This window comes from Chelmon rostratus, chromosome 10 (assembly GCF_017976325.1).
Source record: "Chelmon rostratus isolate fCheRos1 chromosome 10, fCheRos1.pri, whole genome shotgun sequence".
Lineage (NCBI taxonomy): Eukaryota > Metazoa > Chordata > Actinopteri > Chaetodontiformes > Chaetodontidae > Chelmon > Chelmon rostratus.
The window spans coordinates 15801596-15911066 of NC_055667.1; the positions used below are offsets into that span (position 1 = coordinate 15801596).

Consider the following 109471-nt stretch of genomic DNA (forward strand, 5'->3'; position numbering starts at 1 on the left):
TCTTGAGAGAACGAGCACAGCATGTCTGGTCCAGGCCATAGTGGAAAAAGGCCATTTTCACAGATTATGAGTTCATCAATAGGAAACCTAATACGAGGTTTGTGGAGATGCCAGTGCAATGCGGGCATCAATATCCCATTATATTATAATGGTATATCATAATAGCTGATAACAGTGGATGTAGTAAATGGCCTCTGATTCTTGTCTGGATGAATGTGAATGTTTCCTGCTGAGATTCTGCTGCTGAGGCACATGGAACAGAATCCATCTTTTCTGCAATCTGCACGACTATGTCCACATACACAGTGATATTTCATCACAGCAGCCAAGTTAGGTTACAGATGGTGGTTGTAGGAGATTAAGAGGTGCATCAATCCATCACTTTTCGAACCCTGTGTGTAATGTAACACAGCGATCGCTCGCTGTCACCTGATTTGGTGGCCGGTAATGATCCTCATGAGCCCCAGGAGCTTGGAGATAACGCTGTTGTCGAGAAGGATTTGGCAACATCAGCCAAGCTGCAAAAAGTAGTGGTTAAACAGTGTAGCCAGCAGTGCTAGAATAAAAAATCACACTTCTTGCCTATTGCCGCACACATGCCACCTATGTTATGTAAGGATGAGCTTCGGGATAAATTGCACACACAGCATATGTTTGTTTGTTTTTTTCCCTTAACTGAGTTTGGTGCCAGAGGTTTCTCATGTCCTGCCCTCCTTGCTCATCTTCTGCCTTCTTGCTCTCACACTCTCCCACCTCATCTGCTGCCTGCCTCATCCAGCTGAGCCTGCTGTCCCCTACTGAACCCCCAAAGAGCTTCCTGTATCTATCAATGCATCCATCTATTATATATATATATATTATATATCGACAAACAAATGTGTAGTTTATTTAAGTTTTTTTTGAGCATAGAGCTCATTAAGTAACAAATGCAATAGTTTGGACATATGACCTGTTTAAATATGTTTTTTACGCTGTTCATTTTTATTAATATCTCCAAGCACATTGCACATTACATTGACATTGCACCACACCACATCGCGTGAAAGAGTAAGAGCTTAAGTTAGCATGTCTAACATTCAGAGTTTTCTGTGTTTCCCCTGATATATTATTATTATTATTATTATTATTATTATTATTATTATTATTATTATTATTATTATTATTATTATTATTATTATTATTATTATTATTATTATAGTGCATTGTGCAAAATGAAAAAGGCGTTTCCTTCTCTTTCACAAGATTGGTTTGTGTATGATACAATTTACCAGATGATCATTATTTCAGATGGATGTCAAACATGCATGTATTAAGAATTTTGGTTAAATTCAATGACACCATTCAAGAAATCCCATTACAGATGTCTGGAAGCGTAATTTATACTGAAATCATGACCTAAGACATAAGCAAATGAAAACACCGGTTAGCAGTAGCGGGGCTAGCCTACAGGAGTTACATGGGGAAATTTCTGAACATACTTGTACAGTGTGTAATTATCAGAGCTAACACAGTAGCTTCTATGTTTAGCTTGACCACAAAAGTGTAGGTCTAGCCATTTTATAGTTGTATTGTAATTAAAAACTATACAGTGTTGTGTTTTACATTTGTAAGCCAGACTCTTTCTGGTTGTTGAACTTTCCCAGCATTGCATAAAACAACATTACAGTTAAAGCTACAAAAACTGCAAAACATTTACAATGGCAGGATTCCCACATCGAGGTCACTGCCAAAATTTCATCCACTGATCCTTGGGCCAGGGATCTGTTCTCCAAATTTCCAGCCAAATTCTCTTGTAACTTTTTGAAATATTTTGCAGACAGAGAGACAAAGATGGGCCAGCACATGCACCAACCAACTTCACTGGCAGAGGTAGTAAAAGAACTTCAGCATGTGTTAGCGTACTACACCAACACACAGAGACATCAGCAGCTCTCTCACACACAAACATGCTCACAAATGTGTGTTGTTGTTTTTTTTTTTTTACATGTGCTGTTACAGTGGGACAATAAATACCAGAGCCAAACGCTAGAGAAACCACAAAACTGCAAACTCTGATTAAAGCAATGAATCAAATTCTACCAAAGAGAGCAACATGTACCAACAAAACACAGGATTAAACTCATGAAATCCTCATGAAATCTACATCATCACAGCTCAATATCAAGCCAGGATAAGATGGGCCATCACAAAGCATTGCATACACACGGGTAAATACAACTTCATTAAGTGTGGTGAGTTAGAGACTCACAGGTGTATGTGCTAAAACTCTGATTCCAAAAACGTTGGGACACTGTGTAAAAGGTGAATGAAAACAGAATGCAATCATTGGCAAACAAATTGTGTTTATTAACAAAAGTTTTAGTGTTCCCGAGCACATGCAGTCCTTTATGCATACATGTGTTTCACAAAGTGTTGAACCTCGCTCCGTCCTTGCTTGTGAACAAATGAGCCTTCCGAGGATGCCCCTTTTAAACCCAATTATGATACTATAGCCTGTTACCAATGAACCTGTTTACCTGAGGATTAGCAAATTATCATATTTAATTATGGTTTATACAGCATCCCAACTTTTGCAGAACTGGGGTTGTATTAAGAATCAAGAAATCTGTAAGGTCTCCAGTCATTGCTACGCAAACAAATGCCTTGTTTTCGAGTGAATGGAGAAAGTAAATGTCACTGAAATCCCCACAATATTGCTTTCTACCCCTTGAAAGGTTGTAGCACATAAATAACACAGTGAAAAGACTTTTTTTCCCCCATTTCATCGTGTGGTTCTGCGTTCAGACATATGTAGCTTCATTTTACATTCATGAAGTCTATTTATTTCTCCCCAGCTGATAGCAACACATCTAATTTACGCTGAATTTATTTCCGGCGTTTCAAAAGTTCACTTAAAATTACCTTGACAGCCGGATAAGAAAACATAGCTATTGATTGCTGACCTTTACTCAGCAGTGACTTCTGCTCTGAAACCTACAGATTAGAAGAGTTGAAAAGACAGGGAAGAGAGTCCTCCAAAGCCAGGAAGAGGCTGTGAAGATGTGTGCTTAACCGCACAGGTAAAAAGATGTGTTTTTCTGCACTTTGTTGTAGCCAGTATTTAAGTATTCCTTGTAAATACTGTAAATATGTGAGAAAAAAACAATGAATTACTAATGAGCTATCCTATCTCCATGGCTCTCTAGCGTTTAAGGCAGGAGAAAGAGAGAGTGGAAGTGACAGAGAAACATGACGGGGGTAGAAAGAACAGATAGATTAGAAGGGGGAAAAGCAATGGAGGTGGGGAGACTTCATTAAAGTTGTATTCATTACCAGAGCCTGTGTATGATGTCATCTCTATGTCCTCATCTGTCATTTCTCCATCTCTCCCTCCTTCCGTTTTAGCTTTTCTTAATGCTTCGTCCCTTAGAGTCTCTCTCTCTCTTTCTGTCACCTTTCCTTTTCCTCTTAGGCCATCTCTCACTTCCCTGTCTTCTTTTCTCCGCCTCTCCTATTTATCTCTTTCATTACACTGTTGTGTGAAGGACTGTAGTGGCCTTTTGTGAGAAAGGGATTAGAAACAGAGAGAGGAGACAGTGAAACCACCCTGACGTAGTTTTCCTTCCTCAAAATAGCCCTCCGGAGGCCAGGCGCCGTACTTGAACATACTCCACCTGGCTCAAGTTCACATTATCTGAGTCCACTCACCTGTTCATTGGGGTTTTTGCTCATGCTGGTCCAGACTGAACAGAGCTAAACTTGGCGCACTAGCTGTGCTGGCTCACCATTTCTTTGAGTTCGGCAACAAAGTGTCAAAACTGGGCTAGAATCTGGGCCAGCATGCAGTAGCTAGGACACAGATCAGAAAATGACATAAAAGGTACAAATGACACCCCAAAAATACAATTTACACAACTGAATCAAATCCTGTTTAGTATTACGCTGATGAAAGTTAAAAAAAATAGCAGCACAAGAACAATTAGAACTTAAGTATCAAGACTATCATTATGAGTAGCAGTCACTTATTGCTTGTTCGGTATATTTGTCATTGGGATTTATGATTTGTTCTTCCTCCACCAGCCCCGGCTACATCACCCCTTATGTAACACCCCAAGCTGTTGTAAAGATGGATCCAACAAGCCAGTGCTTTATCAGTCCTTCAACTGTGGCTCCCCATCCAATCATAACGATGGCTGCCAAAACTACCGCTCATCTTTTGGTAGCCGTTCCCCTGAATAGCGATATACTGTAGCTAAGGCGAGCTAAGAACAGCTGCAGCACGACACTTTTTAATTGAAAACAATTATGGTTGAGTCTTTGCACCAGAGGGAATGGTTAGTGTAGAGGGAGACAGATACAGGCAATTAAACATACTGGGAAAATGAGGTACATTTGCAATGCATTTCTCATTGTACTAACAGGGAAGTGTCTCGTCTTTCTCCACTTTGGTTGAATGTATGGATGGTTTTAAGAGATGAACGTAGTCTTTGCTCTTGTGATGCTTCTTCGAGAAGCAAAGACAGAAATAGGAATCGGGAAGTGTTTCTCCGCTGTTGAGAGTTCAGCAGCTGAAACTCCCTGCCCGCTTTATAGCAAAGACAACCACAGAGAAGAGATGGGAGGGTGGGGAGGAGAAAAAGAGGTCGGAACTGATCCAGGTTTATTGGCTCAGCTGGTCATAAAGGAGGCTTTATCCTCACATTGCATTATGCAAGCCAAGATCTCTGCTAGCTACAGGTGAACGATGACTGCTCTGCACACTCTCTCAGTCTCTCTGTCTCTCATCTTCCTCCTCCCTCCTTCCTCTCTGTATATTTCTCCCTCACTCAGGATGGATGAGTTCAATACCAAGGTGGTTAAAGACAAAGGCAGATTTCCTCACTGCAGCGCATTCTTTGCTCTGTCTGACTCGTGGAATAAAAATCAAGCCTCTCCTCCTCTGATCTCGCCACATCGGCTCCATTTCTTCACCCTTTGGTATTTGCCTTTTCTTTATTTCCTCCCTGCTCTGCCCTGCTCTCTTCTACTCTCTCTTTCTCACTCACTGTACCATTAGGCATCCCATTGATTGCTGAAATGCATCTAGCCATCTATGAGAGACAACCAGGTTTTGAAAGGTATTGACGGTAATAGGTGCGTTGAGTCTTGATGACTTTCACTCAGTCCCTCACTTAAACTCTCACTTTCAGCCAGATGCTTGGACAAAGAGTACCGGCCCAGCCTTTGCACACCAGGTAGGATGTAAAAATGCTTCCAAAAGAGACGATGTGGTCATTTCTGAAAATCTCGCCTCTTGTGAAAATACCAAAATAGAGCTACCATCTGGTGCATCATGAAGCACAAACTCATAAATTTACAGTATCGTTGACAACAAACTGGGAACATGCAACTTGAGCTCTCATTGCAGTAAAATTACCATTTGTATTTGATACATGCACATGCTCAAACACTAGTAGCAGGATAATTGAATATGTCAGCATGCCGCTCAGAAAATTCAAAAATCTTCAGAAATAGTGACAGGTGGTCTCTATACTTGCCTCTGAAGAGACATGGTACTGAGAAGCTGGGAAACAAATGTCATTTAGGGAACAGGATTACATGGGGTTGGAGGAGAGAACCATTCCAGTCTACCTCATCAAAAAAAAAAAGCCAAAAGCAATAGCAAGGGGGAAAAATGGTGAGAAAAGCAGCTAAATAGGAGAAAAGCTAGAGCATGCTCTGCCTTTGCTGTGACCTGGTTCCAGTTAATCCGCCTACTTTACACGATGAACATTACCTCCACACTGTATTTATAGAGCCTTTTGGTGTGTGTTTGTGTGTGTAAGCCGGTGTGTATATGAATGTGATTTTTTTTATGTGTGGTCATGATTGTAGAGTAAATGCAGTTACTCCATGTCATATAGGGCCAGGGGGTCTGATAGGACGGTTTGAGGACATAAACGACCCATGTTTAAAGCCCTGTTTGCAACAAGCGGTAATCCGTCAGGCTGGATGTTGGAGCCATTGTGGAAGCACCATAGGATTCAGTTCCGTTCAGTTGAAATTACTTTGAAAATGTTCAACCTCTCCCGTGAAACGCAATGACAGTTATTTACTCCACAATATGCCATTAGTGCAAACAAACAAAATATTGAGCTTTAAAGCAAGGGAATGCTTTGGTACATTTGCAGCATCGCTGTGTGACATCATCCAGCAAAGTGCTGCGCTAGCCAATCACATACATACACAGCCGGGTGGATTACCAGTATTTCTACGGTTTGGCTTGTAATCTCAACAAAAGTTCAAATAACTGTAATAATCATAATCATAATCATTTTCCAGAGTTGTACAATTAAGTCTCTGAGTATTATGAACCATTGTGCAATGTTTTGGCATCTGATACGCCTTTAAACCCATTAATCTGTTGCTCAAACTGGACTTCCTGAGTCAGATTTCCTTGTCTCACCTGAACCTGAAGCAACAGGCCCCCCACGAGTATAAGTGTTATATAAACCCAGTTGCCCAGTTTCCAAATTTATATTTTCTTTGCTTGAGTACCTGCAAGCAGTAGAACCAAAAAAAGAGACCCCAGCCCCATAGATACAGAACTCTAGTTACATATGCACTATTGATTCCCAGAGGAGCCAGTTAAAATAAAATTTCCATTTCAGGACCAGAAATTCATCTTATTATTTTTTGATAACCAGAGACTGCTTTCTCCTCGACTGAAATGGGAGCCCAGTAGAAAATTCTACATAAGCTCACCTCCAGCAAGCTCCACAGGTATACTGGATGCTATAAGGTGTGAGCGATATACCCACACACTGTTTAAAAATAGAGAGGGCCCTGACAGTCCTACACGAAGCTTCGCAGCAGAGACCTCTCTGCTGAAATGGTCTCTAGCCTTATGACTCTTATCCAAAACTTAAATCACTACTCCTTTCTCCTCCTCTTCTCTGCTCCTCCTCCCTTCTCTTCCTCTCTTCTCTCTCTCCAGGGAGGGGATTTTGCTTCTATAAGTCTTCTATCACGCTGAATATTTCACAAAAGCACTTTTTTTTTCTCCAAGCACACGTACACACACCACCGACTTTCTCACGGAAGTGTTCTCACTTTCATTCCCTCACGCTCTTCACATCTGTCATCTACCATGCTTTGTCTCTGTCTTTCATTCTTCCTTTTTCTTGTCATCTTTATCTCAATCTTATTTTCTCTTCTGAATGTTCCTTGTTGTCTGGCACCAGTGCTCACTCTTCGTTGCTCCTCACTTGGCTCTCATCTTCTGACTTGCTCTCACCTTAAACCAAACCTCTTTGCTCCTTCCACTCTCCTTTTTAATCCACATCTCCTACACTGGCGTCTTTATATCCCCCCTCTTATGACTTTTCCAGGAATGCATCTGAAATATATATGCCTTAAAAGGATTTATTACTAATCAATGCACTCTCTGCTTGGCCTCTATGCTATCTTCCTGCCTTGGTTATATATAATGCAGCGTATATTGACACTGATAGCGAATGGTTGCCGGGTCAGTTCAACCACTTTTTTGTAAATTAGCTGTGTTATGGTTCACTTCAATGGGCATTAGGATGGATCGAAAGGTTCCAAAGCTCGAAAGCTGTTATTGTACACTGTTGAGTAGCTTTTTTACAGAATTGGCTCCACGGACATGTGATCTTGGCTGTCGTCTTGATCAACCAAATTGATATGTCCGGCTGTGTTTAAACACTTTTCATCTGCATTGGATATTGTAACACTGCATATTTTAATGAAAAGAGGTTGCAGTTAGAGGTGAATAGCAGAATCATCAGACGTGACGTGACTTAAAGTGGGCCAACTTTGACTTTGACTGGTTTTACATGGGACACAAACAGCGGTTCATTGAGTTTTGTCAAAATCTGCTTATTTTGAATTTGATGCCAGCAGCAAGTTTCAAACAAGTTGGGACAGGATCAACAAAAGACTGGAAAAGTTGTGGAATGCTCCAACAACACCTGTTTGGATCATTCCACAGGTAAACAGGTTGATTGGTAACAGGTGATAGTGTCATGATTGGGTATGAAAGGGGCATCCTGGAAAGGCTCAGTCATCTAAAGCAAGGACGAAGCGAGGTTCACCACTTTGTGAAACATGATCGTAGAAAGGATGTTACTACATGGGAACACTTCAGAAAACCTAAACACTAAACACAGTTTGTTTGCAAGTGACTGCATTCTGCCTCTATTTACGCTTTATGCAGTATCAGCATGTACTTGCAAGGAAGAGAAATTACTGAGTCTATGTGTGTACACTGTAGAGGTGAAACAACACTCTGGCAAAGAGTGGTTGGAGAGCTGGGCTTGATATGCTGCCGGCTGATGGGCTGATGGGCTGATGGGAGGCAGGTGTGCAGACTGGGAGAAGAGATGAGCTGATTGCAGACAGGTGCATACCATGACTAGAACCGAAGGAGGACCACACACACACACACACACACACACACACACACACACAGACAAGACATAGACTAGACAGGGGAGCACTAGGTATACAGTTGACTAGGTACTAATTGACTAACTAACTGACTGGTCAGATAATAATTAGTCAGTTCATCAATGAAGATTACATAGAAATTCTACTCATCTATGAATTATTAATGTGATATGCAGGATAAGTCTATTTTACAGCCTTTGTGTGTGTGCGTGTGTCTTGTTTATTCATCCCCTAGAGTTTTAATAATGTTCTTTTTGTCTTGAAAATTAGATTCTTCATTTTATCATCGTTAGTCAAAGCTTGCTTTATTGCCTGTGCGTTTCGCGATGCCTCTGAGGCTGTAATCCAACCACAGAGCTAAATCACGTCTCTTAAATTCTCCCAAACCATTTAGAGGCATCTCATACGGAAGACAGGTGTGCTTCTGACCAGGACGACCGGACTTCCATTTAACTTCATCTCCTTCCCCTGGTTAGTATATCATACATTGCTAGATACCACACAGCATACTGTTAAACTACCCAACAGCCTGGAGTGTACAGGGGCGTGCAGGAGCCTCGGGCTAATTACACAAGAGTCTACACTCACTGTGCTCCTCCTGAGGGTGTAAGACTGAGGGCTGTGAAATTCTATATTCAGGCACGTTTTTTGTCAATTTGAGAGTGATCGAGCGATATAGACTACACACCAGAAAGCATCAATACATTTCTATTTCTCTGAGGTGAAATCATAGTGTTATACAATACTTTCACATTTTGACAGGATGATCTGCATTAACACTGAAAACGTATGCACAGAGGATAGAGTTTAACTTTGGTGTAACAAACACAAGGTAACAAGTTGAAACTAACCAACAGGGATATGATAAACATAACAGCACAGGATATATACAGGGTTTAAAAATACTGCAAAATTGCATGTAATCTAATATGACCCAGACCCACCCTTGTGAAGGTGTTTTGCAATGGTGCTTTACAGTTTATCATACTGTTAAATCAGGATCTAAATACTTCCACATATAATTTCACCACAGTGTTCAAATCTGTTTTAATGTGGTTCTTTGTCAAGCTGTAATGTCGTCTTGCAAAGGTCTTCTCATCTCAGATTGACATTAAACTTCGACTCGTCTTTCTGCACACATAAAATTAGACCATGGCTCTCTGGATGAAACTGCAAATCCATGATAGGAAGCAGCTATGAGCTGTCCACTAGTGCAAAACAGTGGTTTGAAAGTAATTCTCTGACCTGTGTGTGTGTGTGTGTGTGTGTGTGTGTGTGTGTGTGTGTGTGTGTGTTTGTGTATGTGTGTGGGGAGGCGCCATCTGTGTGTGATTACGTGTGTGTGCTGCTGACATGCCCAAACTGGATCATGCCCAACAGCAATTATTCCATCCTCCTCCTCTTCCTTGCAGCTCCATCTCTCTCTTTTCTGTCTTTATCATCTTTTTTGTCCCTTCTCCTAACCTTCCCTTTCTCTGTCTCTCCCACTCTAACTTTCCCATGAGGCCAAATGACCTAATTTTCATCTCAAGACTCATGCTTGGGCAGGCTTGTTCTCATCACACACACAGACACACAAACACACACAAACATGAACATGCACAGGTGCCAGTGCAGAAGTAGTACGATTTGCAGCAGTAAGGAGCATATTACGAACATCTCTCGAAATGCCTCTAATGTAACGAAAGTGTGGCTTTTGCTCCTTCTGCTTGACACAGACTTGAGTCGACATTGCAGCACCTACGCTAATCCGTTATGACTTCTACTATACGCATTTATATATGTAACATCTACATGTGTGTATAATGGTGACAGCTGTGTCCTTTGTCCCTGAGATGCCTATGGTTGCCTTTTTTTTTTGGACAGAAGTGTGTGTGTGTGTGTGTTTGTGTGTGTATGTGTATAGCCTTCAGGGTTTAGGGTTCAGATTACTGCAGATGTGACATGGTAAAACAACCACCTCTCACAAACTGGCAATCTCAAACCTCACATAGAGCCTTGCCTCATACCTCTGAAATTCAAAGGCAACTCATAGGAAGATGATTATAATGAGCAGCCAAATTATGATGAAAGAAAAAAAAAAACAGCTGTATTGTGTTGGAGGTCGTTTCAGGTCGAAACACCAAACTTTAAAAATTCAATTATCTGTCAGCCTTCAAATTCAATCTGGAGAGAAAAAATCCTTTGTATATGCACTTCCAAGGATGAATTAGTAACTATTTTCAAGCATTCAGTGAGAACATCTTATGCAGAAAGGCTTCTGAGTTTTAACATCTACCAAAGGATAAACAGCATTTACTCTGACAAGATGGTTACTGGAACGCGATCCACATTCACAGGCGTATGCTGTGCAACAGGTAGCGCTGAAAAACAGAGCAGCCAAACGCTTGATAATCTTTGCTTGCTGTTCAATTATACAGAGGAAACAGTCGCCAGGATGCAGCTCTGCTCGCATCATTTTATTATTTTCTTTTCTTGTCTTGCGTGCGGTGGAGCAGTGCAGGCTCACAAAAATGTGGTCCTCCACATTCCCTGCTGATTTTTTTTTTATTGACCGAGGTTCGCCTCAGCACAGTCAACAAGAACGTCTGCGCACCTGTATGAGACAGACAGGTGTGCTGAAGAACAAGCAGGAGAGGACAAAAATAAAGTTGAACTCCTGCACTTATGTTGGCATTTAGGGACATTTGCATCGCATCTCAGTCAGCGGAGGTGTAACATACAGATTCAGCAAACGGAGAGAGATGGTTATTTTGAGGAGGAAGTGAAAGAATGGAGTAAAAGTGGGGCGATGGTGGTTTTCTTTGCAGCGCTAGAGGGTTATATGACAGAGTGTCAGGAGCTGTGAAAGCTTGCGTCTGTGTGTCATTGGGTGTGCATCTGTATGTGTCTCTTGCTCTGTTTACGTGTGGATTTGTGTGCGTGTGCGTGCATACAAACTGAGGTGTGGATTGAGCCTCTCAATTGAAGTCTGGGTTTTTGGAGAGGCACTCTCCGCGGTGTGTCTAAAGGCCATGTTTGGCCACAAAAGGAATGAATTAATTCAGTCGTGATCAATGGAGACACACACACACAAATTCACTTGTGCATGGATACACACACACACACACACAGGGAGAGAGAGAGAAATGGATGCTGGAAAAGAAGGTTTTACAGTTTAATTTATTCCCCAGAGTGGGCAAACCTAACAATGAGACCAGTGGCTAAACACATGTACGTGCACATTTGAATGTGCACCAGTGTGTGAGTGTGTGTAGGTGGATCGTGGGTAGGTGCATTAGTGCATCTGTATGTGTTTGAACAAAGGTGTGTGTGTTTGCGTGTGTGTGTGTGTGTGTGTGACAGAGAGAGTGCTCTCTCCACCTGAGTGTTTCTCAATCATCCCAAAGTGGATGAAGTGTACCCAAAAGTGCCCCCATAACACACACACACACACACACACAAATTAAGTTGGCTGGTAAAAGTAGCATCAGCTCATGGCCCTGAGGGGAGCTACATTTAAAGTCATTGATACATGGTGTGCTTTTCTAGTGTGTGAGTGTGGTTGCGCGCACAGCTTTTCAACCTCCGTGCTACAGATTTCTGGGAGAAAAAACACTTGACAGCGAATGTTGTTTCTCTCCACTGACCCCCCAGTCACAAACACACATGTACGCACTAGACCCCCACACGCACTAGGCACAGCCATCAGCTTTCCACATTTCGTCCCCCGAGTATCTCATATCCTCTGAATGTTTTATGGCGATCTCAAACTTCTCACACATTCGCCACATTTGCTCCTTCCCTCCACCCTTTTTGTCTAATCTCTCACGTCTGCCGAGAGCGTTCATGTAGCATTCTGCGAGGTGCGCGCGTGACAGAGCCGACAGGAGCCGTTCAATTCAGCGGTTTTATGTTTGACACGTGAGCCACGTGTGACATGGTCGTGTCTGCCTGGCATGGCAATTTTTTCTGCACCACAAACTTTTCGCATGAAGTCTGTTTTTCCCAATCTGCATGCATGAGCGAAGCGTGAAATATAGTTTTGTTTTTTTACTTGTGAACATTGTATAAATGCGAGATTTATTCACAATGAAGACATATGAGAAAGAGCAGCGTTGTTTTCCTCGTACTTAAAGGCGCTGTAGAGATACATCGGGATGAGGAGCAAGCTTTGTGGTAAAGAAACAGTGAGGAAGTGTCTGTGGCTGCAGAGTTGGGATTGTCTTCTGTTTTTAAATGTGCTACAACTGCAAACTAAATGTGACGACAACAACAAACAAAAAAATCTGACTGTTTTATAATGACTGCAGGGGTGTGTAGCATTGATTTGTGGTTGATGGTCAGATTTACTACCAGCTGTCCAGGGATTATGGTAATTCCTAAATGGCTGGTTTGTATTCTTCATCGATCGCTGTTTTCTATTTGTACAGTTGTCTTAAGACACAGAAACTGATATACTGACAGAGTGGAGAAGAGATCCAAGAGGCAACTGGCTCCTTATCGCTGCTTGCCAGCGGATGCGCTATGGCTATTTTAATGTAAGGTTGACAAGCTGACAATTACACCTCAGCATTTTCAAAAAGCTGTTCTCCCCCATCCTCGTTATAGCACAAGACTGGCAATTTCAAATCAACAAGGCCCACATGGCTAGGTATTTTCAGAAATCTTCATTTCCACGCATAGAAAATGCCAGCTTAGTAGGGATAGAGGGCCAAAATCAAGAGATTAAGGTGGTGTTTTCAGTTTTATCCACATTATTGGGAACAGTCAAAAAGACAAACTACCAAAAAAAAAATCCCTCAAACAAAAAACTGACTGCTACAGGAGGCAGCACAGGTGCAACGCTGCCTCACTCACTGGTTAAGATTGGTTAAGCATTCACCAATGCGCAGGAAGTTGTGCTCCTTGATACTTAGGGTTACACAAGCTTACAAACAGTGCAGAGTATCGATTGTTAATTTAATTAAATTCGCTGTTGTACACTGGCAGTATTTGCTGTATGTCCTTGCTCCACGCAAAGGCACACAATTCTCTGAAGGCACATGTGCTCGCAGCTCAACAGTGACTGCTGTTCTTCATATCTGGGATGTGAGACACAAAATATGGGCGAGACGAAGCATTATGAGCACCTTTCAATACCATACCAACAAAAATTCGCAACTATATGAACATCCGATCAAAATAGAGTTAAATCAACACAGTCTCAAGACAAAATGAACACACTCATGTTGATGAGAAACCATTACATTACAGGATAAGTAAAGAAGAGTGTGTGTGTTGGGGGGGGGGCATGGAAGCAGATGGCTTTTACTACTCAGGATAGAAAGTGTAAGCCAGACGAGGCAGGATAACATGGAAGCAACACAGATCCACATAGTAGAGTCACTGAAAGGAGGAAGATAGTTCATAAATATTTCTACAGCGTGTCTCATGAGAAAGAGACGTCAAAAACGTGTAAATGCGTGTTTATGCTTTATGCAATAGATTTGTATAATATATTTATGATAGCTTTCCTTTTCTCCTCCCCATCACTCTCTCTCTCTCTCTAGCTTGCGATCACGTGGACCTCTGATTTTCTGTTTTGGTTTTTTACATCCAACTTTGGAGATGAAGAGTTTGTTATTGCTGCCGCCTGTGCGGTTATGTACATATGGGCATTATATATCCAATTTATCCGCACAGTCTTGGATTTAGTCCAAAAGTTACTTAGCACACACTCACAAAAGGCACACAGTATCCACCATTCAGTCTGTGTATTGTATGCATGCAGTGTGTACGTGTGTGCCTGTGGGGCTTGCCTCTGGCTATTCTGGTGTCAGAAAAGATCAAGCCCGGCAGCCAGACATTGCATCACTCTACATAAGCTACAGAAACATGCACACACACACACACCCACACACACACTTATGTCCAAATAAAAAAGCTACTCTGTGGCCTTTCTCCCTGAGGACACACTTACTGTGCAAGACCCGCACAGATCCACTCTCCTAATGAGGGGACAGGAAACAGAGGGCACACAGGATGGGAGAGAGAGAGCAAAGAGAGTGAAAGGTGAGGAGGGAAGCATTTCTGACAGAGTGTGCAAGGTTTAGAAGTAGATGAGGCCCACAGTATCATTCAGAATAATACTAACCCAGGGTTCAGATTTCTACAGGATTGGATGTAAATCTATGTAATGTCCTCTGAAGTGATGGACACACCAGTGTGTGTGTGTGTGTGTGTGTGTGTGTGTGTGTGTGTGTGTGTGTGTGTGTGTGAGACTACATGAATTTGATAGATTTTATATGTGTCTGCATGTGGAAACAGGTTTCTCTCTCTCTTCCTCTCTTTGGGCAGATGTGATGAATTTTCATTAGAGCGTTTCCTTATTAAGCCTGTTCCTGGCCTTTGTGTATGCCTTGCAGTCTCACACACACACACACCCCACACATGCACAGATGAGAGCCGCTCTGTGAGCAATAAGGGTATTAGTGTTTATAACAAGCTTGTAGAAGACCCCATTCTGGGAACTCAGCGGAAGAAGCAAATGTAATTGGGTATTGATGCAACACACACACACACACACACGTGTATCCACACATGTGTAACTCATAATACTCTAACTCTAAGTGTCTTCATTTAGAACGGTAATCCATGCACCTTCTTTGCCACTCCTGTATCCTGTAGTACACTTGATTTTATGAAGCACAGTAACGCTGATAGTCGGCCCCTTATCCGCTTCTCCTCTTCATCTCTCTCAGCTCTTCTCTCCTGTGTGCCCTGACACATCCTCACAACTCTTATTTGCCCCACTTTCACGTCACAGTATCCTGATAAGGCTTGGGACCAACCTCGGGCGCCGCGCAATATCGAACGCACACTCGACTCAGGTAATGAGCTCAGTCGGAACCCCTGGACTGATTTCTGTTAAAGGCCATTATATTTTTATTGGAAATATGTTTTGTAGGCCAAAATGATATTAATGACAATATGAAAGTGCTTTCAGCTGTGTCTAGAATATTCATTGTGCTATTATTTTCTAATTACACCCGGTGCAATTCTTACACAAGGTTTGGACTCTAATGAAATTTTAAACCCTAGATGCTGCGTAGAAAGTCAGTTTTGGCCGTGTTTTTTCTGTGTGTTAAGTGAATCATGTGTGGTCTTGATTGATCAATCAGGAACAGGCTTCAGCTGTCCTGTCTTGTTAAACGCAGATGAAGAGACACACACTAATTTGCACACAAGTAACACACAAATGATTATCAAGGTGAGAGCAAATACATGTACAACTGTTTGTACAATTGCTAATAACGTTAAGGGTGGGAAACTTGATGATAATGGTGGGCTTAATTACTCCTAAGGGGGATTTTGGGACACAGAAAATTTCCTTCCATTACACTGATGGTGTGTGTCCTTGTGTGAGTGTCTCTGAAATGTATTTATTTAATTTACTGGCTCACACAGACACACACCAAGGGGCCAGTGCAGCAGGGTTAGTGGCTGTAAAGTGCAGGAATGGCTAACCTGTCCAGAATCTTCCTCTCTGTTAGTCACATTAGTGTTGGAACAGTTAGAACATCAGGGGTTGCCACATCTGTCGTAACCCCTGACGGTCTTCTCCCCCATCTCGGTGAGAAATCGCCATGATTAAACCTCTCGGACTAGACTTCCACCACGACGATGACGAGCGAGGGAAAATGATGAGATGAAAGCCACTCAGAGGCAGGGAAAGTTGCAGGAAGCGGAACGAAAAAAGAAAGGGAGAAGGCAAGAGAGGCCGGGAAAGACAAAGAGGCTTTTAAGTGAAACGATCCTGTCTGGTTGAAAGGATAACGTGTTATTCCTGTAGAATCACGCACCTGAGTCCATGCTGCCGTGATGCGGGCGGAGTGGCATGTCAAACACTAATGAGGGGCACATACTGTATCTTCTGTACGCTCTTTGTCACATAAGGACTGTATGATGTGTGATGTGTGTGCTTATGTACCGTACGGATGCACATGCATGGTCCTTGTGTAGGTCGTACAGTTGTGTGTAAGTGTGTGTGTTTGTTTATGTGCACATGTGAATAACTCAGGTGGTTAGCGCTCACACGCAGTCTGACATGCGAGGCCTGTCATCTCTCGTTCACACAGGCAGAAGTAAGCCGAGGTCAGCCACAGACCCTTCGCTTCTCTGACTCTTCTCCCGAGGCAAACATTGACATACTTGTCAGTGTATTTTTCACACACACTCATGTGTACTGTTGTAGCTCATCTTATCGTACCACAGATCGAGTGTCACCTCTTACCAAAGCCGATGTGGCATCATTAATCGCATTGTGCAGATATCAGGATTTGGGTCGTGGTGGTGCTGATAATGATAATGTTGTTGATTTATCGATGCGCTGCGTCTGTGTGACGAGGACACACTGACACACCTGAGCACTTGACTGATAACACAGAAAGACTCTGCAAAAGCAGCTTCACACAGCAATCAGTGAAAAACTTACTTAACATACTGCATATTTGCAATTATTCTCAGCTTTCTGCAATGGAGGCGCATCAAACTAGTCATGGCAGCTTGTCACACAGAACATACACCTACTGTGATAGATTTCTTCAGTATGTCTCTCTGTTTGCATATTATGTTTAGCGATGAGCTGCAAAATGCACCATTTTTCTTTCCCGAGCATGGGCTTAATAGGATAGGATGGCTAAAGAGATGAGCGCCAGTAAAAAGCAGATTCTCTTAGAATAACCTTGACGCCGAGAACCTCTGAAACACTTCCCCTCTGAGCTGATAAAAAGATATTCTATTCCATTTGATTCATTTCTGAGCTTGGCTGCAGCCTAAACACAACACTTGTGAACAAGCACACAGACACACTCAGGCACAGAGACATGCACAGGCAATTTGATTTAAAGGTGCTGAAGGTAAAGTGTGATGTCTTAGATAGCTCGATGTGCCTTCACACCTGAGTCTGTGTGTGCCTGTGTGCGTTAATGGGTGTGCATTTCAAAGGCATGAGGAAACAATTTACTACAAATAAGAAAATTGTCAACAATTCTTCACTTTGCATTGCGTGACACACCCACCCACAACCCTTGGATGTGACGCACCCTCACATCCTTATTCATAAGGATTTTGATTCAAATTGTGTGAATTAAGTGAATCAAGATCCATTCAATATTTCTCATTTTAAAGTTGGTTTCGCCATGTCAAAGTGACCAGCTGTCTGGATCACATTTGACAGTCAGCACTGTCTGAGCAGAACTTGATTTTTAGGCATCCAGCCTTTTGATTGTGATAAAAATAGTCAACTGAATGGAGGTGGTTGCCAATAATCTTGGATGATTTATTGACATGCGGGGCAGTTTTTGGCATTTGTGCATGAGGTTATGGATGAGGTGAGTGTGCTCTCAACAATGGCTGTATAAACCTGAAGGTGGGGGCTTTGTTTTACTTTGAATCTTTCAGCTGTCTTCAAAACAAACAGTCTGTGCTGGGCTTATTTCAGTAATGTGGTCTGTATTGATAGGCAATTTCAGTGTGTTGCTCTCCTGAGACGTGGATGGGAGTTCGAGGTAGAGGGGCTGTGCCTGAGCTGTGGTGGGAGTTGAAGGGCTTTGTCAAGAGGGAGAAGATGCTCTGGATCCAGTGGCAAATGCAGGAGTCAATATTCATGTTCAACAGTTTACTGAAGAGACTGACCGTCTTTATTATACCAAAGGTCGAGCTGAAGTTGATGATGAGGGCGTAGGTGTTAGGTGACTCTAAGTGTTGAAGTGTGTGGTGGAGGGCGAAGTTAGCAGCATCCTCAGCAGACCTGTTGGTAAGCAAACTGGTTATTATCCATCAGAGGGGTGGTGTTGGATTTCAGGGGTTTTTTTTGTTTGTTTTTTTTACTGTATATCGTCAAATTGAATCTGAAATACCTAATGTTTGCTGTTTCCAAATATACTATTTATATCTGTGTCTGTGTAATACAGTATGGTGAAAGCACTCTTTAAAAATTAGATGATACATCTCAAAGGGTTCATCCTGAAAGGATAGATTTGACTAAAAATGGCACATTGACTGGTTGGAGATACTTCATCATTTCAGAAAATAATATATTAACAGTCACATTACCTGAACAATCAGTGACAACAGTTTTACTATGTACAGTGAGGATAAATTCAACACTATAACAAACATGACACCGATTGCTCACTGCAGATCTTTTAAAAAAAAATTGTTTTTGAAAACATTAGTGATTTCTGCCATCGAAATGTCAAATCTCCCAGAAAACGGTGCCAAGTTGTGTTGATTCAAAGCAGCTGTGATCTGCTGTGTGATCACTGTTGGTGGTGCTCATTTTATCCCTTGATGCTGTGCCACCTTCACCAGTTTAGCAGATATTCCGAATGTGTGCTGTGAATTTGTTTTGCGCAGAGTTTTGCTCTGTCAGCATGCCTTCAAGTGCTTTTCTGACTTTGGGGACAGCCCTTCATGCGCTTATTATTATGAGTCACACAATGCATTATCACACATTGCCTTTTGGCACATACCTGCAAGCACCCACACACACATACAGACACACACACAGACATTTACCTGTGCAAACATTCACACGCATATAGTTGTGAAGCTGTGAGGTTGAGAGGTACTCTCAATCTGCCTCTGCAGTTCTGTGTTTTACACTTTGTTCTCATGTACAGTATTTTCTCTATCCACCTTTTCACAGTGTACCTTTCTCCTTGCCTTTCTGTTCCCATTGTTTCTCACCTCTTTCCTCATCGCCCATCTTTTCCACTCCTCCCTTATCATCTCTTTTCTTCTCATATCCTCCCATCTCACCTCCTACTCTCTGCCAACTTCAAGGTTCATACTGACTCAGTATTCTGCAGGTATGGTGTGTTTGAGGCATCTGAGTTTTTAGGGCGAGAAACAATCACCAGTGACACAAGAGAAGGAGGACAAACATATATTTGTATATAAAAGAAAGGACAAACCATAAACTCATCTTCACACCTAAAACACACACTTCGCTGATATTCTTTATGAAAACAGCTACCATTCAAGAATCTAGGGAATTCATATTAAAAAGAGAAGCAGAACTAAAGTTAAACCCATCCTGACTGTGGAGAAACGGGAGGAAAGTTTGCCAAAAATACTGATGCCAGTATAAAAGCTTAAAGATACATGCAGTGATATTATAATAGCTCCAGCAAATCCCCAGCATTGTTCCCAGGTCACCGCTGATGTTTTGAAAATCAACTGTGGCCTGTGGTGAGCTCTGTAACACCAACAGCAGAGATTTGGGGGCACTCTGACAAAGTTGGGGAGTGTTTTATCTTCATAGTGAGTGAGGTGGCCAGCAGGCACTGAGTTCAAGAGCAGGCACAAAACTAAAACGTGTAGAACCACAGTTCTCAAGTGGCAGGATCTTAAAAAGTTAAAAAGTGACCCTTGTCGATTAATGAGATTTGGTGCTTGGCAGTTGTCACTATATTTCAGTCTGCACTCGTTGTTCCCACAGGCATAGATGTCATCCATTCATATCAAGCTGGCCTTCACCTTCACTGTCCTGGACCTTGTTATGGGAATGCTGTTGTGCTTACATAATCTTCTGGCAAAACTAGGCCTTTTCAATCCACCACTAAATTCCCGACGGTCTCACTGGGGCATTACACTCACACAAGGACGCACATATGGACACACATGCACTCACACACACACACACACACACACACATCCTTCTGCTCGAACTCACATCTGCACACATAACATATCCGCATCAACCTTTGCACTTGCTCAGACGCGCACACGCTCGTACATGCAGCACATACACACACAGTATATCCCAGCGCTCTGGATTAGGGGTGCAGATTAGAGATTAGGGCCAGCACTGGGATTACACAGTACTCTGTTGCCCCTCCTCCACCATAGATCAGAAGCACCTCTGGCCCTATCATCTACAGTGGTGATGCTACACACACACTCACACATAGAGGAAGAGAGTGAGGCTTTTACATCATTGATATTCATTCCTTAATCCTAAATTAGCACCGGCAAAATACCATTACCTCTGAGAATTTCAATTGTTTTTCAATTCTCACTCCTCACATCATGTTCTCTACTTTTCTCAGCTCATCTCTTGCTCTGTCTCTCCCCAACTTACACACAATCCCGAAGTCATCTTCACAGCATTACTAGCTGCCCCTAGCATCGCTCACATTAATCAAAGCTCCATCTCAAATGTCCCATTCCCTCCTAGCACTTATTTCCTGACTTGGTCAGTTCCATGGATATGTCTTGATTCTCCTAAGCCCCCACAGAGACAGAAGATAAACTGTAAGTAGGTATCTCCACCAAGGGAGAGTCAAACCAATAGAAATGAATCATCCAACAGGATTGAGTTTTGTCAGGTATTTAGGAGTGGAGAAAGGATCTTGAGGATAGATGGCTGAACCTTCTCAGGGAATCTGTCTCCTACAGTAGATGGAGTGTTAAAGGATGTGGGTGAGGATTGCCTGAGGACTGTGGTGAGATGGTATATCGATTGCTGATTCACTATCTAGATCCTTGATTTTCTACCTGGGCGTTTGGGACCTCCTGTGGGGTCACAAGCTATTTTAGGGCGGACATGTTAAGACGAATGTGTTGCTGAAACACGTATATATATATATATATATATATATATATATATATATATATATATATATATATATATATATAGTGTACATACTGTATGTAATCACTGGAATGGATGGTTTTTTTTTCCCTGTGAAGTTCCGGTTTCAGGCGCAGTGCTAACAGTCAGAGTTACAGGGAACAGAGGAATTAAAAGTCATTCTTAGGGAGCAAGTTTAAAAGGCCATGCACCACTGATCTAGATCAGAATACAAATCCAAGTTTACACACACACACACACACACAGAGAGAGAGAGAGAGAGAGAGAGAGAGAGAGAGAGAGAGAGAGAGAGAGACTACAAACAAAAAACTAATTTCCCGTCATTAATATCCAGCACTGTCAGTGTTACTCAGGGTCACCAGTGATTGCTGAAGAAGCCAGCTGCTTTAGGGACACAGGGACACTGCCCTTTATAAATAAAGTTTAACTTGAACTTGACAGACGTTGCACAGAATCTGCAGACTCTAGCAGAGTAGAGAGAAGCTTAGTGGGTAGCTTAGTATCTGTTGACAAGGCTGGCACGCAACCAGGCTGCCAGAAGTGTTAGAATCCAGATTTGTTCAGAAGTTGACTTGGCCGTATCTGTGGTTTTTCAACGTACTGTATATTTTCAAGGCTAATAGTAACGGCACTCCTGGTGCACTTGACTTAAACCACTGGAAGCTTTCGTATTGTTTCATCAGTACCTCTTCTCCTCTTTAACATGCTTGCCCATGCTGCTCTGCAATCCTTTTATCTGTCTGTTAGCTAAAGGTGTCATCAAAATATTTTAGGCTTCACTTCAGCCCTTTGCAGTGCAATGACTGAAATGTCTCTTTCTCTGCTTCTTAGGTGAATGCCGTCATGCCATTTGGGTGCCTTGCCCTGCGAGATGGGCGGACTTATGATAGCATGTCTGATGTCACGGACAAATATGAGATTGGACAGGTCCTCCGAGCGTAAGTACCATAAAGCTTTATTGTTTCCCTCCTCTTCCGTGTAGAATTCATGGGCACAATCCAGTATTCTTAAATCTCTCTAAATATCTATCTAAAAATCAAAATAATCTTGAAATTTTAGTCTTTCCATGATTTTTTTCAAATTGCATTGGATATGTTTCCCCTGCAGATTTGATTTGGCATATCAAACAGTTTCACTGAATGACAGAAGGTAATAGCATGAGGCTAGTGTGTAACAGACTTAAGAGACACATTTTTCAAATTCTAGCCAACCAATTGTCTGTATATGCTTTTGTTTTTTAGCAGTACATGAAATACGCTATTGGAAGTCTTTATTTTTTATTCATTTTGAATATTGTGTCTCAAGCCTGAAAAAAAATATTTTGGACATATTTTCAAAGAGCTGTGAAAATCACTCTGCCTCTTGATTGGCCGGGTACTGGCTGTTTTCTTCCCCTGAACACCTCTCCTTGACACATTAAAGGCACACACACACATACACACACACACCAATCAGTGTAAGAAGCCATATGGCAACATCAGCATCTGGCCCGAGAGATTTCTGCTCATCTTTTATATAACACACACATACAAACACACACATTCACTCAGAATTAAGTGCACACGTTTGCTGGATATGTGCTCATGTTAATGTTCTGAATGTTACGTGCATATTGCTTTGTATTTTATTTGATGTTCAAAATCAAATCAAGAAAGAAAGAAAAAAAGCATGCCATTTAATTTTTCGAGTAATTTTTATTTGGCATTATAGATTTAATATGAGATGTTGATTAATTTTTAATTTTGCATCACACAGCTTCTCAAAATCCATTTTGGTGAAGTACCCTATGCCTCAAAGGCTTAAATCCAGATGATTGCCAGTGGATGGCAGCAATAGACCAATTTCCTGTCCCCTTCATTCTACCCAACGACTCTCCCTCCAATTAAATTCTTTCACTGTATTTCACCTAAACAGCCAGTGCACTTTGTCTCCCTAATTTGAATCTCATGCTGTGTCTCTGCAAAGCATCTACACTTCTTCCGTGCTCTAACATTATATTTACCTTTGGTGCCTTTCTCTGTCTTTCTATTTTGTTTTGTTTTTTTTTTGTTTTTTTTTTGTTCTTGCGTAGGAAGGAGTTCTGCGAGCTGTGCCTGGCCAAGGACAGACAGACAGACAAGGTGTTTGTCTGCAAGAAATTCCTCAAGAAAGACGGCAGGAAAGTCCGCAAGGCTGCCAAGAACGAAATCATGATCCTGAAATTGTACGCAGTCAGTCAGACAAATGGATGTGTGATTGAGGGGTGGAGAGGGGGAGGGGGGGAGGGAGAATGAGAGAATGTCTGCTTATTTGAAATTTCTGTTCATATTTCCAGTCACACAATCCATGTAATAACCCTGGTTAATAATGCAAGCTCAAGTGTATGCAACTTCTGCTTTGTACTGTTTTTGAAGTATCTACACAGCTTAAGAGATTTGCACCCACATAATCTTCTGTCTGTGTCAGACTATTCAAAAGTCAGAGAATGATTAGTGTCTTTCACTTGCATATGAGACCCTTCACTGTTATAAGGTTACAGTCTATGAATCCTTTGTGCTGTTCCAGGGTCAACCACCCAAACATCCTTCAGCTGATAGACACATTCGAGACCCGGAAAGAATACTTCATCATCCAGGAACTGTGCGTGTTTCTTGTACTGTTTCACTATTTGTCTTTCTTGTATAAGCATTTTTGAAAATGTGTGCTTAAGTGTGTGTGTGTGTGTCTTAATTGTGCATGTGCCTCCATGTAGCATGACACACACAAATCCATCAGTTGAAGGGTATGGGTTTAGTCTGCCGTCTTATTACTGTGTGCTCTGTTGCTCCCCTCAGCAACACAGGAAGGTGTTAGATTTTATGAGATATTTGCTCTTAGTAACACTCGGCGTTACTCAGTGCTCCTGAAACGCTGCTATGCCATTATAGGGTCTCTGCGGAGAGCTTGGGATCGATACGCCAGACCGGGCCCACTCCGTGTCACTTGTGACAAGTGCAGTTTCAGCATTTGTAACTTTATTTGAAAGCTGTAACATTGATAGAAGCTCGGAAGACAACGTGTTTCCCTTCTGATACTGAAATAAAGAGAGACAGACTGCACTCAAAGCATTTGCAGTCATCTGTGTGTGTGTGTGCATCAGTCTGTTCGTGTGTTGGTGTCTGTTTGTAGCTCACTTTTTTGGCCAGGCAATAGTCTTCCCGCTGAGGGCGATGCGTGATGATCACCCATCATCATTTACACACTCGCCAGAGCTAACCAAGTCTTTTAGAGTAATGATCAATACTCTAATTTTTAATTGCTCAGCAACACTAGCTTTAGGCACATAGAAGCAGATTGCCTTACTAATGGACAAAAACAGAAGAGCACAGGGCTGTTGATAACTGTGTTACTGACAGCTTAAAGTGAATTATTGTGCTGCAACTGGTGGTTAACAGTCACACCAACTTGCATTAGTTTTTATTTGTATGTTTGGCAATGTATGTGCTGATGTTTTTGTTTGTGTGCTTGACCTGATGCAGTGCCACAGGAGGAGATGTATTCGACTGGATTCTGGACCAAGGGAATTACACAGAAAGAGACGCCTCCAATGTCATCAGACAAGTCCTTGAGGCTGTGGCGTACTTACACTCCCTCAATATAGTTCACAGGAACCTGAAGGTACACTCTCTTACTCCCACTCCTTACATTATGGCATGGTGGCTGTGTTGTGTGTGTGTGTGTGTGTGTGTGTGTGTGTGTGTGTGTGTGTGGTGGTGGCGAGTGCCATTACCATAAACAGATTTAAAAAGACTGTCAACTTACTTCTAAAAATACAGTAAGAAATCTAAGAAAAAGATTTACAGAGTGAGTGACCGTCTTTGCAGCCACACCCCAGAAAGCAATTTCCAGTATATATCCAGAAGAATCTCTACGGAGACATAAAGTCGTTGTACTCATTGCCATCTCGGTTAATGACTCAACATTTGATAACATATTTAACAAGGGAATAAACACTTTCTATGGCTTAATGCAGCCTCTAGTGATACACACACATATGCAGGCAGATTCAAATCTTTAGCCCTCATTATCAACCCATCAGGATGGTATTACAGCATCTCTTGGGCTTCAGACTCCCCCTACTGGTAGAAGCTGCAATTTTCTTCCAGTCTTTATGGTCTGGACCTTTATAGTCTTTGCACCCATGAAACTGAATGAAAATTACATATTCAGACCCGTGCAGAAATACACATAACGAATTCATCCTTGAATCACGTAGTTGTGTTTCTGGCCATTCTCTTGCCTTACTCTTTTGTACCTTTCATTGTCAAGAAATTACCTCAATTTAGACATATCATCATAAGACATATTACAGTATCACCACTGTAAAGACTTCTTGATGATCCATTAGTTCTGGCTGACAGTTTCACAGACTTGAACATAAAATAGAAGGCAATTCATATGTGGCTCATATGCTAAAATACCTCACACAGGCTCTCCTGAAAAGAATGTATGTGAGTGACAGCATAATAAAACCTGGTATACATCCAACCATCATCCTCCCACGCAGTCACCGATGGTTTGAACAGCATCATCATCCACCAATATTATATGGAAGACTAATAACCCCCTGACTTATCTTGAGCATTTGGCAGTTTTTTGGCAGGGAACACCAATGACCATACTGGCCGCCTCACACAGCTTAACAATTTTATGTAGTGCAGTTTGTTCTTGTCACCTGTCAAGACCCGTGCAGAAATACACATATTGCCAAGTAATAAAAGAAAAAAGTAATTGCTGACTCTACCATGGGGTTGGAGAAGAATTTCACACACAAACCAAACTGGTTGAGCGTCCAAAGGATGTGCCATCATTGCTGAGATTTTTTTTTTCAACCTGCAGCGGTGTTGTAATTGAATTTCCACTGGTATCAGTTCCTGTGTTTTCCCATTCAGTGACTTGTCCCTCAATGACAGTCTGAATAGGACTTCAGTCTGTGTGTTTTTGTATGAGAATACTCATCCTGTCCCTTATTTTGTTTAGCTGGAAAACCTGATGTACTACACAGAAAACAACCACAACAAAGTAGTTCTGCGAGATTTCTACCTGTCCAGGTTTGAGAACGGGCCCATCACAGAACCTTGTGGAACACCAGAATACCTGGGTAGGATACTCTTTATTTACCACTATTTGTGGTTCTGTTAGTAATATATATATATATATATATATATATATATATATATATATATATATATATATATATATATATATATATATATATATTACTTCTCTATTTTTCTCCATCTTTCATCCACTTCTATGGCCTTCCATTAGCTTTACCTTCTGTTGCCAATATAGGCCTGTACTTTACCTTTTTGAGTTCTTCACAGCCTTCTTGCCTTTAAAGGTCCTAACCCGTCAAAGGTAAACTGTTACAGTGAAAAACAGACATGAAATCCACTGAAACACACACACAGAATTGACAGCATCTAACTCTCACCCTCCTCCGCCCACTTCTCCTTTCTTTTCATATCCTCTGATCTCCTGTGCACTGTCTCATTCCTCTCTCGCTCTCTGAGGTGTATGCGAGGGCAACTTGGAGTGCAGAACTGTGCTTTGGCCTGGTTTTCTCCAGTGAAAGGTCAGGACAGTTATTCATAATGCTGAGCAGAATAATTAGACAAATAAATAAGGAAAGGGAACAGAGGCCCTGTCGGGAAAGGAATGAGAAGAGGAGAGAGTGCAAAAGGGAGCTCTTGCCTATGCAGGGTAGAATTATGAATCTCTCTGTCTATGCCTGCGCTTCTCTTTGCTGTCCCTCAGCTCCTGAAGTGGTTGCTCGTCACCGATATGGTCGTCCTGTGGACTGCTGGGCTGTGGGTGTCATTATGTTCATACTGTGAGTCTTCATCAGCTATTACCAAAGATATAATTCAACAAGTGGGACAGTACAAACTGAACTGCAGCCGAATACTTTTGTTCATTCATAATAGACGTTTACACTATATGTTTGTTATATTGGTATTATTTTGTTTCAAAATAACTTCCCATCCTCTGTCTCTTTATGTATGTCCCTCTTGTTGCAGCCTATCAGGGAACCCTCCTTTTTATGATGAGACAGAGGAGGAGAACACAGATCTACATAATCGCATCATCTTCTGTCGCATTGTTGCTGGTGACTTTGAGTTTGATTCTCCATACTGGGATGACATTTCACCTGCAGGTACATAGCTCCACCACACGATGGCAATAAATACTCAGTTGAATTTTTATTGGCATAAAACATTGGAAGTGTTGGTATTCAGAAACAAGTCTACTCTGTGCTCTGTAGCCTAAATAGAAAGTAAGATGTCACATAGCTCAAAATTGCCCTATTGTATCCCACCCTTCAAAATCAAGTATTTAGTTATCATTAAAGATTTATGACTAAAGAAATTTCCATTCTCTATTGTCAAAAAAGACTACCTATTCATATTTTGATGAAACCATGTAGTGGAGTAGATGATGCCATTTGTCTGTTTCTCTCTTAGCTAAGGAGCTTGTCTGTAGACTCATGGAAGTGGACCAGATGCTGAGAATCACTGCACAGGATGCACTTTGGCACGAATGGTAACCAACCACAAGAGCACAAACATTTTAGCACACCTCCAGAGGGTTTGCACCCACTCATATTCTGTCTGTCATCTATGCCAGGATTGCAGGAAATGGTGCATCAGAGAAGAACCTTAAGGATGGTGTGTGCGCCCAGTTTGAGAAGAACTTTGCAAAGGCCAAATGGCGGGTATGAATTCTCTCTCACTCTCTTTCTGTAGCAGCAAATGAAGTTGATGAAAATACAGCCAAATAAGCAGCAAAGGAAAAGGACAAGAAACAGGATGGAGGCCAATAATAAAGATGACTACAGTGAAAATTACACCAGTGATTATGAAGATAGTTGATTTATTTGTAATGATGCTCGCACATTATGCACGTTTAGCTCTGAAACAACTTTGCAGAGGTGTTTTTAAATTTGCAAATGATATGGTGATGGTCATGAGGATGTCCTGGGATTGTGAATGCAGAAGACCAAGAAGAAAGAAGTCGAGAGGGCAGTGCCGACCTAACAGCATAAGTAACAGTTATAACCCTCTTCTCTCTTTCCCCATGTGGTCCCAGGAGTTGAAGGTATTGTAGTTCATTATGAGGGAGAGTGGAAGGACAGAGCATGGGTGGAAACTCACCATCAGTCTGGCATGATTCAAAAACAAAACATCTTTCTAATGGCTAACATCCTCATTAATTAAAAAAAATAGTTTTCTACTAGTAAAGCTGTCTATAATAACTAATCAATCAGATAACACTTCCAGTTAAACCTCAGCCAGCCTTGAGATGTATTTATCATGTCTGGGCTGGTGAAACTCTTCTCATAAGCTCTGTTCCTGCCCACTGTCACTCTGTCTGTCCCAGAAGAGATCCATCCACTCTGCCCCACTTTTCTTCATTGGATTAGACCCAGATGTTCAAAGTGGCCCACTCTGCTCCTTTCTTACTCCTCATCTGCACTAGTCTATGAAACCAGATTGGTAAAAACAAGATAATAATCAGCAACAGGGAAGAGGGTTTGCTCATTGCTTGTCTAGTTTGTATATTTGTGTAGATAAGGAGAGGGAGAAATGGAAAGGATACAAGGGATATAGGCCACCGTGGACTGTTGAACTACAGTGATTTGAACTATCAGGCCCTCTGTCATTCCTCTTACGTGAATCCTGGCTCATCTCCCCATACTGTTCTCAGTGTTACATTCAAGTCATACCTGAGGCTACTGTATACTGAAGCTGCTCAGTCAAGCCGTATTGTATTCAGTTACATTTCTATGTCCAAATGGCTTCTCGCTTCCAGAGAATCAATTCCCTGGTTTAGAAACAATTTCAAAGCTCACACATTTTCCCTAACTCCTTCAGTGTTTGCAGATCTAAAAGAGTCAGATGGGTGTAAGAATGAAGGAGAAGGAGATTTACACTTATCTGGGCTTTTCCAGTCAACAATCACTCAAGGAGTGGCTTGTGGAGAGTGAGTCTTGAGATTGATTTAAACTAGGGTACAATATGCCATAGCCTCCTGGAAGTAGACAACTGGCACAAATCTTATTGCACTGTCCACTTCACACAAATTGCATCTCAGCGCTTAGTATGATGATGCTTAATCACGGTGCCTTGACAGGCTTTTTGTCAAATGCTTGTCTTCAATGCTTATTTTTTATGCTTTGCCATAACCAACTATCAAAGTTTGTTTTCTTTTAGGGATACAAGTCAAAATGTGTGTTTTATACACTGTAAATCTAATTTAGTTTACACTGCTATCCTCTCTCCTTTTTCTTTGCTTCTGTCTGTGTTGCAGAAAGCGATCCGTGTCACCACCTTCATGCAACGCTTGAAGAACTCAGAGGCACTGATTGACAGTTCAGCCGAGGTTCAGGCCAGTGAAGAGACAGGAGATTGTGAAGGAGGTGTGTCTCAGGGGACAAGTGATGAGGGAGACAAAGGGACGAGTGATGGAGGGGTGACATCAAGTAGTGTGTCTTTAGAGGTGACTGTTGAAAATGCACCACCAGGTGTGGATCAGGATGAGGGAAGGGGTAAGGTCGGAGAAAAACAGGATGAGGTAAAGATGAGCATAGGCCCATCTGTCGGAACTTCCCCATCAGATATTCAGGAGTCCCTATGTCAGCAAAGCCCCAGAGTCACACAGGAGCAGCCTGATAAGGTTGGTGCAAAGAAAGCAACAGGGGATGGAACCAGGAAAATGGCTGCCAATTTGGGTCAAAATAAAGTTGTTCCAGAATGCAAACCCTCTCCCGTGATGACGGCCGACCCATCCAAGCTGTCAGATGGTTCTTCAGGCACTAACGCTGACAAAAAACGCACATCCACCTCCCCTGATCCCAGTAGCAAACGTAAGATGGCTGCAACGCTCCATGGGCCTCCAACCACAGGCTCTGCTGGTGCAACAGCCTCACCAGAGAAGAGGCCAGCGATGCAGAGGGACCAGAAGGATGAGACTGATGGAAGCTGGTGTCAGACACAAGTACCCGAGGCAGTGGCAGAGAGGTCAGTTGCAGCATCAGTCTCTCCAGCAATGGGGCCTGGAGCTGGGGTGGACATAGGACTAGGAGTTAGGTTAAGAGGTGATGCTAGCCCCATGGGTAGCAGGGATAGAGATGCCAGGAGAACTGACAGACACAGTGCTGAGTTTAGCATAGCAAGGGCAGGTCCTGCAACGGGACAGGGTTGTTATGCAGTTGGCAGCTCTGCTAGTTTGGGCCGTCATGCCACACCATACAACCCAGATATTGGGACTGTAGGGATGGGGATAGCAGGGACCTATGGGAGTCCATACAGCTCCCTGTATACAACTGGAGCGGTGGGGATGTACGGGACTGGGCTACAGCACGGAGGAGGTGGAAGCACTACGAGCGACTGGCAAATGGACAGTGTGATCGAGCAGATAGAAAAGCAAATGGCCGCTGTGCTGGAGAAGATAGAGGGAGACATGCCCTCACTCCTAGAGCAAATCAGTGACTGCCCCGCTGAACCGCCGCGTGCCCGGAGCACACACGCCTCACCTGCCACCTCCCGCGCACGCTCCTCTCAACACCCCTCAACTACGACCTCGGCCACTCCTCCACCTCTTCCAACCTCTCCCAGGCCTGCGCTACCATCTCTCCCTCGCCTTACTATCCCTCCTCCCTCCTATCCCCCACCCTCCCCACCCACGCAGTCCTCACCCCAGGCTGTGGGAGAGCAGGAAGACAGGGATGGACAGAGGGATGCTGCTCGTTCCAGCCAGTCCCCCAGAGCTGGGATGGGCAGGGGGCTATGAAGCAGGTGTGCATGATGCAATACACAACACCCAGAACATTGGATTTATAGTTTAAACTTGAGGGTTTAAAGACTTTATATCACCCAGAAGTGTCATCCACTTGCTCCTTGGCTGTGTGTTCATATTGAGAATGTTGGTAAAGAGAAATCTCCCTATGGCATTCAAATACTCTTGTGGCGAGAGTGTATGGAGAGTAGTCTACTGTATCTCTCTGTATGACAGCTGCAAAGAAAGATCTCAAAAATTTGTTTGCATCTCAAGTCCAGATTGTATGCATGAATGCTCACCACGCCTCCACATACTGGAATCCAAGTACTTAGCACAGTTTGCAAATTATAAATCTACACAAGAAAGAACATTGTGGTAAAATTCTCAGCTATTAGTAAGAGTTAGCACCTGAGGAATGATGATTTGCATTATTCCCTACAAACTGTAAATACACACAAAGACCTGGGTTGCTCAACTCCCATGTTGTGTACTTCCTCATATCCAAACCAACATTTACTTTTTCAAATTATCCCATTGCATTATTTTTCATTCCTTTTAATTTATGTAGCTATTCATTCTATAGTGAGGCTGCAAAATCATAAGCTGGTGGTCACACAGTTGTACAGATGTAAGTGAAACAGACGGATCAAGCCTTTACATTGGCTGCTGCAGATTGAGATTTGTTTTATTATATAATGTATTTAAACTTGAACTGTCACTCAAAGTCTTGCTCCACACCTGTTGGAGAGCTGGGGAAAAATCTTTAGATGCAAGATATTGTATAATGGCTTTGCAGTAACACACACACATGCGCGCGCGCGCACACACACACACACACACACACACACACACACACACACACACTTCCTCTTCTTTTTCTAAAGTTCTCCAAAAGTTTTTCCCAGAAAGTTTGTTTTCATTTTTCTCCAGTTTTGTCAACACATTCATTTGGTAGGCTACTGTTTAATGGACAGTGCTGTCTATATTTGCTCCTTTTTATCATGTAAAAAAGTATTTCTGAATTCCATTCTGCTTTTGGATCTCCTGGTATGTAATACCAGGTTCTGTGCTTTTCTCCTGAACAAGTCTATACATCCACTATTCTGTCCCTATGTAACCTGTGCTGTTTGCAAGTCTTTCAATAAAAGTACAAAATCTAGCTTGAACGTGAGTTGTTTCATTGGTTAAAACCACGCTTAAACAACTACTTTTTTAAAGATAGGGTTTAAATAATCCTTATCCAGTGATTTCTCACAGAGGTTCTATATTATCACGCCATGCCTACAAGTACCATCTGGCCCTGCGTGAGCAGCGGATTAGTCTATCCTGGTGAAGGCGCGGGGGTGCAAAACGTATTCGTAGGTCTAAGCAGTTAACATGCGACAAAACCATGTAGTGGAGTAAAATCCAATACATTTAACCTCGTAGGTGATGTGGTTGAACAATAAAGATGAGTAATAAAATTAACTAAAGATAAATCAATCAGATTCACTTTTCGGTTAACCCTCTAGACCGCAATGATGGTTGGGCCTGTAACGTGCACATGTTGCTGCTTTGCTTTGCTTTCTACTGAAATAGAGTGAGGGGAAACAGTACGGGAACAGCCGGGCAGGCAGCCGTCCAGCGGAAAAACTCACACAGAGCCCGCCACCCTGACACACTTTTCAGTTTGCAATCAACGGCAGTTCTGAATTGTCACGTTGTTTGTAAGGTTTATTGCTTACATACAAGCCGATTTTAATACTACAGATCAGGCCGAGCAATATCGGATGTGGTAAGTTCTGCACACTTGTGTAAGCTCCCTTCTTGGTAATGTTAGCCCCAGCTAGTTGGCTAACGTTAGCTAGTTAGCTAACATAGCGGCACAAGTAGGAAAAAGTCGTTGGGTGGCTAGATAGCTAGCGCACACAAGCTAACAACTACGCAGTCGTTTGATCTGCGTTATTGGTAGTCTTAAACGTTAGTTGCCGTCGGCTACCGTGACCATTTCAGCTGGCCGCCTTAGCTAACCATGGCTAACGAGCCATTGTCACCTAACAGTTACGTTAAATTGGCATTTGCACATTTTATGTGATCAAGAGTGTTGTGTTAATTAATGTTATGTGATAACTAACGTTAACGGTAGCTTGAAAGCTAGCTACTTGGCTACAAACATTAGATGTACGCGATGTTGAGAGGCAGAGACTTGCTAACTTGCATCATGCAACGTTTGATAGAATGTACTTTCAAAATCTCATCTGTATAGATGTATTTTGGTTAACGTTACGATAGTTCGACAATCGGTGTTACCACAGTAACGTAGTATTGGCTAGTGTCTCTTCTAAGCTTGTCAAGTTAAAAGGCAGCCTGTTAACGTGAATGATATCCATACGCTTGACCTCCGATAGAATGGTGGGAATACTATTTTTATCATTTCGCAGCAAGGAGATGAGAATGGGGATCCCCTCGACATGTGTACCCGAGAATGTGCGGCCCAGTCTTTTCCAGGGCCTTTGTCATTTGCCAGGCACCCCCTCCCCCAATACTCCTCCTCTGCAAGGAATGCTCACCCCTAACCTCAATGTGACTGAGGGCCCAGACGCTCAGCATCAATAGCTAGCAAGTAGCGCACTTAATGTAGTACCTGTCTGAATGATCATTGCAGAACCAGTAGACTTGACTAGAGATGTGTTTTGCTTAACTCCGGAAAAGTGCGTCTTCAAACGACTGAACACCAGTTGGCACTTCAGTGAGGATATATACCATTGCGTTACAGTCTACGACGTGCTTTTTCCTTTGATAATGCATTGCAGCATGTCTGGTGTAAGTTCTGCGTGTGCGAGAGGACTTCTCGCGAACCTATCACCGAAAGACAAAGATGCTGTTATTGATGGATTTCATTCAGCACCGGTAGACGAGTCTTCGCTTTGAAAAGATCACGAAATTTTCGGTACTTAGAACACGAGTTTCTTGCACTTGTGTCAGACATGCTTAGTGCGCATTTGAAGAAGAACTGTAAGACATTTCTTGAATGGATTGCTGGAGGTCCTGCAGTTCATTGTACAGTAATTTACATGGCATGCATCTTCTGGTAGCAGGGGCGGGATGAGTGCGCGTTGGCTTCGGTATACCAGCCAATGAGCTGAGCGCTTGGTTGAGCAGCATGCTCACAGCCACCCTTTCCTGTTGAATATTTTAGCCCATGCGTCACAGCTCCTCCGCCCCTTTCTCCACCATCTGCCATTTTGGTTTTGTTCCCGTCTGCAGTCGCAAAGCCAGCAACGCAATTACATAGAAGAGACTCTCAGCACAGCGACATAGTGACTCGACAATATAGTGCAGACCATCCTAATCCCGCATCGCGTTTCTCTTCTTTGTACAAACCGTCGAATTTACAACCATCGATATTACTGACATCTAGATATTGCGGGAGAGGAGCGGGTTCGCATTGGGAAGGGACCGAGAAGGATTATTGGTAAGAAAAGAGATATCAATGGAGCACGAGTGGAATGGCTAGTCTTTCATTCGCAAAAATTGCTTAGGTTGAGCTTTAAAGTTGTGTGATGTTTTTTGCCCGTTGCTGAAACATTAAACCACGTCCATAGGTGAGCTGTGATAGCTAGCTGTCACAATATACCCGTTGCTATCTTTTGCGAGCAGGTTACAACATAGCTACAGCTGCTAGCATGTAAAGTTGTGTTCCGCACTGGGGGTAATACAGGCCTAGGCCGAGCCGCTAATGGATCGGTTGGCAGCCTGGTGTTTTCTTGCCTCTAAGTTATTAATGTTCCGACTCTGTCCATTTGCCAAGTCACTTAACTGATTAGTGGCACGCAACCTACTTAATCGGTTTCTTCTTGTTGTTGTTAACTGATATTTGATCCACCTTTCTCAGACGTTAAACGCTTTAAAATGGTTTGTTACCAGCTATGTATTGGGCTGTGCAAATGAGCTACAGTAACAGTACTAACCGGGTGGCTCGGTGCTTTGCTGTATCATGCCGGATGCCTTCATTTTCGTTTTTGACAAATAGCGACATTTCAAGTTAATGGTACAGTGAAATTGAAAATGTATTTTAGCCTACTGTGACACTTTAATGATTTGAATTTATAGGATGTTTTATAGACGGTGACGTTAGGTAAGGTGAGTTAGCTGCATTGGATGCGGAAATTGTGGCCGATCTTGTTTGCCGTGGGGTGGGAATGTGTTCGAGATCCTGCGGCCTGTTTCACTTCCCGATGTGGCTGGGTTTGGCCGGATTATTCCGTTAATCACAATCTGTTAGGATGTTTTATTTATATTTTGTAATTCTAAAAGATGCCCCTTTTGTCTTCATACCGAGGATAGTTCCAGCGGCATTGTATGGTCTCTGTGTCCACACCTGCAAGCTACCGTGAGGTGTTGCTCACTTTTCCGCAGTGAAGTTTTAATGATTCAGCTCTTTTTGCTGAAACGATGTTGGCGGTCCTTAAATACCGGTATAATACACAATGGAAGTACATAAACAAGCCAGCGCTGTCTCTGAGTATGAAAAGAACTGATAATGCTGCTATTCATGTCTCTTCCCAGGCAGTTAGTTTTCTAGCAGATTTGTGTTTGGCCTACAGCCAGCCCAGCTGCTCCCTAGACTAGAAATCCTCTCTTCAATGTGAAGGGGATTCGGTAGCATTTAGCTTGGATACTCATCATAATGGAACCATAGTATTATATATTTTATATATTTTTCACTTGGTTTAATCTGAATTTGAAGCCAGTGTTGCCATGAAATACAAGCATGTGGTCACTGTGTTTCCTCTGCCTGTGTTTTCTCTTATAAATTGATGAATATTTCAAACTTAAATTACACACACATGCATGTCTGTATCTATATACAATTTTATATATATATATATAAAATTTGATGCTTAGTTTCTTTACTATGAATAAATAAATTGTGTGTTGGTGTGCAGATGTCCAGCTCGCCGCTGTCCAAGAAGCGTCGCTTGTCAGGAACAGAGACGAAGACGGGATCCCACTGCTCCTCCTCTAACTCTGTCAGAACTGATCTGTCCCACACACCTGCCAACGTAAGCACTAACAAATACACTTAATACCTTTAGATAAACCCGTTCCATAGACTGATTGCAACCCCTGTTGTGTCTCCCCAGGGCATGGCTAAGAATGGCAATGATGCTGAGATCGATGAAGGCCTGTACTCCAGACAACTGTAAGCCTCATCTCCTTAGAATGCTTGTCCTAATACAGGAAAACTGCAAAACTTTCAGGAGGTATTGTTGGGTGCATTGTTAATCATAGCATAGTTGTGCTAATAGTACTTTTTCCTCTTTCTGTAGTTACGTGTTAGGCCATGATGCTATGAAACGCATGCAGAACTCCAATGTCCTGATCTCTGGTATGAGAGGTCTGGGAGTGGAGATTGCCAAGAATGTCATCCTGGGAGGAGTTAGAAGTGTCACTGTGCATGACCAAGGAGTTGCAGAATGGAGAGACCTCTCCTCTCAGGTGTGTGGAAGCATGCAGATATTCTCGCTTTACACGAGTACATTTTTTTTCTTCCACCCAGTCATGGAGACATGGGCTCAGTCAGCCACTGTACTTTATTGCATGATTATCTGGTATTCCATACTTTTTAAGCCTGATTCCAAAGTGCAGTGTGGCTCTATCTGTTATGACTCACTGTTGTATTGTTGCCTTCCAAAAAGAGTACTGCAGCCACCCCCACCCTTGCTAACCATGGCCTGACCCAGATTTATCAGTGGGTGGCCTCTCCCTTGGTCATAATCATAGTAGAGCTAAAGCCTGTTTTAGGACATCATTGAAGTGGAGAGATTGTTTATGTCTATCAGCCTCTATTAAAGGAACAAGCAAATAGAATGTGTGAATAAACTGCTTAGATGTTAAGTCAGGCGGATCAGCGGAGACCTTTCAGAAATGTATAATAGTGTTTAGAGCAATATGTAAGATGTATCTGTGATCATTTAGTCTGAGTTTAACCTTGTGTGGTGAAATATTTCTATTTCAGCCCCTGGCATAGCCCATGTCCTTTCTCATTGAAGCTGAATTGAATAGTCTATTTATAATTCTGTCATCAGTCTTTGAGAGGAGGTGGCCATCAATCAACCACTGAATCTTAGGCCATGTCCACAGTAGGCGAAATTTTGAAAATGTGTCTCTTCCTCCCTAATTTCTTTCTTCCACACCAAGCTAGTGTTTTTTACACCTGAAAACAGATGCTAAAAAAACTGAGGTAGCTGGATAAACCTGACATTCGTCAGTTTCACATTATCTTAAACAATGACATTCACGCACAAACACAATCGAGAGTTACGCAGCAGAGCTGTGAGAAAGCAGTCACCTCCAACTTGCTCATTTGAATGTCAGTACAGCCAATTATTTACTAATTGTATATTTGGCTGTATTGAAACACTTAAGTCATCATGTAGACTAAGGTGAAAGAACATAGGTTTAAACTGCTGTTGCCAAATGCAGTGACTAAATAGTCTTTCTTTACCAAAAGATCACTCCATCTGTCAGCTGCTGAAAGAGGAGACAGAAAATAGCTGTTTTTGTGTTTTGCCCTTTCCGTGTGGATAGAGAACCTTTCCAAAAACAACCCTTGTTTGAACAGGAGGCATGTTAGGTTGTAAACATTGTTTTTTTTAATTTGTGTATTAGTGTGGACATGGTCTCAATTTTCCTTTCCTTCCATATTTGGCTCTTCATCCATTGGTATTGGTAGTGATTTTGTGATTGTCTTAATATCAGTTCCTCCCTGACATCATATTATTCTTGTGTGTGTGGTCAGTTTTACCTTCGGGAAGAGGACCTAGGGAAGAACAGAGCAGAGGTGAGTCAGCCCCGCTTGGCTGAACTCAACAACTATGTCCCTGTGACTGCCTACACCGGAACTCTCACTGAAGACTACCTGACCAAGTTCCAGGTACGACTTAGGTAGAAGCTAGTGGCCAACTCACTCAGCACTCAGAAAGGAAAGAAACGTTGGTTATTATATTTGTCTGTTTTTGCAACCTAGGTGGTAGTGCTGACTAACTCTGCTCTGGATGAGCAGCAGCAAGTGGGAGAGTTCTGCCACAGCAAAGGAATCAAGCTGATCATCGCAGACACACGTGGTCTGTTTGGGTAAGATTCTGACCCACTTGTCCATTTACGATCCACATGAGGTATATATCCCACCTGTCTGTCAGTGTCTTAATGTTCATGTGTTCTGTTTGTAGCCAGCTTTTCTGTGACTTTGGTGAGGAGATGATAGTGTATGACACCAATGGAGAGCAGCCACTGAGTGCCATGATTTCCATGATCACCAAGGTTAGTCCTCAGAGTGTTTTTCAAAGGACTTGTTGCTTTTAGGAATAAGGACAAGCTAGAAGACAAGCTTTTATTTTGACACAATACGTTCACTCTTGGTTTCTCCAGGACAATCCAGGGGTTGTGACATGTTTGGATGAGGCTCGTCATGGCTTTGAGAGTGGAGACTATGTCACCTTCACAGAGGTCCAGGGCATGACAGAGCTAAATGGTTGTCAACCAGTGGAAATTAAAGTTCTGGGTAAGACTTGGTTTTGTTTAGGAAAAGACAAGTTTTAGTTAGTTATGACTGCCATGCCTTTGACAAGACATCATCTCTGTCCAGGTCCCTACACCTTCAGCATCTGTGACACAGCTGGCTTTACAGATTATGTAAGAGGAGGAATCGTCTCCCAGGTCAAGATGCCCAAAAAGATTGCTTTTGTAAGTGGCTGTTATTTTCCATACCAAGTGAAGGTCGTGGTAACATAGCACTACTTTTCCAAACTTTCTGACTTCTCACTTTCACTCACTCATTATCTTTTATGTCTTTCCTGTGCAGAAATCCATCTCTTCCTCCATGGTTGAGCCAGAGTTCATAATGACAGACTTTGCCAAGTTCGATCGTCCAGGACAGCTGCATGTGGGCTTCCAGGCTATCCATGCCTTCCAGAAGAAACACAACCACCTTCCTGCACCGTGGAGCCAGGTAATTCTCACTCATATAAGTGTAAATACCACAGTGGTGTGACGTTATTTGGATTGATTTAATAGTTATGGATAGAATGCAACCACTTGCTCCATGTTTTAGTATTGTCCACTAGGCTTTTTTGACTGATCTTATTATAGACTTATTACTTGTGTTATTCAGAAACTTTGTCAGTGTGGGTCTTCTAAATGAAATAATTTCGCTTCTGTCATTACATGCAATAACTAAAGTCACTGTAGAATTACCCATTGATAATTGTTTAGCACTGCATGGCAGACTTAACATTGCAATAGCAATTTTTAATGAGTTTTAGTCATCGTAACTTGTTGTAACATGCTGAGCTGTATGTATTTCAGGCTGATGGTGATGAGCTCCTGACTTTGGCCAAAGAGGTGAACTCGGCCCAGACAGGGTCAGCCAAAGTGGAGCAGTTGGATGAGGCTCTTATCAAAAAGTTGTCATATGTTGCTGCTGGTGACCTGGCCCCTGTCAATGCCTTCATTGGGGGTCTGGCTGCACAGGAAGTGATGAAGGTCAGTGGCATGCTGTGTATAAACTAAAGTGGATTCATTCAGTTTTGTTTGCTTTGTTTGTGCCAAAGGTTTAGTCATCCTTTGGCACACTCTGTGTAAGGGAAGGCAGTGGGTTTCATTGTTTTTGTGGAGTGGTGTTACCGTTTGGTGTTTAGACATGTTTGAATGTGTACGATTCAAACATAATGAAACATCTTTGCATGAATGCCCCAAAACATTTTTTACATGGTCTTTTTTTCTTTTAGGCATGCACAGGAAAATTCATGCCCATAATGCAGTGGCTGTACTTTGATGCCCTTGAGTGTCTGGCCGAGGAGGAAGGGGTCCTGCTCACAGAGGAAGAGTGCACACCTGTAGGTGTTAAGAACAAATCTCACACACTTTTACTGAAGATGGATCCACATGATGATAACAAATGATGGTGTTAAACTTGTTTTTCCCCTGTCTTTTTCTCCCAGAGGAACTGCCGATACGATGGGCAGATTGCAGTGTTTGGCACCAAGCTGCAGGATATGCTTGGAAAACAGCGCTACTTCCTGGTGAGTCTGCCAATGGAAAACTTTCCAACACCTCCTCTGGCATCCTGTTGCTAAGGGAGATTGAAAGGATAAGTCTGGTGAAATTCTAAATTTCTCATTGCCAACTAATTCCTTGAAAAGACCAAAACCTGCGATGAATTGATTCTAGTAAGTATTGTGTAGCCAAATCCAAAAACTACAGTGGATTTCAGGAAGGTATTTAGGTAATGATTTAGCCTGTTTTTAAAAGATGGAAGGACTCTACTGTTGGTGACCTATTTTTAAAGATTTGTGTCTTCAGTAGAAACATGCATTTTGGGCTAGAAGGACATGAAGCATTGATAGACAGACTGCTTTTGAATTTTGAATAAAGACCTACAGTATGGCCAGCCTCATCCTTTAACAGTCGCATTTCTCTGACATTGCCACATCAAAATATTTCTGACCATGTGTACTGCTAGCATGCTCATTTATCATATCATAATACTTGTGTTTCTCAACATACCGCTTTAAACGGATGATGTCTACAGCACAATTGAATAGCATTCTCAGTGAGAGAGGCTTTATCATTCCAGGTCGGAGCAGGTGCCATTGGCTGTGAGCTGTTGAAAAACTTTGCCATGATTGGACTGGCAGGCGGGGAGGGTGAGGTCATTGTGACAGACATGGACACCATAGAGAAGTCCAACCTCAACAGACAGTTCCTCTTCAGACCCTCCGACGTTACGGTCAGTATGATCTCTGCTCAACCCTGTCTGTTGGTAGATATGAAGTAGGTAGTGCACCTAAGTTGCCCATTTATTGATTGAATTTGATATTTCCGAGCAGTGCTGCATGTGAATTTCCTGTTTATTGTAACTGCTTCTGAGTGCACTTAATCTAACTGCTGCTGATGGATGATGTCATGGTACTGAATTAGTTGGAGGGAATGGAATGCCTGGGGTCATAATGGCTCATTGTTGATGTATTTGGGTATTGGTTCTTTCATGTGGTGATAAATTAAATGCAGTGACATTTCAAAGTACAGATTGGTGTGAGAACACTGTTGTTAGATGAAATTGTTTGCCTCCGCTGTCATGTGCAGTCGGCTGAAATAATTGTTGCTGCACAGCTGCACCAGTTTTCTGTATATCTAAAGTTCATGTGTACTTGTGGTGTTTCACAGTGCTGTTAATGTTAGGACTTGATTGATCAGAAAGTGAAAAGGTCACTATTAATAGTGTTTGCATGTGGTAACAGAAAATGAAGAGTGACACAGCTGCCGCTGCAGTGAAGCAGATGAACCCCTCCATCAGGATCACAGGTCACCAGAACAGGGTGGGCCCTGACACAGAGAGGATCTACGACGACGACTTCTTTGAAAGCCTTGATGGAGTAGCTAATGCGCTTGACAATGTTGATGCACGTAAGACACAGAAACTTCAATTATTTTATATCCTTTTAACAGCAAAGTGTTTGTTTGTGAGAAAATCAAACGTGCCTTGTGTTTGTGCCCATTTACCAGGTATGTACATGGATCGGAGGTGTGTGTACTACCGCAAACCCCTACTGGAGTCTGGTACTCTTGGTACCAAAGGCAATGTCCAGGTTGTGATCCCCTTCCTCACAGAGTCATACAGCTCCAGTCAAGATCCACCTGAGAAGTCCATCCCCATCTGTACCCTCAAGAACTTCCCAAATGCCATTGAACACACACTGCAGGTCAGTAGGCTCCAGGGGTTGCGTTAGACTTTCTTGTCCCTCATTTCAGCCAACATCTTCCTACTTACCCTTACCTTACTGTCATTTACATTTTTTAATAATCAGACAAAGCTTATTTGACAGCAACTGAACATGATAATGATAGCCAATATAGCCTAGCCAGCTTGACAATGAGGTCATGCATGTGAGATCAGAGACAAAACTATAATTAATTCATAGTTAATTAATATTCACACTCGCCACCAACTGGACGGGGTCTTCTACAGGTGGAATTACTTCCCATATAATTGCCCTCAGTGTTCTAATCTGTCAAAATGGCGGGCGACCTTCAGATTTTTGTCTTGCAGTTTCAAATTGCATTAAATATGGCCGCTTTCTCGATTGATTTGATATTTACAAAGCCGAAATGGCATGGTAAATTCAATGTGATATGGCCACATTATACTTCTAAAGCTAAAATGAGTTATATCATTTTTTTCTGTGTTTCACAAGAGCACAAATCATGTATTATAGAACTGTCACGTCATAACAGCTTTTGGCCAAATGTGTTTAATAATTCCAACACTATGCTGTGAATTGTGTCACAGTAAGATGAAAAGGAAAAAATAGTGATTGATTGTATTGCCCAACCCCAGATGGTGACACTGCCTCACTCTGAAACAGTTTAAAGTTTTACACACACTATACTTCTAGTTTAGTGAATTGAGTGTATAATTGATGTGTTCTCTGTTTAGTGGGCTCGTGATGAATTTGAGGGACTATTCAAACAGCCACCGGAGAATGCCATGCAGTACCTCACGTGAGTCGTCTTTCCTGTCATTCCGGTGACCATGTGGCATCACATGCTCTTTGCATCATTCAAGTTGTTCAGATTGACAAACATTTCTTCTCTTTGTGTTAATTTCAGACAATGATTTCTTTCTACATTAAATGTTGGAGCTTTTTCAAGCATTTTTAATTAATCTCCCCAGTACTTGTAAAAGCTTGCCAGTGCATCAATCTCCAAAAGGGCTCACCCTGGTCCCCCTATTGTTTTGTGTTTGATATTAAGAAGCTGTTGCTTTTGTGGTACTTTAGACTATATTTAAACATTGAACAACATACAAAACCTCATGCTTTAAGTGATCCTGCTGGGGTAACAAGCAGATGAATGAGAAGTGACATATCTCACACATTTGTAACTAGTTTATGATTATTGTCCTTGCAGAGATCCAAAGTTCATGGAGCGTACTCTGAAACTTCCCGGGGCTCAGCCTGTGGAGGTACTGGAGGCTGTTTACAAGAGTCTTGTCACAGACTGCCCTCACAGCTGGGCTGACTGTGTAGCCTGGGCACGCAACCACTGGCAGTGCCAGTACAGCAACAACATCCGCCAGCTACTGCACAACTTCCCCCCAGATCAGGTACATATTGAGCTCACTGCGTAATGATTATCAGACATTTTAGACTGACTCTTTTTTTGCCTTGCTTTTGCTCTTGTTATTTATTTTTTCAATTTATCCAAATTTTATTTGCACTTTCAAGATCTTGCTAAGTTTCAAACCGTTTCACCCCAGCTGTTTGTGAGTGACTCTGTGGTATAGCCACATGGTGATTAAAATGTGTTCATTTCTATGCATTGCCCTTGCAATTGAATGAAATAACTAGATGTTAGATGGAGGGGATTGAGTGCAGGTCCTCTTGCTTTTACTGTTGCTGTTTGATTCCACTGCTGTGAAACTGCTCCCATTCCAACAGAGAAACTCAACTCCTTCTGCGTTAAACTCACCCAGCCTTTGTCACACATTATGCAGTGGTGTGTTTGCACTTTTGGAATTATGGCTGTTGTAAAATGGTACAATACCAGTGTATCCCACAGAATGACTGTAACTGCTTTTCCCTTCGATTCTCTGTTCCCCATGCACATACCTATACTTGTGGTTTTCTACTGCACGTACACCGGCATTCTGTTTTCCTCTCTCTGCTCTGTTGGCTTTGAATCGTCAGCATTATGTTTTATGAAGTCGCCCAAAAAACACAGCTTGTGTTTAAGATATTTATAGATAGATATGACATGATTGATATGGGGCTTTTACAGAACAACGGCATAAGTAGGCCTGCATTTAACAGGAGAGGTCATACAACCATCAGTGCATTCACAGGAGGGATGTAATACCAGAGAACATCTCTGTTTCTCTGCAGAGCGTGTGTGACTGTCAGTAGATAGGAAGGGAAGAGCGAGGGTGGAGATTGTTCACAGATGGTGTCCTTCTCTCGTGCGGATAAAAGTGAAATGTTTTTAATTACACCTCTCAAATTAGTTGACACTGACACAGTTGTCAGTGAGATGCTGCAGATGTATAAATAGGTTAGGGTTTAACACGCTAACCATTAACCACAACACATTGTTGTTCCCATCTCTACTCACCTCTTGTCTTTTCTGTCATTAAGGCATACAGTGCACAACAATATCTTAAAGCAATTAGACTTGTTATGGGGCCTTCATTATATAATGCACATTTTCTGGGGTTTTTTTTTTTGCATTTTAGTTGTCCTAAAGTATTATTTGTGTCTCAGCTTACCAGCTCTGGTGCCCCCTTCTGGTCTGGCCCAAAGAGGTGTCCTCACCCCCTAGAATTCAGCACTAGCAACGTAAGTATAGGTTTATTACATTTCTTATGTGCACTTGCTTGACCACTATCTGCTCTGAACTTGTCTATCCAGTCTTAGGATACTGAATGAAGTGCTCTCTTTTGTAGGAGCTGCACATGGACTATGTACTGGCCGCAGCCAACCTGTATGCCCAGACGTACGGCCTGCAGGGCAGCAGTGATCGTGCAGGCGTGGTTAAGATTTTGCAGGATGTCAAGGTGCCACCCTTTACCCCTCGTTCAGGGGTTAAAATCCATGTGTCTGATCAGGACCTGCAGAATAGCAATTCCTCTGTTGGTAAGATGAGCGAATGTACAACAAAGCATTCTAAGTCGTAAATTGAGTCTCTTGGAGATATTCCGCTAAAGAAAGGTGTTCATCTGTACGGATGCTGTGAGACACATATACAACGGCCCTCTTTGTGTACAGATGACTCCAGACTGGAGGAGCTGAAGGTCCAGCTACCTTCCCCTGAGTCTTCCCAGTTCAAACTCTGCTCCATTGACTTTGAGAAGGTACACTGTCTTTCCTTCTCTATCTGAATTCTGTGTGATCGCCTCGACTATGCCTGTTTGCGTGACGGTGGTGGGCCCTCTCTTAACAGGATGATGACACCAACTTCCACATGGACTTCATTGTAGCAGCATCCAACCTGAGAGCAGAGAACTACGACATTCCCCCCACAGACAGGCACAAGGTGAGTTCACATGTTTTTCAACCTAGCACTGGCTCAAGATAGAATAATGACTTACAGACTCCTGATCCTTCATGGCACATGTAGATCTCCCCCAGAAATTCAGAAATGTAGCTGCTGAATGTGATATTCTGAAAAGCCAGCCATGCAAATTTCACACCAGCTCATTATCTGTCAAAACCGAAATGGCAATAAGTCTTTCAAGCCAAACTATTTTACTATTGTTTTACACATGTTGTTTTCTTCTGCTGCGAGTTTAAACCTTGAAATAGTATTAACTTCTTACTTCATCACATTCACACTCCTCACCATCCAATCCAGAGCAAACTGATAGCTGGCAAGATCATTCCTGCCATCGCCACTACCACGGCCGCAGTGGTGGGCCTGGTGTGCCTGGAGCTCATCAAAATCGTCCAAGGACACAAGAAGCTGGAATCATTCAAGAACGGCTTCATGAACTTGGCCCTGCCTTTCTTTGCCTTCTCAGAGCCCATCGCTGCTCCCAGACATAAGGTGGGCCGCTGCATGTGTGTCACAGCTTGTTTTGAGCTGCTTAGATGCCTCTGTGATGTGTGTTCCCGCTATAGGAAAATATTTAGTGATTCAGTGTCACCTCTAAAAGGCAACCCAAATGTACTCGCTAGATGTTTAGTCCTCCGATGATGATCCAGCCATGCTAATACTGATGCACCAGGCAGATGCAGTATGTCTGCCTGGGTGCAAGTGAGTTCAACTCACCTTCTCACGCTGATGTTATCAGTGTGTGCTGAGGAGAAAAATGAAAAGTGGTCTTTTTTTTTTTTTTTTTTTTTTTTTTTTTTTTTGATAATGAATCCATCCTGTTTGAATGCATTTTGGCAAAGAACAGCAATAACTGGGTGCAGTTTGTGACCTCTTTCTGTGACTGACATCATTATTGGCATCAGTCCTCATTCTTTATTGTTTTTGCAGTACTATGAAATTGATTGGTCGTTGTGGGATCGCTTCGAGGTCACAGGGTTGCAGCCCAATGGGGAAGAGATGACACTCCGACAGTTCTTGGACCACTTTAAAGTATGTTCTCATCACCTCACCTCGTCTTTGTGCCACCATGCAGCGTCTGGCGTGCAACTAACCAAACCCTGTTGTTGTCTTGTGTTCTTTGTCAGAACGAGCATAAGTTGGAGATCACCATGCTTTCTCAGGGAGTGTCCATGCTCTATTCCTTCTTCATGCCTGCTGCCAAACTTAAAGAGAGACTGGACCTGCCGTGAGTATACTGTCTATATGCACCTGCCTCTGTCTTTAGCTCACACAATTTGTGCTTTTATTAATTTTCAGAACTGTGTTCCTCTGTCCTGTAGGATGACAGAGATTGTGACGAAGGTGTCCAAAAAGAAGCTGGGCAAGCATGTGAAAGCGCTGGTGTTTGAGCTATGCTGTAATGACTTGTCAGATGAAGACGTGGAAGTGCCCTATGTCAGATACACCATCCGCTGAGCTCCACACTGAACCCACCCACAGGAGGGTGGGGGTTACGGGGGGGAAGACAGAGGGTGGGTGTTCTAAGTGAGGAGTTGAGTTTGGGGATTGGGGGTGGGTGATTTGATCCAGGTCAGCTCTATTGGATCAATCAGTTTTTTTTTTAGGCCTGTGGTTTGTGGAAACCTGTGCCTGAGTGTACATAGCCCCAGTAAGCTGATTTAAGGACCTGTATGTGTGTTAGGGATCCAGGTGCTCGGCTGTGGGAACAAGGGTGTCGTGGGAGGAAGGGAGCACGTATACTGGTCCTGACGTTCTCAGTAGCAGAACTTCTCCGCTGAGTTTAATTCTAAGCCTTAGTGTTCTCTTGTCACTCCATAGCCCAGCTAGTGTCCCTGTGAGACATCCTCACACTCTTACTAGCCTTCAGCATTAAAGGAGGGATCTTTTAATCCAGCCAACTGTCTCCCCTCCACCCTACTTGCTCTCTTCCCTCCTCCAGCCCCTGTCTCGTAGACCTGTTCCCACATTACTGGGTTTTGTTGTTTTGTTTTTTTTTTCTTCCAAAGATGCACCTCATTAAGTGAAAGAAGTTCAGCCAAGAATCATGGAAATAGCCACACGTGTATTGAGATCCATTTTATCCCCAGGTCATATCACTGCCCTTACTTTTACCTGAGACCCCAAATTTGAAAACTGTAGAAGCACCTGAAGACACAGCTAAAGCTGAGTCAGCAGCCTCTGCTGTCTGGAATAATAATTAGAGTATCTCATGGCAGCAGAATAGGAACCCTCGCCGATTTGAGGCGCCTCTACAACCCCACCTCATCCAGCACTCTGTGGCTCTGGAGGGGCCCTTGCACATGACATCAGTTTTCTCTTTATATTTCATGTGTTTTGTTAAGTTCTATTTTATTTTATTTTTTTGGGAGGGGGGGGCGGGGGGGGGGGGACAACGTTTTGGTGCACACACCTTGTAGATCATAAACTGTCTTCTTTCTACTTTGTTAACTCCAAATGACATTACAGTACAAGAACAAGGCAATGAGATGTATCTTGAAATGGGAGCACTTAGTGTGATAGTGAATAAACATGTAAAAACATACTGGACTCTGTGTGGTTATTTGACTTTTTGTAAGTTGCTTCTGGTAAAAGTGTAACTTTTGGTGTGACACCTTAAGCAAACCAGAATTGTGTCAGGCATTGATGTGTTCTTCCTGGCCGTTTCATCAGAAGTTTCATTATAGAGCATATCCGGGAAGCACAGCTTGAATCAGCTAAACGCCTACATGTGAACTTAGAATGAAAAACTCTAATCAGATTTTTTTTTTTTTTTTTTTTTAAATGCAGCGGCTCCAAGAAATGCAAAAAAGACAGTTCATGAATACTTTAGTTGTAAATTTACGCTCACTTCCTCTTCTGCCTGCTAGCATTTTAGTTAGTGCGCGCGGCCCCTCGGTTCTTGAAAGCAGCATTAAAGTGATCAGTCATTCGACGGGTCTGAGTGATTAGCCTGAACAAGTTGAGCTTTGAGCCCTCCTCCATGAGAGGAGCGGATACATGAGTATGTGCAACTAAAGGATGTGGTCGATTTTGAGATGAGGAAGAAAGTGACGAGGAAGGAGTGCACTGAACTCTGACAGTCTCCCTGCAAACAACTCGCTGTGTGTGACTTGAAACGGAAAAAACACTGGTTTACGTTTGGATTATTTCAGCCTTTCTCATTTTGAGGATGTGTTCTGTGTGAGGATGCATTGAAGAGAAGATGGAAGCGGAGGACACTGGTGAAACAAGGACTTCCTGGTATGATCCCTCTTACATTCATCGTAATCTGTTTCTAAACTGACGTGCAACATACTGTATATTAATGTTGAGAGCTGACTGGGGCAGAGATTAACATTCAACAGGACAGTATACTTCATTATGTAGCAGGCATGAAATGTAGTTGACGCTGGTACACATCTGGCATCATGGTGACAAAACCTAACCTTTCTATATTACTGTACGTACCCAAATCTCTGCCATCATTACCTTTCTGTCATGTTTATATGACTCGAGGCACAAAAATCTGTCAGATTAGTTATTTAGTCACAAGATACCTGGATCAGATTCTTAAAGTATTTTTAGATTTATCTCAAGTAAAATAGCCGAGTGTATGGATGTTTGCTTTGTACCCAGTAACCTTTTTGCCCTTTTTAGGCCTGTGGCGCCAGGAGAGACGCACTCGATCCTCTGTGACCATGCTGGGGTAAGTCACACCATCTGCTTCACTTCTCTCACCTCCTTTATCTTGTCTAAACCCTATTAAAGCCAACTAATGTGGCCACTCTCCTAAAAGAAAAGCCAAGAAACTGACTTTCACATGAATTTCTGCTTGTAGAAGAAGAGAAAACAAGACCCGGCCCCTGAACCTGTGATGAAAATCATGGAGGTGAGCGATATGTGAGACTGAGATTAAACTGCGTTCCACTGCCTCTTCTTGATCTTCACATCTCTCTTTGTGTCTCTCTCTGTAACAAGCGGAAGTTAGTCAACCTTACCTTTGTGACCACAGTGCTGAGTGCAGAGCTGACGAGAGGCGTGAACATTATGTTCAGCTGTGCGGCTGCAGAAGCTCTCTGAATGCACAGACCTAAACCGGGTTTGTTTTTATGAGGTCTTTCAGCCACTGTGACGTTCCACTTTTCGATTTTTCTTGTTCTGCTGCCATCTTCATCATGTGTATTAACATGAACAGATCCACTTTTACCGCCGGTGTTTAAACATATCTCTCTACACTGAATATACAGCTGATGTGGTTAGTGTGGCAAAAACTAGGCAGACATCTTGTATTTTACTACAACGGCACAGTTTCAACCTTCTTCCTCTTTGAAAGTGTCACACAGGAAATGAGAGATCTGCACCATGCACCGTCTCACCTCTCTCCACATCTCTCTACATCTCTCTCCACTTTCCTCAAGTCTCTCAGGTCTGTCTCTCAAGTAGCTTATTCTGTTATATGACCTGTTTTACCAGGATGAAGAGGACGACGAGCAGGGTGAAATGACGTCCGACCACTTGAAGGATTCAGAGGTGATTGTTCCTCTTTTGCAGAGGCTGCATGTGTATTCAGCTGCCTCGAGTTGTCTAATGTAAAGCCAGGGAATAGTTTGATGAGTGACTCGCTTGATGGGCTTGTGGACCACTTTGTTCACGCCTATCAAAGCTGGATTCTTAAGTTTTGATGTTGATTTCATTTTAGGAGCCCAGCAATAAAAGGGTCAAACCTGTGGCAAAGTCCAATAGTCTAACAGGTGTCATAACCCCAGTGAAGACCCCCGCTCTGAAACGCATTGGACAGTCCATTTCGGTAACCGTGCACAAACACCCCCGCACACCTGTTGTCACATAAATGACTTCTGCATGCTGATGTTCAACCACTCTGCTCTTTTCACAGCGGTCTATCAGTTTTCGCACAGAGGCTCGACCTTTGCCCCCAGCACCCCTGCGCCGAGGGGGCACAAAGGCCTCGTCATTTCCACGCCGGCGCAACAGCCAGTGCTGGAGCGACACCGTGGAGAGTCACGACCTCACGGCAAAGGAGATTAAACGTCAAGAGGTGCGAGGGGCAGCGTGCCAGGTTTAGTCAGGCTGCATGAAAGCCAAACCTTCTGTGTTTACTATAATGCAACGTGTTTTGGGGGGTTTGTGGGTCAGGCCGTGGTTGCAGGGTGACTCGTGCTGGCAGCTCTGCACGGCGATTATGAAAGAGGATGTGAGCTGGCACTGGAGGCTCAACTTCCTTATTGAACAATCAGCTGTCCGACTGTGTGTTTCACGTCGTGTGCAAGCGTGTGTTTGCGTCCATACGTTGGTGTTAATGTGTCCACTTGTTGAGCGGTTTTCACTCCTCTGCAGGTGATCTATGAGCTGACTCAGGGAGAGAGACAACTCATTGCTGACCTGAGCCTGGTCAAGAAGGTACTTGTCCGCTAAACACCACCTCTGTGACTTTATATCAGAACAAATCCTGCTGATGTGCACTGAAAATGTTTGAAAATGTAATTCTACTTCCTGACATCTCCCACTCTGATTCGATTCCCTCTGCATTGCATTTATTTTTCCCTCACTTTGTTCTGTGCTGCCAGGTGTACTATGAGCCCATGCTGAAGTTGGACATCCTGACTGAGAGTGAGCTTGGACAGATCTTTGGTACACTGGACTCTCTCATTCCTCTCCATCAAGGTAATCCGTCTCTCCGCTTTGCAAACAACACAGTTACTGAAGGTTTCCATCACACGTGTGATTGATTGATAAAGTAATGAGCTGAATGTGTTGAATGTGCCATCTCTGTCATTGGGCTGTAGCAACACTGGCATCCAGTCAGCAAAAATCAATATGAATCCAACACTTCTGTTTTTCTTCCACACCAGATCTTCTGGGTCGCCTTGAGCGGCTGAGAGGATCGGAGAACACAGTCGGAGAGGTGGGGCCTACTCTCATGAACTGGGTGAGTATTTCCATGGAAACCAAAAGAGACTGAGAGAGAAGAAGAAAAACGGACACAACCCACCTTCGCTCTCCCCAGTTCCTGTATTTACTCCATTATGTTCCTCTCTAAACCAGAGTCAGAGTTCAGTCTGCTCTTATCTGACTTGATTTGACTCCTTTGCTCCTCTTCCTCCCTGCAGTTCCCTTGCCTGGAGGCCTATGTTACATACTGCTGTAACCAGGTGGGGGCCAAAGCCCTGCTGGACCAGAAGAAGCATGAGAAAAGAGTGGAGCACTTCCTGCGCCTGTGTCAGGAGTCTTCGTTCAGCAGGAAACTGGACCTGTGGAACTTCCTGGATCTCCCTCGGAGCCGTTTGGTCAAATACCCCCTGTTGTTGAAAGAGATACAGAAGTGCACACCTCCAGACCACCCGGATGAGGACACACTGCCTGACGCTGTGAGTTGATGTCCGCCACGTCATGTGTGTCACTTAGTTGAGATAATTGCTGAATCCTGAGTCCACTTGTTGAAATGGCTAAAACAAATGCCACTGTCTGGACTCTGTAATCCGTATCCTGAAGTGGTTTTCTAATAGGTTCTGAATAATGTCCACAATGGCAGTTCATGCAATATGCATGCAGACTCAGTTGCTTTAGATAGACCTGAGTGTCCTTTAAAATTGCTAATATAATGTGTCATAGTTTTGAATCTTATCAGTGGTCAGATTTTGTCCCTAGTAGCATAAAAATCAGCATGCCTGCTTTAGAGTTTGCTACAAACCTTCTTTTATTTTTCCTTATGATGAAGTCCATCAGTCTACAAGTGTAGAAAGTCCAGACACTTGACTGTAGCCAATGTTTCCTTTTGAAAGCTTTAGTATTTTGCACATTGGCGCCTCCAAATGGCGACAAGAGAAAATTGTTTTATAAAGCTTGAATTTCAGCAGCCAGTGATCCTGTGATGTGACTATTATACTATTACAACTATACTAGTTTAATATGAAATATTAACAGCTCATATTTGCTGTCGGCAACATACTGCGTGTGTTACATTTTAGACATATCGTACAAGTTGTATCCTTCTCAGAACCCAAAACCAAACCAAAATGACTCACGCTATACACTCATGCTTTGTTCAGTTGGAGCTTATCCAGAGCATCGTGGCAGAGGTGAACAAGAAGACAGGAGAGGCGGAGTGCCAGTTCTACAGGCGGGGTCTCAGCTACCTCGAGGAGAGTCAGAGGCTACCAGAGATCCAGCAGTCCCGCTTCCTCTACTGCCACGGAGAGCTCAAGAACAACAAGGGCCAGGTAGCGGCTCTCTGTTGTCACTGATTTACCTTTGAGTGGTTAGCCGGGGGTCTTTGATGTCTTTGATGACATGGTGGATCCATATACTTACAGACTGAGTGCTGTATTGTAATATTCATTTCTATTTAATTTCTAAAAATCCCAAACTTGGTTTTATAGTAACCCCAACAAAGATGATGCTGTAATATCTGAACAACATGATTTTTTTTGTGGTTAATGTTCTCATAAAGCCATATCTCTCCCTTTGTGTGCGTCTGTCCGGTCTGCCAGCGGCTGCACGTCTTCCTGTTTGAGCTGGCGTTGGTGCTGAGCAGGCCGAGCGAGGACAGAGATGGAGGTCAGGTGTTCCATGTGTACAGGCAGCCTCTGCCCAACGCCCTGATAAATCTGGAGGAGATCCCAGATGGGGAGGCAGGTGGAGGGGGCACCTTCCGAGGAGCCTTCACTGGAGGAAATGATAAAGGTAACCCACAAATATTCAATTTATACTGATAGAAAAGAGAGGAAAATCAGTAATTGTCTTAATGTAGAAGGTTTAACCAGCAAATAGTTGGACTCTTTCCTTGATAAATGACTTAACAATTACTTGATTATCGAATATTGTTGAAGATTAATCTTCTGTTGATCAACTACTTGATTAATTGTTTCAGCGCTGCAGTAATATACAGTATTATTAATGTATTCATGGCCTGCTTATTTTATTTTGGGTTTATTTATACCTTAATTATTCCATTTATGCTGGTGAGGGGAGGGAAGCAATGCCTCCATCTCATTGATCTCTGTGTCTCCATCTCACCAGTGAGGAACTGTTTCCGTGTGAGCAGTAGAGGGCGCTCCAAAGCTCACCCTTACAGCCTGCAGGCCAACGACTCCTTCAGCAAGCAGCAGTGGATCACCTGTCTGCGCCAAGCCATCGTCCAGTCGCGAGACAGGACGGCTCAGACCAGCCAGTCGCAGCTCTCCCACCACCCCGATCCCGCCCTTTATCACATAGCCGAGCTCAGCCTCAGCTCGGACACAGAAATGGCAGATCACACCAGTCGCTGACTGGTCGCCAGGAGGCCTGGGGAGTGACTATAGATCTGTACATTGATGCCGGAGGAGATGAAAGATGAACTGTCTGCGAGAGATGATTGTGCTTATCCACACTCGTGTACATCCTTACATGGAGAATATTATTTTCATGCATTTCCTGATTGTGTGATAGTGGTGATTGTGTATCTTGGGAGCAGTATTACTGAATGTGTAAAATGTCTTCTTTTTTTTTTTTTTTTAAATAAACTGACACTTGAAAGTTTGTTGAGGTACTCATGGCCAACTACACAAATAGAAGTCTAAGTATAGCAACAAGATCCAGAAAGAAAAGATTAGTGATGATTATCCTCCCCCTCTGTCTCCACCTCTCTCTCTCTCTCTGACACCGGTGGCAGGGCAGGGGAGAGAGGTAGACTTTCAGTTCTTGCCTACAGACACACAGTGAAACAGTAGATGTCCCCTTATGCATTTTTAACAGCTCAGCAGGTGATGGGAACAGCTTGGTAGGGACAGTTTGTCCACAGATAGAGTGACCAACTGATCAGGTGAGTCCAAACCGCTCTGTTTATTCGCTAATACAGCATTTGTCAAGTTATCTGCCAACTAAATGTGTTTGAAAGGTTTTTTCTGCTTCACCTGCACAAAAACAGCAGTGAGAGTGTAGATTTGGCTTTGGTAAAATCACAGAACATTGGCAGTGAGACTGGCATGTTGTGCTTTATAGGTTACATGCTTGACTCTTTAATTAATGAATACTTGAGGTAAAGTCTTCAAAAATGTTCTCTTTTTGTAAATATGTGCCCTCAAGCTGATTCATTGATGTCCGCATTCAGCCAGGTCTCTGTCAGACCTTGACTTTCAGGGCTGTCCTGAAAGCTGTAATTACGAGTGGGAATTGTGAGCCAGGGTGGATCAACTTGATCTATTCATGATAAGGATTTACCCTAAGGGGATGCTCATTCACAAATTGATCCTGTACTTTTTCCCTCACCTCTGTATAACATTGCTCTTCATGTTCGTGGAAAGAGAAGACCATTTTAAAAAGAGGACTCTTTCTCTCTGTCAGTCAGCATAGGAACCACCATCACGTTCTGCTCACCTTTGACCCTGCATGTGGAAAAAGCTCAGGTGGTGCAACATACCCAGCCTGAGCCTGCAAACCTCCCAGCTTTCATTTCTTTGGGAAGACCTCCAGTCTGTCTCAGGAACACTTCACAGTGAGGTCTACCAATAAGAATAGGATGCCTGGAGCCAGTGGCGTCAACATGGAGGGCTCCTGTGAGGCCTTGTGTCGGACCCTGGTGTCTCAGAACGGCCTCCAGAGAGAGACGGCCGACATCTCCCAGTCTGTCCTCTACACCTCACTGATGGGCCTCCTTCTGGTCGCTGACAACGAGGTGTGCAACACACAGCACCATATAAACCTTTCATTTAGGCTCAAACCTTCAAAGCTGGTAGTCGCAAAAGTTTGCTCTTAATGTGGAAGTTATGGGATGCCCGTGAGACAAACGTAAACACAGACAGAGAAATGGGAATTAATGAGAGAGTACACATCAACACACACGTGTTTAAGCACCTGTCAGCACTCCTCGGTCTCTAATAGGATGAATGCTTGATGCTGACCTCCTTTTAGACTCTCTTGTTATGTTAATGAGATAAGGAGGCTAAATCTGTCCCACCAGTGCTGTACACACACTGACATGGCAGGGTGAAGGCAGACAGGCAGGGGTCAAATAGTAGGTCATGCATGCAGTGAGCTAACTGACATAGGTTATATACCTGCAGATGTGAGTTTGGATCAGTAGCTTCCTGTGTTGTCTGTCTTGCAGAAAGAGCAACTCGCCTTAGGAAGTGGAAGGGTTGGCCTTAGAAACATAGGAAACACAGTAAGTGTTTAATAGTATAAAGAAATACTTGCAGGATTACCAGATTTTTTCACAAACATGTTCACTCTCCCCTTTACTTTATCTCCAATACAGTGCTTTCTGAATGCAATAGTCCAGTGTTTGTCTCACACTCATGGCCTACGGGACTACTGTCTCCTGAAGCCCTACAGGCAGGAGAAGTTCTCCAAAGAGGATGCTAAGCTCACAGAAGGTGTGTTCCTGTCTCCTGCTGTTTCCTCCCTCTTCCTATTATTCACATTCTCAAACAATGTTATCACCTTTTCTCATTGCTCCTTGTCTTCCAGCTTTCTCTCAGGTGCTGTCGGGCCTTTGGGATGAAAACGAAGCGGACGCAGTCGTAAACCCAAGACAGTTTTACAATCTTTTTAAAGAAGCAGTGCCATACTTCAGTGGTTACAGGTGAGAATACAGATGATGCTTTTGTCTTCCTCAAGGTCAACTGCATCTTCCCATGAGACATTTTTGTGCAAGCGACGTCATTGGCGTGCAAAGGCAATGTATAGAAATAGCTGCCTGTAACAGTGACAGGAAGAAGACATATCTCTGTATCTCTGTGTTTAACCCAGTCAACAGGATGCACAAGAGTTCCTCAGGTTCCTATTGGACAAGCTGCACACAGAAATCAACCGCAGGCCCTTCGCTCGACGAGCAGGGAAGGAGCCCGAACAGAAATATGCCAGATTTAGGTGTGTATGTGTATGTGGAAACAATTAAATCCTTGAAACTTTCAAGGCGTTCAAGTGTCCACATTTTGTTCTCTCTCTCTTCCTGTCATCTCTTTTCCTCGCTCAGGATTTCGGAGGAGGCAGCTGCCATGTGGAAGAAGCACCTGGAGAGAGATGACAGCAAAATAGTGGGTGAGGACAGCCATCCGGTCTTGTCTGTGTTCTAAGTTCACTGAAGGCAAGCGCTGCTAATTCTTGCCACCCTTCTCACACAGACCTGTTCTCAGGCCAGCTGCGGAGCTCGCTGCATTGCTCAGTGTGTTCCCACTACTCCAACACATTTGACGTGTTCTGTGATCTGTCGCTGCCCATCCCCAAGAGGAGCTCTGCCGGGGAGGTCACACTGAGGGAGTGTCTGGACCTCTTCTCTCAGGAGGAGAAACTGGACAAGGAGAATTCACCAGTAAGCAGACAGAGTGCAAAATCAATAGATTACGATACATGAGTGTGTCTTTACTTTTAGGGTCAAAGGTCAAGGAAACTGTGAGTTACAACACCAATTCCCCAAAAAGTTGGGACTCTATGAGAAGCAGCACGAGCACTGGTGTAGGAAGCTAAACAATGGACTGCTGTGCACAGAGGCAGCAACAACACACATTTTAGCAAACTAAAAAAAGGTCCACCTAAAGCTGCCAATATCCGTTTTAAGTGTACGCTATATTTAGAATATTTTCACTTCTCTACCATGCTGTCAGAAAGCCCTTTCCAATGGGAAGCTGATTCTATCCAAAGCCGCAAGACCCCTGTGAAAAAAACAGTAATTTTACCCCGCAGAACATGGAAGTTCCAATTTACTACTGCCTGAATCAGCAAGTTTGTTTGTGTAATATGTGGCTTTAGCATTTTAAACGGTTAGTTTGGATACATGAAAGTCACACAATAACACAAGCAAACTAGTTGAGTCAGCGGTAGTAGACCGACAACTCCCGTGTTTTGCGAGGTACAATTACTGTTTTTGTGAAAGGAGTCTGGTGGATTTGAAGAAAGCATAGATGGATATACCAGCTTCAGTTTCCCGTTGGAATTAGCTGAATATCTGACAGCAAGGTAGAGTAGTGAACATATTTTAAACACAGCGTGCACTTACAATGATGCTGTTTTTTTTCAGGTTGCTAAAATGTGTGAAGTCCTCCAAACAACATTAAAATAGTTAATATATGAATAAATAAAACTATAATACAAAGTTAAATGACAAAAGTGGTGGACCACACATTCCAGCTGTTTGCATTCATTTCATTAACTTTTTTGCACGAGTTAGCTACGTACATTGGATCTTTTGTATTTGCAACATACATATAATGGTGTGTGTGTTTGTTTGTGTGTTTCAGATGTGTGAGAGGTGCAACAGGCATACCGAGTGCACCAAGCGGCTGTCCATCCAGAGGTTTCCCCAGGTTATTGTGATCCGTATCCTTAAACAATAACTCTTAAAATAACTCTTACTTGGTGTATGAAACTTATCAGCGAGTGATGTCTTGGTGCAGGAGGTTATGATGATGCTTAACGGTCTCCATCAGATCTGAATCGTTTTGCGATGTCACGGTGGTCTATCAGTAAAAGCACAGTATATGTGTCCTTCCCACTCACTAACCTGGATCTTGGACCTTATGGACCCGTTGACTGTGGTAACACAAACAAGTCTTTCTTTCTGTTTATCCTTGTACATGTCTCATTTACTATTCCCTCTGTGTATTATTTCCTTTTGCGTGAATGATTTGGTGTGTTACTGTGAGCCATTTAATTTAGCTTCAACAAAAGGTTTTTTAGTTTTTAGTCTTTTGACACCACTAGATTCTTTAAAAACTTTTATGGAATGTTGTTTTGATAGTTGACAACTGAGCAAAACAAGACCTGGGGAGAAAGAGATGGGACAGATTTGCAGTAAAGAGCTCCAGCTCTACTTGAACTGTGGATATTATGGTTTCATGGCAAGATGGGCTACCAGAGCAATGAATCATCAATTGCTCTTTTAATTCATAATATCTAAAAACATAATAACAAATGCTCACGCTTCATTTTATGATAAGAAATTGCTGAGGTTACGGTCAGTTACATGTTGACTAACTAATTTGATTTAAAATACAATGTAAATTAATGGCCTATGTGCTATTTTTAATTAGATATTTTTTGTAGGTTTTTTTGTATGTCACAGATGACCAGAAGAAGACCATTTCTTACAAAAGATTATTCCATAATTTGCAACCTTGCGAAACTGACACGGTTCTGAAGACCGGAGTCATTATGTCAATATATGTCCCTGCAGGCCCAGTTCTGTATGACTTATATGCAATATGTAATCATGCTGGGACAGTGAACATGGGCCACTACACAGCCTGCTGTTCAGACGAAAACGGTTGGTGCTTCTACAATGACTCCAGGTGAGACTCACCACCTCAATAATTTTGTTTTAATTTGCAATACCCTGCTTCCTGCATGTCATACAGAGTCTTTTAAAATGCATAATGTGCAGATGGGTCATCTGTATTGACAAGCCATCTCTATAAACCTGGAGCTGTTACTCATGATTACTCTCCATCTACCCACCCCACAGCGTGACTCCAGTCTCAGAGAACCAGCTTCAGACCAATCAAGCCTATGTGCTGTTTTACCAGCGCAGCAACAGCACCACCACCACCAATGTCAGGAAATAGACCCGAGACTGGCTGAGCCAGGCAGCCAATCAGAGCAATTTTACCTCCAGTGTCCATAGAAACAAATAGAAGCAGCAGTGCTGTAACTCTATGAACTTCTTGATGAGCTCGAGTAAGTGCTGAGGAGGAGGAAAGAGAAGCCACACTCACTTTAAGGGGGCTTGAAGAGGTGATCTCCCCTCCAAAATCATGGAGATGCTTTTGAAGAGTCTCATTGCGAGAGCCGAGACGGCTCAGATACACTGAAGAGTCTCTCTGCCCAAGTCCTCAGGCAGGAGTGAGAGGTATATTTGCAAATGACTCAGAGCTCCTAATGTAAAATCATTGTAATTCATGCTTGCTAACATTAACCAAAATATGCAAAAACAAATCTTGGGTGGAATAGAAATAAGGCAACATTTCATAACTCAGTTGTGACATAGAGTTTGCGCAAACTCTCCAACTACATTTGAATATTTAAAACTTTAAGATGTAATTGTTTGTAGCCTATGTATCTCTGCTGTTTTTTTTTTTTTTTTAAATCTTAATCCCACCTCTGGAAGGACAGTCAACTCTGAAACTTGAAAATATTCAAATGGGCTATTTTTTCCCTCTAACCAAATAATAATTTCTATGTATTCTATTCTATGTAAATATACTCATATATTTATGTATATTTTTTTACATTTGTGTCGACTGCTATTGTACATATGGACTAACTGAATGTATTGCATTACTGAAATTTGAAAGTCAATAAAAGACCAATGAAAATGTCTGATGATTAGACTTGAACTTTTAATGAATGATAATAATAATAATAATAAACTTCAATTGTATAGCACCTTTCATACAAGAAATGCAGCTTGAAGTGCTTTACAACAAAGAAATCACATATAAAAGATACAAAATAAACATAAAAACAGGGATAGAAAATTAATGGAGAATAAGATGAAGAATAATTCTTTCCAGCCTGCATAAAGAAAGTCACGGCTAGTGAAAAGGTAAGTTTTCACGAAATTCTTCTTATCCTTCTTTATTTCTTCGTCTTCGTCTTCCTCTTCGTCGTTGTCTTATACTGTTCCATCAGTCGTTTGTTGATATATAATAAATAATACAACTGTAGCATGTCATATTTTATATACACGTAAGTAAAGCTGCCGCAGCCTGCCGACGAATGACGCAATTACGCACATGCGTATGAGCGGTGGGCGGAGTTTTCCAGTCGGTCAGGAAGAGGAGAAAGGCGGACACAGAAACATCAAGCGGTAATCATATTCAGCAATAGCCTTTAACACTTTAAGCCGGTTTTTGTTTCAGTCACAGGAGTATCACGGTAGTGTGATGAACGCTGTAGTTATAAATTCAGAGAGAATACCTTGAGTGACAGCAATTCAAACCACGGGAAACACCGTTAGCTTTCCTGCTAGCTAACGTTAGCTGGTTTGACAGGCCCAGACTACACTGCACAGCCTTTCAGCAGGAATGGTAGCACCGCACGGAAATGTTATATGTTTACACCCTTTAGCTCCGAGGCAGCCTCCCTGTTTACAAGCTGGGTCGTTTTGGTGAACATTTATGTCGTACATCAGGGTATGATCTCTAGGATCTAAGGAGGCCGGTGTGCTGGCGTGCCTAACATGGTCTATGCTGTTACTTCTAACGTTTAGTACCGACCAGGGGAACTGTTGTTGAAACATAGCACAAAATGTAGTTGCACCGTAAAGTTTAAACGGCTTATTCATCCAGTTGTGCACCAGTGCGCTATTGGTAATATTACGTTTGAATGTATTATTCGTGGATAATAGTGACTTGTAATAACCTTGTTACGTTATAAAGCAATGAACTTGATTTGTAATGTTTTCTACAGATGGCTGCTATCAGGAAGAAGTTGGTGATAGTTGGGGATGGTGCGTGTGGGAAGACCTGTCTGCTCATCGTCTTTAGTAAGGACCAGTTCCCAGAGGTCTACGTCCCCACTGTGTTTGAGAACTATGTGGCAGACATTGAAGTGGATGGGAAACAGGTGAGACATAAAATACTGGCTGCAGGATAGGGTCTGCAGAGCCCGAAGGGGCCTTGATAAGCCTCTACATGTGCCTATCAAATTGAGGGATAATAGTTTTAATTTTAAAGTGATATGATATAATATTGATATGTGTGAGTACAAGAATATTGGAAAATGGATATGCTTAATTATATAACTTAAATGCTCAACTGACCCTCTTTACAAACTCATTTTTCATGCATCTATCCTTTACATGTAGTTCTCTCTCTCTCTCTCTCTTTTCTCAGGTAGAGCTTGCACTTTGGGATACAGCAGGTCAAGAAGACTATGACAGACTGAGGCCTCTCTCCTACCCCGACACTGATGTTATTCTCATGTGCTTCTCTGTAGACAGCCCTGACAGTCTAGGTATTGTCTTTGCAACAGTCACACCACTATGTATTGAACACCTTGTGATTGTGAAATTGGTGTATGTTGCTAATCACTGCATTCTTTCCTTCTATTCACTGTAGAGAATATTCCAGAGAAGTGGACGCCTGAAGTGAAACACTTCTGTCCAAATGTTCCCATCATCCTGGTTGGCAATAAAAAAGATCTGCGCAATGATGAGCACACCAGACGAGAGCTTGCCAAAATGAAACAGGTCAGTTTTTTTTCCCTTCATGCTCATATGTACACTTTACAACATTTGTTTGTATAATTACCATAATTAAAACCTTTCCGATGTCTCCAGGAGCCAGTTAAATATGAAGATGGCAAAGAGATGGCAAATCGCATCAGTGCCTACGGCTACCAAGAGTGTTCTGCCAAAACCAAAGATGGTGTGAGGGAAGTCTTTGAGATGGCAACTAGAGCAGCACTGCAGGCCAAGAAACGTTGCAAGAAGTCCGGCTGCCTTCTGTTATAAGCTCTGGGAGAGGAGGGAGCTGCCGTTAAGCACAGATGGGGAGGGCAGCTTCCATTGAGATTTTACATGGGGGAGAATATAGGGGAGGGCCCTGAAAAGTTTGCTGATGCTCAATTTCTGATCACCCGATTATCCTCAGCAAATTAATGCAGTTCTTAAATGATTTGATAGGCGTCTACATCTTGGTCCTTGGTCTACACATTGGGTTTTGTGCCATTTTGCTAGCATCTATCAAAACCTTTCAGATCTAGATCTAAGTCTGTAGGGCAGGTGGTGGGGGGTGATTTGAAGTTGAGCAGATGTAAACAGGTTGAAACGTGCCATGATTGGAATGAAGAGAGAAAAGGTCCTTACCAGGCCAAAGACAATGGGGACATGAAAGAGAAAGACAGAAAAAAAGACATACATAAAATAGGTTTGAATTAAGACCATGTCTAAGTGGATTTTACACAGTATCGCCTACATGTAGTGCCTTGAGAGCAGTGGTCAAGAAGAGTAAGTTGTGGGGTAGGGATTCATAACTTAGATGGGGTATTTGTCATTTGTAGTGTCCACACATCACATTTGTGAATACTTTCTCCCTGTCATTGGCTTGGCTCCTTCAGGCCCATATTCTGACTCAGGCGCTATGCAGGGGTATGCCTAAACTAGATTGTATGAGATCTTTTCCCATACCGAATTACTTACCTGTACTTTAGTGTGTGTGTGTGTGTGTGTGTGTGTGTGTGTGTGTGTGTGTGTGTGTGTGTGTGTGTGTGTGTGTGTGTGTGTGTGTGTGTGTGTGTGTGTGTGTGTGTTTGCGTGAGTGCGTGTATGTATGTATGCAGGTGTGCGCATGTGTGCAACTGTATGTTGGTTTGTTTTCTCCAGTGCAGGTCTGCATGCAGTGAATGTGTGTATATTTGTGTGGGTGTGTATTAACATATGTGTCTATGTACTGTATGCATGGAAAGGCCTTCTGCGTCACTAACCTAACCCCTTCTTCCCATGCCAAAGTTACCCCTAATGGCCACATTTTAGGGCTCAGATGGGTAATGGAATTAACAGCTACTCAGAGTGACATAGAAACCTTCACTTTACTGGAAGACATTGTACTATACCTAGAGGCACAATCAGGTTAAACATATTATCAGTTTTTAGGACCTTTTTTGTGTGTACCAGTGATTCATTTGATTGTGTTAATCAGTGGGTCAAATCATGAGTGGTGTAGTTGATAAGTTGAATATTCTTTCAGATAGATGATAGGCTTATCTTATTACTATAATGTCCATTATGTACTGTATGTCTTACAAGGCTTTGTAAGGACATGTTATTGATGTGTATTTCGAGTTTGCCTTTTACTCTACTCTCCCCATTCCCCCTTAAATGATATTGTCATTATTGTACTATAACTTTTTATTGTTGATGTCTCTAATTTTCTTAGTATGTTTTAATCATTTTACCTAATCCTGCTGTTATGATCAGCTTAAGTCAGTTAAATGATAAGTTGTAACTGTAGTGTTGTTTTGTTGAATTAATTGAAGGTCAAGCTTGGGGTGCAAGGCTGGAAGGTTCTGGGGGTGGGCTGCTAGAGCAGTTTTTTCTCTCTTTTTTTGGTTTGTTTTTGTACTGTGACATATATTAGGATTTCTGGATTTTTTTTTTCCAATAAAGCTGTTATTAGGGGTTTCTGTTGTAAGGTATTTATGTGTTCTTTGATCATTCATTAATAATTACAACAATCATACTTATATTTCTGGCATTAATTTACTTTTTTCCCTGAATAAAAACACTCATAACCCGCCAAAATATGTGACTCTATGATTCTATTTTTGATATGAAGGCATTTGCCATAATGCCATACATATCCCCCCAGTTCATCAGTCATGTAGAACTTGTTTCGGGTTGGCCTGTTTGTCTGGTCCAATCATCGTCGACATTACTGTGCTCGCTCTCCAAGTACCAATCACATACCAGAGTCAGATATCCGTCCCTCCCACTCCGAAATGTTGTCTTGCTGTGGCCATTTTACACTTGCTTCCCTGAAAAATAATCACTCTTGGCATACGGAAAAATACAATACTCTTCTCACCAGTGTTTCAGCGTGACACTTAAAGAACTGTTTTTGGTTACACGGGGTACCGGTAAGTTCTTGTCTTATTTCACGTACAACTGCAGCTGTTGTGTTTGCAACGGCCGACAGCTGTTCGGAGGCAGCGTCTCTGCCTGGACTAGCTAGCCAACGTCATGCCAAAATAGTTAGCTTGCCCGCTAACCGAGATGACCGCTATACGTCATTGCATTGAATACTTGTTTTTTTGTCAGGATGAGCACGTGCATTGCGTACACACGCGCTCATTCGTGGTGCAAGGTTATGCTCCTGTTTATTTGTGGCTCTTGGTGGGTTGCTCGTAAAGGAGTGACTTCAGTTGGAAATGTCAGCTAACCTGATGACGGAACTGATGAATGACCTGCCTCGAGGCTCTTGTTGTCTAAGGCAAATAGTCGCGTGCAAGTTTAGACTCCTTGTTTCAAAAATTCAAGGCATGTGTAACGATACAGTTAGTCTGCAAAAGTTAGCTGTGCTTCTCTTGATTATTGCTCCTCATTCAAAACAGTTGATTGTTGATGTTCTTCCAGGATATCTAATGCTGTAACCCAATAGAAAAAGGACAGAGACAGTGGATCAGCATGGACTATGAGCGGAGGTGAGTTAACCATTCATGTCATGCTACCCCTTCGTACAGTACATGTGTCAGACAGGTCTCTCACATTGTCTCTCATTGACACCAGGGGCGGGCGAGCTGACCGCACAGGTCGCTATGGCAACACCCACAACGATCACAACTTTCGGGACATGGACTACCGAGGCTACGGCCAAGAGGATGATGAGGCAGGAACAGGATATGATGTCAGAGCAGAAGGGGACAGACCATACGGCCATGACGAGCAGTCACTGGGTGTCCGTGATTTCTCACCAGGTCGTCTCCATGACCACCCAGGGTATCACCAGAGAGGAGATGGTCGAGGAGACATTGGGCGTGAGGGGAAGGGTCTGCTGTGGCCCCCGTGCTCTCAGTCGCAGCCTGATCTAGCCCTTCCCATGCTCCAGAGAGAGGAGGAGGGATCCAGGCGCGAGTTTGAGCAGTTACGGACTGTCCTGCCGGAAAGGGGTCGAGGGAAAGGTGGAAGAGGCTTTCCTGAGAACAGTGCCCCTCATTCAGGGAGTAGGGATAGCAACTGGGGTCTTGGAGGTACCCATTCTGAACAGATGGAATTCAATGCGGCGAGACAGAGAGAGGAAGACAGGTTCTCTCGTGGCCCAGTGAAGAGAAGGGTAAGCCATAACAAGTTATCCTCCTGTTTATTGAGCTGCTACATTTTTATTTTGTTGTTGACATCAGTTGCTATGTTGTGACTGTTCTGTGCAGGCTTTTCCAGTGGGGGCAGAGGAGCACAGCTTTGGGAGTGCTGGTCCAGACTTGTCCCTTGAGGAGTTGGATCAGAGGGACCAGGACTACCGTGCGGATCTAGACCACAACCAGAAACCAAGCAACATCATAATGCTTCGCATGCTGCCACCCAATGCCACTGCCAATGAGGTAAGTGTTCGTATGTGTGTTTGTCTCTACAGTGGTCTGATGATGGAAGGGTCGAGTTGTTAGTAGGCTTAAATGGCATTAATACCTCTATGTTCATAGATCCGGGCACAACTTCAGGAGCAGGGGATTCAGCCAAGAGAGGTTCGCCTCATGAGGAACAAATCTTCAGGTGAGAATTTGTCCATCGGCCTGAATTTATTTTCTTTTCTTTACTCTTCCTTTGTGTCACACTCATTCATCACCAGCTCTTTCATTTTCAGTGCTCTTCCAGGTGACTTTCCCTTATCTACTCATGCCCTTTTATTAATAAGCGTCCTCCTTTTTTTCTCTCTTTCTGTCTTTCTTCATACTCTGACAGCGGGATAGGTAGCTGATACAAAGATTTATATTTATATACTCATACTGGCTTTTGCTTAGATTCCTGCTTTGATTCTTTGGTCTGCTGGTGTCTGAATTCTCGCTTGAACCCACTGCAAAACATCCATGCACGCTTCAAAGGAGAGTCCTATCCATGTTTGCCTTTAAGACAAGAATTCATGCATACAGCTATAGGTTATAAATCTTCACTCCATGCCTTTAATTTTCCTCCTCACCGTGACGCTCTTATTGTCTTTACCCTTTCATGATGCTGCCTCATCCATCTTGAAGTGCGATGTGTCTGAGTAGATGTAGAACAGTGCTCACAACCTAACAGTGTCAGCTGAGAAATGAGCAGCGGAAGCAGAATTTTGTTTGATTGTGTGTGTCATAGTAGCTATTTTTGAATGTGAGAGTGTTGGTTTATAGTAAGTGTTGCAGCTGCCTCTCAGCTATTCGAGCGTCATCCATACCACCCAGAAAAGCTTGTCTCTTTCTAAAGGTTTCCCATTAAGGTCATTGTCTCACTGGCCTCCCCCTTTGCTAACTCACTGGTTGTCTGTAAGGTGCGCCTATCTGACTCAGGCACACTTACAGTCCCCCGCACTGCTCTGTCTCTCTCACCCCTACATCATTGTTTCTCTGTTTATAGGACAAGTCACCCTCAGTTTTAATTGTGTAAATGATGACCTTTTGTAAACACATTAGAAATCTAAATATGTTGTGTTATGTGTTGTGAGTCAGTTGTAGTAATGCATGGACAGGACGTGGAGTGTTTTAAGATGAGACGTTACACCACAGCACAACATAGTTCAGACTGCACTCTGACTCTAGAGAGCAGAGGTATGCGTGGGTGTGGTTGTGTGTCTGTGTGTGTCTGTACTGCCTGGGTGCTTCATCATTCAAAGCCAAAGAGCTCAGACTCAAACTGATGAGTGGGTAGGATTCTCCCTCTCTCTCCCTCTTTCCTTGACCCTGTTGAGATACTTGACATTGCGTCCTCTCACCCTTGCAGAGAATTTGACAGCGACTCTCTAACTGGCTGTCAAGTGTGTTATTTCCAAGGGAGAGAGGAAGCAAGGATATATTTTATTAGTGCTGATACAGGGTCTCTCTCTCTCTCTCCTCTGGACATGAAGCACTAACCCCTCACTGCGTTGTTGTTATGTTGTTGTTGTTGTTGTTCGGTTACCATGGCGCTGGGCGGTGTCCAGGTCAGAGCCGAGGATTCGCCTTCGTCGAGTTTAATGTCATACAGGAGGCCACCCGCTGGATGGAGACCAACCAGGTCACTCTCCCTTACACAGACACACATACACATATAAACATGCATACAATGGGACATACGGATTAATATCAGGACAAATGTAGAGTCACATCATGCCCTGTCACGTGCACATGCTGCATTCCCGTATGGTATAGACAAACAGAGTGGAGAAATATTTTTTGTCCCTGAGGTAGGTAGGTAAGTCTTTATACTATGAGGGAAAATTCATCTTATCTTTCTACTTACACAGAATTTCACAAACAGGCAAATTCATGTTACATCATGCTGACGTCTGTCTGTCTGAACCCCAACAACATAATTTTCATAACTGGACCCTCCCAGTCACATTTGCTCATCTTTTGTCCAATACAAGCTCCTCTTTTAATAGAGGACTCCTCTTTCTTCAGTGACATGCTCTGACTCTCTCTCCTAAGTTTACAGTACCACTTTGGGATAGTATGACAGTGTGAATATAATTTCTCACATGGCATGTTGTTTGTTGAATCAGAACCACTATAGTATTTCATTTTCTTGTTTTTGAACCTTTCATATCTGGGTCATTTACCATTATTACATCTTTAGGATGAAGCTATTGTCTATCTGGGGGGTGGAGGTGGAGACAGAGGGATGGGATGTGTGGAAAACTGTGAAAAGGTTTCCCCTTAAGGGGGGAGGGATGACACAATTGAACAAAATACACTGTGTCCTTAAAAATGGACACCCACACACTACACACCACCTCAGTCCGTCCCAATTTCCTAAAGCTGAAGGTTGCAATTCTCTGGTGTCCTCTTTCTTTCAGCCTCAGTTCTGCTCTCTTTCTCTCTGTCCCCCTCTCCCTCTCATCCCTTTCATTCTCTCTCGTCTCTTGTGAGATGAGGCCTTTCTCTGGCATGTGTGGCCTAATTATTGCTGATAATCATTCTTTGTTCCCCCTCCCTCTCTTTCTTTTTCTTTCAGGGAGTGCTGTTGATTCTGGGACAAAGAGTGTCGATGCACTACAGCGACCCAAAACCGCGTGCCAATGAGGACTGGCTCTGCAACAAGGTTTTGTGTGTTTACATTGTCTGGCATGCATACATGAAAATCTAAAATTTTGTTTGTGCATTGTATGCATGTATATCAGTCTCTGTAGTAGCTCATTCTTTTAAGAAATCTTTTAACAGTAGGTCATATAACATTTCAACAGTGTGGTGTGCAAAACTTTAAAAGAAGAGAGAAGTGCTTCAAATGCAGTGTGCCTAAATCAGGTAAAGTGTCACCCATTTTCCCTGTTACAACACCACAAGCTCTCTCTCACCATGTCATGATAAATAAATGGTGCGTTGTCTCTCCCCAGAGGCTGAGCTGAAGTTGCCCCAGTTGCAGAGGGATTTGCCTGTTGGTCTTCAAAAGGAGGGAGCCCAAGGCTTACTGCCATTGCCAGCGCCCTACCACTCTTCTGGTCCTGCTGTCAACTCAGGACAGGCTACACAGCAGACCGATGTTGCCAATGACAGTAAGACCAATTATTAACATTTCACATAGTCTCCTCTTTCAGAAAGATCTACTTTTTGTATAACCTTTCTTTTATGCCTCTGTGCTGAAGACAGCCATGGCTGAAGGCATAATGTTTTTTCAGGTTGTACATCTATACAATGCGAATGCGATTTCTCAGCAACGCCTTGAGGGAATTTCTTTAAATTTGTCCCAAACATTCACAATCCATATTTCAAGCCTCGTAGTTTACCGGAAGCTGATTGGTTTTGCTGATATTGAACTTCAGGTGATTGTCTTTACACCATGTGATGAAGCTCTTTATCAGTCCTCTGTGCTAAACATAGTCTACAAGTGACGACTGCATGTTTCTCACTGGAAATTCTTCATTGGAGTCATACGTTAATATAGTGATAACTTCCATTTTGCCACAAAATACACTTGAGTAGATTTGTTTTTAATTCCTTCAAAGTCTTCAAGGCATATGAGTCAGGACAGACGTGGATGTAAACTCCAATTTGACTGGCTGGCGGAGGCAAACAGTGGCAAGGTGGTGATTCTAGTTGTCTTTTTGATTGTTACATACCAAAAGGGAGCATTGTGGGATACTTCGCAACACTGTGTATTACCTGGTACCTGAATTGTTAAATCTTGTGTTTGAAAATAATATTCTCTCTTTCTCTCCTACACCAGCTCTGATACTAAGAAACCTTGGCCCGCATACGTCATTGGAAGCCATCTTGTCTGCATTGGCTCCATTTGCCACTCTCTCCCCTTCCAATGTTCGCCTAATCAAGGACAAGCACACACATCTCAACAGGGGCTTTGCCTTTCTACAGCTCTCTACCATCGTGGTGAGAAACATGAAAAGACAGACACACACATGCACAAGTGCTAGACAAATGTATTCGGGAATTGTTATTCACTTATATTTTACTAAAATGTAAGTATTTTGTCATTTTTTGGTACTGGTGATTTTGAAATAAGCCTTAACTTTAACATATGCGCTTAGAGCAATTCCACACAAAATACACCCACACTAACTCACACATCTCTTTTCTCAACAGGAGGCATCTCAGCTGCTTCAGATCTTGCAGGCTCTCCAGCCAGCTCTCTCTATTGACGGGAAGACTATTGTGGTGGAGTTTGCCAAAGGCTCCAAACGGTAAACACTCACACACCCAAACTTGGCGGCAAAGAAAAAACAAGAGCACTGCCCTTGATTGCTGTTGCACAAAGAATAGTATTGTGGGTTCAAAAATTACCTCGTCACATTAACACTCAGATTTGTTATGTGAATAAAGTGGATCAGAAATAGCTTGGGAGCAGATTACCTAAAACAATTAGTAGCCCAAAAATAGAGGGACTGCTGTATTTTAGTATTGCAAAAAAAGCTGTTTTGAAATGTCGGTCACCAGAAACCCACTGAATCCCTCTTTGTCCCCCTTTTCCATGCTAGTGATGTGTTCCTGACGGATGGCAGCAGAGTGAGTGCTGCCACAGTGGCCAGCACAGCTATAGCTGCTGCACAGTGGGCTGTCACGCAGGTAACCTGTCTGAATGACAAACGTGAAGTTGCAACATATGTTAAATTTCAGATTCTATGTTTATGATTGTATTCTCGTGCTTCTGTTTTTGCCTTATTTTTAAAAATCTCTTTCATTCGCAGACTGCTCAGAATGGATCTGGTGCAGGCCAGAGTGTAGATACAGCAGTCTATCAGCAGGGGGCAGCAGTTACGTACAGTCAGGATGGAAATGAATACTCTGGGCAAGATGGCACAACTTTCAAGGCCCAGGTCGATGCAAGAGTTGCATCTTTGCCCAGTGCAGGACCAGCCCTGATGGGTGCATACACAGGAGGAGCAGCAGGTTGGTATCATGTTTGCTGAGTATATAAAGCATATCAACCATATGATCTACACAGTTGTATAATTCCGAATTGAACTTGAACTGCAATAGAACTTCAGCCATCTGTTTGTGTGCACTTGCCCATGTGCAGCTGCCATTTCATCTGAGGCAGTGACATCTGGATCATCGGCCGTGCAGCAGCCTCTCACTCAGACTCCTCTCATCACCACAGCTACAACCACACCAGTCTCACAGGTACAGTTTTACTGTTTTCTTTTCTTCTTTGTCTCGCCTCTTATGTTGCTACATTATTACTTGCAATTACTTTCTAGTTTTTAAGAGCTATGTCTCTCCATAGGTCGAGATAGTAGGAAAACCACAACCAGCTACTCCCAGCCAACCTGCTACCCCAGGCACTGAACATGAGCTCCAGCAATACCGTAAGGGTTTGTGTGTCCAGTGTTCTGTACAGGTTGAGAATGTATTGTGGTGTTGAAGCTCAAAGGTTTAATGCAAAAACAGCTTTAAGAATCTAGAGTTGGTTTCAAGTATTGAAACGTCTGTGACAACTCTATTTGCAGCTATTAGTGAAGATGTTAACTCAGTCAGGCCACTCTTGCAGGCTAATTTTCAGACTTTTTTCTTAAGAATAAATCATGTATACAAAATTGTTTTATCTGGGTCACTGTTAAATGGTTATTCAGTTTTTATATGAATGTGCATGAATAATGATGCTACTGATTAACAGTCAGTCTAATCTTTTATGATCAGTTTAATGGTTTAAATTTGATATCTGACCCTGAGGTGAATGTCCTGTGTCTTTGACTGCAGCTGTGCCAGATGTGTCCACATACCATTATGACGAAAGTTCTGGCTACTACTACGACCCAATCACAGGGCTCTACTATGACCCTAACTCCCAGGTAAATAGTGGTGAATGTACTGCAGTCTAAATGTTAGGCCAGCACTTTTTGAAAAGACATTTCTCAATGTGCCCTCTTACTCAGCATTTCAGCCTGGTTTTGTGTGCGTGTCCTCTTTGCAGTACTACTACAACCCTCACACTCAGCAGTACATGTACTGGGACGGAGAGAAGCAAACCTACATTCCTGCTGCCGCCGGCCAGTCAAACACAGAAGGTGCTCCCATGAGCGCAGCCCCTTCAGACTCACTGTTTGCTTCCCCTGGCAGCAAGGAGAAAAAAGACAAACCCAAGAATAAAACTGCTCAACAGGTACTTCACACATTGGATACAAGTTCAAGCACTGACAGATGTGCACAGAAAATGTCATTTAGCTTTAGATTTTTGCTTTTTCGCTTGCTTTGCTTTTTGTTTTTTGATTGGACATTTGTACCACTCTGTGAAAGGATGGACGCAGTAACATAAACTGCTATTAAATTTCAATATGTATGATTCAGCACTTCTGTTAGTGGACAAAATAACAATAATGCCTTACAATATAATACAGTTCAGTTCCATAATTATTTACCACCTCTTACATACAGTATTCTAAACAAAATTTAAAAATGTAGAATTCATCAAGGTAGTATTTATTGAAGAGCTACTGACATGAATTGCATTATGTTGTGCAGGTGTTTTTTGCATTGAGCCATCGCTGGATTAAGCCACTTCAAAAATGTAAATCTTGTCTGTTCCGACCATTTACTGGCTAATGTGCACCTCTTGGGGTATATGTTATTAATAGATTGCCAAAGATATGGAGCGCTGGGCTAAGAGTCTCAATAGACAGAAGGAGAACATGCGTTCTGTCTCCTCCTCCCCTGCCATTGGATCCACAGCACTACCACCCGGTTACACCAGGGCACCTGGCCACAGTCGCCTAGATGATCGCCGAGAATCTGCGAGTGCTGACGCAGGCTATGCTGTTCTGGAGAAAAAGGTATATGACCCTTACACAGACACACATGCTTTGCTGTAAACACCTGTTCACCTTCAGGGCAGCAGGATACCATTTTGACAGGACATGGGGTGTCCAACAACCAGAGAACTCATGCTTAGGCTTGTACAACCACCCATCCTGCCCTAGTGCAAGTAATAAGACAATGTCTGTGTCAGCTCAGGTATTATTGTGTGACCTGGTAAGCCCACTGAGTTTGCTTTTCTGTCCTGCAGGGGGCACTGTCTGAACGGCCTCAAATGTTTCTGGACCAGATCCGACAAAGTACTGAAGTAAGGACCTGGTCACAGTGATGTACTTGTTATGTGTCTGTTGTCTTTGTAGTTTTTGTAACACTGTCTTTTTGTAGAGGATGTTACAAAACTCACTTTTCAAGCATTCTGTCATTATCTGTGTCTATTTGTTCCTCAGTCTTTGATCTTGCATCTTATTTCTGTAGCGTTCCCCACCACAGCAGCAAGGTCTGGTCCCAGCCTACAGTGGAGAAACAGACAGCGAAGAAGAAGGAGGAGGAGGAGGAGGAGAGAAAGATGAGAGGGAAGGGAGAATGACCGATTGGGTTAAGCTGGCCTGTCTGCTGTGTAGGAGGCAGTTCCCCAGCAAGGAGGCCCTCATCAGGCACCAGCAGCTCTCTGAGCTACATAAGGTGGTTACACAAACAGTTTAAATATGCATTCCACACAGTGCTCTCCAGGCAGGAACGCTAACCTGTTTTCAGTGTATTTTGTGAGATTGTTGTCTCAGACATAATTACTATCAGTTATCTAAAAAGGTGTCTAAAAGTGGCAGAGGTTCAGCCTAATGACATTCTTCTTGTAATCATGTCTAAACTCGCACCTCTTTACCTGTCTGCCCTCAGCAAAACTTGGAGCAGAGAAGAGTCCAGCAGGAAGCTGCAGGCAAAGAGGTTGGTCAAGCCTTAGGGTCTGACTGGAGGGGTTGGACAGCATTGCATGGAGTAATTGTTTTTAATGATTGAATTCAGTTAATAATTTCATTCTCCTTCTCTCTGTCTTTTTTTTTTTTTTGGTTGCAGGTACTTGCAGATGGACCTGAAACTCCTGAACCTAAGAGGAGGAAGTTTAGCCCCATGTAAGCAATAGTGAAGTAACAAACAAGACTCTCCATTTTTGTGTCTTACGATTGTTTCAGGTTCCCACTTGGTGTCAGATGTGTAGAAATTACCATTTACAAAATACCGGATATTACCGTGCATTGTTCCTGTTGCACTGTTGAATTCAGGGTTTTCTATTCTAGCTACAGCTACATATATGTGGTGATGTTCTTTTTTGTCGTAGTCTGGACTGACTGGAACTGTAAACTCTTTTGCTTCCTCCATACAACACATAACTATGACAATACAATCATTTGTCAGCAATGGTGGATGTGACTTTATCTACTTACAGGTTTGTGTGCGTGCACTCAACGTTGTTTTATTCTCTTTTCTCTCTTTAGTGATGGTATCACAGGCACTAGTCTTGGTGCCAGAATGCTGCAGGGAGGTGTGAAAAAGGGGCTTCTACTGCGCAACATGCAAGTGGAGTGAGCCATCACCCCGGAGTCTTAACTTCCTGGCCCAGACAGGACAATGACAAAGCCCAGCACACAACACTTCACAATTAACATCATATAGATATCTATAGATAAACCTCTTACTTCTGGTTTGACGTCACAATTACCTCAACAGTGGTAATACACTTATATGAACTGATCCTGTAGCAGTGGATGTCAGGATATTGCACAGAATGCACTTTTTTGCTTTCTTCCTGAATGATGCAGTTTTGAGTTCTCACTTGCTTCAGAGCTTGTGTGTGATAAACAAGCTTTATGTGGTTGGGAAACATTTGCTGTTGGAAAATGAAAGATCAGTGTAGATCTTTATGGCAGCAAATTGGATTTTCTAATATTATTGTCTATGCACCATAGATTTTTTTTTATTTAATGCTACATGCCTTGTCATTCAGTGAATGACTGATCTGGACATGAACTGTGTATAAATATTAGTAGAGACTGTGGCCTTGTGAACCGGACAGAGTCGTGCTAACAAGAGTGTAGATGAAGAGTGTCTCAGTTTGTCATATTGCAGGTATGAATTCACAACTTAATGCATTTATGTTTGGAAAAAGTTATTTTTTATTTCTGTATTCAATAATGTGACTGTGTTTCATCAAGCTCGTGTAAATTAATTCTGAATAACACATTTACATCATTATTGCTGATTGATGTCTTGCATGGGCAGGACAGTAAAGTATCTGATATTTTGACATTTTAAAGTGAAATTTCCAAAGGTGTGTTTTTGCAAATCGGTGGTTAAAAAAGAGGAATATACTCTTAACTCTTGTCATGACGTCTGTAATGCAACAGCTTGACCTGCAGAAATCGATTAGCTGTTGCAAGGCTCATTCGAGTCTTGAACAAACCTGCGCTCCTGCTGTGGCATTTGAGTTTCCATGGTAACATCAACAAACGCAGCTGGTGGTTTGCTCCTGGGGATGCTGAGTTAGCTAGCTTCAGAAGCTAAGAGTCAAGACTAACTTCTCTTTGTTCAGTTTACTTAGTAAGTTAACACTGGTTGTTATATTTCAGTATCAGTGGAATAGTTGTAATGTTAAGTTAATAAGCTGAAGACGGTTTAACAGGTTAGCTAAAGTTAGCTACAGTGAATTGACAGACCTTGTTAAAGTCACATAAAGCTCTATCTTAGCTAAGCTAGTCAGTTCTTTATTGTTAGCTAAACCCGATGCAGTTAGTCTACCTACCAACTGATCCGCTGCAGTGACCTGCCAGGTACTTTCTGTGAAAACATAAGCCAAACTGACCAGGATGTCTGACATGGATGAAGATGCAGTCTTGTCGGATATAGATGGAGAGGAAGAACTCCATCAAGGAGTCGGAGAGGACGAGAAGGTAGAGTAAACGTTACCTGAGGGGCAACTTCATAAGAGTTAAAGAGCACGAATCATGTTATGAACTGTGTTTAACCCCACTTTTGCTAATTGATAACTGGGGGGTGGACTACAGTCAATTTCGTGAACTATAGATTTATGTTTAATCACACGCATTTCGACAAAAACTGCTATTGCCACAGGATCATGTTTTAAACAGGTGAAGATAACACAGTCAGTCTACTACTAACGTTACCTTATAAATCAGGGCTCATCCGAGTACCGACCCGAGACATAAGGAAGGTCCTTGTCTTCATTCTCTCATTGCATCCCACCCTTTTCTCTCCAAGGCGCTAGAGTGTTGAGCTTGGTATGCCAGTTACTTCATTATACAATACAGTGAAAAGCCATATGAATCAATCTTTTTTTCTTTATTACCATTATTATTGTTAAAGTAATATTTGATTTGCTTCCGTATGTAACACACACTTTCTACTCTTAACTGAGTACAATTGCTCCTAGTTTTAAAAAGAGATTTCAACATCACCACAGGCCCGTCCATGAATAATTATGTTACAAAAAGGAGCTGTTATATTACAGAAAAGGAAAATAAATGAAATTCCTCAGCTATCGTGTATTTCAACCCACAGGGAAGCCCATCTAGAAGCTTCTAACATCGGGTTCTGTGCTGATCACAACAGAACAAACTTGGAATTGCCGCCTCGTGGCTGTATGCCTCCAACAGCCAGTCAATTTACAGTTAACATCACCTTTTAGTGACTATTTCTGCTTTATTTGTGGGCCTTTGCAGAAATGCTGCTTCCTCACAGGTCTCGGTTTATGACTGAGGGTGATGGGCCTCTGCTATCAGACCCTCAACACAATGAAACTCTCTGGCTTCTTTTAAATCTCACCTCATTCATGTCGACTTGGTTGCGACCTAAGCAGTGTGCATGTGTTTCAGCTGAAAGACTGTGATCTCTGCTCTAAAATGTCCATGCAGCCAATCACACAGATGCTGTCATTAACCTGCACTCGTGCTGATTTGGTCAGCCGGGCTGTCAATCACCGCTGTTCTCAACACACCAAACCAACCACTGGAATATAAAGTAGTCACATCTGTGACCTTTTTCTTCCTCTTTATAATTATAAGACACACTTTGGTTTTTCTGCTTCAAGTCCAATAGCTTTATTTCAGGCTGTTAACAATCCTATCTACACAAACAAGACACTTTAGCCACCACCTAATTCCATCAAGTCAAATACAATTTGTATTGGGTTTATTTTAAATTTGTTTATTTTATCGAAATGATTCGTTCTTTGGAGTTACATTTCATTTTGTTTTTGGAAAAAAATGTAAAGGTAATTTATGATAAGGAGGGTCATCAAATTTCAAAAAATAGCCTCCTGCAGCTCTTCTTCTTTGTCTTCTTCTTCGTCGTGAGTTGGATGTTTTCTTGCGTCGGTTGTTGGATGTCTTCGTTCCTTGCTGCCTCTTCGTGGGCCCATATTTGGTCTTTGACCAGCAGCATCCGTTCCAGCTCTTTCTTTTCTTTTTCCCACTGCTCTGCTCTTCTGGCCCAACTCTCTGACAGTGTGGACAGCTCCTCTTTGCACCTGTCTCTGTCGTCTGAGAGCTCCTTTCTAAAGCTCTCCTCTCTCTCAGAGAGCTCCTTCTGGTGGCTTCGGTCTTCTGCTGCCAGCCGCTCTCGTAGTTCTTCGCAGGTCGCTTTGCTCTGATTTAGAGCCGACTCTGCGGCAGTCAGCTGGGCCAAGGTGACGATGTAAGCATTAGTTCGAGCTCGTCTTTTCTTGGTGGCCCTGCTGATCTGTTTGTCTTTCTGCACGAGGACCTCTTTCAGCTGGCTCACTTCTGCCTGCCACTTCTCATTCAGGGCTGTCGCTCCACTGGAGGCTTCGAGCTCTTCTACAGAGGCTCTCATCCTCTCGGGTTCGTCTTTGAGGAGGCTCTGATTAAGAGAGACCAACTCCTCAGCTCTCTTTTTCAGGTCCTCCTGTAGCGCCCTGCGCTCGTGGTTCCAGCTTTCGATGGCTTCCTCATGTGTGCGCTTCAGATCGGCGACACGTTTTTGCAAATAGCCGATCCATTCGTCCCTCTCGCCGATCCCCTTGATGGCATTCCGGAGATCGGCCTTTAACTTTTTGTTCTCCTCCTCTGCGCTGGAGAGTTTCTCCCGCAAGGTCCTTCTGTCTACCCATCTGCCACTGTCCTGTCTACAAGCCATTGCGGTTAATGTTGTTCTGAACTGATGATCTGATGTTCTCAAAAAAAAAGCTAAACTGTCTCTTAATCCAACTAGTCAATATTCCAAAAGTGAGGGACTGGCTTCTTGGCTCTGGGGTGCCTAAGTATAGGCAGTGACAGTGACATCAAAGATCAAGGTATGCCCATATATGGAAGTTGACTCCGCCTTAAAAAGAATGCACTTTTTTTTGTTTTTTTTTTCAAAAGTACTTTTTTTTTGTTTTTTTTTCAAAAGTGCATTCTTTTTAAGGTGGAGTCAACTTCCATATATGGGCATACCTTGATCTTTGATGTCACTGTCACTGCCTATACTTAGGCACCCCAGAGCCAAGAAGCCAGTCCCTCACTTTTGGAATATTGACTAGTTGGATTAAGAGACAGTTTAGCTTTTTTTTTGAGAACATCAGATCATCAGTTCAGAACAACATTAACCGCAATGGCTTGTAGACAGGACAGTGGCAGATGGGTAGACAGAAGGACCTTGCGGGAGAAACTCTCCAGCGCAGAGGAGGAGAACAAAAAGTTAAAGGCCGATCTCCGGAATGCCATCAAGGGGATCGGCGAGAGGGACGAATGGATCGGCTATTTGCAAAAACGTGTCGCCGATCTGAAGCGCACACATGAGGAAGCCATCGAAAGCTGGAACCACGAGCGCAGGGCGCTACAGGAGGACCTGAAAAAGAGAGCTGAGGAGTTGGTCTCTCTTAATCAGAGCCTCCTCAAAGACGAACCCGAGAGGATGAGAGCCTCTGTAGAAGAGCTCGAAGCCTCCAGTGGAGCGACAGCCCTGAATGAGAAGTGGCAGGCAGAAGTGAGCCAGCTGAAAGAGGTCCTCGTGCAGAAAGACAAACAGATCAGCAGGGCCACCAAGAAAAGACGAGCTCGAACTAATGCTTACATCGTCACCTTGGCCCAGCTGACTGCCGCAGAGTCGGCTCTAAATCAGAGCAAAGCGACCTGCGAAGAACTACGAGAGCGGCTGGCAGCAGAAGACCGAAGCCACCAGAAGGAGCTCTCTGAGAGAGAGGAGAGCTTTAGAAAGGAGCTCTCAGACGACAGAGACAAGTGCAAAGAGGAGCTGTCCACACTGTCAGAGAGTTGGGCCAGAAGAGCAGAGCAGTGGGAAAAAGAAAAGAAAGAGCTGGAACGGATGCTGCTGGTCAAAGACCAAATATGGGCCCACGAAGAGGCAGCAAGGAACGAAGACATCCAACAACCGACGCAAGAAAACATCCAACTCACGACGAAGAAGAAGACAAAGAAGAAGAGCTGCAGGAGGCTATTTTTTGAAATTTGATGACCCTCCTTATCATAAATTACCTTTACATTTTTTTCCAAAAACAAAATGAAATGTAACTCCAAAGAACGAATCATTTCGATAAAATAAACAAATTTAAAATAAACCCAATACAAATTGTATTTGACTTGATGGAATTAGGTGGTGGCTAAAGTGTCTTGTTTGTGTAGATAGGATTGTTAACAGCCTGAAATAAAGCTATTGGACTTGAAGCAGAAAAACCAAAGTGTGTCTTATAATTATAAAGAGGAAGAAAAAGGTCACAGATGTGACTACTTTATATTCCAGTGGTTGGTTTGGTGTGTTGAGAACAGCGGTGATTGACAGCCCGGCTGACCAAATCAGCACAAGTGCAGGTTAATGACAGCATCTGTGTGATTGGCTGCATGGACATTTTAGAGCAGAGATCACAGTCTTTCAGCTGAAACACATGCACACTGCTTAGGTCGCAACCAAGTCGACATGAATGAGTTACTCTCATTGCAACTGGATGGAGGTCAGAATTCAAAATGAATGAAAGGTGCAAAAAAGACAATGGGTGAAAACACTGAGTCTTATAGATCAGCTCAGTTATTGCAATAGGTGTGTCGTCCCAAGGTGAGCTGTAATCATAATATCATCACGTCAACAAGCTGAGAAGGTGAAGATGTCAGCAAGGAGTTGCCTTTCAGGTAAAAGTCCAGGAGATTTAAGATGCCAGAGGTGTTGGCATACGACACTGACTTCCACACTACAGAAAAAAAATGCATGTATAATAATAATAATAATACAACAATTAACTTTATTTATATAGCACCTTTCATAACAATGTTACACACAGCTTTACAAAATCAAACTCAAAATAAAACCAGGTGAGGCAGAAATGTATCAAACATTTCCAAAAGCTTCCACAAAAAGAAAAGTTTGAAGATGAGATTTAAAAGAATCAAGAGTTCAGGAGGCAGCAAAGTTCCCTCTAATTTTTCATGTGTCTGAGCAGACACACAAGCTCCCTGAGCACACTGAGGACCACCGTGAGCAACATCAGATGTGTACGCTGTTGCCACACACCAGTATCACGCCTGTTCAAAACCTTGGATCATAGCAAGTTACATGGCTTATTAAAAGAATCAAATTACAGCAGCAATTTTCATTAGTTTACTTTTAATATAATTGATTTTGCCCACATAAAATGAAAAAGACAAAAATATCGTTCATGAGATGTGTATGTTATATGTGAGAGTCCTGCTTTAACCATAGGAAGAGTCCTGCTGGGGCCTGGGTAAGGTCCAGTTGTGGCATGGGTGAGGGTCATGTTCTGGAAGAAATAACACACACCTCTCAGACATAAAGTTTTGTTCACATTAAAACACTCACATTTTGCACAATGTATATACATATACATATATGTTCATATATATCCATTTAAAATTGTTTTAAATCTGGAAAAAAAAAATCATCATTCTGAAGGCGTGGTGGTGTGACACGATGAATTACGTGTAGCGGAAACCCTGCCCATACATTATCAAATAGTAGCAGCATTTAATGATTAATACATATATGTCACTAGAATATGCACAAATCTGTGTTAAATTTTACCTTATTGTTTTACCTTAAGGTTCCCGACCCCTGCGCTAGAGGGTTATGGATTAAACATGTGTCAGATGTCATCATGAAATGCCTACAATGTTTGTTTGGCATTATACTCCATTTAGGCCACAACATTAATGAAAGGATGTGGTGTTTTGTGCTTAAAAACTAACCAAATAACAGTATTAATTTCAATTTTACCTTCTGAAAATGCTGTAGGCATAAAAAATTGAAATTTAAAGTTACAACATATATGTGGTTTGCAGAAATGTACAATGTAAACATTTATTCTGTCAATTGGGTTGTGTTGTACATTTAATTACCTGTGAGTTAGTACCACCAACAATTTTGATGAGTATACTCATTTGATGTCTTCCTCTCACAGGAACAGGTTTGTCTTTTGACCCAAGAAGCCATAAGCCAGGGGCTCTCATTACTGTGCCAAACAGGAAATGGACTTGGACATGCATTTGTCAAACTGGACCTAAAAGACAGGTAAGGAGGCAGAAATACATGCAAAGTGAAATTGACTGCCTTTGCCCTGTTAAATTTAGATTATCCTCCTTTAATTGTGGCTGTCTCTTATTTTATGTTAATTTTCTCTTTTTCGTTCCTGAAACTCCGCAGAAGACTGAATGATATAGCTGCAATCAGCAATTACATTCACCTACGTTTTCTGGATGTATCCAACAACCACCTTACTGATCTTTCTCCTGTGGCATCTCTGACCCAGCTGCTCTGGCTGAAGGCAAGGAGCGCTGCTCTTTATTCATTTAAAAAAAGCACATTTCTAAGGCTATAGTATCATTCACTCTAACTGATGGTAAATCTCGAATGCAACTTCTTCTCTAGGTTGACAATAATGCTGTGGCATGTTTCAAAGGGCAACCCTTTGCTCAGCTGACCTACCTGCAGTGGCTCAGTATGGCAGTGAACCGGCTCACAGACCTGGATGGCTTGGTCGGGCCTGCCTTGGAGAGTCTCAATCTTTCAGGTTGGTCTGTTGGTTTTATGTCATGATTAGTGATACTTTTGTGACACCATGTGAATGACTAATGATGGATTAAGCTAGTCCAAAGTTTCCTCAAGTGAGGTCAGTCAAATGAGGAATGTTATCACATTCAGTCTTATGTCTAAAAACTCTTACGCATTAGCAAGATTTTAATCAAATATCTTGGTGTATATATTTGGAAAGGCACTGACTTGACATTTTGGAACCTCTCTGGCAGGTAATGGTATTCAGAGAGTGAATGGACTTCAGAGTGGCTATTTTGCCAATCTGGTAACTTTGGAGTTGAGGGGAAACAACTTGGAAACCACTGACAGCATCAACCTTCCCAACCTGCAGCGGTTATATCTGGTAATAAACTTAGTATGATTTGGTTAATAGCACTAACACACTTGATGAGGTTTATCCATTGGCATCAGCCTTAATATCCATGATAAGACCCAGTCAACAGACTGTCTATAATTGTTCTCTTGCTCCGTTCAGGCCCAAAATGCTATCAAACATCTAGAGGGTTTGGGAAAGTTAGAGCGCCTCACCACCCTTCACCTTCGAGATAACCTGCTAGATACTCTGGATGGCCTCAGCCCCAACATGAAGTGTCTCCAATACCTCAATGTCAGGTATAGAGTTGTATCACAAAAGGACACATGAGAGATCACTTCACGAAAACACCAAATAAAATGATATACCCCGGATTACATATCCTATATACTTCGGTCTCTTTCGGTTAGAGGCAATGCCATCATCAATGAGAGTGCCCTGCGATGCCTTGGGCTCGTGTCAAAGAGTCTACGCGCCTTGGTCATTTCTGACAATCCTGTGGTGGAAACGACAGACTACCGGCTGACTGTGCTGATCCTGCTGCCACAGCTGGAGCGACTTGACAAAGATCCTGTCTCCCCTGAAGAGAGGACTGAGGCCAAGGAAAGAATCAAGGTGAAGCTAAGAAACATATTTCTCTTTGTTGCATGGTCAGACGTGAACTGCAACTTTGCTAGTTGTTCTAATGGCATGTATGTCATTTCAGGAACTTAAAGAGGAGGAAATATATGACCCTTGAAATCTGTAATGATGGACAAATGAGGAAGTGTTCAACTTCCCTGAAAACACAGGCCTGGTGTGTATAGGTGGGTGTCTGTGATGGTGTATGAAAACTAATGTATATTTTGATAGAGTTTCTTGTATGCTATTTGTATCATTTGTTCCCTCAATGTGCTACTTGTGTCATGTTCTTGCACACCAACTACTAAAGCTAATCTATTTCTTCAACAATAAAAGTTTGAAAGTATTTGTCTCTGATGCATCCACTGACGTGCACAAATGCAGATAACCCGGTCAAGTTAAAAAAGCCATGTGTCAGTGACTAAGGAATAACAAATGAGGGAGTATGTAAACCTTTTGTTGCTGGCCAAGCTGTACTGCGTTTCCCTGAGTTAGGATGAGAGGACAAAATCTACCAGCATTTCCTTGTTGGCAGTCATCCAGCTGCAGCTTTAAAGGGACAGTGACGTATACTGGATCTGAATGGAAAATCACCATATGTACAGTATACCGAGTTATACTATCCACCTCAGTACAAAGTATGCACACTGTATTATATAATGCAGTTGTGTCTGACAAACAGTAGTAATCTGCTGTCAGCAAATTTTCCACATCACATCATCACACTGTTGCCACAAGCAGAAAGTCAAGTGTCCACCACACTGTAAATAATGCACATTTAAGTAAGTCTTCAAAGTTTTGGGTGCAATTTCTCTCATTGTATTCCCCAATAATGTCATTAAAAGCCATAAAGCTGCATAAAGTTCTCTATATTGTGGCCACCTGCCATGATGCTTGTGTTTAATGGCCTATGTCCATATACAGGTGATTTGCTCATTAAAAAAAAGAAATGACAAGAAGTGACCTCAAAACTATATCTTTTCATGAGTCAAACAGGATTTGTGAAAGCGGAATCTCCTGCTCAACTTGCACCACCACTGTTCCGTCCAATGATTGGATTAGGTGGGAGTGGCTGTCAGAGAAGACATAAGTCCCCCTCCTCTTACTCGGTCCTCCTCCTCGGCTGTACTTTCACCGGGCAGCTAGCGACAGCGTTGCGCAGCATTGAACTTGCGACACCTGGAAGCAGCTGTGTGACTAAAATAACCAAAATTAACTTTTCAAGCGGACGCGATTTTCACGAAGTAATCCAGTAACCATGACTAGCTACCACAAACCCGATGAAAAAACCCTGCAGGGGCTGAAAGACATCGCTAACAAGCTCAGGATCCACTCCATCAAGGCAACATGCGCCTCTAACTCTGGGTAAGTCATTCAAAGTAGTATTATACATGATTATTGGAAATCACACGACGTAGATACGAAGAAAACGCACCACACGTCGTAACGTTATTGTATTAGACGCACGTTTCACCTGCGGGCCGTGGCTGCACGTGCTGCAGACTGTCTTCACGCGGTGGAAAACGTAACCACTGCAGACAGCTAGCAAGTAATTATGCTAACTGTTTCATAAGCGTTTCAGTTAGCTTTGTGAGTTAAGTTTGTCCGAGCTTACAGTCTACGCTAAGACTAGCATAAGGTTACAATTTCTGGATGTTTTTCAAGCGGCTGACATATATGAAAACAAATGGCAGCGTCGGTAGCGATAAATGGGTTGTCTATCGTCAGTACAAGCTAGCTGGGAACTCATGCTGTTTATTAACTCTGTTTCCAGTTCAGTCGATCGCTTGGTGAAACTCATTAGCAGCGGTCTGCTTTTGCTAGCTAGCTTGAAATCACATGATCACGCCAAAGGATGTATCTCGTGGTCAGTTTGACGCTCTAATTTAAAGTTGTAGCCGCGTCCTGAAATGCCAGACAGTTGAATTGCAGTCAGGGAATGTGTCTCAGTGTGGTAACCATAAAAATGCCCTGTCAAAAGGAAACCTGTGGCATTGCTTCAACTACCAGAAGCTTTATGACAACCCGACGTCTTCCTCTTCACTGTAGGAAATGGCTCTATATGTTGAAGTTTAGGAATGGTTTGAAGGAATAGTTTCCAGCATTTCCTGCTTGACAGGAGTGTAACTTCATTCCTTCTGTCATCTGTTTAAGATTATTCTGCCTGCCTGTTTCCTTAGTGTTCTTTCAGTATTACCATTTGGTCTGTACACCTGTACAGATCCCACACTAAAATCACAATTTACATAGCAGGTATCCAAATACCTGCACTTGAAATAATGCATTTGTCTCTCAGTGAGCATCTGGTGGTCACATGTCACATCTGTGATAGCTGTGAAGGGAGGGCAAGTTTGAACTTTTCCTGCCATGTAACTTGTCACAGAAAACAAGACAGTTGCAATATATTTCTGTATTTTTTTTTCCATCTGTTTGCATTCAGAATCTGAACCAGAACATAATGGAGAGAAGTAATAAATGATTTTTAAAAAATATGTGTCAAGGACCACAACTTGTTAAACATCGTATATGTGGAATCGCTTCATCTGGCCAGGGACATTCCATATATATATATATATGTGTGTGTGTGTGTGTGTGTGTTACCTGCACACTGTTTCATTGCATATGCATTGCGTCCTTCAAGAAATCCGGCATTGTGCAATTTTTGCCTTGAGGCCACTGTAACCCTTAATAAGGAAAGGTTTGGTGGTAAACCTGTTATTGTCACTTCCTCATGTCAGCTGGCAAGGAAATGGATGAACTATATCCCGAATGTCTGATTATCAGGCATCTGATCTGATACTGCTGTCTCCCTTAACAAAGGGTCTTTGAGTTTTCACACAATGCCTTCAACACATGTTGTTCCTCATTATTTGAGTGATATGGAACATTAAACTCGAGGATCTGATTGCTTTGTTATGGCTTTGAATTTACTTCAGTTTATTTCTCAGCAGGTTATCGCTCAGCAAAAGGACAAGGGGTAAACAAGGCACTGGGTTTTTTATTCTGAAATGTAACCGTGACCATGATGTATGTTTGAACATGATAACTCGGTGTGTTTACAGCATGATTTCAATGATGCTATTTGTCACTTAACCCTCATAGGGAAGCTGAGATGCTGTTGAGTAACGTGGGATTTCTAAACATGTGGATTACAATACTCTGCCCACTATGCAGCAACTAACAGTTTCACAAGTTTGCCTGTTGTTTTTAGTTTTTATAAGGGCTCTAAAGTGTGGTAATGTAACTGATGTGGCATTATGTTGCAGATTAACTATTTTTGAATGATCTTCCTAATCCCTAAAGAGAGGCCAAATTTATCCTTGGCTCTCCTGAAATGACTGATTATGGTACATATTGTGATATACTGTCAAACTAAAACTAAACCCAAGGATTCCTGACTCTAGCAACACATGCATGCAAGTGCATGGTGTGTGCATTTTTTTAAAATCTAATTATTTTTAAGTAATAGCTGATTTTCTGTGAACTATGATCAATAGGCTGTCTCAATTTTTAACTCCTCAGTCACCCCACATCATGCTGCAGTGCAGCAGAGCTCATGTCCGTGCTCTTCTTCAACACCATGCGCTACAAAGCAGAGGACCCCCGCAACCAGTGCAACGATCGCTTTGTGCTCTCAAAGGTTGGCATATATTTCTTGGTTTTATGAGAAACTGACATTCTTCAGTTAGTCAGCCCACCTGAGATTAGATGACACTATTGTCTTTCTCTCCCCTCTGTCTGCAGGGTCATGCTGCACCTGTCCTGTATGCTGCCTGGGCTGAGGCGGGATTCGTGAAGGAGTCTGATCTGCTCAACCTGCGCAAGATTGACTGTGACCTGGAGGGCCACCCCACACCCGTAAGCCAAGAATCCGGAGATCTTTTCTGCTGTTGATGTTTCCCTGGAGAATAGAATATGATGTACAATCGCTTTATATATCTAATTTAATTTTTTTTTTCTTTCCTTCCTATCCACTAGAAACTGGATTTTGTTGACGTGGCTACAGGATCTCTCGGACAGGGTCTTGGGGCAGCCTGTGGAATGGCCTATACCGGCAAATACTTTGACAAATCCAGGTATGTGTACAAAAACTAGATGAATTCATTAAGGAGGTAAAACTGGTATATGTAAACATCTTTTTACAGTTTCAGTGTCTGCCATGAGTCTGAACACCCTTATTGTGAACTCACTTTAAAGTAGGTTATTTAAGGGCAAGGCTCAACTAGAGCATTGCTCTAGTTGAGTACAATTAAAGTGTGTAATGCCTTGACTTGTAGGCGTGGAACTGCTTACTTCTAAAGTGCCGTCTGATGCACTGTAATCTGTTTAATGGCTAGTGTAGTAGTAATTGTGTTAAATCACTCCCTGGCAGGATCCTGCAGTGAGGCCAAAAGGTGTTTGCACTGCTGCTACAGAGTAATACTCAGTCAACAGGATCCAGTTGTTGTTTTTCTACTATAAGTGGAAAGACGATATGAATCACTGCTTCCAGTGAAGTAGCCTGTTTTGTTTCTGTCTGTGAAAGAAATCAGATTGAATGTAGTGTTCTTCACTCAAGGCCAGTGGTTTATTCTTGGGCAAAAGTTCTGCAGTCTGATGATCTGACCTTTCCTTTGAGTAGTCCACCTCAAGGCTCAACTTGACAGACTTCATGATGTTGTAACAGCTGTGTGGCTCATGTTTGCAGCAACAGCACTAATATTCCCTTTTCCCCTTTTCTATATTGTGTTGTAGCTACCGTGTATACTGCATGATGGGTGATGGAGAGTGTTCAGAGGGCTCAGTGTGGGAGGCCATGGCCTTTGCCTCCTACTACCAGCTGGACAATTTGGTGGCTATCATGGATGTCAATCGGCTCGGGCAGAGTGAGGCCGCACCCCTGAAGCACGACATGGAGGCCTACCGCAAGCGCTGTGAAGCCTTTGGGTCAGTACCAATCTCTGATCAATCTTTTTTGTATTTATGAGTATAATCAAGACATTGCTATTGACAGTTAAAAAGCCGCTACTTTCTGGAGTTTTTCTACCCACCTTTGGCCTTTTCACCATTTTTCTCTAGCTCTGCTCCCCATCAGCCAGTTAATAAGTCTGATCCTTAACATGTCTGTTCAGAAGTTAATATGTCCCAGTGTTTTGGGTTAATATTTGTTGCACTGTGTGGTATTCTGTTAAATTGAGCCATGTTTGTGCAGGTGGAACACATATGTTGTGGATGGACATGACGTGGAGGAGCTCTGCAAAGCTTTCTGGCAGGCTCAGCAGGTTAAGGACAAACCCACTTGCATTGTAGCCAAGACATTCAAGGGCAAAGGACTCAAAAGTAAGTGTGGTATTCATATGCTGAGTATTTATTTACTGAACTAGTGCATTCTTTGAATTTGAAACCCTTTCATTCCTTGTCTGTAGATATTGAGAATCTTGATAACTGGCATGGAAAGCCCATCCCCAAGGATAGAGTAGATGACCTTCTGAATGACCTGCAGGCTCAGATCCAGGTCCCCAACAAGACCCTGTGCCCTGAGCTGCCTAAAGAGGACACAGCACCTGCAGACCTTAGACCCATCCTCCTGCCTTCACCTCCAGCATACAAAAAGGGAGACAAGGTACTTTTTTTTTCAGGGGGAGGACACACTTAAAGCATGTGTCATAAATGACAACAGTCAATGAATTGGATATAAATTTGCTGATGTTTTAGCATCAATCTCTTGTTGATGGATGGTTGCCTTGCCTCATGCTGTCATCAGCACTTCAGATCACTTTTTAAACCTACATGTAAAGTATTGTTTTATCATATTCATCACCTTGTTAGTCTGTCTTTATTTACACTTTTTTCCTCCCTGCCCTGTCAGGTTGCAACAAGGCGTGCATACGGTGTGGCACTAGCCAGACTCGGCCAGTCAAGCCAGAGAGTGGTGGCCCTTGATGGAGACACCAAAAACTCGACCTTCTCAGAGACCTTCAAGAAGGCCTTCCCTGATCGCTACATAGAGTGCTTCATTGCTGAACAGAACATGGTACACAATATTTCAGTCTTCACAGGTGGTTTAGATGCTGTAGTGCAGCACAGTTAACCCCGGCTTATGACAGAGGGATAAATTTGGCCCAACCTGCAGTCTTCACCATAATCTGATCCAAACTGGTCTAATCTGTTTCTATTCATTCTCAAGCATGATAATCCCAGTCTTTCACCGCTGCTTGTTTCTTGTGACCAGTTTACGTGAGCCTCCACACTTTTTCTTAATCGCTTCCCTCGCCACTAAGACTAACCCATGTTGCTGATGCCTTTGCTTGCTGCTGCAGGTAGGAGTGGCCATTGGCTGTGCCACCCGTGACCGCACGGTTTCATTTGCAAGTACGTTTGCGGCCTTTTTCTCCAGAGCCTATGACCAGATTCGTATGGGAGCCATCTCTCAGTCTAATGTCAACCTGGTAGGGTCCCACTGTGGAGTCTCCATCGGTAAGCTCTCTGCCAAAGTGTCACAAGTGCTCCATAGAACAGAGTGAGTGAGCCCTGTCCCTTACTGATCTTGCTATGTCTTCAGGTGAGGATGGCCCTTCCCAGATGGCCCTAGAGGACTTGGCCATGTTCCGTGCTATCCCAACATGCACTGTTTTTTACCCTAGTGATGCAGTGTCCACAGAGAGAGCTGTTGAGCTATCAGCCAACATAAAGGTTGGTTGGCCACCTTGTGGTAGAGTCTGTCCAGTAAGTTGTCTTTACAATGATGATGGAACGATGTTCTTATGTTTAACTCATCGCTCTTTCTGCTTCTTTCAGGGTATCTGTTTCATCCGTACCAGTAGACCAGACACTGCAGTCATCTACTCTCCAGATGAGAAATTTGAAGTGGGTGTAGCCAAGGTAATGATCAACACTATGATTATACACACTGCTTGTGCACTAAGTGGCCATTGCCAACAAAAACAATATAAATATTAAGTAAATGTCTCCTCACCAGGTGGTGCGCCAGTCTGACAATGACCATGTGACTGTGATTGGAGCTGGGGTTACTCTGCATGAGGCCCTTGCCGCTGCTGATATGCTGGCAAGTGAAGGTAAGCTCACATTGCCCTCTAGTGGATGGATGTAGTTATTGAAGCCTACATTTCTTAACCACGTCCACATCTCTCATGTTTAGCAATTGAAGAGATAGTCATAGGCTGCTCACTGAGCTTATATGACCGAATGATCATCTCTAACGTAATGATTTCCTGATGAATTCCTATAGGGAAGAACATCCGTGTGATTGACCCATTCACCATCAAGCCCCTGGATGCCTCTACCATTCTGGAAAGTGCCAGAGCCACAGGGGGACAGATCATCACTGTTGAGGACCACTACAAGGAGGGTGGGTTGGTTTTTTTTTTTTTTTTTTTTTTTTTTTTCTGTTTTTGTGCTCAAGTGTCCTATTACAGGGTTCTCCGGAGAAAAATAACCAGCCTTATGTATTGATGCATTGTTGGCTTCTCTGATGGTCTGCCTCCTCTGTCCAGGTGGTCTTGGTGAAGCAGTGCTGTCAGCAGTGGGCAAGGAGCCTGGCATCGTTGTGACCCGGCTGGCTGTGTCCGGTGTCCCCCGCAGCGGAAAGCCTCAAGAGCTGCTCGACATCTTTGGCATCAGTGCCAAGCACATTGCTGCCGCCGTGCGTCAGACCTTTGCAAACTAAGGACTGCGCCTGATCTCCCGCTCACTGCTCTTTTGCATCACAACCAACTTTCTGCCCAACTTGCAACTACCTGGCATGATCACGTGAAGACCTGTGAACTTCTGTGCTCAAGTGCTATCTTGTGGCTTTAACTCGAGTGCAGTGTTTTAACCCTGTGATGTTATTACTATTACAGATGGAGAGAAATGGGAATTGGAGGGCAGTGTTGTTGAAGCCTGTAGTGTCAATATTACTCTCTGTGTGCACCCTCTAGTGCCCTCTGCTCCCAGTGGGTTCTGCTGTTCTTCAACATTCCTGTCTTGTATCCTGATGGTTTCAAAAAGGTGTCTTGCAAGAAAAAAAGCATCACTAAATGCTATAAATGCGGTACATTAACCTGTCACACCAGTTGCCTGTCCAGGTTCTGGTCTATTGTCAACTGTCAGGCCACGATTTCTGTTCTCCATTCCAACCATCATCTTTCTTTCACATTCCTTACAACCATGCGTCATGTCTCGTCACTCATGCCTCTTTTTTCTCAGAAGCAGTTACTGTTTTGTCATGAATCTAATGGACTAGATCACTTTATTTCGATGTGTTCGCTCAAAGCTCGTAGCGCTTAGTTGTGGTAGAGAACTGTTTCTACAGACCCAGTGTGAAAAGTTAACCTGTTTAGTTATAAACTGTTTGAGCATTCATCATGATTCCTGGCCACACAGGCATGGCACAATGTTACTGGCATTCCAGGCCACTGGTGTCATCCTGTTATAGCTGTGATGTGCTGAATTAAAAATAAATAACCCAATGCTGTTTTCTTGTTTTCTCTCTATGGGTGGAGGTGTCAGTCAGCCAGGAGGTGTCAGTCAGCCAGTAGTTTTGTCTGAATTCTTGGATAGCTTGCAATGACATCTTTTCGTGGTACCCAAAGGATGAAGCCTAATGACTTTGATTCTTCCCACCAACAGCTCATAGTTTTCACATGTCTTTACACATAGAACATGCACTGGATGGATCAGCACCAAATTTTGGAGACATTCATGGTCCTCAGAACATTCTGACTTTTCCTCTAGCTACACCACAATGACATTAGTGGTTTTCAAAGAAATGAGAGAAAGTTTAGATGGCATTTCCATTAAATTTAGTACAGATATACCTTGTTCCCGGAGGATGCATCCTAATGACTTACAACTGGTGCCACCATGAGCTTTACGTTTGTGGTATCAAGCAAAATGTCCCATCATGAGATCAAAATATCACTATCTAATTTGGTTTATGACAAAATCCCATTCCCATTAGTTTTAGCTGTTCTTAATGTTTTACTACTAATTAGCAAGCGTTGGCATGCTAATATGGTAAACTAAGATGGCAAACATCGGCATGTTAGCACATTGACTTTGGCATTTAGCTCAAAGTACCACTTGACCCAAGTAGTTTCAGAGCTGCTGGCATGGCTGTGGAGCCTTGTTTTACTTCCACTGAATGTTTGCTACATGTGGCTTTGCAGACGTGTCATACATGTTGTGGAGCTAGCAGTGTTCAGCGATGGTAGAAAGTCCTAAACAGTGACTGGATTATTTATACTGGATGAATCAGAGGCCTCTGCACCTTCTCTGCAGTGGAAATTGTTAAACCAGGGTGTTGTTAGACTGAGGTTACAGAAGGGGTTGATTGTGGTCTGGATTACTGCATGTTCCTGTCAAGATTTAAATGAATGGTTTTTGGACACATCACTGTTTACCTTGAAAGAACACATCAGGACCTCAGTGTTTCAGTGTTTAGTGTTAAGATGTCCAGGTTGCCATTTGGAATATGTCTGGATTCTAGTGTTGTCTCCATCTCATCAGTTGAGCTTTAGGTGCAGAAAAGCAAAACCAGCCAATAATTAACACATAAATTTGACCTAATTGACATAATCAGAAATGGTCACATCGGTCTTATTAATCACAGAAGGTTTTATCTGCGACATGACAACATGCACACACATTTGAACAGATTTCGTGTGTGTGTGGTTACTGAGCAAATAAAGAGGGTCTGTCAGCAGGTTTCACCCCACAGTGAAAATGCCAGTTTGGCTCAACACTCAGCCAGTGGCACCTGTTTGGCTTAGTGGTTAGTGTGCAGCTCACACACTCCAGAGTACATCTGTAAGCACGAGCACAGGACAGCATGTAAAGACGGCTCATTGTTCATTTCTCGGACGCAGTGTTTGTTTTCATGCATATATGTTAGTGGAGCTTTGCCAAACATGGTTGTCTCCTACCTGAACTGTCTACCAACTCTGTCTCCTGTTGGAAAAGGTCCAAGATCTGTCTGATTCAGTCAGGAGAAAAACACAAGGCTGACAGTGGATCACAAATTCGTGTGTCAGCCCACACGATCATGTCCGACTGGAATCTATCACAGGTGTATGAAACTAATTGTGTTCCACTTTCTGTTTTTTGCTCCCTGTCTGTCTCCCATGTCCTCCACAAATATGTGCTTTCCACCAAAACGTTGGCAGACAGTTATGAAAGGGTGAGGAGACAAGGAGGAGCAGGGCGGGTCTGTGTATTTCATGGGACAACGAGCAAGGGCCTTTATTAACAATGTGAGAGTTTATTTTTTTTATACCTCTCCGCCTCCTGGATATTCCTTCTCACCCTCTTCGTTTCAGCATTCACTCTGAGCTGGGGGCATGTGCAATATGGTTTAGTTCTGCCTTTGAGTAACCAACAACAGCTCTCGCTTAAAGTTTTTGTTATCTCAAAGGTTTTTCTGGAGGTCCATCCTCTCGTGTAAACTCTCATGCTGACTTCCACTGATTCTTCCCACTCTGGCCTGACCGTCTGCACCTTCTGTGGACCTGCTTCACCCTCGCTGCAGCCCTGAAGATCTGAAAGTTTTGGACTGAAACAGCGGAAACTAAGTGGGCATCCAACCATGCAGACGCCAGGGACGTGTATCTTGTTCATTTGTCTGTGTGGCACAGTTTCATCAGGGCAAAGCCTAAACCCTTTGCAGGACATGGATGCATTCTTTGGAGCCTCTTCCGAGACAACTGAATTAGAAACAGCAGCCGTTCAGCCACCAGGAGCAGAGATAGGAGTGACCTTGTTGGATGCATATGTGCAAAGTGCAGCCCTCCCTACTGGTAAGATGATGTTTATGTCTTTCAAATGCTGCCTGCTTGTGTCTGCATGATCTTGGCTAATAAATTCTTTAAGAACTGGAATGGTTTGAAGTTATTAAGCGTATACAGCAGAGTTAAAAACTAACTTCTTTATTGTTTATTGTTTTTTTTCCCCACTCTGCTCTATGATTGGTGAAGAGGAGAGTGAGGATGAGCAGCTCCACATGAAAGCAAAGGAGGAGAGGGAGTATCAGGGAGTTGATTTCAGGAAGCTGGAGGCCGGCAGAAGTAAAAGAGGTGCCTGGGGGAAGAGGAAACATGCAGCCACCGTGGAGGCCGCTGCATATAGAATAGTATGGCACTTGATTCTGCCGTGTGAACGCAGAAATGCAGATTGATAAAGTAACGAAAAGTTGCACATCTTATCTTCCGCTTGGACACCCACTTCATACTCTGGACCGTGACTGTGTTGGTGTGTGCTGATCATTGCAGGCAGGGCTGGGGCGGCCACTGATGGGCTGGAGGAAGCGTGGGAAAGGAGAGGAGAGGACCAGCGCTCTCATGGCTGTACTCAAGGAGCTTCATGCTGAAAAGAGGCGGCTGATGGATCAAGGGAAAGCCCGAGAGGAGGAGGAAGAAGAAGAAGAAGAAGATGACGATGATGATGAAGAAGATGATGATGATGAGGATGATGATGATGATGAAGAGGAGGAGGTTTGAATATTTTGTACAAATTAGCCCGTTGCTTTGCTCTAGTTCATCACATTACTCAGTTAGTGAAGCATTTTTCTGTCATTCAGTTATTTTTTATTTTTCTTTGTCAGGAAGAGGAAGAAGAGGAAGAAGAAGAAGAAGAAGAAGAAGAAGAAGAAGAAGGAGAGGAAGAAGGAGAAGAGGAAGAGGAGGGAGAAGAAGAAGAGGCAACTGAGACCCCCAGCAATCAAACAGACACACAGTCCAGCTTCACTACACAGTCTCCTCTGAGCGAGTGTCAGACTGCTGACAGAGAAATCAGCTGCAGGGGCCTCGGCATGACTCACCTGCCAATCATCCACAACCTGCAGGCCACAAACCTGGACATGGCAGGTGTGTGTGTGTGTGTGTGTGTGTTGTGGTGGTACATTCATCATACAGAAGGAGCATGTTTGTCCTAAAAGTAGTACATAGAATTTAGAAAATCAAAAAAGATTAGATCAATGTCAAACAAACGTAAACAAAAAACATGTTTTAAGCCATATTTTATACAACCCCATTTCAAAAAAAGTTGGGACGCTGTGTAAAACATAAATAGAAACAGAATAATTTGCAAAAACACTGAAACCTTATATTTAATTGAAAATAGCACAAAGACAAAGGATCAAACGTTGAAACTGAGAAATTTCATTGTTTTTTGGAAATTATTTCCCCATTTAGTATTTGATGCCAACAACACATAAAGAAGATGTGAAATGCTTGAAGAAAACAGCTGGTGGAACATCTCACAGCTGAGTAGGCAAACTGCCAACAAGTGAGTCACATGATTGGGCATAAAAAGAGTCTTTCTGAAGAAAAGATGAGGAGGGGTTCACCACTGCACTGTATGAGCTCAGGAACACTCCCAAAATTGTCTGTGAACACAGTTCATCACTGCATCAACAAATGAAGTTGAAACTGTACCAGGTAAAGAGGAAACCGGATATAAACCAGATCCAAGTCACCTCCTTCTCTGGTCCCAGTCATCATTTTCAAAAACAGCAGAATTTCTGCTGATCTGTATTTGTGCTTTTTTCGATTAAATATGGACTTTCAGTGTTTTTGCAAACCGTCATAGTCTGTTTCTATTTATGTTTTACGCAGTGTCCAGACTTTTTTGGAATCAGGGTTGTACTTCCACGATATACTACATTATCATTTCCATGTTATTTACCTTTAAAGAGAACAACATCAGAGCCATCGCTCCACAAGCGTTCTCTGGTCTGCCGAACCTGGACACACTGGACCTGAGCAAGAACAAACTGGATGACGAGTCGTTAGGCCAAAACCTCGTGTCTGTAAGTAACTCCGCTCTATCTGTGTGTAATCAGTCAGCAACCCACACAGCTCATCTACAAGTACATCAGTGCTATAAAGTTGTCTTCTGTGCATTTAATGTACACCTGGAACACCTGGAAGGGTATCTGTGCTTTAAAACACTTAGTGTTACACAGTGTCATACATCATCTGATCATGTAGCTGCTGCAGAGCCAGCTGTCTCAGACCTGCAGTTCCAGACCCACAGAGCCAGTCTAGCCTGAGCGCTGCAACTGTAGCTCTTTTTTTTATTTTCTTACTTTGCATTTTGTACTTAGAAAGTGTAAAGTGAACTTGAACATGTTTCACATCATCGTGCATCTTTTCTAGAACTGGGGAGAGAAAGGTTGGGGGGGGTAACCAGGTTTTATTTGTCTAAAAGAAAAAAAAACAAAGAGGAAACGAAAAGAAACAACAAAACAGCTTGCTAAGATCTCCTTTTTGGTCGATTGAAATCAATTAACACTTAGACTTGCCTTGATTTGCCTGAAGGTGCCTGAAAACGCCTTTTAATATAACAGATAAGGAAGATAAATAAAATAAATAATTTGCAAACCCTTAAAATATGAGCTTTGGGAGCTATGGGCTGAGCTTTGAGTATTTGAGTACTTAATTGAGTATTAAACACCGTTTGAAGGTTAGAGTGACACGATAATGAACACACAGAACACAATAAGCAAACTGAAGCTGTCAGAAACAGCTGCTGCAGTAAAGCTCACTGCCTGCAGGTGGTTCAAATGTTACAACTGCAGCAGACACAACTTTCTTTGCCAGTAAGAGACAACACTGACATGTCTACACCTTGCAGGTCTAAACTGCAGCTACTGTTTTTCGTTTGCAAAAGGTGGCCTAGGTTAGGATGCACAGAATCAGTCTGATATTGACCCAAAAAGCTCCCTTTTGTGAAGAGCCTGCAGCCTGCTGAATGCGAATGAGCAAGTTTGTGAGTTACAAGCCAGTTTTATAAGTCACTTTGCATCTAATTAAAATAAAACGCAGGCTTCATCCTGTATCATTACAGTAATAAAAGAGCACTGAAAATTGCATTAACTAATCTTTTCTAAGAATAACTTCTGGTCTAACCTCTAAATGACCACAGGCCGAACACAGATCCTGACCACACTCAGGCAGCCCACCACACTCCGACCAATCATTACACGCCACCATCAGCACACTCTCATAGCATTGGCTGGACAGACCTGTCGGAAAACAGCTGCAGCCAATGATGTGGAGAATAAAAGGAAGTTATTTTTGGAGGAAGATTTTTCTTCGTTTTCTTCTCGCATCCCAGTAATGACAGAGGACTGACGGACTGGCTGGAGGGACACTGCACAAGATTCAGTCCACTGCTTTTACTTGACACACATCGACCACAGCAGCTTCCACCGAGGAGCCACACAGAGCGGCTTTACTAAAAATACCACATGATAGATGACATGGAAGAGATGCACAGATTTGACATTCTCTCATTTGGTGTATTTCTGTGAACTCTGTGATTGTGTCCTGCTTGGCAAGTCAGGATGGAAAATTATGGATTTCGAGAGCTGTATCCATTTTGTCTGGTTTATCTCTCTGGCCCGCTCACCCCTTTTTTCTTTCTTTCTTTCTTTTCTCTTTTTTGCTGCGTGTCATGCAGAACTTGACCTATCTAAAGAGGCTGAACCTAGATGGCAACCAGCTCACCAGGATCCCAGCACTGCCTCCATCTCTGGAGGAGCTCAAGATGAACAACAACAAGCTCAGTACACTCACCCCTCACTGTCTTGAAGGTATTACCTGTGTCTGTGTAAATGGAAGAGAAACGGTGTCTTGTATGAAAATAATATTATTCAGTGTTCCCTTGTAGGTTTGAAGAACCTGTTGACCCTGGAGCTGGAGGAGAATTCTCTGCATGAGGCCAGTGTGTCACCACTCGCCTTCAGACCCCTAGAGAGACTTCTGTACCTCCAGTTGGACAACAACCGCTTCCGTTCCCTCCCTCTGGGCCTTCCTCCCTCTCTTCAGGTGCGCGGTATAACTTTATACTTCCCTGTGGATAAAATCCTTAAAAATGTTAGGATCAGCTAAAGGAGCCAACTGGGATTCATTGCACTCACAAGGACAAAAACTAAGCCACCTTGATACCCCAAATCAGACATCCCTGCCTGTTTTTGTCTGTTTTTTTTTTTTCCTACAGGAGCTGGAGATGAATAAGAATCTGATTGAAGAGGTGACACATGAGGCACTGAGGGGCTGCATCCATCTGAGAGTGCTGGACCTGAGTCACAACCTGCTGCATGAGCAAGGCATCGACACCCGTGCCTGGACCCATCTTAAGTATGTCCATCCATCTATCTTTTAAAAAAATAACATTATGCAGTTCCTCTACCAGCCACAAGAGGGCAGACTGGTGTTTTGAATTCTGAGCACATTTGTGGTCATTTTCTTATCTTTTATTTTACTTTATTAATCACAAACTGGGAAATTACTTCTCTGCATTTAACCTGCATGCAACATGAAGTGATACACACAGTAGCAGCTGCATCAGGCACCCGGGGAGCATATTGGGGGTTAAGTGCCTTGCTCAAGGGCACATCAGCCGGCTAAAGGAGGGAGAGGGGGTACTCCACCACACCCAAATTTTTCTGCCAAAATTCTGCCAATTTTTCTGGAAATCGAACCTGCAACCTTCCGATCACAAGCTGCTTCTCCAACCTCTAGGCCATTGCTGCCCCCTCTTAAATGCATTTCCATCAAAAAGATGATTGATCTTCTTGTAGATCAGATTACTATTCCAGCCATCTATATCAATAGATGAGGCTGATGCTCTGGTACACACAGAGAAATGTACACACACACACACACACACACACACACACACAGAGAGAGAGAGAGAGAGATCAGAACCTTTTGGTTCTTCATCATGGCTGTCATTTCAGTGACAATTCTGACTGATTCACACAAAAACAGACATGTTCTTCTTCTATATACCTCTTCTCTCTCTAGCTCTGTCTGTCTGTCTCTCTCTCTCTGTGTCTCTCTCTCTCTGTCTCTCTCTCTCTCTCTCACACACACACACACACAAACACAGCATGCATGCACACATATCACATAAGTTATGACAGCTGACCTTGCGTACTTGTGAGGGAGAGCTGGAGGGCAACTGTGTGCCTGGATGGGTGTGTTTGTGCACGTATGTCTCGATGTGTCTATGGTGGTGTGTGTGTGTGTGTGTGTGCGTGTGTGTTGTTTAAATATAGTGAATTCCAGTGGGTTTTTTTCTTTGCTCCCTGGGATCCTTGTGAACCACAGTGGGAGCTTCAGGGAAAACTGAGGAAAAGAAAATGCAGCAGAAAGAAAGAAAGACAGCAAAGTGCCTTTGGGCTGTGCTGTATGACTGAACGATTGCATCCGAGATGATTTAGAAATAATAAAATTGAGAAAACATATTTGGGTGAAAATTGAGTGAAGAAATGATGATTTTCTTGTAACCACAAAAAACAGTAAAATGCAAAACCCTCTCCAAAGAGCGACAGAGAGATGAAGAGGAAGAGTTTCAGCAAGGCTGCTCTCCGAGCCTTCGTTTCACATCTGACACTCGACCTCATTAGTGGCGAGAGCTGCAGCCTTCCCAATGGCACAGCAGACTTATTAGCTGCTCCTCTAGTTTAAAAGCTCTCTGCAGCACCGCATAGACAACAGAGTGTGAACGAATTCAACTGACCTGAACTCTGCCAACTCAGCAGGAGATGTCACCTCAGAGGGCAAAGGTCACTAGTGAGACCCAAGTGGCATAAAACAAGACTCCTCCCTGTAGTTGGATTATATATTATTCTGCAGAACTTTAATAATTAAATCCACACTGGCCTGCTTGTGGAGGAATGTATTCGTCCTGTAGAAGTGTTTGGAAAAGCAGACAGAGAAGGACTGAGGAACAGAATGAAAAGCAAATTGCTTAATGATAAAAGGAACTGCAGTGTGCTGGTTCTGGTTAGTGGAGCGCCTCTGTTCCATGTCATGGAGTCATTGTTATTCTCCTGAAGGATTGGGTGATTGAAGGCTACTGTGCAGGATACTGGAGGTTACAGGGAGCTGCAGTTTGGCTGCCAGCGTCTCACCTCATTGTCTACCTTGTTAACATATCTCATCTATGGCCAGTCAGGTGTGCTTGTGTATGTTTAGATGCATTTATTATAACCTAATATTATCTAGATATTTAGATTATCTGTCTCTCACAGACCCTTTTTTACTCAGTTAACTTATCCCAGATCTGTCTTTAGCTTGTGTTCCTCTGGGTGTTCGCACTTGCTGTTGATGTGTGGACCTCATGTAAGCATACGCACATGATTAACAACCAGAAGTGGGAATTAATTATACTCAAGTAAAGTATCTAAGTACAGGTTCCTGTGCTTTACTCGAGTATTGCCATTACACAGTACCTTATACTTTGACTCAACTACATTTCAGAGGCAATTATTGTACTTTTTACTTCACTCCAGCTTTAGCTGCTAGTTGCTTTGTTATAAAAAGATAAGCTTCATGCTTAAAGATTTTAAGCATGAAGATGCACTTATCTAAACTTAAATATAACTTTAAAAAAGATGCATTATCAGAGGTGGAAAGTAAATGAATACATTTACTCAAGTATAGACTTGAGTATTTGTGCCTTTTATATTTTTTGTTACTTTATAGTATACTCTACTACAGTTCAGAGCAAAATATTGTACTTTTTACTCAATTACATTTATCTGGCAAGTTTAGTTACTAGTTACTTTATAGATTCAGGCTGTTACTACAAAATATGAACAATTGTTTATAGAGATTAAATTAATTCAAATTAGCCCCTCTTTTACCAGATGCAACATAAAATAATACATTAATCTATCAATGACTGTAATCAAATAATATGATGCACAATATTCTGAAATGGGCCATTAGAGTATGAGTACTCTAATTGTTACTCTATAAGTATATTTTGATGCTCATACTTTTGTACTTGTGCTTAAATAAAATGTTGAATGGAGGACTTTTACTTGTAACAGAGTATTTATACTCTGTGGTATTAGTAAAATGCTGCTTATACATTACAGCATCAATAATTCTGATTAAATACTATTACATTTATTGATATTAGGGGGACAGTTCTGCATAATGAATACTTGTTCTTTTGATACTTTCAGTAAGTTTTGCTGATAATACTTCTGTACTTCAGAAGGTCTCTCCTCAGGGGCTCAACTAACAACTTTCATCTTTTAACACACACATGCATGTAAACACACACACATAGACACAAACGTGCCTGTTTGCAGTCTTCTCCCGGCTCTTTATGAACCTGTCAGTTCAAATAACAGTCCTACATGCCTCCAAGCTCGCTCTTCCTCCAGTCGATCAAACCTTACCGTTGATCACGTCACTGCTGCCGGCCAACGAACTTCACTCCGAACTCCACATGATTACTTACACAACCAGGACATGTTTTAAATTACTTGCAGGGATTAAAGCTACATAAACATCTCTCATCCCAAAAGTCCAAAATAATTATGTTTCATGGGTAATGTGTTTTCAATTGCAGTTTTCATTTCATGCCATCAAACATTTTTATTAGGAAAATGATCGTAATCTGGACTTTCTGCTTGAATTACCTAATACAGGGTGTTCTGCAGTTTAACATAATAGCCTTGTAAATGTGTCATCTGCTTAAAGATTATCCAGAAAAACTGCACTGGGAATATAAATTAATGAGTGGCATAGAAGTGGTGCCTTATTTTATTGTGTGTTTAAACAGATAGCAGTTTGGGCTGATCAAATTATATTTTTGTGCATTTGGTTTTCATTAGTTGTGTCATTCTGACAGCGAGGATCTCTGTGTAGCTCCATCATCGCTGTGGACTCAGACTGACTGCATGTAGGCGCAGGTTCGGCGATCCTCACGCCAAAGATTTGTCTGTCATGTCACGTTGTGACATGTTTGAGCCCCGTGGGACGTGTAACAAAAGCTCTCTCATCTTCAGACCAGCACAAATTGGTTTCGTAATAAGCTTGCATAAATGGGGAAACAAGCACACATGCACACACACCACCACACAAAAACACCCCAGCTGCGCTAAAGCATCACACAGATGTCAAGTGAAAAGCCTCTAACTTCAATGAAGTGATCTTTTGGTTTTCATTTAATTTAAGTTTTCCTCTTTGGTTGCAAACACGTCGTATGGTTGCCTTTTATGTGTGTGTTTCTACATATGCACTCAAATACTCACAATGAATGAACAGCATACACTAATACTGCAGTATCTCATATTCCTTGCTTAACTCCATCCAAACGTGCTTCGGTTTGTTTTCAACAAATGTGACAAATGGCTGAAATTACTCCCAGATATCAGCTTCATAAAATTCAGTGCTCACAGAAGCCTGCACCATCATGCCATTGTGCAGCTAAAGCCATGTCCTGCCATCATCCATCCATCCATCATTTCTTTTAAAGTCCTGTCTTGGTCTGTCGAGCCTGCCTGTAGTAGCCACTCTGTCCTGGTTAGGTTGCCAAAGTGTGAAAGCCAGCTTGTGTAGCACTGGCATTGTGGGCGACTATACGTATATGTGATATTATACTTGTGCCTCTGTGTCTGCATGTGTGGGAGGGCGAGACAAACCCCTCTGTGTGCTGGTTCCCATTGGAACCCACCACCATGCAGATGAGCAGGCTATCGGCTTGATTACGCCTTGCTTGATTTGTGCACACAAACACATTTGGTGTTATACGAGTAAAGTGTGCCTCTCTATAAATGCTCCAGAAATGAAGTAATAAATTAATGTTGGAAAGAGAGTGTGTGTGTGTGTGTGTGTGTGTGTGTGTGTGTGTGTGTGTAGCATCTATTGGTGAATTTGCATTTTCAAATTCACACGTTTGTGTTTGTACATACATCTCTCCGTCCGTGTTTGTGTTGGTGTTTCTTCTTCGCGTCGTGTTGCACGTACTCAGGGGTGAGTATGTGTTGGTGTACGCGCATGTGTGTAGGTGCCAGTGAGTGGGAGTGTAGAGGGTGGAGGGCTCTGAGAAGAGAGGACTGTGTGTCCCTCCGCTCATTAATACCATGTGGAGCTCTAAGCAGCGGCGGACTGCTGCTGAGCTTCCTGGCAAAGATTTAGAATACAAATCAGCAGCAAACAACTGGTCTGACCTGGTCCTGCGTAACCCATAGAAATAGGGAAACCGCATTTTCATAACAATCATAACTGCCACAATATGCATAGGTTGGAAAAATGTTGTGTGTTGAGTGAGTGTTGGCTCGTGTGTTTTGAGTTGAGTCATTGTGCTCACTCCCCTGTGTCTTAACTTTGTTTTCAATAAAACATTTATGGTTGTATTAATGTGATAGTTTACTATGCCTCTGTTAAGCAGAGAGACATGTAACCAGCCTCAGGTTTCTTCAAGTCTGTGGGGGACCTTCCTTACCCAAACTGAAGGAGGACTCATACAAACCAACCTTTTTGAATGATTTAAGGATTTTAACCCCTTCTCATTGTTACACATAATCTATCTCATGAAAACCCTAACCCATGACCCAAAACCCTGCAAAGCCACCACGATTTATGTAACCTGAGAGTCGTAAAGTTCAAGGGAGGAGACTTAATGCAGAGGTCTTACTGTAAGTCACCTTTATGAGTAGCACAAATGCTCGGGCACTGAGCATCAGTCTACCAGATGCCAGTCCAAGCGTCTCCCCACATCCATAACCCTTTGTTTAACCTCAGTGGTCTCCATTTCACTTCACTTTGCGGTCATTGGCTGTTCAGTGTGGTCTATGAATGGCGGAAGGACAGGAAATGAGGTTCCTCTCCTGCTGTGAGCTGTGCTGTAAACTCACAACAGCTGTGTGGGATCTTCCAACTAAAACACTGAACCCCTGTACTACATCTTCGCCTCATTTTCATACCCCTTATCTGCAACTCAGTCACAAATTCCCCTTCACTATGCCATGCTCGTTTGCATTGTACCCCTCAGGCCCCGTCACTTTCCCCCCCTGCTGGTCCCCATAATTCCCCCACAGCAAAGCCTCCCACTCTGCACTCCTCCCCAGCAGTGCTATGCAGGAGTCCAGTCACTCTATAACATGAGGTCAGCAGTGAAAAGCTTTGGAATCGTAGAGGAAGTGAGCCATTAGGTGTAATGTTACCATGATCACTATCTTAGTTTTGCATGTCGGCACATAAACATTTCACACAGCAGTAAACCCCAGGTACAGCTGAGGCTCATGGCATCAATGTTGTTTGTTTTGCACATATTCTGTCACAAGCCAAGTATTTAAGAAATTTTGACCTGATTATGGTGCTAGGTGAAAAGTCAGCAGATCATCAAGGATGTTACAGATCAGGGCACATGAATGTGTGCACCAAGCATTGTGCCAATCCATCCAGTAGGTGTTGAGATATTTCACAGTGAGTGAAAACTTGCTGGCAGTGCCACAGGAAAAGTTAGGAGACCCCCAAGTTAGTCGGATTTATCCTCTGGGGGCCATGAATGTTTGTTCAGGCAATCCATCAAATAGTTGTCGAGATATATCAGTCTGGATCAATGTCATGGACCAACAAAGATATAAGATTCATGATTCCCCTGTGTGGTTCCTCACAGATCCCTAGAAGCCTTGGACCTGTCCTACAACCAGTTCACTTCCGTCCCAATGGAGCTTCCTCGCCATCTCCGTAAACTGACCCTCCAACACAACGACATCAGTCACATCCCCGCCTTCGTGTTCCGTCACCTGCGGCGCGGCCTACAGTCCCTCCGCCTATCCCACAATGCCTTGAGCAATGAGAGTATAGGACGAGCCTCTTTTGTTGGAACATACCGCTCTCTGGGCGAACTCCTATTGGACCACAATCGTCTGGGGGACGTCCCTCGCTGCGTCCGACAGTTTAAGAACCTGCAGGTGCTGAGGCTGGATAACAACCAGATCAGGTAGAATCACACTTTCCATGAAGTCTGTTTATAAAAGTCTATAAGAGCGTCATAAATCCAAGATAAGCTAAATGCTTCCCTGCCAGTTACCCAATCCTGCCCTAATAACATTAGCTCTGTTAGTGCAGCTCCCTTTGGAAATTACTCTAAGGAGCTTGGCAAAGATGCAAACAAGGATATTATGGCACATTCAGTGTCTTATAAAAATAAATGTATTGTAAACAACATTTTTAACAACAGACTCTGGTACAGTCACTGTTTTTGGCATAAGCCAAAAACAGTGACTGTACCAGAGTCTTTCTCCCCTCGATCTAACACAGTAGCCCTGGCGGCCAAAGCCACAATTAAGACTGAGATTTACATGATCTTTTGTTTATAATCACGGTCAGCAGCCAGAATCCATAAACGCACTTCAACCAAGAAAACTTAGCAAAAGTCAGTCAATGCACTACCGTAGAGAAGTGTTAGAAATACCTGAGGTTAAGTTGAAATGAATGCAGGAAGTCTTTTCTTAGAGTGAGACAGCGAGATTTTGAATACATGCAAGAAAAGCATAGACATTGTCGTTATGTGAAAGTTATGTCAAAGCAGGTATTTGGTCACAAACTGACGTATTGGACAAATTTTGGAATGATGATGATGCTCAAGGGAAATTCTGGGAACCACCAAAGTTATTACGATCCATCCTGAGGGGGACATGGCAATCCATCCAATAGCTGAAACCACAAATATGAACCTCATAGTGGTGACAGATGACAAGTCTCAAAGCTGCTGAATTGAGATGCAGAAATCAGATGTAGTTTGTCTGAATTAAAATTTTTGCATGTTTGTTGTGCTTGCAGGCTGGTGAAGCAGTGGGGAGTGTGCCACCCTCGTAATCCTGGCTCCACCTTGGCTTCGGTCCACTTGGAAAATAATCTGCTGGAGGTCGAAAGGATTCCCCCACATGCCTTTTCCTGTCTCAGTGACGCTCAGGGACTGGTCCTCTATCCACAGCAGGGGCACTCATAAGACCAATAGCCCCCTCAGTGGGACAGACATACATGGACAGATACATACACACAATATAGGCCTCACAGAAAAATAGCATTGTCTGGTAGTTTAGCTCAGTTAGTCAGTGCTATCATTTTATAATTTCCAAATCCATCCTTTTCTTTCGCATCTTTTATTTGAATAGAAAACAACCCTAATTTCATTGTAAGTATTGATGGTATAATAACATTTCCGTATTAAAATGTCTAAAAACAACTAGACCTATGTATTTTCTTGAGTTTTGTACTTACATGGTCCCAAAGTTCCCAACAATGTTCAAACCTAGAGGAATCCCTAATTCTATCCATTAATTTGGTCTGAAGAGAAACAGCAAACACGAGAAGATAAGTCTGAGAGTGAGGAGGGAAGTCAGCGTACGTGACTTAACATAGTGTGACTAAACTTTGATATATATAACCTCGTCCGTGAACATGATTTCTTCGTGTCGGATAGATTTTCATCGCCGATGGTGGTTGTTCAACAACGAAAACAACATGATCCTATGCTGCTTCACTGCGTCTTTTCATTGTTTTAACTGAGAGTCCCCTATAGCAGCAGAAATTACATACTGTGTTTTGTGTGTGTTTTACGAAAACATGTAATTTACACTGTAATGGAACTAAACATTATATAAAATGCTCTTGGAAGTGTAAAATGATAAGGCTGCAATGCAGTGGAATTCAGATCTGCTCAGAACACTGGGTTTAATGTGTATTTTCATTAAAGTAAGAGGTATTAAAGTGATACTTTTGAGAAAATGAAGACTGAAATGGATTAACCCATGTCTCTAGTCTGCGGCTTGGAGGAGGAGTCAGGGTAAGTAGAAATGAAATAGGGGTGTTTGGATGTGACAGGGATACTGGCGGGGATCATGAAGCAGTCAGATCTTAGGACGGGGTCTCTGAAAGAAATGTCTGGTGACACAGTGTGAACCTAAGGGGCCCATTAGGAAGGAAAATCTAAATATCACGCGGGTTCCCTATCACCAGATGAGTTCCAACATAAACATCCACCACTGTGAGGGGGCCTCAGCCAGGGCCTCCAAACATGTTCAGGTGACGTCAGCCACTGCGGGATTATATACAGGGATTGGGGTGCAATTATGTATTTGGAGAGGGGAGTGGGGAAGCCCATTACTTGGGTTAACAGGAGGGAGGAAGGCAAGGAGCATGTTAGTGCAGAGTGGAGCGAAGGTACAAGGAACAAGCCGACTTATAAGGCACAATACAGCGATTGTCCTCAGAAAGTATCAGTGAAAGATGAGAAGAGCAGCAGTTCATGTCTAGCTGAGCCCAATAAGACATCGCTAGAAGAAAGAGAGGAAGAGAGATTTAAGAGAAGGGAGGAAGGGAGAAAGTTCTACATTCAGAGTCATTTTCCCATTCGGGAACTAAAGCCACTGGAGTTCTGGTGTACTGCCAGCCTTATTTACAAAGTGGCTTCCCAGATCTCAGTGTTCTCTCGTTCTGTCTTTCTGTATCTATCACCACTTGTATCTCACTGTCCATCTTCTGCTGTTTGTCTCCCCTCCCTTTGCCTTTTTCTCCCCCACACCCCCCTGCACAATTCAGCTCAAAATAAGCCAACAATGTACCATTCTTCCGTCTCAGCGTATGTATGATCTCAGGCCCCTTCAGAGATGCTTTGAGCTCTGCGGTGCGAGTGTGACGTGACTGAGAGCCTTGTCAATAAGGTTTCTGGGCTAGGTACAAGTCTCGATGAGAACATAACAGAGCCAGAGGAAGAAGCTCAAAGGCTGCTGCACTCTCTGTTGTTGTTTTCTGTGAAACAACAGCTCTCCTTCCTGTTACTTCTCTCATCCTGCATTATTACCCAGAACTCAGTTCAGGAATGTGAAGTGATCGTGAGATGTAGACCTAATGTTGTCTCTGTGCTTTACACCAAATCCCGCTGCAGCAAACACGATATTGGGGAAAAAAAATTACAAACTGAATGTTTTATGAGAGCTGATGCAAGTGCAAGCAATGCTGTGTTTGTTAATTTGTTAATCTGCTCGTGCAAAGACAAAACACACTTGAAAGCACATCACTTAGACTAATGAATGTAATTAAAATGGTAAAGCGTTGAGTTGTGCTCAGTGTGTGAAGTCGTAATTTACAGGTGGTGCACTTGCTGTGTTGACTAGCTGGCTCCAGGTGTAAGTTTTTAACAGCGAGCAGCGTTTCTGCGGCTCGAAATGAAGAACAGAAGGTCCCCTGCAGATACTAGAGTTACAAGGGAGGGAAGGAGGGAGGAGGACTGAGGCGGAGAGAGGATGAAGCTGGGTTATTAAGAGGCAAGCAGATGACAAAGTGAACAAGGTTATGAGAACAGAGTACATGCATGGTCTGAATATGTGATATAAACACACCCACCCACACACACACACACACACTTATACTTTTCACTCTCTCAGCCTGGGCGTGTAATCACATGTTAGATTTCTCCTTTCAGTCTTTTGCATGTGGTGCAGTCTCCATAATTGTACAGTCATTTTACAAACAGCACATTACTGTCTAAGAAACTGCACATTCGCATTTATGCTGAAGTTCCTACACACGTACAGGCAGAGCCGAAGCTTTGCACAAAAACAAGCAAACTGCACCCTGTCCTCGTTTTGCAGTTTCCCATCTTTGTAGTTCTGCGCAGATGGATGCTCCAGCTTTGATCTTAAATCCTTCAACCTCCCCTCCACAGCTTGTCACATGGGGTATTTTCAAATTTGACAGGCTTGCCACTTCAGTGCCGTCAATCAAACTACGTTTGACATGGCCAAACTGTTAAACCGACATCCCATCAAACCCAACAGATGTCTCGCATCCCGTCGAGCCGAGGCCAGAGTCCATTTGTAAGAGGCTGACCGTAGAGCGGCGTAGCGCTTTTCTTCTCCCATGCTCTGCATGTTCTACCCGGCGACAGCAGCTTCCTGTGTTTGTTATTGGAGGAGTGGGGGAGTGCTGGCTGATAAAATAAAAAGCACCAGCACACACACAGAGAGAAAAGCAGCTGAAGAATTTCTTCTCTCGAGTCGAATGGGCATCACAAGGAGATAAAGTGAGACAAGGAGAAAGAGGACACATCCTTTGCTAGAACAGGAGACTGGGTTCTAGTGTTAAGGGTCAACAAGAATGTGCTTACTGCAGCGTGTAGAATTAACTGCTCGGCCATCAGCCCTGGTGTGCGCACTCTTGATAGCCATCAACTTTAATGAGTATGAAATAAACTTTTATTGGCCTAAATTCCAAATCCAAAAACGCAGAAACAACACTTTAGTCAATATCATTCTCTTCTCTCCTGCACACAAAGGCGCACACACACTCGCTGCATGGCAGCACCTACGCAAGAGCTAACAAGTGGGTGTGCTAATCTCTAGAGACACGTTAGCTGAACACTCGTAGGACAAAAAAGAGTTTAATTTGGATGCCAAGCCCTCTAGCTACAGACCAACACCATAATCAACTGAACCACAACGAGAGAGAGAGAGAGAGACGGGCAGACGGAGTGAGAACCAGAGAGAAAGACTGAATCCACAAACTGAGAGAGAGAGGAAGCAGAGACAGGAGGAATGTTATCTGCAAAGACCTTTATCAAAACTCTGTCCCCTGCCAACACCCCTGCAGGGCATTGATCTGGTCTGCATGCCTTTTCCGCCACTGTGGATACTGCACGCTTTGAGAGAAAGAAAGGCACAAAACTGAGCTAAAATACAGGCAGGATCGTCGGTCCCATCTTGCATCGATATGGATGGTGGGGAAAACGATTAGGATTTGCCGCTCCTGCAGCAGCAGAGCTCACAGATAATGTACAGCAACGTCTGCATGGGGCCGAGTTTGCGCAGGGCTGGGGAAAAGTTCCCAGATGGCGTGGCTTGCCAAACTCGCTGCCTCTGCTCTGGGTGCTGGCAATACAGAGAGGAAATCAGAGTCAGTGAGAAAAACACTTCCCCCTGCCAGAGCAAAATTTAATAGAAAACCGTGAGAAGACACAAAATCATACGTTTTATAATCACAGTGCTAGAAATACATTTTCTGCAAGATTTTGGTGGAGCTTGCTGGGATCACCGTGTCCTCTGGCAGCACTAATCAGAGAGAGAAATGTGTGACTCGGTGTTGTGCAATTAAGGAGTGATTCAAAAAAAAGTTAACTGTGACTCAGCACACATTATAAAAAAAATCACTTGCAGAGAAGTTTAAATGACTAAAACGTCCCAGAAAGAATGACCTGGCGTTTTTCTGTGTCCAGACTCTTAATACAGATCAACAACGTGATACCAGTAGGATGAATATACAGCACTGAGGTTTCTGCCACCCTAAAGTAATATACAAGATCAACATTTTCTAAAAATGAATAGCAGGTTAAATAGATTTCTATGTAGCTTTACACTACAAAACCTCCCTGTCACCGAGGTGGTGTTTGGGAGAAAACAGCCCTGGATGGAACCTGTTTTAATACCACTGCATGAAGACACAGTTTTGATGCTCTTTACTTTAAGACTTCATTACAGGAGCCACAATTATGACTTACTGTGGGTCCCCGCGCTGCTACTGTATGTTGCAATTGCACTGTGCCGAAGTCTGTCCCAGATGTTTCAGACAATGTCATGTTTATGGCTTGTGTTTTAAGTGGCAGTGCGAAAATTACAATGTCTTTTATCTGAAATGTCTTCAAAAGCGATTAATTACAGACTGCGGGCAAAGAGTTCAAACACTGCAGCGTCTTCTTCTCTTTGTTCTCCTGTAGGAAACATCAACATGATATTAATAACGGGGGGATGTTTTTTGTGCTTGGAACAATCTCATCTTGTGGGTGCAAAAAAAAAAAAAGAAAAAAAAAACACCCAAAGATATGATGAATTCAAAAATTTAAAAAAATGCTACTGTCATAGTATTTCGTCAATTTGTATGTTATCCCTG

General features: G+C 42.8%; 9 protein-coding genes and 1 non-coding gene across 11 annotated transcripts; all 10 read left to right on the forward strand.

Annotated features, from left to right (window-relative positions):
• The first annotated feature begins 21895 nt into the window (after window positions 1-21895).
• Window positions 21896-30865, forward strand: camkvl (CaM kinase-like vesicle-associated, like). Its single transcript, XM_041944892.1, has 10 exons — window positions 21896-21990; window positions 23124-23255; window positions 23597-23671; window positions 24550-24688; window positions 26051-26171; window positions 26831-26906; window positions 27094-27230; window positions 27538-27616; window positions 27701-27788; window positions 29384-30865. Exons 1-10 carry the CDS (start codon window positions 21896-21898, stop codon window positions 30863-30865), a joined length of 2424 nt encoding a protein of 807 aa, XP_041800826.1.
• A 1577-nt stretch (window positions 30866-32442) lies between these two features.
• uba1 (ubiquitin-like modifier activating enzyme 1) lies at window positions 32443-47345 on the forward strand. 2 transcript variants are annotated; one of them, XM_041945157.1, is made up of 26 exons: window positions 32443-32627; window positions 35782-35898; window positions 35980-36038; window positions 36166-36334; window positions 37638-37772; window positions 37866-37972; window positions 38068-38158; window positions 38267-38399; window positions 38484-38581; window positions 38700-38846; window positions 39203-39379; window positions 39625-39732; window positions 39838-39918; window positions 40473-40625; window positions 41137-41302; window positions 41402-41598; window positions 42333-42397; window positions 42806-43001; window positions 44155-44229; window positions 44337-44526; window positions 44659-44744; window positions 44834-44926; window positions 45245-45436; window positions 45875-45976; window positions 46072-46172; window positions 46267-47345. In XM_041945157.1, the coding sequence occupies exons 2-26, from the start codon at window positions 35782-35784 to the stop codon at window positions 46400-46402; spliced, it is 3174 nt and encodes a 1057-aa protein (XP_041801091.1). In that variant the 5' UTR covers window positions 32443-32627; the 3' UTR covers window positions 46403-47345. The 2 variants fall into 2 exon arrangements, with proteins under 2 accessions (XP_041801091.1, XP_041801090.1); XM_041945156.1 differs by lacking the exon at window positions 32443-32627 and adding an exon at window positions 34095-34307.
• LOC121613427 lies at window positions 45578-45698 on the forward strand. Its single transcript, XR_006007188.1, has one exon. It is a non-coding gene; the product is annotated as a small nucleolar RNA U6-53/MBII-28 (small nucleolar RNA).
• Window positions 47346-47966: 621 nt separating the features above from the next.
• Window positions 47967-53410, forward strand: arhgef3l (Rho guanine nucleotide exchange factor (GEF) 3, like). Its single transcript, XM_041945167.1, has 13 exons — window positions 47967-48187; window positions 48584-48632; window positions 48765-48815; window positions 49400-49456; window positions 49626-49733; window positions 49821-49982; window positions 50282-50344; window positions 50512-50608; window positions 50797-50873; window positions 51055-51312; window positions 51994-52164; window positions 52435-52627; window positions 52964-53410. Exons 1-13 carry the CDS (start codon window positions 48150-48152, stop codon window positions 53209-53211), a joined length of 1572 nt encoding a protein of 523 aa, XP_041801101.1. The 5' UTR covers window positions 47967-48149; the 3' UTR covers window positions 53212-53410.
• A 191-nt stretch (window positions 53411-53601) lies between these two features.
• Window positions 53602-59215, forward strand: usp21 (ubiquitin specific peptidase 21). The gene is made up of 12 exons (XM_041945172.1): window positions 53602-53744; window positions 54266-54596; window positions 55029-55085; window positions 55179-55296; window positions 55391-55505; window positions 55673-55792; window positions 55899-55963; window positions 56047-56234; window positions 57160-57238; window positions 57349-57456; window positions 58095-58209; window positions 58383-59215. Exons 2-12 carry the CDS (start codon window positions 54441-54443, stop codon window positions 58480-58482), a joined length of 1221 nt encoding a protein of 406 aa, XP_041801106.1. The 5' UTR covers window positions 53602-53744; window positions 54266-54440; the 3' UTR covers window positions 58483-59215.
• Window positions 59216-59669: 454 nt separating this feature from the next.
• On the forward strand, window positions 59670-62188 carry LOC121612363 (rho-related GTP-binding protein RhoA-C-like). Its single transcript, XM_041945198.1, has 5 exons — window positions 59670-59726; window positions 60329-60484; window positions 60754-60874; window positions 60979-61109; window positions 61200-62188. Exons 2-5 carry the CDS (start codon window positions 60329-60331, stop codon window positions 61371-61373), a joined length of 582 nt encoding a protein of 193 aa, XP_041801132.1. The 5' UTR covers window positions 59670-59726; the 3' UTR covers window positions 61374-62188.
• A 1171-nt stretch (window positions 62189-63359) lies between these two features.
• Window positions 63360-74096, forward strand: rbm10 (RNA binding motif protein 10). The gene is made up of 23 exons (XM_041945160.1): window positions 63360-63496; window positions 63993-64060; window positions 64146-64689; window positions 64784-64954; window positions 65054-65123; window positions 66526-66599; window positions 67539-67625; window positions 67768-67828; window positions 67918-68076; window positions 68748-68908; window positions 69122-69219; window positions 69514-69601; window positions 69724-69925; window positions 70056-70159; window positions 70263-70344; window positions 70736-70827; window positions 70950-71138; window positions 71611-71805; window positions 72039-72095; window positions 72263-72469; window positions 72683-72730; window positions 72860-72915; window positions 73279-74096. Exons 2-23 carry the CDS (start codon window positions 64044-64046, stop codon window positions 73367-73369), a joined length of 2853 nt encoding a protein of 950 aa, XP_041801094.1. The 5' UTR covers window positions 63360-63496; window positions 63993-64043; the 3' UTR covers window positions 73370-74096.
• Window positions 74097-74646: 550 nt separating this feature from the next.
• lrrc23 (leucine rich repeat containing 23) lies at window positions 74647-81981 on the forward strand. Its single transcript, XM_041946596.1, has 8 exons — window positions 74647-74730; window positions 80226-80335; window positions 80468-80588; window positions 80693-80834; window positions 81070-81200; window positions 81333-81469; window positions 81581-81785; window positions 81877-81981. Exons 1-8 carry the CDS (start codon window positions 74647-74649, stop codon window positions 81907-81909), a joined length of 963 nt encoding a protein of 320 aa, XP_041802530.1. The 3' UTR covers window positions 81910-81981.
• Window positions 81982-82896: 915 nt separating this feature from the next.
• Window positions 82897-90241, forward strand: tktb (transketolase b). The gene is made up of 14 exons (XM_041946308.1): window positions 82897-83156; window positions 85314-85431; window positions 85536-85649; window positions 85770-85867; window positions 86526-86717; window positions 86983-87110; window positions 87197-87393; window positions 87640-87804; window positions 88091-88247; window positions 88333-88463; window positions 88569-88652; window positions 88750-88846; window positions 89020-89139; window positions 89285-90241. Exons 1-14 carry the CDS (start codon window positions 83050-83052, stop codon window positions 89455-89457), a joined length of 1881 nt encoding a protein of 626 aa, XP_041802242.1. The 5' UTR covers window positions 82897-83049; the 3' UTR covers window positions 89458-90241.
• Window positions 90242-93431: 3190 nt separating this feature from the next.
• si:dkey-32e6.6 (extracellular matrix protein 2) lies at window positions 93432-104848 on the forward strand. The gene is made up of 7 exons (XM_041946556.1): window positions 93432-93631; window positions 94460-94575; window positions 96231-96363; window positions 96441-96598; window positions 96771-96910; window positions 103200-103526; window positions 104369-104848. Exons 1-7 carry the CDS (start codon window positions 93577-93579, stop codon window positions 104535-104537), a joined length of 1098 nt encoding a protein of 365 aa, XP_041802490.1. The 5' UTR covers window positions 93432-93576; the 3' UTR covers window positions 104538-104848.
• The last annotated feature ends 4623 nt before the right edge of the window (window positions 104849-109471 follow it).

Coding starts and splice junctions, on each gene's coding strand:
- camkvl (XM_041944892.1), top strand. CDS start 21,896: ATGCCATTTGGGTGCCTTGCCCTGCGAGATGGGCGGACTTATGATAGC. Junction 26,172..26,830: donor TGGAACACCAGAATACCTGG/GTAGGATACTCT, acceptor GCTGTCCCTCAG/CTCCTGAAGTGGTTGCTCGT. Junction 27,231..27,537: donor GGATGACATTTCACCTGCAG/GTACATAGCTCC, acceptor TTTCTCTCTTAG/CTAAGGAGCTTGTCTGTAGA.
- uba1 (XM_041945157.1), top strand. CDS start 35,782: ATGTCCAGCTCGCCGCTGTCCAAGAAGCGTCGCTTGTCAGGAACAGAG. Junction 39,733..39,837: donor CAGAGGAAGAGTGCACACCT/GTAGGTGTTAAG, acceptor TTTTTCTCCCAG/AGGAACTGCCGATACGATGG. Junction 44,745..44,833: donor GCTCCATTGACTTTGAGAAG/GTACACTGTCTT, acceptor CTCTCTTAACAG/GATGATGACACCAACTTCCA.
- arhgef3l (XM_041945167.1), top strand. CDS start 48,150: ATGGAAGCGGAGGACACTGGTGAAACAAGGACTTCCTG. Junction 49,983..50,281: donor AGGAGATTAAACGTCAAGAG/GTGCGAGGGGCA, acceptor ACTCCTCTGCAG/GTGATCTATGAGCTGACTCA. Junction 50,874..51,054: donor GGCCTACTCTCATGAACTGG/GTGAGTATTTCC, acceptor TCCTCCCTGCAG/TTCCCTTGCCTGGAGGCCTA.
- usp21 (XM_041945172.1), top strand. CDS start 54,441: ATGCCTGGAGCCAGTGGCGTCAACATGGAGGGCTCCTGTGAGGCCTTG. Junction 54,597..55,028: donor TTCTGGTCGCTGACAACGAG/GTGTGCAACACA, acceptor TCTGTCTTGCAG/AAAGAGCAACTCGCCTTAGG. Junction 55,297..55,390: donor GGATGCTAAGCTCACAGAAG/GTGTGTTCCTGT, acceptor CTTGTCTTCCAG/CTTTCTCTCAGGTGCTGTCG.
- LOC121612363 (XM_041945198.1), top strand. CDS start 60,329: ATGGCTGCTATCAGGAAGAAGTTGGTGATAGTTGGGGATGGTGCGTGT. Junction 60,485..60,753: donor TTGAAGTGGATGGGAAACAG/GTGAGACATAAA, acceptor CTCTTTTCTCAG/GTAGAGCTTGCACTTTGGGA. Junction 61,110..61,199: donor AGCTTGCCAAAATGAAACAG/GTCAGTTTTTTT, acceptor CGATGTCTCCAG/GAGCCAGTTAAATATGAAGA.
- rbm10 (XM_041945160.1), top strand. Junction 69,926..70,055: donor ATACACAGGAGGAGCAGCAG/GTTGGTATCATG, acceptor GCCCATGTGCAG/CTGCCATTTCATCTGAGGCA. Junction 72,916..73,278: donor AGGAGGAAGTTTAGCCCCAT/GTAAGCAATAGT, acceptor TTCTCTCTTTAG/TGATGGTATCACAGGCACTA.
- lrrc23 (XM_041946596.1), top strand. CDS start 74,647: ATGTCTGACATGGATGAAGATGCAGTCTTGTCGGATATAGATGGAGAG. Junction 74,731..80,225: donor GAGTCGGAGAGGACGAGAAG/GTAGAGTAAACG, acceptor TTCCTCTCACAG/GAACAGGTTTGTCTTTTGAC. Junction 80,589..80,692: donor CCCAGCTGCTCTGGCTGAAG/GCAAGGAGCGCT, acceptor CTTCTTCTCTAG/GTTGACAATAATGCTGTGGC.
- tktb (XM_041946308.1), top strand. CDS start 83,050: ATGACTAGCTACCACAAACCCGATGAAAAAACCCTGCAGGGGCTGAAA. Junction 85,868..86,525: donor AAATACTTTGACAAATCCAG/GTATGTGTACAA, acceptor ATTGTGTTGTAG/CTACCGTGTATACTGCATGA. Junction 87,111..87,196: donor CAAGGGCAAAGGACTCAAAA/GTAAGTGTGGTA, acceptor CCTTGTCTGTAG/ATATTGAGAATCTTGATAAC.
- si:dkey-32e6.6 (XM_041946556.1), top strand. CDS start 93,577: ATGACTCACCTGCCAATCATCCACAACCTGCAGGCCACAAACCTGGAC. Junction 93,632..94,459: donor CACAAACCTGGACATGGCAG/GTGTGTGTGTGT, acceptor TTACCTTTAAAG/AGAACAACATCAGAGCCATC. Junction 103,527..104,368: donor CTGGATAACAACCAGATCAG/GTAGAATCACAC, acceptor TTGTGCTTGCAG/GCTGGTGAAGCAGTGGGGAG.